This window comes from Diabrotica virgifera, chromosome 6, assembly GCF_917563875.1.
Source record: "Diabrotica virgifera virgifera chromosome 6, PGI_DIABVI_V3a".
Taxonomy (NCBI): Eukaryota; Metazoa; Arthropoda; class Insecta; order Coleoptera; family Chrysomelidae; genus Diabrotica; species Diabrotica virgifera.
This window is the reverse complement of record NC_065448.1, coordinates 194,073,393-194,217,571: the sequence shown is the minus strand read 5'-3', so window position 1 is coordinate 194,217,571 and position 144,179 is coordinate 194,073,393. Positions and strand designations below refer to the sequence as shown.

General features: G+C 33.5%; 1 protein-coding gene across 2 annotated transcripts; it reads right to left on the bottom strand.

The window, feature by feature from the left end:
* Positions 1-26,832: 26,832 nt before the first annotated feature.
* LOC126886612 (mediator of RNA polymerase II transcription subunit 1) lies at positions 26,833-88,695 on the bottom strand. 2 transcript variants are annotated; one of them, XM_050653600.1, is made up of 11 exons: positions 88,575-88,695; positions 88,386-88,522; positions 88,190-88,323; positions 74,432-75,004; positions 62,067-62,298; positions 61,153-61,333; positions 53,585-54,136; positions 46,063-47,547; positions 29,124-29,738; positions 28,995-29,060; positions 26,833-27,497 (listed from the first exon to the last, which is right to left on the bottom strand). In XM_050653600.1, exons 1-11 carry the CDS (start codon positions 88,591-88,593, stop codon positions 27,166-27,168), a joined length of 4,326 nt encoding a protein of 1,441 aa, XP_050509557.1. In that variant the 5' UTR covers positions 88,594-88,695; the 3' UTR covers positions 26,833-27,165. The 2 variants fall into 2 exon arrangements, with proteins under 2 accessions (XP_050509557.1, XP_050509556.1); XM_050653599.1 differs by having other exon boundaries at positions 28,995-29,738.
* Positions 88,696-144,179: the final 55,484 nt, after the last annotated feature.

Below are 144,179 nucleotides of genomic sequence, written 5' to 3'. Positions count from 1 at the left end.
TAAAATCGTAACAACAGTAAAAGAAATCTGTGTGAGAAATTTACAAGGCAGGTCAAAGCTAAAAAAGCAGGCTTGGATGACAGAAGACATATTGGATTTGATGGAACAACGGCGATTAGCGAAAAACAACGAAACAATTTATAACAGCATACAAAAAGAAATTCGACGTAAAATACGAGAAGCAAAGAGTCAACATCTAGCCAAACAGTGCCAAGACATTGAAGAACTTGAAAACAAATATGACACGTTTAACATGTATAAAAAAGTGAAAGAAGCGGCTGGTACCTTCAATAAGAAACAAACTGCATTGCTACAAGATGAACAGGGTAAAGTAATATTTGAAGTAGAGGACAAACTTAAAGAATGGGAAAATTACGTTACGAACCTATTCGAAGACGATAGGAGTAGTTCACCACTCGGACGGACCTCTAATAACACGCTCTGAGGTAATAAAAGCTATACAATCATCAAAAGATGGCAGAGCGACTGGTCCTGATGAAATTCCAACTGAAATATACAAGCTTATAAATTATAGCAATGTTTTAGAGGCTATAACCTCGTTTTTCAATACCATTTATACCAGCGGACAACTTCCTAATGGCTGGTCTAATTTACTGTTTATAGCTCTACCCAAGAAGACAACAGCAAAAACCTGTGCTGATTATAGAACCATCAGTTTGTTAAACCATTTATTGAAAATTTTTCTGAAGGTAATACATGGTCGTATCTACAATAAATGCGAGGAATACCTGGATGACACACAGTTTGGTTTCCGTAACGGGTTTGGAACGAGAGAGGCATTGTTTGGAATGAACGTACTTGCTCAAAGATGTCGAGATATATCTGTAGACATATACTGTTGTTTTATTGACTTCCAAAAGGCATTTGATCGTGTTAAGCACTCTATATTGATCGAAGCTCTAAAAGACATAGGCTTGGACGGCAGAGATGTTCGAATAATTGCAAATTTATATTGGAATCAAACAACATCAGTTTTAGTAGATGGTGTGGAATCACAGGCTCTTAATATTAAAAGAGGAGTACGGCAGGGATGCCTCTTGTCACCACTGCTTTTCAACGTTTACTCCGAAAGAATTTTCAGAAAAGCTCTTTCTGAAAAACAAGAAGGAATACTTGTGAACGGTGAAGTCATCAATAATTTGCGATATGCGGACGATACAGTACTCCTAGCTTCTGAACATACGGAAAACCAAAATACTCGTAATAAGTAAACAGCAGCATATAAAACCGTCTATATATGTAAATAATACCAAACTTGAGCAAGTTGATAAAATTGTTTACCTTGGACAGCAACTAAATTGTAACGCAGAAAGTCACGGCGAAATTAGATCTAGGATAGAGCAGGCTAGAGCCGCTTTTAGAAGGATGTCCAAGGTGTTATGTAACAAAGAACTAAAATTGGCATTGAGGATCCGCCTACTTCGCTGCTACGTGTTCTCGGTCTTACTTTATGGTGTCGAGTCCTGGACTGTGAATAAAATCGATCTAAATCGCCTTGAGGCTTTCGAAATGTGGTGCTATAGAAGAATTTTAAAAGTTTCCTGGGTGGAGAACATTCGAAACTCCACAATACTAGAACGTCTCAGCAAGACTACTGAGATCATAAAAAGCATCAAGCAGAGAAAGCTGGAGTACTTCGGACATGTAATGAGAGGTCCCAAATATAGGTTGCTACAAAATATTATGCAAGGAAAAATAGCAGGCAAACGCAGTCCAGGACGAAGGAGAACCTCATGGTTGAAGAACTTGCGAGATTGGTATGGTGTTGATACATGCTATTTAGGGTGGCAGTGAATAAAATTAAGATAGCTATGATGGTAACCAACGTTCTGAAAGGACATGGTACATGAAGAAGAAGAAAGACTAGTTCACTGATACATAAGGGCAAAAGAATTTCATATGACAATCTAATCTCACAAAACTAAGACAATAGTAATCAGCAAAGAGCCAATCAGATGTAAAATAGTAATGAAAATAAAAACAAGTAGGTAATGGAAATAAAATACCTTGTCATTACACTGTCTAGCTATGGAGACTTGGACAAAGAAGTGCGAGATCAAGTACAAAAAGCAAATAGACTAACATTGTGCTTTAATAAGACTATTAATATTGCGAAATCGACATACTAAAACTGAGATGAAGTCAAAAATTTATACAGCCAGTGTAGACCAATAACGACATATGCATCAAAAACAAGACCCGACACATCTGCAACACAAAGACTACTGGAAACAGTAGAGATGAGAGTGCTCATAGAATTACAGGAAATTCGCTGAGAAATCGAAAGAGGAGTGAAGACATTAGAAAAAATATAACGTACAGTGTCTCAACGAATGGACACTAAGTAGAAAAAGGAATAAAATAACCACATAAGCAGAACGAGGGAGTTACGTGCAATAAATTTCAAGAAAAATAGCAAAAGATAAATCACTAATCGACCGATCGCGCAAAAAATAGTGACGTATCCATAATTCTTCTAAATACCTTCTTCGTTCAATGTACATCCCAGATTTGAAAACTTTGACACTTTTGTATCGTTCTTTGGATCCTCGACTTATGTACTTATGACCATATACATATATTTCGTCTTTTTAATGTTAATTTTCCGTCCGCATTCTTAACTCATTGTTAAAACTTTATCCATAAGGCTTGCTTAAACTTGCAAACCTTAAAGGCTATCTGCTATTGATATATCTCAATCCTAGACAAATCTGCTTTATCACCCTTACACCCGATTCAAAAATTTCCCCTCATTGGGCCAATTTGCAAAGCATTTTTTTATTCTAAGAGCCCAAAATACATATAAAAATCATAGTATGGTTCATGAGAAATTCCGACACAAAATGTTGTTCACTGAATTAAAAAATGGTAATATACGCCAGAGAAAACGGCCACCCCACAATATGGGTCATTTTTGATGTCTCGAATTTCCTAAACCTGTTGTCCGGTTTAAGTGATTTTTATTAATATGTTATAGCCTTATTCTTTAATAATATCGCTGTAATAATATTGTTGCTAAACAGGTAAATTGTCATTGTATACCTACCGGGCGCACCAATCAAACTGTGATTTTTTTTCAAAGTTCACCACACCTTGTGGAATATTCTAGCACTAATAAAATAGTGAAATTAAAACCCAACTATAGCCTCAGGTTTTCTTAACATTCTGTTTTTTGATTCATTCATGTTGGATAATCAAAAAAATAGGTAGGTACTTTAACAACTAGCCATGTTCTTCATCAATACATGTTTCTAAATAACTCTATTTCTAATAAACTTTAAGGGTAATTCTGCATGAAAAAATTATGACCGTTTGCTTTATAAACGTACGTCCGCAAATGCTTGGTTTCCGAGATACGGGATGTTGAAATTTTTCTTACAAACTGATGATTTATTTGTTGCTCTAAAACCGGTTGACATATCGCCGGTTCGGAATAAGAATGACGTAACTGCAAAGAGCCAATTTTTTTTGCAAAAAGAAGAGAGCAAAAAACGATTTTTAAATATTTAAAATAGGGATTAACTGAGGAGTAATCGTCCAGGAGCATCGGTATGACGTTTATTCTTACAATGATGGCTTTTATTTTTATCCCTATTAGTTCGAATTTCATTATTTTAATTTAATCCCCCCATTTTCAACCCTTTTACAGTTGCGTCATTCTTCATCTAAAATTTTTTAAATATTTAAACTAGTAATTAAATAAAGAGTAACCTTCCGGAGCATCGGTATGCGTTTATTGTTACAATAATGGCTTTTAGTTTAATCTCTATTGGTTCGAATTTCATTATCTTAATTTAATCCCCCCATTTTCAAGTCTATCTACAGTTGCGTCATTCTTGATCTTAAAATTTTTTTTGTACAAAAAAACTATTTTTAAATAAAAAAAAAAACAGTAAAATCCTGTATAAAAGGTGTATTTAAAAAACCCTCAAAAGGGCCACATCAAATTCACATAACTAGTTTTCGACTGGTTTACCAGTCATCATCAGTGCTTACGTGCAATGTACATGCTAACCACCAAGATAGTATTATACAAAAATATGTGGGTCAAAGCCTAGTAAAAGTAGTCCGTCAAGGAAACATAGGTTTAAAATGTTACCTTAAGCCTGGATGTTTAAAATATTTTCTAATTTGCCCTAGGTAACATCTGAGATGTTGATATGACTTGTTCACATGTCGGCATTGCACGTAAGCACTGATGATGACTGGTAAACCAGTCGAAAACTAGTTATGTGAATTTGATGTGGCCCTTTTGAGGGTTTTTTTAAATATACATTTTATACAGGATTTTACTGTTTTTTTTTTGTATTACATGGTATACAGCCAACTACAGGAAAACTTTTTCCTTGTGGATTTTTTATTTTTAAATATTTAGTATGCCGTTTATTCTTACAGTGATGGCTTTTATTTTCATCCCTATTGGTCCGAATTTCATTATCTTAATTTAGCCCCCCATTTTCAACCCTATTTACAGTTGCGTCATTATTCATCTGAAATAAGGTCGAAAATGGTGCGTATTTCAATAACGACGCAACTACCCTGTAGTGACTCACCACATAGTTACAGCTCTGTCTCTTTTTTATCATCTGTATACAGTATTTTAGAAGTTAATTATGCAATAAACAGGAATTGATAAACTTTGCAGTTACGTCATTCTTATTCCGGACCGGCGATATGCAAATGAAATTTGGTAGGTTTTAAGAGTAGTTAATACGCATTTTTTGACATAGAAATAAGAACTTTATATTCACCATTGGCGATCATACGGGTATGCATGTATTACCCATATGCACGCCAATGGTGAATACAAAAATCTTAATTGTATGTGAAAAAATGCGCAATAACTACCTCTTAAAACCTAACAAATTTAATTTGCACATCTCAACCGGTTTTAGAGCAATAAATAAATCGTCAGTTTGTAAGAAAAAATTCAACATCCCGTATCTCGGAAACGATGTATTTGCGGACATGTTTATAAAGCAAACGGTCATTACTTTTTCATGCAGAATTACCCCTTAAAGTTTGTCCCACATATTTGGAAACTGGAAACATTATGTATTGATGAAGAACATGGCTAGTTGTTAAAGTACCTAACTTTTTTATTATCCAACATAAGCGATTGAATAAAAAAACAGAATGTTAAGAAAACCTGAGGGTATAGTTTGGTTTTAGTTTCAGTATTTTATAAAAACTGGAATAAACTGGTGTCTGATCGGCCTATGAAGGAGCGGTACGGCAAGGGATAAGGGCTTGCGGCTTGGTGATACTCTTCCATAGATCCCTACCGAAGGGCGTTGACGCCTAAAACCGGTGTATATATATTTTATAAAAACCCAGTTTGATTGATTCACCCGGTATACAATGACAATTTACCTGTTTAGCAACAATATTATTACGATATTGTTAAAGAATAAGGCTATAACTTATTAAAAAAATCACTTAAATCGGACAACAGGTTTAGGAAATTCGAGACATAAAAAATGAACCATTTTGTGGGGTGCCGTTTTCTATGACGTGCAGTGTACTATGTGTACACTATGTGAAGTTTAACATGCATATTTTGAAGTTATACTTTTTTAGGCACGAGGGTGAATTTTTACATTCCCTGGCGCATGCGCACACCGACAGTATGGTATTAGTCGCTACATCTTTTAAGTTATGTAGCGCAATAAGGTGTGCGTGAAGGGAATATATTATTAGTGTTTTTAGTAAATATATTTATTATAATTTTTATGTCTGTGGATTTGTCTTCCTCCTTTTAAGTATTATTGAAAATGTTTATTTGTATCTGTCACCGTGATTATAATTATGTCCGAGAAATGATCGACTGAATACAAAAGCGGTGGTAGCTGATCGGTAGAGCATTCGCCTAGGGATCGAGAGGTCCCCTGTTCGAAGCCTGATAGTCATATTTTATTTTAATTTTTGGTATTCTTTTTGTTCTTTCTAAAATTAGTTTAATATTTAAATACAATACAAAAAACAGTTTAAAATAGATAGGTATATCGATTTCGTTGAAATCATAATATGAAGTTAGATTATATTATAATAGAAGTATAACTTCTTACGTGCGTACAACGTATGTACACATTCTTTTTTTTTGTTTTGTGGGTTTGATTTGGAACCCTTAGCCAGGTAATTGTAGGGGCAGTATGTAGGAGTAATGTGCAGCACATGTGTCGAGTTGTAAAGTCGACTTCATTGTGTTTACAAAGAGATGCTTATTGAATCCGAAAATCTGCAGTACCTCAGATGAGTACCGGTCCCACAAGGATAGAAATCATCTTCATTTATTAAATTTAATACATGAAAAATTTCCCACCCAATATACATAGTTAAATCATCAAATAAAAACTTAACAGTAATCATCAGGATGATCACAAATCAAACACATGTTTATCTTTAAATATTTATTAATAAAATATTACTTTAATCTTATTGGCAGTAATTATTTATCTACATGCTTTAAAAATATTTAAATCATTTTACACCCCTACCAAAAATTTTTGGACGACCCGTAACCAGTGTAAATATTTATTAAGTAATCAATTAGGTCTTACCTACAATTTTTGATGGGAGCAGTTATATATTGTTATATATTACATATTATTTATATTTCATTCATGATTGTAAATATGTTTAGCCCTAAAAATCAAACGCCACATCTTAATATACAGGGAGTTTCATTGGGAAACGAAAATACTTGAATGATGAATAGAGATCACTAAGGCGGTTCTAGAGATACTACATTTATTGCCCCATCAATTTTTATATCAGAGTTACAGGGTGTTTTATCGATTTTGTCCATTTCTGTCTGGATCTATAACTTCGGAACCACCTTGTATGTTTTTTTAATATTTGGTACCCATATGTCTAATTTAGAACCCAAACCACCCAACTACTAATCATAAGAAAAATCCAGGTCCGGATTATCAAAAGATATAAATTCAATATGACCTTGAAACAACACCCCGTATACTGAAATTTTCAAAATCCGTTTGAATATTTGAAATGAGCACAAAAAAAACTATGTTTAATGGTGCGCTTCATTTTTTTACGCAGACAATTTAATGACTTTAATTTTGAAAATTATATTGAAATTTTTAAGAACCCAGATTAAAACGCAGGTATTATTAATTTTTAATAATAAATTATTAAAGGTATTGAATAAATAATCATTTTAAAAATAATCAATACTTATTTACTACTTTAAGACTCGAGAACTTTAAGAACTCTGAGAACTAACGAAAACTTCGATATAATTTCAAAATTAATGTTACTAAATTGTCTGTGCAAAAAATTGAAGAGAACCATTAAACCTAGTTTTTTGTGCTCTTTTCAAATGTGCAAACGGATTTAGAAAATTTCAATATACGGGTATTGTTTCAAGGTTATAATTATTTTAAATATTTTTTAAATTAGGACCTGGATTTTTCTTGTGATTAGTAAGTGGGTCGTTCCGATGTAGTAAATAAGTATTGATTATTTTAAAATGAGTATTTATTCATTAACTTTAATAAATTATTATTAAAAGTTAATAATACCTGCTTTTTATTACTATTATTATTAATTATTGTACCATTAAACTTAGTTTTTTGTGCTCTTCAAATATTCACGAATTTTAAAAATTTCAATATACATTTCAATATTGTTTCAAGGTAACAATATTTTTTTGTTAATCCGGACCTGGATTTGTCTTGTGATTAGTAGTTGGGGGTTCTAAACGAAATGACACATATGTGTACCAAATATCAAAAGAAAATGTATATAAAAGGTGGACCTAAAGATATGGATCCAGAAAGAAATGGGGTAAATCGATAAAACACCCTGTAACTCGGTTATAAAAATCGGCGGGGCAATAAATGTAGTAGTATATCTAGAACCGCCTCAGTGGCCTCTATTCGCCATTCAAGTATTTCCGTTTCTCAGTGAAACACCCCGTATAAGTGAAATAAAACAAAAATGTAAAGTTAGACTAGGGCCGATAATCTACTTAAAAATAAAGAGTGTTTATTTATCATTGTTCAAACATAAACCTGTTCAAAACCATGACTTAAAACCAGAAGTTTGTCGCATTAAATGTATTTTTTTGTTTTACTTAGCTTTACATATTTCGCCAATGCTCCGGTTGGGCCACATTTCGTTTCGACCAAAAATTTGATTTTACACACTCCAATAGCGCAGTTGACTATGAAAGCTAAACCAAACCTAATCTTTCTTCGCTAGCTAAGTTAGTAGAAGGTTTTAAATTAGCCCAACTGGAGGTAGACGAAAAATGGTCAACTCGGCGATACATAAATCACCCAGTAAGAAAGTGCATATTTCGTCCCTGTCATTTCCAACCATCGAATGTGAAAAGTGGTACTTTTCAGGAGAGCAAAATAACCCTTTTTAGAGATTTCTAAATCAACGCATTGACAAATGGGAAAATTTTTATATTTTTTGTATGTAATGTTTAATCCTTGTTAGATTGATAACAAATTTGAACTGCTTATCATTTTTTTCTTTTCAAAAAATCACACTTGTTACTTTGCTTTTTGTATTAATCAAAGATTTGTTTCGGTCCGATGATTCAAAGTAGCGAATGTATAATAGCGAATAACTGTATAATCAGATAATGGAAATCCGTTAAAATGAAATCATAAACTGCCTCACAAGAATTCTTGGAAGCGATACTGAAACAAAATTCGCACTAATTGTAAACACGTGCATTTTATTCTTCTCATAGTTTTGCATTTTCGACAGTTTACAGATTCTAATTGAATAACTGTTGAATAAATTACAACACAAACTAACGAATGTGACACATTCGACATTTAGCGTTGTACAAATATACCTTTAGTTATATTTATACAAAACAAAAGTATCGAATATAACCATTTTCGGCAGTTTGCAGTCAACCAAATGAAAAATGTTCATATTCAATGGTTTAAACAGCATATTTCCCGCGCTCCTAATCAAGCTACAATAACGAGAATTTGCCACAAGATGTATCACGTATAATGCGAGGGTAAGGTACCGAATCTGAAAAACACAATTTTTCACATTCGATAGTTGAAAATGGTAGGGACGATTTATACTGTATTATCAAATACAGTAAAGCCACTTTTATTCGATATAGCGTTTAACCGAAACAGTTCCACACAAGGAAAATAAAAAAAATATTGTTTTTAATTTTTCGCGTCAAAATATTGAGGCAAGGAAGTTGTGACAATAAAAGGGACAAAAATATTAAAATTTATTCATATTATAAACGTTAAAAGGCTTACTACAGTGTGTTTTTAATCTAAAAGTATAATTTTTACTGACCTTTTTGTTATCGAAGGTTTTACTGTATGTCAACGTATGTTACATAAAATTACTATTTTGTCTGCAACTTTTATTATAAGTTAAAACGGTTGATTTATTTTTCTGTTACTTCATCGGATACCTATCTATAGTTATTTCTTCTTCAATTATAGATGTCTCACAAATAGTGCTCGTAATTTGACCTCAGATTATTCTTTTATCTGCAAACTTTTATTTTTTACGCATACTGTTACCCATCCTTTCGATGGGACACATAGGACATTGTATGTCATACGGAAACATTGGCGTATTTTATTATTTAGCCAGAAAATATATTTTCTTAAAATAATAATCATTAACCTGAGGTAACTTCACTTTTAAAAAATATATCAGAAGCCAAACAATACTTTGGACACAATACCTTTCAAAAATTACCCTGTTCTGACACGGTACGCAACAACAGTCTCAACAATGATAATTTACATCCAAATGACAATCTGGATTATTTTTTTTCGATTATGAAGGTGTTGTGCTCTATGTACACGCTTCAAGAATTCAGACAATCAACATCTAATTTTAAGTTTAAGTTTGCGTGACGTAGTGAGAAGAAAACGGTTCGAGTGGTTTCTGGATCACCACAATGCGCCAGCACATTTCTTGTGCAACGATTTTTGGTAGAATAGAAGATACCACCCTACGCCTTTCGTCTTTTCACAATTCAAACAAATGCGATTATGGCACTGAATACCATTACAAAAAGAGAATTTCATAACTGTTTCGGGGACTTAAGGTACTAGTACACTTTAGAAGACCAAAAATAAGCATTTTTTCAAGATTTTTTTCTCAGAACCTTTATTAAAAATGAACATAAAACTTTTTACATATTAATATCTAATGTTGTTCTGAAGCTATTTCCTTGTGGCATTTTTATAATAAACTATGTTTAATGGGAAATAAGCCACAATTTTACCAAAAAATGACTTTATTAACGTTTCGAAGCCCAAATCGGGTTTCGTTCCAAAATACAAAATACTACTAAAATAAACAAAATTGTTGCTAAGTAAAAAAATTCTTCTAATAATTTATTTAATCTGACTTTATATTTAGATAGAAGACTTTAAAATAATATCGCCAATATTTATGAGTTGCGTTCCTGGGACGACTTTACTAAAAGATAGTTCATTCGATTATATGAAATCAATCCCAACTCAAAAATATCCGTCACAAAAAAATCATAGCATGTGATCTGTCTTTAAAAAGACAACCAAATGCAACGATGACAGTAAAATTCTCGCGTTAGAGATTCCATAGTAAATCACGAGGGAAAACCAGGCAAAAACCTCGTGATACTGTCCCGACATCGTAAGTATTTGGCCTTACATTTAATTTACTTTCAAAAAACTAATACCAAATTCTGACTTTAATATGTTTAAATTATAAATAATATTAATAATATATAGATATACAATAAGTAATACTAAAATATAAAATTTGTACTAACTCGATATGTTATTGACGTACTAATCGTGGTATTTTCTTTCTATTGACTTCCTCTTTCAGTATGGGTAACCACATCCTACTGCATTCTACCGAGGAATTTGCGACACAATTGGTTTCATTTAGCATAATTAGAGCTGCTTCTTTGATTTTTCTCTTTTTACTACCTGATTCTTTCAGGACCATACTTGAATCTCTCCACTGAACTCTATGTTCATTATCCCATGCGTGTTGACATATTTGAGATCTATCAAATTCTCTATTTTTAATATAAGACTGATGTTCACTTATTCTAACGTTCAATGGTCTTGATGTTTCACCTAAATAAAATTGTTCGCATTCACAACGTATTTTATAAATGCAATTATAAAATACCTTGTGAATGCGAACAATTTTATTTAGGTGAAACATCAAGACCATTGAACGTTAGAATAAGTGAACATCAGTCTTATATTAAAAATAGAGAATTTGATAGATCTCAAATATGTCAACACGCATGGGATAATGAACATATAGTTCAGTGGAGAGATTCAAGTATAGTCCTGAAAGAATTTAGGGGTTAGGTGGAAGAGCAGACGTACGTTGACTGCTAAAGCTTCTCTGTAAAAATATATTGTTAAAAGTAACGTACGAACTGAATCTCGCCCCAAATTTATTTTCTGTTATTTTTGTATCTTTTTTTGGAAGACATTAATAAAGACATTTATTATTATTATTATTATTATTATTATTAAGAATCAGATAGTAAAAGGAGAAAAATCAAAGAAGCGGCTCTAATTATGCAAAATGAAACCAATTGTGTCGCAAATTCCTCGGTAGAATGCAGTAGGATGTGGTTACCCATACTGAAAGAGGAAGTCAATAGAAAGAAAATACCACGATTAGTAAGTCAATAACATATCGAGTTAGTACAAATTTTATATTATAGTATTACTTATTGTATATCTATATATTATTAATATTATTTATAATTTAAACATATTAAAGTCAGAATTTGGTATTAGTTTTTTGAAAGTAAATTAAATGTAAGACCAAATACTTACGATGTCGGGACAGTATTCCCTCGTGATTTACTATGGAATCTCTAACGCGAGAATTTTACTGTCATCGTTGCATTTGGTTGTCTTTTTAAAGACAGATCACATGCTATGATTTTTTTGTGACGGATATTTTTGAGTTGGGATTGATTTCATTTAATCGAATGAACTATCTTTTAGTAAATTCGTCCCAGGAACGCAACTCATAAATATTGGCGATATCATTTTAAAGTCTTCTACTTTAAAATGTGTAATATACATCTGAATTGCCAATATAAATGAGTCAGATTAAATAAATTATTAGAAAAATTTTTTTTACTTAGCAACATTTTTGTTTATTTTAATAGTATTTTGTATTTTGATAACGAAACCCGATTTGGGCTTCGAAACGTTAATAAAATCATTTTTTGGTAAAATTAAGGCTTATTTCCCATTAAAAATAGTGTATTATATTAATATCTTACTCTTAGAGAATACAAAAAATATATATTTTTTTTCATTTATGCATGTACACTAATATTGTAGAGGGCGCCAAAGTCGAGGCCTCGAAAAAAAGTAGTTAAGATGGCGGACAGTTAATCTCAGGATTGGGATCTCTGAAATAAAAAAATCGTACGGCATTTAAAAAAAGGTTTCCTACCTGACAATTTACCACCGTTGGTGAAAAATTCCGCAAAAAAAGATTTTACGGAAATTTGAAAAATTTTTGTGAAAAAATTGCCCGTTTTTCTTCAGTTATTCATAGTTAAAAAATATTTATTTTTTATTTCTTGGTCAAATTGTGGTAAATTGTCACGTAAGAAACCTTCCTTTTTCAAATGCAGTATGATTTTTTTGTTTCGGATCATTTTGTCCGCCATCATTTTTTAAGACCTCGACTTTTGCGCACTCTACAATATTAGTATACGTGCATAAATGAAAACAGATAAATTTTTTTTGTACTCTCTAAGCCAAGCCGCACACCAAAGAAACATGAAACGAAAAATATGAAACATGAAACGAAAAACATGTTTCATGAAACTTAAACACTGCTAAACAAATCTCAAAGTCCGCCTACCAATGAAACGAGTGTGATTCATGCTCATGACACATTTTTATTTTCGGAGAGTTTCATAAATGGCCGGACGTATATTTGTTTGGCAGTGGTTTATTTCCATGAAACGTAATTTACGTTTCATGTTTCTTTGATGTGCGGCCGGGCTAAGAGTAAGATATTAATATGTAAAAAGTTTTATGTTCAGTTTTAATCAAGGTTCTGAGAAAAAAATTCTTGAAAAAAATGATTATTTTTGGTCTTCTAAAGTGTACTAGTACCTTAAGGAACCGATCGGAGCGTGTTAAGTCTAACGAGCATTGGGCAAAAATGTCACAAACTGGAAGATGAATAAGCGATGTATTGCCATGAACAAACACAAATGTTGGTTTCTTTTGAAACAGAAAATTAATATAACATATTTAGAGCCCCTACCACTTTCGGTTATACAGGAAGTTATGTCCTAAATTTTCAGATATTAATTATATCAGGTTTCTCTTAAAAGTCTAATAAAATGACACCGCACGCATCTTACGGAAAATATAATGTAACTCAAGTGCAATCATATTTATATGAATATATTCACTCGAAATTACAATCATTTAATATCATTGCGCCAACTCTGAATTTTGATTAATAACGACGATTATTGTAGTTAAAGGTTACTGAAATCACAAATCCATAAAACAGTCATTCATAAAAAATACTATTGTATAGTCACTATTAAAAACAGCTTAACCCAGCGTGAGCTAAGCTGATTAGATGAACTATATACTTCGGTACGACTGCTTTATTTTATTAATCTATGAATATTTAAATTTTTGCAATAATTTAAAAAAAATCTGTTTTTGTATTTCTCTATAATTTTTTTAGAACAGTTTCTTTTGAACGGCAATACTATACAATTGTATTTTACAATATCATGTTAAAAAAAAGTTGCCGTACAGAGTTAAATGATTTTACAGCTTTATAAATCAAGTATACCATGAAATTAAGATAATTATTAATATACATTCAAATGAACAATAATTTTTTGACGGCATTATTTTTAATAGTACTTTTGAGTGCTACATAATGTTTTGGAACCGAAGCCGTACTTTTTCAAATCACCACCCGGACCACGTAACCAGAGGGGATTGCAACCCTCGATTTTTTCCTCTTGTCGCATGATTTTTGCACGGCGTTGCGGAATAATGGATTAGACGCTGTATTGAAACAGTATAAAACTGATGCCGTACAGAATGAAATGATCAAATTTACCCTGGAAATTGTCAGAAAATCAAAAAGATTTACCAGCTTTGTGGCGCACCATTTTTTTACGGCACTGCGCGCTTTCTTATTATTTTTCATGGATCTATCGATGGTAAAAATGTCGTACAAAAATATATGACCAAAATGTACTCACTCTACCTGCAATTCTCACCAGCATTCAGTTGGACAGCTTACAAGTGACGGCATAGTGCTGAATCTTATTATTTTATGCTCTTATATCGTCCTATATACGTCACCTGGTGGTTCATATGACCCATCCATTTTTGGACATGGGCCTGTAGTCTATTATTATCTATAAGATAAGAGTAAGCCTCTGCCTTAATACCTGCAGAAAGATTTATAAACTGGCGCTTCAAAGAATCGCTTTTCTCTCTTTAACTCATTTACATTTCCATTTGATTTTAGACTTATTTATATCAATTTACGCCGTTATTAATGATAGGCCATGATCGTAATTTAGAGACTAATCTATTCATGTAAATTTTATTGCATTTGAGTAACACATTTTCCTTAAGATGTGTGTGGTGTCCTTTTTCCCAATTAAATATATCAGAAATATGAGACTGCAACCACAACAGCGTAAATTTAAAATGATCTTTAATTTGGAGGTCTTTTGAATTGTGTCAAATATTAAATTTCCACGTCTTTAATTACCTAGTCCTGCTAAAAAATAAGTCTGATTTCAGTGAATTTTGTTACTATATAATCCATAATAGCTGCAGTGTATGGGCTCCCCTGGGTTGCTGAATTTCATACATACAATTATAAATAATAATTGATTTAATTTATTTAACTAATCATTGGGACCATTTTATAGAACGTTCATGGATCGCAATTAAATTACTTTATCTGTACGTGTCATTTTTCTTACCTCTTGGTGATTGTATTATGTTTCTATCTAACAATTTGACCCTTTTTCTATTCAATTGATATATTCTTGTATCGAATTTGAGCTACCTCAACTATTGGATACTTACCATATCGACGGTTAAACTGCAAAACCTCGTAAGTCAGTTTTATGTAACTTTAGAGGAGGGACGAAAAACATTTTGGCTTCTTTATGTAAGATTCAATTTATTCGTTTTGTGTGTGTAGGGTTCTTTTTAGGTAGCGATTCCATTACCATTAAGTAAAATTCAGTAATGTTTTTTTTTGTCAAAAAGCGACTTACGAGGTTTTTTAACTTAAAAATCTTAAACTATCATTAAACTTACGAGGTTTTGTCTCATAAAAATGCAACTTACGAGGTAACTTAAAAAATATTACTTATGAGGTTTTTGTAAATGTCGCTAGTACCATTAAATTTAAATATTGACTTACAAGCTTTAGTAGTTTAAAAGTATAAACCAACAAAGTATAAAAGTAATAATGGACCAAAAATCGACTTATAAGGTTTTGCAGTTTAACTGTCGATTACCCTGTTTTTAAACTAGGAGTAATTCGAATTTGTAATTGTACGTGTTTGTAATTGGTCCAACCTCAGGCAAGTTTACTCCTATGGTTTACTCCAGTTACGAAATTTGACACTATTGACTTATGAAATTTTGACACAATTGGCATTTCATAGTTTAATTAAGTTATATCGGCGATTTTTTGTGTTTTCTGCGTTATTCTTTAATTTCTAGATTTTTAGTCTGCTTTTATATAAAAAACAGTTGTTTTTAGAACTCTTTAGCGAAGTATTAGTATAATATAATGTTTATGGATTACCGTGGAAGGCCGATATGATCAACCAAAAAAGAAAATGTATTTGGTGATTTTTCTAGTGACATTATTGGGAGTGAATATGTCTTCTGAGTTCACTCCTCCTGGTTTAAAAACAGGTTATAGAGATATACAGAGAGTGCGTTTTCCTTGCAATAAGGCAAGATACTTCTCAATATCGTCTTGAATATTTAGAATCAAGTCTTATAGCTACAATATTATTTAGATTCATTGCTTTATACTACAATCCCAAATATTATTCGTTTATTCAAACCAATGGGGTGATTTTAATAGAATCATGTATACGCCAAAATTGCTTATCCTAGTCCAATGTAGTTGTGATCACGTTAGCCTATTTCTAATCCATTTAAATTACTTTAAAAAACATTATTCTAGACAAATCAGCCAAAAGATATTTATGTGTTTCATAGATTATAAAAGGCGTTTGAGCAAAATACACCAAAACTCATTGACTTACTCATTAGAGAAGAAATAGACAGTAGTGACTACATAAAAAGAAGAGTGTGCCAGGAGCGTAGTCTGTTATCTCTTCTCTTCAACCTTTGTTGTGAAAAACTATTGAAAAACTAAGAAGGCATTAAAGTTAACGGAAGACAATGATACTGTCCTTTTCTTTGGCGGACATTCGGAAGGGTTTCAACGAGTTCTAGACGCAGTAGCCGAAGAAGGCGAATTCTTTGTTATTAAAATCAACACCAGTAAAACAAAAGCAATGGTAGTAAGTAATCGTCCAGATTTACAAGCTAATATTCTTTATAACACTACCATAGAAGACGTCGATAAAGTACCCCGCACAAACCTTATGGGAATTAAGTCCCAGTGGATTTAGTTCATACTTTGGGAAAATACTCTTTGAACCATCCTAATAAAAAGTTCTCATGGGCACAACTCAATCGTATGAAGGATTTTGGGTATGCCAATTCCCTGAGTTACTGGTTATCTGGCAACATGTAGAAGTTTTGATCAAAGAAAAGTACTAGTAGTCTAGGATTTTTTCCTGGCTATCCAATGGCGACTTTTACTTTGACCTTCAACGGTCGTCATATTCTAGAGTTTCGAGGGTTTTCGGCATTAAATTGATATAAACAGATTACTCATGGGATTTTGGGATCGCTAAACACGAATACGCCATCAGAATTGACCTCCGGAGAACGTGGTGGCCAGGTCCACTGCAAGGGACGTCATCTTCTAGAGTTTCGATGGTTTTAGGCATTTAATTGATGCAAATGAATTACTGGAGGGTTTTGTGAGGTCGCTAAACACGAATATGCCACCAGAACCGACTCCCGTCTTACCTGGTTTCCAAGGTCAATGAAAGGGGCTCCTGGAGTTTCGAGGGTCTTTGGTACTACATTAATGCAAACGGATTAGTTATAGGTTTTTGGGGTTGCTGCACACGAATACATGATTAGCGCAGACACAGGAGCACCTGGTGCCTAAGACAGCTTGTCTTCTGGAGTTTCCGAGGAATCAAATGGATTACTCTTAGGTTTTCAAATCCAGAAGATAACCTGTCTTAGCCGCCAGGTGCTCCTGTGTCTGCGCTGATCACGTATTCGTGTTCAGCAACCCCAAAAACCTATAACTAATCCGTTTGCATTAATGTAGTACCAAAGACCCCCGAAACTCCAGGAGCGCCTTTCATTGACCTTGGAAACCAGGTACTCCGGGAGTCGGTTGAGGTGGCATATTCGTGTTTAGCGACCTCAAAAAACCCTCCAGGAATTCATTTACATCAATTAAATGCCGAAAACCATCGAAACTCTAGAAGATGACGTCCCTTGCAGTGGCCCTGGCCACCAGGTCCTCCGGAGGTCAATTCTGATGGCATATTCGTGTTTAACGATCCCAAAAACCCATGAGTAATCTGTTTATATCAATTTAATGCCGAAACCACTCGAAACTCTAGAAGATGGCGTCCGTTGAAGGTCACGGTCAAAGTAAAGTCGCCATTGGATGGCCAGGAAAAAATCCTAGACTACTAGTACTTTTCCTTAATCCAAACTTCTACATGGTGTCAGATAACCAGTAACTCAGGGAATTGGAATACCCAGTAAATCTTATAATTTTCCGAGTTTGTACCTCCATCCTTCATACGATTGAATTGTGCTCATGAGAACTTTTTATCAGGATGCTTCAAAGAGTATTTTCCCAAAGTATGAACGAAATCCACTGGGACCTAATTTCCATAAGGTTTGTGCAGGGTACTTTAGATACTTTGGCTCATGGATAACCAAAGACATAGACCCTGAGATTGAAATCCGAGCACGAATTGAATGCTCAAGATCTGCATTCCTTAAAATGAAACACATTTTGACTAACATAATTATTTCACTGGATACTAGATATCGATTTCTGAAAACATACATACCTTATATTCTCTTAAATGGGGCAGAGGCATGGACAATGAATCTAAGTAAATGAAAGTGCCATATCAAGAAGCGAAAAACCAATTTCATCTCCGACATGTGTACTGGTGTGAAGATATTATGAGCTCGGTGTTGTTGAAGGGGGGGAAATTAAAGGGATCAGAGGTCCAATAGGAGAGACTGTTCACGGTCGAAAAACATCATGTCGAGTGCACAGGTTTCAATATTCAATCCTTATTTAGAGTCGCACACAATAGAGAAAGATCTGTCAGAATTGTTGCCGCCCTTCAGAATTGAATAGGGCACTCAAAGCAGAACAATATATTTTAACGAAAGAGAACTCTTGATCGACCAATATAACGGTACACAACTCGAGAATGACGCTATCGAATGTTCGAGGCGGCGGCGGAGGGGTAAAGTGTTCGAGAACGTACCTAAAGTAGGCGTGACCAGCTGATAGCTAGAGATGAGCGTGGATTGTTCCAGAATAACGGCTGGGCTATAAATAGGAACGGGTTTTGTAAATAAGTTTAGTTTAAGCTAGAGTTTGTAAAAGAAAATATAGAGTATAAATAAATAATTAATAAAGTCGTATATAAATACGAACGCTCGTTATTATTATAATATTAATAAAGTCAACCACGTTCACACATAAACATAGCCGGGTTTTAAATGATCACGTCACTCGAAATTGAATTGATATGATTGTAAATGCTGGTCATGTAAACAAACTCCTCGACGTAAGAAGCCTCAGAAGGATAGATGGAAAGATAGATAATTAATTAGAGCAAAAGTCAAACCCCGAATATCTACACATAAATGTAATAAATCAAAAGGAACGCAACAACGGAACATGTATGCACTGTAGAATGAGATAAAACAACAAAAATATAGATAAGAAGTCGAGAAATTCTCAAAAAGAATATAATAAAATAGGAAAGCTCTGGGATACAATTGCAGAAATGTTAATCAAGATGGCCAAGATATTTGGAAGAAGTAAAAGAAACAAAGTACGAGAAGAAAGTTAAAACCTGTAAGAAGAAAAGGCAAATAATCAGAAAACATGGTTACAACAAAGAACAAGGAAACAAGCGAAAGTAGAGCGAGATACAATGACTACCGAAAAGAAACTCTTAATCTTCTTCGTTACAGACGCTAATTTTTATTGACTATTGCGCATACTTACTTACTCCGTGGCGTTACAATCCTTCATGGGTTTTAGCCGACTCGACAACATGCCTCCACTCTTTTCTGTTTGAGCAATCTCTATCCAATGCTCTACTTTCTCTATTCTCATAGCTCTCAGGTCTCCTGCTATATTATCTCGACACCGGAGTCGAGGGCGCCCGCGTGGACTTCTTTCCATACCAGCCTTACTAGACTGGTTCTACATGTTCTTTGGTCAGAATGTCTTCTGAGGTATCCTGCCCATTGGAGTCTTCTAGACTTTATTTCTTTAACGATGTTGGTTTCTGGGTATAGTTACTCGAGCTATTTGTTAGTTCTTATCCCATTAGTCCAAGAGGCAGCGCTGAAAAATCTCTTTGAATTTACTAAAGCAAGATTTTACACAGTTGATTACATACTGTGATTGTGTAGAGAAACATACTGCGGTCGGTCAAGCGAAACGTAGAACAGGGGTTACTGAGAGGGTATCAAAGTTGCTCTCCTACGAAGATAATTACAGTTGAGTCCGCGAGTCTTTACCCGTGCGTCATCATTTAAAGCATACGAAATAAGTCGGAAATCTATTTCACGCAACAACTGACAGAAAGTGGCTACTGTTCCGATTACGGGTTTTATTATAAAATTTGACGTTATAAAATATATAGAATGTCAAATGTAAGTTTTGCTTCAAAATTTTTGTGCACAATTACAGCTACATTTGAAGTAGCTTAATAAATTCTTTTATTATTATTGATTAATAAATAAACAGACAATTTATAAAAAAATTCAATAACATATTTTATTTTTGTTATTTTATTCACTTTGACGGAAATCTAAACACAATCATTTCTTTACTGTGTGAATGACGTTAGCTTTGTATGTTTTAAATATTAATTGCCAAAATATAATTATTTACCTTAAAATTTCAAAGCCCAATATAAAATTAGTTGTGAAAACAACTGTTTGTGTAATATAAAGAAACTTCAAAAGGCAAAAATTCGACAAAAACCGCAAAAAATTCAACTGACTGACAGCCACAAAAGTAAACAAAGCAGAAACGTCAAACAAATTGTGCTTAAAATATGAAAACATACCGAATCGTCCTTTTTGTACCTATCTCTTTTCAACGCACTGAGTCTAGATGGTTCATAAAAATAACATGTGTTTTTACTTAATAACAAACGGCACCTGGTTTGTCATGAGTTTCATGCGTGAAAGAGAATGATGCTAGATAAAAAGTATGTGTTTTATCTCGCCAGGTATTAATGACGCACGGGTAAAGACTCGCGGACTCAACTGTAAATCTATTTACTAAGGCTGAAAATCAGTACACACATTCTAAATTAAATATAAATAAAAGTTATTATAGTCGGTCAGCTGCATGACGGGACAGACCCGGTCGGTCGCCCCAGTGAATGTACACGGTTATTCACTATATTTTGACCGCCTTGTTACAGAAGTTATTTGATTTTTAAATTATGATTTTTTGACATATATATTGTACTAGTAACGTCATCCATTTGGACGTGATGACGTAATCGACTATTTTTTAAATGGGAATAGGGGTCGAGTTCTAGCTCATTTGAAAGGTTATTCAATTCCCTATTCAGTAATATAAACATTAACATGATTAATTATACAGGGTGTCCAAAATATTTTTTTTAATTAAATTAATTGTTTAATTAATAATTAAAAAAAATTTTTTGGACACCCTGTATAAACAATGATCTTAATAATAAAAATAAAAATATATACCATTTTTATTCAGTTGCAATGGGAAGGCAAACAATCTTATTTTTCACTTAGAATACGGAGCGCAGTCCAGCACTCTGAATCGACGATTTTCGACTCTTATTGGAGTCTCATTGGAGAGACGTAGGCCTGCTGCTCCATACTCTAAGTGACCAACAACGAGAGTTTATCCCCCACACCGCAACTTACGTGAATGGATTAGGTGACTAGAGACATCTGGCAATTGAAAGGTAAAATTTTTCAATCCTAATAGCGACATTAATAATATTGAAAAACATTAAAAATATTACTAAAAGATTTTTAAATTGAAAACTTATTGGTCCATTTACCTGGTGACACCTCCAAGGCTTCTACAATATGCAAGCCAAATGGATGCTGCAGTGAAGACAAAAGGGAAGGAATTCTACACTTTTAATTTATTAATTCTACATTTTTATTTTTATATTAGTATTACTCCTATAGAGTAACTAGGTCCATTTTCCGTTGGAACTTACCAAGTTGCAGACGGGGTTTGTGAATTGCATAGTGTAGAATTCCTTCCCTTTTGTCTTCACTGCAGCATCCATTTGGCTTGCATATTGTAGAAGCCTTGGAGGTGTCACCAGGTAAATGGACCAATAAGTTTTCAATTTAAAAATCTTTTAGTAAGTAATATTTTTAATGTTTTTCAATATTATTAATGTCGCTATTAGGATTAAAAAACTTTACCTTTTAATGATCTTAATGTTTATAGTACTGTATAGAGAATTGAATAACCTTTCAAATGAGCTAGCACACGACCCCTATTCTCATTAAAAAAAAAATAGTGGACTACGTCATCACGCCCAGATGGATGACGTCACTAGTGCGATATATATGTCAAAAAATCATAATTAAAAATCGAATAACTTTTGTATTTCACATTTTTTTCTAATTCTGTAAATAAAGTAGGTTTAGGGGGTCAAAATAATATAGTCAATAACCCTGTACATTCACTGGGGCCGACCGACCGGCTCTGTCCCGTCATACAGCTGACCGACTATAATAACTTTTATTTATATTCAATTTAGAATGTGTGTACTGATTTTCAGCCTTAGTAGATGGATTTAATTACCTTCGTAGGAAAGCAACTTTGATACCCTCTCAGTAACCCCTGTTCTACGTTTCGCTTGACCGACCGCAGTATGTTTCTCTACACAATCACAGTAATCAACTGTGAAAAATTTAGCTTTAGTAAATTCAAAGAGATTTTTCAGCGCTGCCTCTCAGCATATATATTGTCCTGTTGCTTCATCAAGCTCAGGCCCAAAGGTCTTCCTTAGGACTTTCTTTCCCAAACAGGTAGTCTCTCTTCGTTCGCCTTTGTTATTGTCCACGTTTAGCTTCCATACATCACTACGGGTAGTATGATTGTCTTATATACTTGTATCTTTGTACGCCTTGTCAGTTGTTTCAGTTTTATAAGGTTTTGTAGGGCATAAAGACATATGTTGTCGACATGTATCCTATTGTTTATTTCTTGTGATCCGTTATTCAGCCGTGTGATGGATGACCGAAGTTATCTTTAACGTAAAGTTATCCTGTAGTTAAGTTATAATCCTCGAATTGGTGTGATGTATCATATTTAACTTAACTACTTGCGTTATTTCTTGACAGTTCTTGAGTTATCTGATAACTCAAGATGATCAAGTTATGAGATAACTCGGTAGTTATGTAAGGTTAGGTTCATCTTTTGACTTGTTTTTAGACAGAAATCAAGTGAATTTAGAAGCTAATAATTTAATAATTAGGAATAGAAGGCTAATACAATTTTAAAAATTATACAAAAACCAAATCGAGAGATATAAGTTGAAATTTTATTTTAAGTACATACTCAGCTTTCTATCCTGAGTTGCCAGATGATATTTTATAAATCCCCCACATAGAAACTGAAATTCCCTCAAATTGAAGCTCAAATACCCCAAATTTAAATTTTTGCCGCATTTTAATAAATTAGTAGTCAAATGAAGAGAACAGTAAACCAAAATTATACTACTTATCAACGAGGGCCCTGGAAATAATTAATAGTTCCTATCGTCTTCGATTATATGGGAGTATAATATACAGTTCTATGTACAGTTACGATCATTGAATAGTTTACAGGCTTACGGATCTAGGAGCCAATTTTTTAAATTTTTATCTCGCTTAAACCCACCTTTTACGTCAAAGTGACGTTAACAGTGGTGTATCTATAATAGGTTGATTACAATTAAAAAATCAAAATAATATAAATATATTTTACAAAATTTTACAAAATGGATAGTATAGAAAGGTTTTTTGAATAAAATGGATTATGGTCTTAATAGGTAACGAAAATAGGGAAGTATGGTTTTAAAATATTCATTTTATTTTAAATCTATTTCATATTAAATAATGATAAACAATGTTTAATAATAAACAGTAATTTGTCTAATTCTTCTACATGCAGTGCAAATACTGCTCGGAAACGCTGTCTCTTTGTTAGCTTTTTGAGCTCTGGCAAAAGATTCTCTCAAATAATCTACTAATAACTCATCCTGTTGATCTGTGGAGATCTTCTGCCCTCTTGAACCGCCCAACCTTGCTATAGAGTGATAATTATCCCATCTTTCTTTGATTTTCCATATGCACATATGGCTCACGTACAAATCTGCAGCAACTTTCCTTAGTGAACAACATTCTTCGAGTTTAGCAATTGCTCTTGCTTTTTCCATATCACTCGAATGCATTCTAACCATTTTGGAGGAGTTTGATATCGTTTTATTTTATTTTATTTTTTAACAATAGCCAAATTTTTGACAAGTATTGACTTTTTGAAATTTTTTGACTTTGACATTTTTTATCAAATCCGTACGACACTGCAATTTTAGAGTATTACAATATAAAAATTAAAGTGTAAACTATTCAGTGATCGTAACTGTACATTCGCAAATTTAATTTAGCATGACCCCTTAAAATCCTCCATAATTTTCCGCCCCCAAAAAATCCCACTACAATTTCTGCTTACAAAAATTTCCCTAGACGCTTTCAAATTACCCCAAAATTTTGGGAAAATACACCAATCTGGCAACCCTGTTTCTATCTACCGTTTGAAACACCACCGAACCCGAACAGCTCTTTGCTGTTCGGTCATCGGCCGTGGCCGACGATGGGTATTTACTTTTACGATCATCTACCCATCCTGTAGCATGTTCCGAACAATCTCTCGCGCTCACTCCAACCAGGGTTACCAGACCTAGGGAATTTTCCCTAAACCTAGGGAATTTTGAGTCAGCTTAGGGAAAAAGGGAATTTTATTCAATTCTATGAAAAATCTAGGGAATTCTTAATATTTATAAGATGATTTTAAAAAATCTGTTTGATTTTATAAGCTTTATAAAATTGCACATATATATCTACATGAAAATCGTTTTATTCGCGAATTCGGGGAATCCCAGCAATGCGTCAAAGTTTAGAAATGAAGAGAATATGACAGATATCGATTTTTACGATTATCGATTATTCCCCATTTATGTTTCAAGGATAAACAAACATCAATAAGGTTATGTTATAAATATATAATTAATCAGGGTTTCTGATTTCTGGGTTGTAGGATTAAATTATTATCCATAATATATAAAATCCACGAAGAGATTTCTCTGGGATTGGGTTCTACCATTAACCATAAAAATATTACTAGGTTATTAGATAACCATAAATGTTCGATTTTTGATTTGGTGTGTCGCTTGTCAACAATAATCGATTCGAATCGATCAGTGTTCCGATCATTTTTAATTTTGACCATTTCGGACATTTTACAGTTTGGGACTACAATGCTAGAAGTGTACAATATTCTCCGTACAATGCTAGGATTGTCCAATTTCGGGCTTTGCTCGTAACATATACAAAAAATACTGGCTCTATTCGCGGAGGACATCCTGAAATTACCCAGAGGCAGTACGCCTGCGCATTAGCTGTTCAGATGGAAAAAGTCGACCTTATCAAATGCCCAGTTTTGTAATGCGCATGCGTATATTGAAAATATATAGGGAATTCTAGGGTAAAAATGGTTGTCAAGTTGTTAGGGAAATCTAGGGAAATTTTGACAAAAATTCTAGGGAATTAAAAAAAATCATCTGGCAACCCTGACTCCAACTTGTACTATTTCTACATAAGGTTCTCTTTGTTACTTGAAACTTTGTTCCTCAAATGTTATTTCTAATATAACGTTGAAGAAATAACTATCTCAACTGTGAAGAATACATCACACCGAATTTTACCTAAATAGTTATGGGCATCGTTATACCTGAGAGTAATCTTAACTTCAACTCAAACGTTAAAGATAACTTCGGTCATCCATCACACGGCTGAATATCTTCAGATATTTTTGTTCCAAGGTACTTAAATTCTCTAACTCGCTCAAAATTAAAGTCATCGATGGTGATGTTCTGATTGATCAGAACTATTAAGCATATATTTTATTTAATAGCTCTAAAACTTAGTGATATGTAAAGTGTAGTTATTATTCACTTCGTAATTGAACAATAACATGTAATGTTACCATGTAAAACAAATTTTGAAAATTAACTGTTTTCAAGGAGAGTGGGGTAATGTTCAACCGATTATTGTATAATCTACAAGAATTGTTCTATAAAATAAGTTTTTGTCTAGTCGGGCGAGACAGATGTACAATCGAACCCACTTATTAGAGTACCGGTTATAGGAATATCCCGGTTTATGGAATATAAATTCGAGGTCCCGAAACGTTTCCATTTACTCCTTAATAAATTTATCCTTTTATTGGAATACGTATTAATAAAACAAGACCGCTTATTAGAACATTAATAAATTTTTACCTACAATTTCGAATTTCCTAAAAATTTAAATTATGTCTTGTATTATGGTTTCTCGCCAAGGGCTCCGAATGCCTGTAGTGCTGTTTTATTTATATCATTTGGGTTTGTCAGATAGGTAATAAATATTTTATTGCGTTGTTATGAGTACCCATTTAATCGTCTACCGACAAATTCAGTCGTAAAATTATTTCCTTTGACTACAAACTATACCTACTGCCACCCTCTTGCCTGTTATAAAATTTATAAGAAACAGTTCGCCCATCCTAATTGCTTGTAAAGTTATAAAACCTTTTCGGGATGGCCAAACCATTGTAAATTTTTCTAATTTTTATAATAATTCAGAGCAACAAAAGTGACTAGTATTTTATGTAACAAAAAAACAAGCTACAGTTACCGATTATTTTTCAAGACTAAATAAGTAATTTTCTTATTAAGTATATTATGTATTTTAATACGAAAATATTTACATAGTCTATCTATATATTGCACACATTTCATATTAATTACTGTATGCATCCAGATAATATAATGTAATTTGATTTTTTAATAAATACGTTACTCTATTGTATTATTGACATAAAAAGACCTAAAACCATATACATATTAACATAGTATGTACTATTATTACGTATATTCGGTACACTTATTACGGCTAGCCACCAATGATCGGTTATTAGAATATCCCGGTTATAAGAATATTTTCGCTTGGCACACAGTCTATTCCAATAAGCGGGTTCGACTGTATTTTCAAATAGGATGCACTAGTTGGGCATAACGCAACTGGTCACAACTAGGTGGGAGTAGTACAAACTAACTTAGACTGTAACACATTAAGAAAATAGCTGGACAATTTGATTTTTATTATTACCTAATATTATTAGATAAAACAGGTTTCTACGAGTATACCCTATACCAGAAATAATAAAAATATGAGTCTTAAACGAACAAGTATCAAATTGGTAATTTCATGTTTTATGTTATAAAAAGGCCCTTTTCTAGAATCTGTCATCAGTCTTGATGTTTTTCAAACGAACGAACCAAAAAATACCAAATTTTTGACTAGATACCAATACCAGTTCACATCTCTCAAGCATTCCGCAAGTCAAAGAATAGAACTAATATTAGTTAGATATTTATCCCTTAACCCTTTTAGGTTTTAATTTCACGAATAACTATTTGCCCATTCCCACTAACGCCTCGTCCATCAATTCGTCGTCTGTGATTCCCGGCGAGGCCGAATGGGGACTGGGATTGATTAAAGGGCTCGGTGCTGGCGATTTCACTATATGAACACTGACGGATGGAGATTGAGGTAACGGTTGTAAGGGCTTTGAGCTAAAATCCAACACTTCGTCGTTTTTTCTTGAGTCTTTTCTTTCGTCCTTCGGTGCGGGTGCGATAAATTTTGTCGGAGGGAAGTCTACATTCTTCGATGAATAGCTCAGAGGCTCTGAATACAGTTTTGGTGTTAAGAGAGGATCCAACTTACTCGTGTCATCTTTACCTACAAATAAGAGATTTTTAGTAATGAAAATAAAGTTCATGGTAAAGCAGTCTACCGGCATTCTTTCTAAATTAGTTTTATTGATTGGATATAGAAATTGAGTCAATATTCGCAATCTTAAAGTTTGTATTTTTAATAGTTATTACACAATCATGGGGCAACCGGTTTCGAGGCTTACAATTTCTGCCTCATCATCAGGCCCAGTAGATAAAGTCTTCACAATTATATCAGTGACAAAACTGTCCTACAGCTAAAGATATTTATGAAAGTCACCAGCCCCATCAAACAGCAGACTAGTTTAGTAGCTCTTAATATATGGAATATTTGTTATATTGTGAAATATAGATTTGTTTTTTATTTGTGTGTTCTCAAATGATGTTTGTTTATTACAGTTACAGTTGGATTTTGTTCTGGTTTTTATGCAGTTGTTTTTATTGTTTATAATACTGTAAAAACGTTTCAAAAGGGACAACACTCACATAAATCATATACACAAATTAAAAAAAAAAAAAGGTTTTTGGATGCCAGAAAGACCCTATATGTTTTATTTCATATTAGAGATTGTGCTGTCACATTTCTCACAGTGCGAAATCTGACAGCACAAACTCTTTCTGATTGATAACAGTGTGAACACGGGAGCCGTGTTGGCGGACTTGTGTGTGACAAGTGTTTTAAAAGATAGTTTTCCGCTGGTACCAGAGGCGTGCTGTAGCGATATATACTTCCTTTTTTCTTCCTCACAATCTACTCAACTGTCGTAATAATTATTACAGCATGTTTTTTCGATTCTTCGTTACTTTTTCCGTAAATATTATCCTTTTGTGTCAATGCGATAGAGTAAGTAGTTTTCAAGTTATTTGCGTTTAAAGATAATGGATTCAATAAGATTATGTGTTTAAAATACGATAATTTTCCCCGAAAAATGCTTCATTTTTTGGTTATTACACGTTGAAATAAAAACCTACTTTTCATTACCTATAAGTAAATCTGCTTCTACTGGGTGTACAGTACAGACCTCATGTCCACACCGTTTTTTACACTTTTTATATAGACTATATTTTTGCTAAGAATGTTTTTTTCGATAAAATACTTACTTTTTGGGTTATTTGCGAAAAACCGTCTAAAAACTTGGTTTTTTTGTTGAAAAATGAATATATTCACTCGCAAATAACTTGAAAAGTACTGATTTGTGAAAAACTCTGTAGAACAAAAGTTGCTCAGAATTGTCAGATTATCCAATTCCGGACTTATTTTGAACGTATGTTTTTTTCACCCCCGAGAAGGGGTGGTACTCACCCCCCAGTGCAAAGACACACATCGGCACAATATAACTTTTTCTTTGACATGTGAGCTATGTGTATACCAAATTTCATGTCAATCTAAGTGATTGTTTAAAATTTGGAGGTTTTACAATATTTTACCTTGAGTGAATGGACTATATAAAATATACTTATATTTTGATTGAAATTATGAATTAATATTAGAAAAACCACATACCTTGCATACTAGATAGGTTCTGAGAAATGTCTTTCTTCCCGGATTCCTCATCATTGCATCCCATACCTGGCGGTAAATTATTAATATTATTCTTAACTTTCTCTACAGAATTATCAAGTATTTGATTACCCAACGAATATTTTGAATCGTTCTTTGTAACCATATCATACAATTTCGGATCAGCTTTACTCCTATTAACGTTTAAACTATCGTTTCTAACAGTCTTTTTGTCATCATTAGTTCTGGCAGAGAGTTTAGGAATTTGAAAGTTCTTGTCCAACGTTTTGATTCTCCCTTCCATCAAACTGGACTGTGACATCTTGTATACATTATCAACCTCCTCGCGTAACTGTGTCGGACTAGCCTTTCTACTTTCTTTTAGCGAAGACAGAATTGATTTCTCAGGATTGCTCTTGTTAAACTTGTTTTTATCTTTAGATCGATTTAAATCTCCTGAGGTGGAGTTCATTTTAGGAGAACCAGTCAATTTTGAACTGCTTTTGGACAAATTTGTACTATTGCTGCTAGAAGAAGATCCCGAAGAAGTTTTAGAATAGCTTGATGATGAAGATTTAGAACTAGGAGAAAAGCTTTTTGTACTACCGCTACTAGAATTTGTTGTTGCAGTATTAGAGGGAGATGAGCTGGATGATTTTTGAACTTGTTGAGGTTTCTTTGAAGCTGGACCACTGTTTACTCCGGGTTTTAGGCCAGTGTGTGTTTTAGGCGAGTTCGTCGTATTAACTGAAATAAATAATACATTATAAAAAAATATATTTTTGGCAACACAGTGATCAATTAATTTTGAATGTATACTCGGTTCGCTAATCAAGGTATAGTTCGGCAAGAAACCAGATCCGACACAGATCTTCAAAATTATATGGTGGCGATAAAGGAAGCGAAAGTAGCAGTAGCAAAAGCCAAAGCAGAAGCGTATTCAAACCTATACGATCAACTTGATACCAGGGAAGGAGAAACGAAGATATATAAAATAGCCAAACAGAGAGTAAAGAAAGCAAAAGATTTTAATCATATTAGATGTATCCGAGCTGAAAATAAAATACTAGTTCACGAAAAGGATGTCAAAAAGAGATGGAGAAAATACTTTGACAGCTTATTAAATGAAGAATTTGACAGACAAGCCCGTAGAGTCAACGGAGACAGTAGCAGCAATGGTCACCAAAATAACAAACGAGGAAGTGGCTCAAGCGCTTTAAAAAATAAAGAAAGGAAAAGCGGTAGGACCACATGATATTCCTGGGGAAATATGGAGAGCATTGGGAGAGACAGGAACAAGGTGGCTAGCAGGTTTATTTAATAGAATTATGGAAGTTGAACAAATGCCAGACGAATGGAGAAGCAGTATACTAGTACCTGTCTACAAAAACAAGTGATATATACAACAATGTACAAACTACAGGGCTATAAAACTGCTTAGCCACACCATGAAAATATGGGAAAGAGTAATTGATAGTCGGATACGTGAAGAGACCGAAATATCCGAGAATCAATTTGGCTTTATGCAGGGCAGATCAACAACAGATGCCATTTTCATTATAAGGCAGTTGATGGAAAAATACAGGAGTAAAGAAACAAATGCTCATATGGTATTCATTGATCTTGAGAAAGCAGATGATAGAGTTCCTCGAGAGATTCTGTGGTGGGCACTCAATAAGAAAGGAGTCCCTGGTGAATATGTAAAGATTTTGAGGGATATGTATGAGGGAGTAACGACTAGTGTTAGGACAGGTGTGGGAGAGACTAATAAATTTCATGTGAAAGTAGGATTGCACCAAGGCTCGGTGCTTAGTCCGTATTTATTCTCATTAGTTTTGGACCAGATAACAGCGAAACTACAGGGTAACATTCCATGGTGCTTAATGTATGCTGATGATGTCGTGTTAGTAGGAAATAGTGAAAGAGACTTAGAACAAAAACTGGAACAGTGGAGGCAAGCTCTGGAGGAAAAAGGTTTAAAACTTAGTAGGACAAAGACAGAGTATTTGCAATGTTCATTTAAAGATGGAGTTACTACAAATACAATGGTATCTTTGGATGGTGAACTGATTGTAAAAAGCAATAGTTTTAAGTGCCTGGGATCGGTATTACAGAGTAATGGAAAAATAGATGGAGATTCATACAGTAGAATTAGGGCTGGATGGATGAAGTGGAAGGAAGCGAGTGGTGTGCTGCGTGACAGGAAAATTTCAATGAAGTTGAAGGGAAAATTCTATAAAACAGCCATAAGACCGGCTATGATGAACGGAACTGAATGTTGGGCAGTGAAAAAGAAAGAGGAACAACGAATGCATGTGGCGGAAATGAGAATGCTTAGATGGATGAGTGGAGTGACAAAAAAGGATAAAATTAAAAATAAGTATATTAGGGGAAGTCTAGGTGTGGCACCAATTGATGCCAAAATGAGAGAGCATAGGTTGAGATGGTTTGGTTATGTTCAACGTCGAGACGCTAATCACCCAATACGAAGAATTGCTGAAGTGCAGATTCCTGGAAGGAGTAGGAGAGGAAGACCAAAGAAGACGTAGGGGCAGACGATTAGGCAGGACATGTTGGTAAAGGGGATTAACATTGATATGACCCAAGATAGAATTGTATGGAGAAATGCAATTAGGGAAGCCGACCCCGCATAGGGATAAGGCAAAGAGAATGATGATGAGTCGGTTCGCCAATCTAAGGCACAAATGTCTAGTAATTTCAGTAAACTCAATTCGCTCAGCCGAGATTTATTTTGACAAGAGTTACCTATTGGAAATAGTGGGAGTGTATACTAAACTTATAAAATTTTGTGGAATTTATTTCTTCAAAATATTTTTATTTTGTACAATATTTTTATGTTATTTATGTCTGTTTACTATCAATAATATTGGCTATGAGCAGGTATGTCTGGTTGGGTAGTAATTTCCAGTCAAGTCTAGCAACCTAACTTCCCAAAAAAATTACTAAAATCACTAGACAGTTGTGCCTCAGATTAGCGAATCCACTATAATTATTTTTTTGCAAAGTTAGTTACATTTGACAGACTAGACGTGGCTGTAAATTAAAGAAAAGAGTAAATAAATAATGAAACAACAATAATACTAATATCTAATAATATAATCACCGCGAATAATACAATTATTCACTATAACAGTGCTTCCCAAACTGTGCGCCGCGGCGCCCTGGGGCGCCGTGGCTCGACTACAGGGGCGCCGCGAAAGTTTTCTTCCAATATTAGACATAATCACATAATTACCTTCAAGTATTAAACATTAAACTAAAGTTGTTATGACAACTTTTTAACTTTTAAAATATACCTATATAAAAATGTTTCCCATGATAAACGAGCTCAGTTATTAGTAATTTTATTTGATGCCGACAATATATCCTCGATATTTTAGATTCCACGAAACAATTATTCTCTTACTACTGTAAATTGACTTCGGACCGACAAGCCATAAATCACTGCCGGTCGGCAAATAAATACAATCGTCTCTTTGCACGTGCACATTTTAAAACTATGAATTTTTACTTATCTAAATTTTAGTTAGTTGAATTTGTAGTTTCATACTGTTCGCATCGTTTCATTTATCAGTGTGAATATAAACAGGGTTGTTTCACCTACTTGTCTACAAAAGTTGCTGTAAAAATGGAAAAGTTTTTGAATTTAAATAAACAAGGTGGTTCTAAAAATAAAGTGGATGCACCACAAACTAGTGGTAGAGTCGTGAAGAAACGAAAATACCGTAAATATGATGACAGCTATTTGGATTTTGGCGTTACATCAACAAACGTCAATGATGAAGAGAGACCACAATGTGTATTGTGCCTGAAACTTTTGGCTCCAGAATGCATGCTTCCAAGTAAGTTAAAACGCCACTTGGAAGCCAATCATCCAAACTTTGCTGACAAACCTCGTAGCTTTTTTACCAGGAAGTTAAATGATTTGAAGCAACAAAAAGGTAACTTTTCCAAGCATTTGTCGATACCTAAAAATGCTTTGCTGGCATCATACAAGGTTGCGTATAAAGTTGCAAAGTGTAAAAAGCCCCACACAATCGCAGAACAATTAATTCTACCGGCTGCTGTAGATTTGGTAAACATTATGATCGGAGAATCTGCGGGACAACTTCTTTCAGTGGTGCCTTTATCTAACAACACCATCAGTCGCAGAATTCAGCGTATGGCGGAGGATCTTAATGATCAAATAATTGAAAAAATAAAAGAAAGTGAATTTGCGTTACAGTTGGATGAGGCAACAGATTCTAGTAAAGATACACACTTGATTTGTTACATAAGGTTCTTGGATGATAATACCATTGTGGAGGATCTTCTGTTTTGTAAAAAAATCACTGCAAGTACAAAGGCGCAAGACTTGTTCGAGATCCTGAATACATTTGTGGTTGAAAACAATTTGGAGTGGACAAAGTGCGTTGGTGTTTGCACTGATAGTAGTCGTTCAATGTCTGGCCGTTATGGAGGATTACAGGCGCTTGTTCGAAACAAAGCTCCGGATGCAGTATGGACCCATTGCATCATTCATAGAGAAGCGCTTGCATCAAAGAATCTGAGTCCTTCACTAAATTTGGTCTTAGAACGTGTGGTAACTGTGGTAAATTATATAAAAACTAGGCCGGTGAAAGCAAGGTTTTTCAAAAAAATGTGTGAGGATATGGGTGCAGAACACACGTCTCTGTTATACTACTGCCACTCACGATGGCTCTCTCGAGGTAATGTTTTGTCTCGTACGTTCCAATTACGGCAAGAAATGTACATTTTTCTTGAAGAAGAAAAACATCAGTATGCCAAGTACTTTGTAGAAACGGATTTTTTGATTCAACTAGCATACTTATGTGATATCTTTGAAAAGTTAAATGCGTTGAATCTCTCCCTGCAAGGCCGCAACACGCACATTTTAAAATTGACGGGGAAGATTTCAGCTTTCAGAAAAAAATTAGAAGTATGGAAGAGAAAAATTAATGATAATAATATCAATGATTGTTGTCCCTTGTTGCAGGAGTTTATTATCTCCAATGAAGTTAATATCTCTTGCAATATTAAATCTATTTTTGCGGATCACTTATCAGAGCTTATCAAATGGTTCGAAAAATACTTTCAAGCTGATAATATCGACCAGTTTGCATGGATTCAAGATCCATTTAGAGCGGAAGCTCCTTCTGAATTTACTTCTTTAGAAAAGAAAATCTCATTGATTTGGCTTGCGACAATACGTTGAAGACAAAGTTTGGCTGCACGGAACTAACTGATTTTTGGATATCAGTAAAAGATGAATATCCGCTGCTGAGTGGTAAAGCTCTGCGCATCTTAATTCCATTTGCAACATCCTATTTGTCCGAAGCTGGGTTTTCGGCGGTCGCTGTAATAAAAAGTAAATACCGTGCGAAAATTAACGTGGAACAAGAAATGAGGGTAGCTGTGTCCAGTTTGATTCCGAGATTTGAAAAGTTGTGTAATGAACAAGAACAAGCTCATTTATCCCATTAATTACTGTAATTATTTTTTCAATAAATTGTTTGTGAATTTAAAGTATGTTTCATTATTATTAAATTAACCTAACCATATCAACTGCAACAGAAACCGTATTAACTACAGTTAAAGTTAGACGTTAAATCAGTATTTTGACTCAGGGCGCCGCGGAAAAATTCTAGTTTATTAAGTGCGCCGCGAACTAAAAAACTTTGGGAACCACTGCACTATAATATGTTAAATTATAACTGAAATTATATATTTTGAACATATACACAAAATTTTATGCCTTTAGTATACACTCCCACTATTTCCAATAGTTCTTCTTTTTTTAATGGAAGGGTAAGTTTATTTGAGCTGTTAATAGTGTGACGTAAGAGTTTTTGTGTTGTATGTTTCCTATTATGTATATTTTGAATATATGTATACTGTTGTAGAATTGTTTTTTTTTTAATTAAAAAAAAATTATAGTTCATCATTTAAAAAGAAAATTAAATTTATATCAAAGACCATTAGATCATAGATTCTCATCCCAATCTAATTTAGCTATTAGACAGTGTTTCAAGAAAGAGAAACCGATTAGTGATAATGATTCGACGAAATGAATTGGTACACTAACAAACAATTCGTGATTAGAAAGTGGACATATATCGTTTGACGAGAACAATAATGTTTTTAAAATGTTTCCGGGAAGATTTAATGATGGTAAACATATTGTTTTAGTTTTTAGAAGTAAAAGTGGTATGTAGAAAAAATCTAATTATGATATTTCTTAAAATTTGACAAATTGGAAAGTTATATAGAAAAATATTTGGTTCTTCAGAAATGTGGTATGAAAGGTTTTGAGAGAGGCTTGTTTTTGATTGGGTGGAAAAGATCAGTAGAAGGGATAAGAAAATTGGAGTCTGAATTTGCGAGAGAAGAGAGGGTCAGTGGATAATGGATATCTGAGGAGAGCAGTCGAGTTTCCAAAAGTGAAAGATCAGTGTATAGTGCTGTGATCGGCCTTTGCGAGCAGAATCAAGTTGAAACCAAATCGTCGACCGGTTGAAAAGTTAAAATTCCTGGTCCGAGGGAGATTCCTTTGTTTTGTCTAGAACGAGTAGCTGATTGATATCTATTTGCACAAGATATCGAGCAAGGAGAAAATTGAGTAAGAGAATTCGAGCAAGTCCTGTGTGTTGTTGTGGAAGCAGTTTGGACGAGAGATACCTTTTCGCAACATCCAGAGAGTACGTTAGGAGCATCGAGGACCACGCAATCCGGAAAAAGAGGAAGTGAAGAAACAAAAAGGTTAGTCAAATTATTTGTCAGAAGGGAGAGAATTTGTTTATATCAGAACCATATTTGTTTATTTGTTTATTGAACATTACTATAACGCAGTTAGTCATTTCAAATTTAAGAATTCAATTCAAATGAATAAAAGAAAAATTTATTAAATTTAGTATGAGAAAATAAAAAATTTACTTAAATAATTTTTTTTTGTTAAAACAAAGAGATATCAGAATTAAAGTTTGATTTATTAAATAAGAAATTGTTGCAACAAAGTTAAATTTAGTATTTTTAAAATCATATGTACACGGCTTATTTTTTTAATTTCCCTGTTCCATCCTGAAAGAAGTGAGCAACTAGAAATACTAGAAGCCACAAATCATAGGTATTGTATCAAATACAGAATTAGCCCTGAGAATAAAATTTATTGGAATATTTAATTTGAATTTAGTTTTTGTTTTACATAGGCAGTGATTAAAGTAATTGAATAATTAATTGAATTAAGAATTTGCCAATCAATCTAAATAAATAGTTAAAGTAGAGCATAACAATACACAAAATTTTATGACTTTAGTATACACTCCCAACTATTTCCAATAGTTCTTCTTTTTTTAATGAAAGGGTAAGTTTATTTGAGCTGTTAATAGTGTGAGGTAAGAGTTTTTGTGTTGTATGTTTCCTACACTGAATCTGTCAAAATGTGTCTGAGTTGAGGGAACGGAGTTTAACAAAGTATTTATTTGTAAATGTTATATTTTTTGGGAATTAACCACAAATGTAATTGGACATATTTTCCTTAATACCTCGAGTTCAAGTATGGAAATCGCTTTCAAAATTCAAAGTTTTGAAAAATTTGTATTTTGAAAACGATTGTTGAAACGTTATATAAATTATTTCGTATAACATTTCAACACATTATTTCCAAAATGTGTTAAAGCCGTGGCATGATGATAGTCATAAATCATAGATTTTTATAAAAAAAAAATAATTAAGGTATAACTGTAGGAAGAGGTCTAATACTTCATAAATTATATTGTCAATATTTATACACATCTTATTATTTATACACATTTATACCCATGTACACACATCTTGAGTCTTTGGAAGTGCTAAAATTAAAATCACAGGACCTGGATTTAAGTCGTTTTGGGAATATCAAGGCATTTAATATGATTAAATATCGGGAAAATCTTAATTAATAATCCCAAATATTGGATCATTAAGGGGGTAGGCGCACAATCTTGGTCAAATGCTATTTAAATGCATTCATTTTTTTCAAATCCTGAGAAAAGTAATATTTTTGAAAAGTTTAAACGCAGAATGAAAGATTACATTATTATCGAGGGCCGAAATTCCCTTAGACTAAACAAAAATTTTCTTTTGAATGAAATATTTGAAATTAAAAATCACACTAAATTTTCTCTTTTTTTTTCACCCCTGTAACTTATTAAAATAAACATTATAGAAGTTTTCAGGGACTTTCGGCCCTCGGTAATAATGTAATCTTTCATTCTGCGTTTAATTTTTTCAAAAATACTTTTGAGTTTTCTCAGGATTCGAAAAAAATGAATGTATTTAAATAGCACATGGACCAAGATTTTGCGCCCACCACCTTAATGAAAATTGTGTATTTATTCTTAGTAATGTTAGGCAAAACAGCTTTTAAAAGTTATTCAATCTTCACCATCGTCATTAGAAATGCAGTTTTCAACACTTTCTTGTATCAGCCAATAAAACTTTCTGCCAAAATGACATGTCAGGATGTTGTTCGAAAATACCTAGCTTAAAAGTAATTTAACATGGGCCAACAGACACATTAGCCTGTTATCAGTCTTGTATAAGCTGTTTGTGAAGATAATTACATTGCGACTAACGAACAAACTGGATAGTTATCAGCATCGGGGACAAGAGCAAGCTTTAGAAAAGGTTATAGATCATATTATACAAGTAATAAGACCACTAATTGATAAATCAAATGTATACAATATAACATTCTGGATAGCTATGGTAGATTAGGAGAAGTAGTCCAAGTAATGAAGATTAAAATAGAACAAAACCTCGCAATTTTTACAGAATGGATCGGTTTGCTTGAAAATTTGAGGATAAGTAGTGGATAGTCCAAGGATCAAAATGTATATGATGCCGAAAGGCGCTTATACCATGGGGTGGTTGCCACCCCATCTCGGGGGGTGGAAATTTTTTATTATATTTTGACCGCAAAAGTTGGTAAAAACATTCATTCTAAGCAAAGAATGTTTTATACATTTTTTTGATAAAATTAATAGTTTTCGATTTATTCGCTATCGAAAGTGTTAGTTTTATATCGAAAAAATCAATGTTTTTAATCAGTTTTCTGATAATAATTCAAAAAGTTTTCGTTTTATCAAAACAACTTTACTTAACAAAAATGTACTTTATGAAAAAATAAACAAAACTATTTTTTTAAATTTTAGTAATCGAGTTATACTTTATTATGTTAGCTCTTCTTCGACAAATGCTAAATATTGTAGTTTCAAAGTCCAAAGACGTATAAACTATGCATTTTTCGAGGATAACTTGTTCAGACTAATTTAAAGTATTTAAAAATATCTATCACCAGAAACACAAAAAAATTCTCTAGCTCAAAAGTTAAGTGACTTATAAGGAAAAGAATGTCAGTCCCTACTTTTTTCAGAGAAAAAGTGATCGGAAACAATCTCCTAAACACCACCATAATTAAAATTAGTCATTTACCTTATTTGGTCTTCTTTACTTGTGTAATATTAATAGGTTCTAGAAGTTTGATCGGCTTAGAATGATTAGTTTAAAAAAAATGGTGTTAAAAGCGAATAAAGATTTTTTGTAGTTTGGTAAAAATGCCATTTTCTTCAGAATAGAAAAATTAACATCAGAGATACGAAAAAATGTTTAAATATGAAATTGTAGCTTATTTCATTCCCAAGAACTTCTTTGTAAAATTCTTTTCTGCGGCAAAAATTGAGTGAGTTATTGACAATTAAAACTTGTAACAACATGCAAAAACCACCTTTACTACCCTTTCAAAGTCACCTCTTTTTGCAACTGAGGTGTTTAAAAGGATTTAATATTAACAGCCTTATAGATATTGTAAAAATCTACAAAATTCTTTTTTACCAAACTTTCTAAAAAATACAAAAGTTACGGTTAAAAAACATATCTTTTTTGAAAAAAAAAGGAGAAATCCAATTGCAAGCACAATAATGTAAATTAGCGGTGTTTTTAGTGATTGGCCTTATTCAGTCCTCTTTATTTATGTATTATTAAAAGATCCTAGAGGTTTGACTGGCTTAGGATGATTAGTTTTTAAAAAACTGGAGTTAAAAGCGAATAAAGAATTTTTGTAGTTTGGTGAAAAATGCCATTTTCTTCAGAATAGAAAGATTAGCATCAGAGATACGAAAAAATGTTTTGAAATTGTAGGTTATTTAATTCCCAAGAACTTGTTTTGAAAAAAATTTTCTACGACAAAAATTGAGTGAATCGTAAAGCGTATATAAAACCTATATCGAAAATAATCGATTTTTTTGATATAAAACTAACACTTTCGATAGCGAATAAATCGAAAACTGTTAATTTTATCAAAAAAATGTACAGAACATTTCTTGCTTAGAATGAACGTTTTTATAACTTTTGCGGTCAAAATATAATAAAAAATTTCCACCCCCGAGATGGGGTGACAACCACCCTCATGGTAAAAGCGCCTTTCGGCATCATATAGATTTTGATTCTTGGACTATCCAATACTATTTCTTAAATTTTCAAGCAAATCGATTTATTCTGTAAAAAATGCAAGGTGAAAAGCTTCGGTTCCTGGACTAAAGACATTTGACTCCACAGAAATTTAGACAATCCTTAATGCCTTAAGCAATAATAGAGTTGATGACAGTGCAACATCGCAAGTAAAACGGAAGAACAAACAGAAAAGATAAAACTACAGAGAAGAGTTCGACAAGGAGATATGGGTATCTCACTCAAGCTACTTTGGTAGCTTGAGTCTTGAAGGTCGGAAGTTCCTTAGAATAAACAAAGTTTTTTTTAATGAGATTATTTTTAGAAAATTATGCTCATTTTCATAGTTGATTTTTTCGTGAACAGATTAACGGATTCCGCAAAATTTTATTATTTTAGATTTATTTTAGTATTTACACAGTTGTGCAAAGGTTTACTCAAACTTCTTTTTTATACTTATACCGTGTGGAAGAAAAGAAATGTTTTTATGTTGAGTTTGAGACACCCTATAGGGAGGACGAGGTACAAATGTGAGTATACATCGGAATCGTATTGTAGTCTTACGTTTTGTGAACATTTTGTTTTTTGAATGTCCCTGATATCTTTAGAAACAAAGAAAATGGGTGGTTTTACTCTTAACATGCGTTTTGACTGAAACAAAACTAAATTAGCAATAAAAAAATAACAGTTAACAAAACTTTAAAAACAGAAAGGCACATAACATAAACAGTTCTTATCGACACCTGTAAGAGTTATAAAGAAGAATCTGCTTTACAGCGATAAAATTGACAAACTACAAAACGTTTTACAGCGTTTTCAATATAACGTTCTTTTTCACTTTCTCTGCCGACCAAAATAACCCCGGACATGACCCACTTGTTCCTGAGTTGTGAACCAGAATACATCCAGTCTGATCGTCATACCTGCTTATTAGGACTCTACCGATAGTATGAGAAAACAACTGTAAACATGAAAATACCTAAATAGGGACTCCTTTTTTTGCACCATGACCACGTTTTCAGCATTTGGAACCACTGTGCGTCAGCCGCAAAAGTGAGGTTGCACCAGTTACGTTGACACATGAGCATGAAAATTATGTTACCGTTTTCGGCAGGAATTTCGCTTCTGTGTGGTTATTTATTCTGTGATTATATCCTAAAGCATAATACAGTCATTATTTAACCAAACCAAATTTTCAGGTTTACAATGTTTTATATAATTTTTGACAATAAGAGGTAGTTTACACTCCTAAAAATATTCAACGCCCTTGGGCATGATATAGAATATGAAGTACAAGGTGAGATGATTCTAATCCCAAATTTTTATGCAAATCGATGCAAGCCGAAATGATTATTTTAGGATAAATAATTTTTTTATATATAGCTCCAACGAGGGTGGTTTTCAGAGTTGAAATATTATAATATTATATCCTAAAGCATAAAACAATGATGATTTAACTAATAAAAACTAAATGTTGACCATATTAAAGTTTAAAATGTTATTTTATAATTTTTTACAATAATTAGGGGTAGTTATCACCCTTAAAAAACCAAAAGCGTACAACGGCTCAATATAGAAAATGTACTAGAGGGTAAAATGAGCCTAATCTCAAATTTTTTGTACAAATCGATGATGGACGAAAAAATTGTGAGGTTTTTCCAGTTTTTCAGCTTCATTTCCTGGCCTATATGTTCAAATCATGATAAGTAGTTGAAACGGTCAAAACAAAGAGACGCACAATCATCAAAAAGCACATGAGATTATACTCCTATAATCAACATTTACTGAATCGATCCAGGAATAGTCAACTCAAACTAGTAAAAGTTTCACAATAAAACACTGAAAAACGTTTGTTTTTCTATACTTCCACAAAATTTATTACAACTATGTTATTACTACAGCTGTTTCGGCAAAGTGCCTTTCTCAAGTGATATATTTTACAATGTGTTTGACTTTTTAAGTCTTTAACTGAAGAGGTTGAGGAGTGGGGAGCTGTTTGTCTCGAGTTGGTCATTCAGAATTATATCTGTATTTTTCAATTTATTAATTTCCATTGATTCTAAAAGTGATAGCTTAAGGCCTTTATTTTGAATATGTAGAATTTGAAACTCTTCATTGAAAGAATGATTATGATCTAGAAGGTGAAGTGCGTATGTAGAAGTGTCTGTTTTTCTATTGTTGAAAGCCCTTTTGGGTTCTGCTATCCGTTTGTCAAAAGTTCTGCCAGTTTGACCGATGTAAGTTTTCGGACAGTCACCACAAGTTAGTTTGTACACACCACTCTGTAGTTGCTTTCTCTTTCGGCTTTTATTGTTTTTAATATGTTTGCTTAAGTTGTTGTTAGTTCTGAAAGCTGGTGTTATTCCTTTCTTTTTTATGTATCTGGCTATTTTTGTTGTTATTTTGCCAGTATATGTGTGAGAGCAGAAGGTACTGGGTTCTTTCTGTGGTGGTGGATACACTAATTTCAAGGCTTTCTTATGGAGTTTTTGGTTTAAAATGTTGTTAACTGTTTGTTCGTTATAGCCATTGTTTACTGCTATTTGTCTAATGATATTTAGTTCTGTCTCGAAGTTATTTTTTGTCCTAGGAATTTCTGTCAGTCTATGTATCATGCTATGGTAGGCTGCTAATTTGTGTTGTGTAGGATGGGATGATGAATTGTGTATAGTTGTGTCAGTATGGGTAGGTTTATGATATACGGAGAACTCATGTTTGTTGTGTAGTCTGGTAATCGTTACATCCATCAACTAGTAAAAGTTTAATTAAATTTTTCAAATCAACTTTTACTGCTCGTTTTAGTTGGAGCTGACTCGAACTAGGAATAGTCAACTCTAACTGAGAATCTACTTGAACTGTAACATATACATTATAAACGTTTTCAGGTACTTTCGGCCCTCGATAATGATGTAATCTTTCATTCTGCGTTTAAATTAAAAAAAAATACTTATTAGTTTTCTCAGGATTGGAAAAAAGGAATGCATTTAAAAAACATTGGTCCCAAAGGCAAAAATTTTTGATCAGTACGTATTGCCGGTTCTGAGATATGGAACTGAAACATGGACTTTTAACAACAACATAGTCGACAAACTTAAAGTGACTTAGAGAACTATGGAATGGAGATTGCTCAATATTAAGTTCAGCGATTGCAAATTCAATGAAGTAATAAGAAGACGATCACATCAAAAGAAAAAGATGCAATCCAAAAGATTGCCATATTAAAATGGAACTGGGCAGCAAGCATAGGAAGAATGGAGACAACCGTTGGACGAAAAGATTTCTCTAATGGTGACCAAGGGTAAGCAAAAGAAGTAGAGGCAGACCTCAAACCAGCTGGGCCCGATGACATCAACCGAATGACTGGTTACGAATGGATGCAAAAAACAATGAATACAAAGGAATGGGCACACATAAGGGAGGCTGACATCTGAAGATGGATGGAATAGCTGTTGATGATGATGAAACAGTAGTAAATATACCGCTAGATTACATAGGAAAATAAATTACACCAAATTAAGTACTTATATTACACCAAATTAAATATAGAAGTCAAGAAAGAAATAACCAAACTCCACTCACGAAAGGCTACATGTTATGACTTCATCTCGGCATAAGTACTAAAACAACTTCCTCGTAAGGCCATTATTATGCTAACAGTAATATTGTAACGTTACAAACGTCACATCTTTGATATTTTATTTTTAAATAATTATTTTACCTTATTTTCTTTAATATTTCATTAATAATTATCTTCTTCTATTTGGTTTACCCATTTCCCCCTTTAAAAATCGGTTGGCGCTCATTTATTATCCTCTTTTATTATCCTCTGTTATTTCTATTTAATATATTTCTTTTCATCTAAAATCTAATCATCATTCTGAACGCACCTCGTACATACTTACTCTCCAAATATCTGTATTTTCAATACGGAACAGGCCGCTACTTCATAGTACTTGGTTGTCATTTTAAATGTCGTTTTCAATGACAGTGTCACTTCATCGACTTGACCCCCTACTCCCTGACATACACTGGAAGGGAAAAATTAATCCTTAAAAAGGCATGTAATTCGAAAAATAAATCGTTTCTATTTCAACAAATCATCTTCCTCTTGGGGTGAGTTACACATAGTTTTTTTAATAATTTCTTACAGTCATTATATTCCATCCATTCCATTCCTTCTTATAACATTTTTTATAAATATCTAACCTAACTTCCAATGTCAGACTATGTGTTCTAATATTTTAGTTTCAAATCTTTTTAATTTACATGTGTTTGATTTCTATATTTCTTTTCATCTATTAATATGCACGTTTGGTAATCAGAATTTTAACTATTCTCAACTAAATTCTATGCAATTTACCCTTGCCAATTACTATTTCTGAATACTATTTGGCAAAGGTATATTTTGGTTTTTCTTCTTGATGATTGATATGTGTCTCTGTTTTATAGTTTTTTGGAAAGAGATCAACCTTTCCCTCTTCGGGAACCTAAGCCTCACATCACCGGTGATGCACACTTGAAGGCAAAGACAATGACATCCAGACTGCACAACCACCACCTCTAGCTGCAGGGGCCTTGCGCTGAAGATCCGCCCAGGCCTACGAGAAGTCTACAACAGCAGTACCATACGACATCAAGAAGATACCATCAGCTACCAAAAGCCATAAGTATAATCCAGAATTGTTAGTTTTTGGCAAGAATTTGAATACATTTGTTAATGCAATTTACTAAGTCATTTTATTTATTATATCTTTATGAACAATAAACATGATTAGTTAAAAACTATGTTTTGTTTGCTTCCATTCCAATTTTCATAGTTCATATCTGAGGTTAGGACAAGACGAACACACACCTGAGTGACTGAGCTATGCTAAGGGTGTGACGATGGCTATCTTGGTTAATTGAGGTAATATTTTCGAATATTATTTCAATTAGCTGGGTAGTCCATCGCTTTTTCGTTACAATATTAAAATCGCATGCTAAGTTTATCATACTTTCCAAAAATATGGAAATTTGCAGAAATCATAATGATCCTTAAACCAGGCAAAGCGCCCAATGAAGTAACATCTTATCGACCCATCAGTCTACTCCCAATCGTTAGCAAAGTTTTTGAAAGGTTGCTGCTACAAAGAATATACGCAGATCATGAAATCCTAACATTACTACCAGAACATCAATTTGGTTTTCGGGAAAATCACTCTACTACACACTAAGTCCATCGAATAGTAAATGAAATATCAAAAACTCTCGAAGAAAAGAAATACTGCAACGCTGTATTCCTAGATATCTCACAAGCGTTTGGCAAAGTTTGGCACAGAGGTCTGCTTTACAAAGTAAAATTAGCACTATCTAGTAACTATTTCCTCCTAATCAAATCCTACTTATCAAATAGATATTTCTCAGTAAAATTCAAAGACCAACAATCCAGCCTCTGTCCTATTAACTCCGGAGTTCCGCAAGGTAGTGTTCTCGGGCCGCTGCTTTTCTCACTCTACACAGCCGATATATCAGAGTCTCATAATACTACGATCGCTTCCTTTGCTGATGACGTAGCAATACTAGCAGTAAATGAAGATCACATACAACCTCACAAGACCTGCAACACCATCTGGACATACTCAGTGAATGGTACACAAAATGGCGAACAAAAGTAAACAAAACAAAATCATCTCAAATAACGTTTACCAACCGCCACAATACATGCCCACCTGTAAGAATGGAAAATGTACGAATATAGTATTTTTACTACAAAAACGTTATTACGTAGGTCAAAATTTTTGACGTAAGAGAACTGTCAAAACATTAGAATGTGACTTTTCATTATTGCTATGTTTATTATAAACACGGCAATAATGAAAAGTCACATTCTAATGTTTTGACAGTTCTCTTACGTCAAAAATTTTGACCTACGTAATAACGTTTTTGTAGTAAAAATACTATACCAACAGTAACAGACGCTAAATACCTTGGCCTCCATCTTGACAAACGTCTTACTTGGAAGAAACATATACAGACCAAAAGAAGACAACTAGACTTGAAATTCCGGCAAATGTATTGGCTCCTTGGACGCAGATTAAAACAAAACATCCAAAATAAAATTCTTCTGTACAAAGCAACACTCAAACCTATTTGGTACTACGGACAACACCTCTGGGGCTGTGCAAAGTCAACATCACTGAATATCATCCAAAGATTTCAGTCTAAAGTTCTAAGATCAATAGTGGATGCACCATGGTACGTAAGTAATCAAACACTTCACGATTACTTAAATATACCTTTCATCAGAGAAGAAATCCATCGAGCCACGGAGTCACAAAATAAGCGTACCATTCACCATGACAATGAGTTAGTAAGGGAATTATTCCATAATGGCCCTGCCACAAGGAGACTAGATAGAACCTGGCCTCAGGACCTATTTTAAAACTTAAACATAAATAGAATAAGATGAGACATCATTGGAAGTCTCTTCTTCATGCCCAAAAAACATGGAACAAATTTACTTAATACTCTTTTAATGATGTAGATTGTAAATAAACATAATTACATAAAAAAATTAAGTACTTACCCTTATTTGCTAGAGTTGAAACTGATAATTTACTCGAAGAATTATCCTTACTCCTAGTTTTATTTATCGTAATTTTAATCCCGTCCGAACTCGGCTTAACCATATACTCCGAGTTTTTTGCATCCCCGATTTTAAGCACCGATTTACTAGATTCGTTTGATTTAGCACTGCTACTTGTAGTCCTATCCTTGTTACTACTCGATTTGCTACTTAAGTCCGTTGAACTATCACAATGTTGAGCATTTACTTTTAACTTATCGACTATTGCCGACAAAGAACCTTTACTACGATTAGTACGTAACTGATTAGAACTACTTTTTGACGAGTCACTATTACCACTGGGCGAAGGCAGACCGTCTGATGACACATCACTGGTATTCAGCTCCAACGATTTCACTTTGTTTAAGGAACTCTTGTTTTTTTGATTTGAAACACTAAAGGTACTCGACGATTTTTTCTCTTTGTCGCGAGAGCTGTCTTTTAAACTGGGTTTAGATTTAGAATCGCTGCTTTTACTGGAAGGTGAATTAGCGGCGCTCTTTAAAGCTGACATACTGGGTTTCCCCGAACCCGTCGCTGAAGGGTGTTTCGGGGAAGTACCGTGATGTTTTGGACTGGACAGTTCAGAGATGCCTTGCTTTGGGCTACTGGGAACGTGTGCTGGTGAATTTTTAGGGCTGTGATGCGAAGAACTCGACTTAAGACTAGATTTAATCATATTCGGACTTAATTTACCACTCATGGAAGCTGGACGACTATGTGTAGGAGATGGACTGAACTTTTTTGTAGAGCTAGGGGAGGAAGGAGTTGAAGGAGGAAGAGGTGGTGATTCTGTAGATTTCAAAGAAGTACCGCTAGAAGATTTAGCTAGAAATTCTTTATGGGGTACTTTTTCTGGCGGCCCCATTGGGCTTTCATCTCTTTTTCTTTTTCTCTTTTTATCCAATTTGCTTTTTTCATCTCGCATTGATTTGCTTTTCTTTTCCTTCGATTTCTCCTCTGGGTTTTTTGTTGGTTGATTGGGAATTGGAGTTATTGTAAGGGAGTTTGAAATAGGCGCAGTTTCCGCACGCTTTTCTTTTATTGAGCTACTGGGAGCAACAGGAATAATGCTTACTCCAGTAGCTTTCTCTTCTACTTCACTGCTTACACCCGGAGATTTCTCTTTTTCTTTTTTAAAATCCTTTGAAGCTATTTCTTCGATTTCGATATCATCTAAATGATCAAATTCTGGATCCGGTTTATCGGCCGAATTTAGAATATCCATTGGATCTAAAGCTGAAAGCTCAAGATCTGTTTGAAACCCCAATATAGAATTCGGGGTTCTGATTTCTAATTCTTGTGACAATGGGGTACTCCTTGAAGTAGAATCACAACTGGACGATTCTATTAAATCCGAGTCTTCTGCTCCCACCTTCCGTTTGCCACTTTTATTGCTGTCATCGTGTTTACGCTTTTGACGCTTGGACGCTTTATCCACATTTTCTGAAAATAAGAGAAATTTAAAATTTAACAATAATTATTATAATAATTAAGGAAAAAGAAGTTGTCCCAAAACTATATTCGTTCTAGACCTTCCAAAGATATGCTTCTAAACAAAGTTATGTACATATGTTCTGTCGAAACGGACAATATGGAAGTATTAGTGATATATGGAAGAAAGGATAAGACAAAACAAGCAGTAGGTGGATACAATAAATTCTGATGAGTCATGTGATATACGCAATGTACTGAGAATACCATATTAACACAGCTAGCCAGGGGCAGGGGGAGTCTTTATCTCCTCTCTTAAGGAATCTGGTTACAGAATGGTACAGACAGTACTGTAGTTTGTACTGGACTTCTTTATGGACTAATGGATGGTTGGACCACGTAAACAGTAGTCAAAGGTCTCTCTCTTCCATCCTGACCCCGCGGAGGGAGTGTAGTGGTCGACGTGATGTCGTGTATTGTCTGTCTCCAAAGATCTCTGTCTCATGGTCATTTCTTTTAACTCATGCATAGGTCTTTTACATTGAAACGGTTCAAAAGAACTTAGTTATTTAGCCCCACCCAGAAACCAAAAATTTTAAATGTAGTGTAGCACATTTTTGTCTCACCCAGTAGACATAAGAATATCGCTTCATCTGCCAAGTAAATTCAAGGAATTTATTTCTGTTCCGAAAAAAACGTGAGAATTATAATTCAATTCAATGTTGTAGTTTATCTGTTTTGTTAAAAGAAAGAAATATTATTTTGTAGTCATATCTACATTCGATTTCCTGTGTTTAAATTCTCGCCCGTTCAGTTTGTGATGTAAAAAAGTTACATTGTATTATAATGATCGACTGGCTCCATGAATCTTGGGAGTTAGACACACAAACGTGCTAATATCAGTATCAGAGAGCGCAGGTGTTAATCGTGGACTCAGCAATATTTTTTTTGAAACTGTTAGAACTGAGAGAGGTTTGCTGACTTTGCGAACTGATTTTTGATGGTTCCCTACTAAGTAGGTTGTGCTTAGAATATGTTTTGTTTTTCCCTATTGTTCGATAATAAGTGTAGGAAGTTTAGTTATTTTTTATTAGTCAATGATGAAAGAAGGAAGGATTGAACCTTTTTCTTATTGGCTGATTGGATGAGTAGGGTAGAATGAGAGAAATGGAGTGGATTTTTGGAAGGAAGCGTTTTGGTTTGAAGAGATTCATTGTTGTGAGATTAAGGAATTGAAGTTTGGGCTTTCAAAGAGAGAGGTTTGTTATAGCCTCGGCAGATGCCGCTTTGGCGGTTTTCTGAGAAAGTTAAGTTCGAAGATTAAGTTCTGACTTAGTTCCTAATCAAGTTTTTTTTAAGTTCCTGAAAATGTAGAGTATTAGAAGCAGTACCTATGTAGTGTTGGAAACTGTTCTCCTTTCGTGACTTCCTAATCACAAGCCAAATGCCGCTGTTAGGCAAAGAGCCAGTTTATTTTAGTGTATACTACACTACCTAAGTTTCTTTTTGTAATCAGTTATGGATTAAGTGCTAAAGATAATCCTAAATACCTCAAAAGTTATTTAAAAGTCAATAAAAGCAGAATAATTTGGAACTTTATTTAGTTTTGCTGAAACTTTTCATGGAAACAACCTTTTTTTGTACTTTTTATGTAAATTCAGTGAAAAGTAGTGCTTTGGACATTCACAACGTGAAGAATAAAGACAGGACTATATAACAAGGTATTGTTTGTAAACTTTTTTATCGCTTTTGTAAACAGGATCTTTAATATTGTACATCTACAAAAGATCCATCATTTGTCTTTTTTATTTTTTTTTCTTTAATTTTAATAAAATTTGATTCACTTTGCAGTAATGTTTTGATTGATAATATTATCTGATCCTTTTCTCTTGGTCCAAAATGATATTCAACTGAGAACACTATGGTAAGTCATGTTGTATTTATATTTATGTAAATGTGTTTTATCTTATGATAACTATATATTTTTATTAACCTTTTACTTAAGTTATTTTTTTGAAGTTTTAAGTATGCTTCGTCTTTCATTTTCTTTTTATCCAATGGCGCCCCCGAGCATTTGAGTTTGTATTATATTTAAAATCTATTAAGCATCCACCCCCTACGTCTCTGAAAACTTAGAGCTGCCGAGGTACTCCGAAAAGTTACGTAGCACCAAGTATAGATATATTTATGTTTGTTTAATTTGTCGTGTTACATATTATTTTTTTTTGCCATTGTTATCCATACCTTAGTGCTACAACATATTCCTGTAATTTGATAGATCCAGCTTGTTGGGGATCTTCCTCGTGCTATTCGGCCTTCCACCTTTCCTTGTATAATGAGTCTTTCCATGTTTTCCGTGTTTGGTCTCATAATATGTCCAACGTATTTTAATTGTTGGAGATGGACTTTACTGGATAATCGTTGGCTAACTTTTAGCTCTCTTAAAATTGAATTATTTGTTCTATGGTCGGCCCAAGGAATTCGTAGCATTCGTCTCCAACAGAACATTTCAGTGGCGTCCATCTTTCTTCTTTCTGATTGTTTCAGGGTCCAAGATTCACATCCGTAGGTCAGTATTGGGAATATTAAGCAGTTACTTACTTACTTTCCGTGTCCGGAACACCAACAACTTTAAATTCTGTATTTCCAATGGTTGGCCACATAGATGGCCCTGTCATTTGCTATAATTAAGTCTTGTTCTGTGCAGGTCTCTCTCATCTCTGTGCATGATAGTAGATGCCGGCTGGTCTGAACCGCGCCACAGTCGCAGGTATCGTCCTCCTGGTATCCCCATTTTTTCAGGTTACTAGCACAACGTGAAACGCCGGTTCTTAGTCTGTTTAGCGCTTTCCAAGTCGGATACGGTAAATTGTGTCCAGCAGCCATTTCCTCCGAGGGAGGAAAATGTGTCGCAGTAGTTGACGCTTGCCATAGGTGTATTCGGCGCGTCTCTGGCGCTTCGGGGATGGATCTTGATGTTTTCAGGAAGCTTTTCCGAGATCTTAGTCTGCTTGGCTGAGTTTGGTGGTCATATAAGGGGTGTCTTCGGTCCGTCTCCTGCTTTTTCCGTTCTACCTCTGACGTGACTTTTCTCCTGATTGGTGGTGGAGCAATTCCAGCAATGGGGTATACCTCTTCGATAGGTGTCGGTTTCAGGCAACCCGATATTATACGGACCGTTTCATTTAGAGCCACGTCGACGTTCTTTGCGTGAGCAGAGTTTGCCCATACTGGTGCTCCAAACTCCGCGGCCGAAAAACATAATGCCAAGGCAGAAGTGCGGAGAGTGTGTGGTTGTGCTCCCCATTTTGTATTAGTTAGCTTGCGGATGATATTATTTCTGGCACTTACTTTCTTCTTAACATCTTGACAGTGGTATCGGTAAGACAGAGTTCTATCCAGACGGACGCCAAGGTATTTTGGCGTCTTGTTGTGTTCCAGCATCTGACCACGCCATTCCACCTCCAGCGACCTTCGGGCATGCTTGTTTCTCAGGTGGAAAGCACATACCTGGGTTTTTGTGGGATTGGGTTTCAGATGGTTTTTATCATAGTATAGAGCTAAGTCTCCCAGGGCATCTGTCAGCTTCACTTCGACTTCATTGAAGGTTCTTCCCTGAGCTGCCACCGCTGTATCATCAGCGTAAATAAATTGCCTTGTTTGTTGGTGTATGGGTTGGTCGTTGGTGTATATGTTGTATAGAAACGGCGCGAGGACACTTCCCTGTGGTAGCCCATTTTTTTGGTCCCTCCACCGACTGTTCTTGGACTGGAGCGTTACGTAGAAGCGTCTATTCTGGAGGAGACATTTCACTAACCTTGTTAGTCGGAAGTCCTTTGTAGTTTCGTAGAGTTTTGCGAGTAGCCGTTGATGGTTAACTGTATCATAGGCGGCAGTTAGGTCTATGAACGCTACTCCTGTTATTTCCTTCCGTTCAAAACCATCTTCAATATGTTGGGTGAGATTAAGAATTTGACTGCAGCAGCACTTTCCGGGTCTGAATCCTGCTTGTTCTGGAATAATTTTAGTCTCCACATATTCTGCGATCCGGTTCAGTATCATTCTTTCAAAGGCCTTGAAAAGGTGGCACAAGAGAGATACAGGTCTAAAACTCTTTGTATCCGCCGGATCCTTCCCTGGTTTTAAGAGGGCTACCACTCTAGCTTTTCTCCAGATTTTGGGGATTTGTAATGTACGGATGCAGCAATTCATCATTTTTACGAGCCACTCTACGGTTTTTAGTCCAAAGTTCTTTATTTGCTCTGTTCGTATGTCGTCCAGGCCAGCCGCTTTATTATCTTTCATTTGATGGATCGCGCCTCTCATCTCCTCTAGACAAAAAGAGGTACCTAGAACATCTCTTTCTTCGTCGATATTCCGTTGAGCTCTCACCTTGTTCTTTCTTGATGTCGTCTTACCGTTCATTAGAAGATGATGGGCTATCTGATCGGGTGTGACTTCTGTCATGTTGACTGCCGGAGCAGCGGGATCGTTGCCAAGATTCCGAATCAGCTTCCAGGCACGTCTGCTGTTTTGTTTCATGTCCAGACTCGTGACCAGCTTGCACCACCTTTCCGTTCTGTTGGCGGATATCGCATGTAACATTTCCTCCCCAGCCTGTATTGTCGCTTCCGAGAAAGGGTCTTCTTCATATAGCTGTTCGTATCTTTTAAGTAGGGGTTTAGATTCTTCATTGAGCCCCGCTATGTACTCAGTTCGACAACCTCTAGGGATAAATTTCCGTGATACTTGCTTTACGATTTCCACAAATTTATCGTATGAATCAGGGCAAGGTTCTAGCTGGGAAACTTCTTGATCCAATGTTTCAGAGAACTTTTCCCATTTTGCTTTAGTAAAGTTGAACCTTCTCTTGAAAGGAACAATTTCGTATCTGATTGCCGCGTTGGAAAGACAAATTATTGGTCTGTGCTGTGTCTTTGGGAGAGCGCTTCCAACGATTTTTGTCACCTGGTCTCCAATTCTGTCGCTGACAAATATATTGTCTGGGTTGTAACCTCTGCGCCATCTTCCGCTGTTGAACGACGCAGGCTGCTTTGGATCGTGAATAAGTTTTAGGTTCATGCTTTCAGCCCATTTTTCTAGTTCTTCGCCATTGGAATCTGTTTCGTTGTAACCCCACGCGACACTGTGACAGTTGAAGTCACCCAGTACGAATTTGATTTGCTGTGATTGAAAGTTATTCGGTTCCTCAAAAGCAAAGTCAGCGTTTGGTGGTTTGTACATTGACGTTACTGTACAGGAGTTTATCTCCACTGTGAGGATCTCGATGTCATTTTGATCTGTTAGAGATGTGGATGCTACGTCGATATCTGGTCTGACGAAGACTGCGCTACCATATTGGTCGTGTGGTCTCTCCAGTATGAGCTTCATACCCCGAATCCTTGGTCTGCGGCTTGCAGTACCTCTATGGGTTTCTTGAACCAGTAGAACATCGACACCATGTTCTCTGCACATATTAGACAATAGGTCTTCTTTATCTGCTGATAGTCCTTCAATATTAATTGAGGTCGTCATTAAAAATGGCCTTGATAAAGACCGTTTTGATTTTGATTGCATCTGTGTTGTTGGTGCACCGGTGTTGAAAGGATTAGCCGACATTACTCGTTTCCAGGGGACGCCCGATTGTATTCACAAGTGATCACAATCTACGTGGAGGCTCCTTTCATGTCCCCCTTTCATGTCATTAAGCAGTTGATCAATCTCATCTGTAACGCTCTTGTGATCATTTTTGCTGTGGCAACTTTTCAAAGTCAAAAGTCAAAGGTACTCAAGGTAGAATGAAGGGTTTAGCACCAGATATAACATATGAATCACTGAAATGATGACCAAAGGAATAAAAAAAAGTGCCATCACAACCGGCAGATTTATTGAGTTATGGAGTACCGTTAACAACAATAGATATGCAGACTATACAGTAATTCTGGCTGACACTATAGAGATATGTAGTTCAACAACTTTTAAATAGTATCAATACAAAAGACGAAAGATTTGGACCCAACTATGCTAATTAAATGGTTTTTAAACTTACCAGAGAGGATATTAGTGAGTTCCAAAGTCGTCAGTACCCCATCGGAAGGTGGGAAGTTTTGAAAATTTGAAGCCATCATAGATTCGTTTAAAAACATACCCTGGCTGGCTTGCATCATCATGTTATGCCCGGAATTACTGGACGGTTCCTGTTTAATCTTGTCATTGAGTCCGCCAAATTCAACTAAATTTGCCCCAGCCGGATCCTTCGGCCCTCCGGGATCCCCAGAACCGAGGGGCAAATTAAAATTTTCATGTCCACCATATTGATTTCTTCGCATAGATTGTTTCTCCCACAATTTTATCACAGATCTTAGAGTTATGGGAATTGAAAAAGATTTGTTTAATATTTTCGAACATAATTCTGTAGCGATATCTGGTGTGGCCACTGGCGGTGGAGTACCTGGATTATGAATGCGACAAATTATATTGGAAATATCCGATAGATCTATTTCTGCAGTTGCCATGGTTTCTTCTACAGGATGTTCTAGAGATATAGATATGTGGGTTGATGAAAGTGCACTTATTTCAAACATAGTCATGTTTTCAAAATCTAAAAAAAGAAAGTATTAGCAAAAATGCACATTTTTGAAAATAAACCTAATAAAGAAATAATAAAGTACACAGAAAGACCTTGGTCTGGTACAATCTGGTACATGTAAACTCATCTATGCTATTTAGCATCTCTGCGCCAGGATCTTATAAGACCTTTTATAACTGTCTACCTAGTCAGTTGTCCATTTCGGACAGCTAACCATCTTGAATTCTAGATCATATATTGTGATTGGTTTCTATCTTTCTGTCTTTTGCAACTATGAGGCAATGGTTTAGCGGGACTTCTTTAGTAATGTGGTCAGACATTTTTCTTCCGACCTAGCTAGACCGACAAACACATAACCAAAGTAAGCAGCGATGTCTTCAGTAACAATCTTTCAGACGCAAAATTGGCATTATTATTCGCTAGCAAAACATTTCGAACGAGTCTATAGTGTGTTTACCAACTTCCTTAAAGGTCCAAAACTCAGACCCATATAAAAATGCAGAAGACTGTTTTTACAAGCCTCATCTTTATATGTATGGTGATGTGACTTTTCCATTTTTTTTATTAACTCCTTGAGAGATCGGCAATTTGTCTATTATTAGGCAATAAACGTTTTTTCTGACAATAATGAAGCTGATCACGTGTAGAGTATTATTCCAATGAATAATCTCTTTTAAATATATCTAAACCTAAGTTAAACATTGTTGGTATGAATTTACAATCATTTGCCTTAAAAAACTAATAAAGTCTGTGTGATGTAGATAGATCGGATGGCAGTAGACGTTATAGCCTACGGATTTCATTGGCATCGCGCACGTTTAGTTGGGCCGCTAACCGATTCGGGCGCACTGACACTTTTTCACTATCGTTGACACTAAAACGATGTATGGCCTCTTTGATGGCTTCTGAAGGGATATCATGCTGAATGATTTCGTTACTGACGTAGTAGGGAGCATCAACAATAGTTCGTAGTACTTTATTTTGTAACCTCTGCAAGATGGATATGTTGGAGTTGCTAGCAGTTCTCCACAGCTGGATGCCGTAGGTCCACACAGGTTTTAAGATTGATGGATTCGACCGTTACTTGATGGAAGTTCATTTTATCTCACAATAAAACACTGAAAAACGTTTGTTTTTCTATACTTCCACAAAATCATCACTTGAGAAAGGCACTTTGCCGAAACAGCTGTAGTAATAACATAGTTGTAATAAATTTTGTGGAAGTATAGAAAAACAAACGTTTTTCAGTGTTTTATTGTGTTTTAAGATTGTTTTGTATAATAATATTTTATTGTTTATTGAGAGTTTTGATCTGCGACCGATGAGCCAATACATGTTTCTTAATTTGAGACCAAGTTGCTTGCGCTTAGTGAATATGTGTTTTGTCCAAGTCAGTCATGTTTGTGCATTCCGAGGTATTTGGCTCTATCAGATTGTGGAAGTTGACAATTAATAAATTGAACAGGTGGGCACGTTTCTCTGCGGAGGGTAAACGTCACATGTGTTGATTTCAATCCATTTCATCTTTTTAGCCAGTTTTGGACCTTGTTTAGACTAGTTTGCAGGTTCCTAGAGGCTGATGTTGGGTCAGTGTGGGACGCCAAAATGGCTGTATCATCGGCAAATATCGCAACAGTGGTAAGTCGTGTTGATGGCACGTCTGCAGTATACAATAAGTACAGGATCGGCCCAAGTACGCTACCTTGTGGAACTCCTGAATTTATTGGATGCAACTCTGTATATTCACTTCCATGTTTTATTTGGAAGTGCCTATCTGTCAGGTATGATTTTAGAAGTTGAAAGTGGGGATGGGGCAGTAGCTTCTTTAGTTTAATCGAAAGTTGAGTCAGGAAATAAAATTCGAAATTATTTATCCTCTGAGCTTTTTAAGTTGGAAAAAATAAAGCATAACAGAGTGGCGAAATACTCGACAAGGGAAATCTAAAAATACATTTCACGTCCTGTCATTCATCGTGATGATAATTTTAGCGAATTATTTCCCTTTATATCCACAAAAGCGAATAAAGTATAAACTTAAAGAAAAGAAAGGATGGTTTAGATTTGAATACAGTACAGCACGTCTACTATGTGCTTATACGTATTTCGGAATAGCCGTTTCCTCATCGGAGCTCCTGGGTAGAGGCACTGAACTGAAATCAAATCCTTTCATCCTTTCCGGGTAATTATCAAAATAATTACCAACGATGCTACTAGCACTTGTCGAGTATTTCGCCACTCTGTTATGCTTTATTTTTTCCAACTTAAAAAGCTCAGAGGATAAATAATTTCGAATTTTATTTCCTGACTCAACTTTCGATTCATAGATGGTGCTAGTAGCATCTTTGGTAATAGGGAACTTGCATACATTTTTAAATTCGAAAAAAATGTTATAAATCACAACACAACATAATTTAAAACATGTATCAAAGATAAAAAAGTTTTGTTTGTCTTTCGTTTGGCCCCTAAAGACGATTAAAAATTCAAATTAAAACAGGTGGTCGAAAACGCTTCGTGACGTCACTTGGTTTTACATTTACATTTTTCCAATAAAGTAAACAGAATTTTAAATTAGACGTTATAAACGTCAGTAGAAAATACATTTATGTGACGTTACAAGTGTTTTTGATCGCTTGAACTATTCATAGAAAAATTCGTACTTTTACAAAATGGTTTTATTTTCAATAGTACACCTTCGTTCCTTTCCTTCAAAAACAGTATAAAACTACAATTTTAACAAACTGGTATATATTATTACAATGACATACGATAAATGTCATTAGAATATAAATATTTTTGACTTATTCCACGACGATGAGCTTGCCAAATACTTAAGTAGGTGGAGGCCAATAAACTAAAGAAGGAGAAGAAGAATATACCTAAATATAAGGATGTGTCTAGGTATACGTTACCGTGTACGCAAATAAAAAAGTTAGAGTGTCAGTGATTTCTTATTTTTTATTTGTTTAGTGTTTGTTTTTAAATTAACTACGGAGTGTGGACAATTATTTAGTTCTTTGAATGAGTTTAAGAACATTTTAAAACAGTACGAAAAAGATAAGAGACTATAAATTAATATATATTTTTTTTAGTTATAAATGAAATAGTATGTATTACCGTAAAAGATTAAAATAAAAAGAAGACCTAAAGCTTTCACAATAATAATTAACTTGTTCTGAAGCTATTATCCTTGTGGCATTTTTGTAATCAACTATTCTAAATGGGAACTTTTCCAAAAAATGATTTTATTAACGTTTCGACGTCTAAATCGGACGTCGTTGTCAAAATACAAAATATTATTAAATTAAACAAAAATGGTGTTGCTTAGTAAAAAATTTTTCTAATAATTTAATTAATCTGACTAATTTTTGTATTTTGACAATGACATCCGATTTGGACGTCGAAACGTTAATAAAATAATTTTTTTAGTTAAATTGTGGCTTATTTCCCATTTAGAATAGTTGATTATAATAATTAACTTATGTATAAAAATTATTTTAGCAATATTTTGTACGTGTCATATCAACTAAATACATATATTTATTTTGCTAACCTAAATATATACTTTTATATATACATTGATTTATTACAATTAAGTTTGAAACATCTAAATAGTTCTGCTTCCCTTCCCTTAACAAGTATTTTTCTATCAAACAAACACTAAACATATCAAAATAGCATGTACCAAAATATACAGTCACTGCGCACGTTAAATAATGAAGTCACTGGCTTGATCAAGTTTAATTCGCGTGTATCTAACTCTTTTATTTGCGTACACGTTAGAGTGTACCTAGACACAGCGAAATATAACCATAATAATAACTAATGTAAAACTATGTGACGTCACGGGTCGTATGAACTATTTTATACCGCAGAAGACTTTAAATATGTATTTCTAAGTTATTACGAGTTTTTGAAGCGTGAAATTTTGGAAATCTCATTTTTAAACAAAACTGAACATTATTATGTAACAAAAAAAAAATGTGCAAGTTCCCTATTATTTTGATAATTACCCGGAAAGGATGAAAGGATTTGATTTCAGTTCAGTGCCTCTACCCAGGTGCTCCGATGAGGAAACGGCTATTCCGAAATACGTATAAGCACATAGTAGAGGTGCTGTACTGTAATCAAATCTAAACCATCCTTTCTTTTCTTTTAATTTTCTTTAGTTTAACTTGCAATCCTTCATGCCACACCTTGTCGAAAGCCTGAGATATATCGAGGAAAGCTGCTGAACAATATCTTTTACTATTTAGGTCCTTATTGATTTGATTTACCACTCTATGAACTTGTTCTATTGTCCCGTGTTTATTGCGGAATCCGAATTGGTGATCTGGAATTATCTTGTTTTCGTCTATTATAGTTTTTAGCCTTTTAACATATAGCTTCTCAAAAACCTTGGAAAGAATTGGCAGTAGACTTATCGGTCTGTAGGAAGACAACTCTTCTGTTTTCTTTCCGGGCTTGGGTATCATAACGATCTCGGCAACTTTTCAGGCGATTGATGATGTTGAAGAAGACCTAAAAATTCTAGGGGTCAGAAGATCGAGGGAAGTTGCCAGGAATCGACAGGAGTGGCGACTTCTTTGTGAGCAGGCCAAGATCCACAACGGATTGTCGAGCCACTTATGATGATGATGAACTTTTCAGATGCTAGGGAAATAATTCTGCACCAATTTTGGTGACATTGCTCTCTTGGTCATTGATGATCTTCATTTGATTTTTTGGGTGCATCCTCCAGAGTTGGTACCGTAAGTTGTTGATTCTTCTGCCGGCAATTGATATGCCCCCTTCCCATTCCTAGAATGCTTCGCACATAATGACTTCTCCATAAATGTTAAACCCTAAACGATTTTGACAGTTCTCCATGTACCCTCACTTTTGTTGAGTTTTCTACGTACAGGTTCTTTAGTAACGTGACTAGGTGTTTTGAAGCATCTAGATCCTTCGGATCTTTCTATATTTTGTTCCAAATGACACAGACAAAAAATGCTTTACTGGAATCAATAAAGTACACATGCGGGGTTACACTGAATTCCCTTGATTTTTTGATAATCTGTCTTAAGTTTAAAATTTGTACTCTGGGGACCTTTTCTGGCATGGGGGTCCCATTCGCGAAGCAAGTATGGCTTAAGTTTTTTTATGATTTTACTAGTGCATGGTATAAGGGCAATGGTGCAGTAATTGTCCTGTGAATCCTTTTTTGTTGATTGGAACATAAACTATTATAGTGATTCAGTCATCCGGTCATTTAAATGTGTGCCATATGCTTTTGGCAGATCCTGCAAATCTACCCCCACTTCAACTGTTGTCACGATAATTTCTGCTGTTACCTGATTTACACCCAGGACTTTTTTCACTTTTTGAAGCCTATACGGCCTGAGGTCTTTTGAGGCCTACATGACTAAGCGCTTTCACATTATAAGAATTTAAACGTGCGAGGGTTAGAACGCATGACGACATTCCAATGGTGGCTCATGTAATCATATGGAGCCTTTCTCACTAGACGGTGGTTGGAGCGTTCGGCGAAGTCGCCACGTTTATGCCGTCCCTCGCTTACAACAACAGACGACAGCCGTACAACAGACGTCAGCTTACGTACCCAGTAGCATAGGGGACTTAATGCATCCTTTCATATGATCAGTCGCACGAAGGTAGTTTCTTTGGTTGTTTGGTACATTATTTTCATTTACACTTTGTGGCTATTTGAAGTAGGTGCATATATTTTATATTATGATGTCTCAGATTGATAGTGAAATATTACATTATAACATTAATATAACATTAATTAAAGCGAGACCTGTTCTTTGGGACAAAACAATAGACATATATAAAGATAGAAACTTGACGACAAATGCTTGGAATGGTGTATGCCGTGCACTTAACAGTGAATTTGACGAATTAGGTGATAAAGAAAAAAACACATTTGGTAAGTACAGCAAAATTATTTATATGTTACTGATAACAACAATAATTAAAACTGCTAAGTATATTATAATAAACTTTATTTTACATTAATGCAATTAACGTTGAGTATAGAGGGTGTTCCATCATTATGTGTGAATATAAAAATATATAAATCGTATCTTTTTGCGTTAATAGGATGGACTCAATGAATTCGGTTGCTCTTATTTCTCTTTCTTCGACGATAAAGTAACCACAACGCTATAATTTGATTACGCTCCATACAATATAACAATACCTTTTATTCTACGAAATTATATTTAGTTTTATAGAGTAAACGACTCGGTGAAGACTGGAGTAGGGCGGCGGTCACGTCTTGTGTGACATTATCTAAAAACAACATTTAAAACGAGGGGAACAACATTTAAAAATGAGTGGATGACAGAGGGTCTTTTGAATTCTGTACATGAAAAACATAGATTGTAATGTTGTTCTGAAGCTGTTTCCTTGTGGAATTTTTGTAATAAACTATTCTAAATGGGAAATATTCCACAATTTAACTAAAAAATAATTTTATTAACGTTTCGACGCCCAAATTGGATGTCGAAACGTTAATAAAATAATTTTTTTAGTTCAATTGTGGCTTATTTCCCATTTAGAATAGTTTATTACATATATTGTCTGAGCTAATTAGATGAGCTAATCGAAGAGCTCACAAATAACTTAGTAGAACAACGCTTATAAAAACAAATTAAGACTTTTAATTAAAATCATAAGAAATAATAACTGACAAAATAGAAATTGCAAATGAATTAAATACGCATTACAATACATTAGGACAAAAGTATGGACAAAAAATACCCATTTGTAATGATACATATCAGACATCGTATCATGTACCTACCTCAGCCACAAAGTGTAAATAAAAATAATATACCAAACAACAAAGCAAAATATCTTCGTGCGACTCAATTCTTATTGTGTGAAAAGGATAGGTGCGTCAAAACTACCGCACGAGAAAACCCTCGCACGTTCAAAATTCTTATGTGAAACAGCCCTAAAGGACTACAAATAAAAACTGAACAAGAAAAATAATTAACATATTAAAGAGCTTTTTAAACACTTACCTTGTTTACTATTGGGCCTAACGCAGCTACTAATAATGGTGTTAAACAAAGCTTGTTCTCTAAGTATCGTTAGAATACTACCAACGTTAGCAGGGTGAGTAAAAGGTATGCTAGTTACTAAAACACCCTCCATATTCTTATTTTCAGTCATAAAGTAACAATGATTTTGATCTGGAAGTGTCTGCAAAATAGTTTATAAAATTACTAGTTATTAAAGGACACAGCACACTGTGGAAAATTTAATGTCACTCAAATACAATAAAATTTACATTCCCTCTCTATCTTATGTACAGTTGTGGCCATTGAATAGTTTAAACCCTCTAATATCCAGTGGCCAATTTTTTAAATTTTTACCTCGTTTAAACGCAACTTTTACGACAAAGTGATGTTACCAGTGATGGACCCAGAATATGTTGAAAAAAATCAAAATAAAATAAATCTATTTTACAAAATCGAAATTATAGAAAGAAGTTTTTGAATAAAATTGAGTTAAAATTATTAAGTTTGACAATTGCTCTTGGTTTTATGTGTCATTCAAATACCTATAGGCATTCTGGGACCGTTTAATAGCTTTTTATTTTATTTTAAATACGCGCGAAATTTTTGTCAATCAATTTGACATTTAGTAAATCCGTACGACACTGCAATTTTACAGTATTACAATATAAAAATGAAGGTGTAAGCTATTCAATAGCTTGCACTGAATACCCATTCGATTTTAGATTTAGTTATATCAATTTACGCCGTTATTAATCAAAATTCAGAGTTGGCGCAATGATATGAAATGATGGAATTTCGAGACGAATCTATTAAATATTATTGTATTTGAGTGGCATTACATTTTCTATAAGATGTGTGCGGTGTCCTTTAACTAAAAAGACAAAAAATAAGTAAAACAAAACTAATTTACTTACAACAAAGAGTCCTTTATTATTACTGGAATTCATTTTATTATCGCTGCAATGAGTAACGATAAGATTAAGTAGAGGGTATACTGGAGCAGTGTCTATTTCGGTCCATGGATATATTTGCTGGATTTGTCTAACTAAAGCCAGACACATAGGAAGTGGTTTGTTCAATTTCAATAAAAAACAAGCTGGTATAACTGCACAATTCTGACTGTTAAGGGCAGTATAAGAGGGAGTACTAAAATTTTAAAAAATACCAATGTTAGAAAATTGTTTCAAAGTACCGTAAATAAGGGTTACTTTGGCCCTGAGGTCCTTCTTTGGCCCAAATTAAAAATAAAATAAAACGTTTTCAAAGTATCTCGAGAGAGTAGATTGTAAGCCGATGTGGGTAGTTTCCGATGGAGTGCAGACTTGCGCAACTCGTAACGACCTTCAAATGTTTCACGTATCACCTCCTAGAACCAGCATGAGTACTTTTGATGTTGTATGTGCAACAAGTGATTTTTTAATGTCTAAAACTTTTAGCTGCAAAAACCGTTTTACGTCTGTTACAATATTGGTGAGTACTTTTTTAACATCAGAATTTAATTCTTAATGCAGTGGAATGGTTATAATTTGCATTATTCTCAGCTTTTTTATTTTACAATTCAATAATAAAACCAGTTCAGATAACCTCAAAAATATGACCTTCTTTGACCCAACTTATATTTGGGCCAAAGTAGGTCTGATGTTTGTTTTATTTGTTTTATTTTTTCATTATTACCTATCTACTGCTCTAAATCAACATTCTGGGTGTTTTTTTATTGAATAAATTTATTTTTAGATTACGGAAGATGCCCTATAACTACAAGCGCCAACCAGGAAGCCGGAGTTATGCCGACTACAGTCAAGATCATCTCCAAAACTGTTTAGAAGCAATCATATCTGGTGAAATGACACAAAGGCAAGCCTCAGATATTTTAAAATACCACGAAGCACTATTAAAAACAAACTAAAAAATTTGTTTTCGAGCTCACCGGGTCATCCCAAAGTTTTTACTCAGGAAGAAGAGTTAGCATTTGCTACTCACATCGACAAAATGTGTGAATTCGGATTTCCAATTGATGAACTGTATTTGAGATATATTGTAAAAAGTTATGTCACAAGACAAGGAAAGACAATACAGTGTTTTTGCAATAATTTGCCTGGCCGTGACTGGACCAAGTCTTTCTTAAAAAGGCATCCTCAGCTCACAGTCAGGTTTGCATCAAATATAAAAAGAAATCGTGCTCAGATTGATAGAAAAATAATCTCAGACTACTTCGATCACTTAAAAGAAGTAGTTGAGAATGTACCGCCTCAAAACATCTATAACTACGACGAAACATGCATGTCTGACGATCCAGGCAGGAAGAAAGTAATCTGTCGTAGGGGTTCAAAGTACCCAGAGCGTATCATGAATTCGATCAAGTCCAACATTAGCGATATGTTTTGTGGTAATGCCAATGGTACCTCTGTGCCACCTTATATCATTTATAAGGCTGAACATTTGTGGACCACATGGTTGGAAGGTGGCCCCGAAGGAGCGCATTACAACAGGACAAAACAAGGTTGGATCGACGGAGCAACATTTGAAGATTGGTTTGCTACACATCTTCCAATCTTAAAGAAACAAGAAGGTAATAAAGTAGTTATCGGTGATAATCTTAGCTCAGATGTAAGCTTAAACGTGGTCAGGCTTTGCGAAGAGAACAATATCCAATTCGTATGCTTGCCTCCAAACTCCTCGCACCTAACACAACCACTTGATGTGGCCTATTTTAGACCTCTCAAAAGTAAGTGGCGACAGATTCTTACCGAATGGAAACAGTCCTGATAGTGGTAAAACTGTTGCCATATTACCAAAAGATATGTTTTCAAGATTGTTGAAAAAATCTTTGGATGAGTTGGAGCTTCATCAAAAGGAAAACTTAAAGTCTGGTTTTAAAAAGACCGGCATACATCCCTTAGACAAAGAAGAAGTATTGAAGCGCTTACCTTCCAACAATGTGACAGTTAATTTGGAATTGGTAGGACAAACATTTATCCGCCATTTGGAACAGAAAAGGCAAGAAGTTGTTAACCCCGATTAATAAAACGAAAATAAATAGACGTTCCTGCTGATAAAAGCATAACAGCTAACGATATTATTCAGTATCAAGAACACCAAATGAATCAAAAAGGTCAAAAGAAGAAAGAAAAAAAGATGGAAAACGAGAAGAAAAAAAGAGAAAAAGAAAGGGAAAAACTTGAAAAAAAGCGACAGACGGTTTTAGAAAAGAAACAAGAAGTTAAGAGACAAAAGAGAAAAATGAATAAAAAAGACATGGAACTTTCGACTTCGGAAGAAGATAGTGACAATTACAGCGTCGTTTCATCCGGTCATAGTGACATGGTCCTTTCAACGGACGAAGAAGAGGAAGAGGAAATTAAAACAATCAGTGGTCTCCAGGTAAATCACATAAAAGTCCATCCAGTTGCATCTTCTTCTTTCAGTGCCAAAAACCCCAGGAACAAAACGAAGAAGAAGAATTAAAGTCAAATCTGCAAAAAGGAAACTTCGTTGTTGTTGAACGGAATAAGCTACTGTTCCCTGGGATAGCTGTGAATGTGTCAGAAGAAGGTGCTGTTGTTGAATGCATGGAACGTACCAACAAGTGTTGGAAGTGGCCAAAAGAAAAGGACTCTTTGTTTTACAAATGGAGCGCTATTAAGAAAAAGATCCAACCTCCAAAACTGTTAAAAAAAGGACTATTTTCCGCCAGTAATTTGTAAAAAACATGAATTGTTTGCTAAAGCTTCATTTTTGTACCTTTTGTAAAAAAACTTCGAAATATATTTTTCTGTCATATAAATATACTGAATAAATAAACCCATGTCTTTCTTTGACCCTAACTATTTATATAATGCTTTAAAGTACGTAATATCATATTGGGCCAAAGTAACCCTAACGTAAGGCTAACATTGGCCCAGGTAAAAAATTTTAAAAAGTTTGTATATTTTTTTAAAAAACACTAAAATGCTTTATGCATGTTATTTAAGATAGTTTAATTAAGTAAAACAGATGAACACAGCTTAGTAGTAGAAAAATGCTAAGATTTATTGAGAGTTGATTTAAAAGGTTTTAATAAATGGGCCAAAGTAGCCCGAGTTTACGGTAATATAAAATACACAATGTGCATTTTCTATTTACCCACAAAGATATTACGAAAGAATCGCAAATATCAAAAATTGCACATACAATGGGACAATAGTAGGCGTGGATCCCGTGTACCAAAAAAAGTTTATTAAGAGGCTATCCTAGTGTAAAAGTACGAAATTCATATACTTTTTTGTGAATTTCTAAAATAAAAAGTACTGTACCAATTATTTTGAAAATTTGCATGAGCATTTATTATCGGACGCAGTAAAAATAAAAACTGCTCCACTGCTGCAGTTATTGGGACTAATGGAGATCCTGAAACATAAAATTTCAAACTTATTATTGAAATATAAGTTATTTTCTATACCATCAACTAGGGGTTTTTTGATCGGATAAAAAAAGTTAATTTGGTGGTTTTTGAAATTGAAAATGTTTTAGCTAATTTTAAATTTTTTTTAACACTTCGTCATTTTTCCAAATTTTAATATTTTTCAAAAATCCTAGTTGATGGTATAGGAAATAACTTATATTTCAATAATCACTTTGAAATTTTATTTTTCAACATCTCTATTAGTCCCAATCACTGCAGCAGTGAGCCATGTTTTTATTTTCACGGTGCCAGTAGATGGCGCATAAATTGTTTAATTTTCAATATTTTTTTATGAAAATTGTTTTACATGTAAGTACTTCTTTTATAATAAATGCTCATGAAAATTTTCAAATTAATTAATCCAGTACTTTTTATTTTAGAAATTCCCAAAAAAAAGTAATTTCGTACTTTTACACTAGGATAGCCCCTTAATAGCACCTTTTCACTGCGGGACCCGGACATATACGTAAAATAATTTCGTGTCCGTACAACGGGAACCGGCTAAATACGCGTAACGTTTTTCAGCATTTGCTGCGGCAACCGTATGCATCAGATATTGTTTACGTATTGTATGTTGACTATAGAAGAGAGTTAGGCATAAATATATCAAAATTTACAATACATTTAAAAATTTTATACTTTACTGCGGGAGCCGTACAAATCCGCATTTTTGTACACAGGCACGCACTCTGGAGGATTTACTTGTAAAATCTTAGGATTCCCATTCGCCGTATTTATGTAGGATAGTGTTTATCAGCTTATTTTATTTTTGTTTAAAAAGTCAATTGTGTGAATTACAGTTGCTGATAAATCTATTATTTATTGACTTTGAAAAAAGTACAAGAGCGTTATGACTGGTAATTTGATAAATAATCTAATAAAAATAATATGTAACAGTAATCTGTGATTTTGGGCTGCATTTTCAAGATTTTGTGTGTGTAGCATTTACCATAAAAATTATTGCAAATGAGGGCCAAAAATTGCAGGACATATTTGCCAATCCTAATAAAAGTCGGAAAAATCATCAAAAACAAAATGTTGAAACTGTTGAAAAAGGTCTGTTACGTTGACCAATTATTAATTTTCAATAATCTAACAGCAACAAATTAACAGTTATTTCTACAAAATTGCAAATACAGTCCTGAATACACTGTATTGATACACTGCGCGAACCGTATTTATACGCCATAGTACTACATCGACTGACTGCGGCAACCGGATTGATCAGCACAGGCATGAAACAGCCGTACCAGAGACCATACTACTTTTATAACTAGCCGCAGTGAAAAGGTTAATAGCAAGCCGAAAATTTGTTGATAGCTTAACGCTGTCTAGTCGGACAAACTTTGATGTAGGGGAACATTGGAACAGGGGAAGTTTTAATTGTGGAACAGGTTACAGGTTTCGAATGTCAGACTACGAAAACGGCCCATGTATTTTGTCGGACAGAACTTCCAATTGATTTGTTACCCTTTCATTAAATTCTCAAGCAAAAATCAGACTGCTATTTACCACCAATATAATTCTTGTCATTTGACATGTTCCATGTGTTCGACTTATTAAAATGCCCAACATATTTGTCGGACAAACATTTTTTCATATATTTAATAAAGTTTGCTATTGAATTAACTTAAAAACAACCTGCTAGTTTTCACAATCATAAACTTGTCAGGATGACACGTTCCACAATTAAAATCACGTTCCACAACTGAAACTTCCCCTGTTCCAGTGTTCCCATACATCAAAGTTTGTCCGAATAGACACCGTTAAGCTATTAACAAATTTTCAGCTTGCTATTAATCAACTTTTTTTTCATACGCGGAATCCAGACCTATAAAAGCAACAGCAAAAAAGTAAGATATAAGAAAAAAAGACTCTGCGATTACAGAACGATTTCATTTCTACATGCTGGAATTTTTATTACTAATTGAACAAGCAAGATCCAATCATGGACGTATAAAAAAAGATCTTTATTTGAGGCGCTCAGAGCAACAGTGGCCTAACCCACATCCTAAAATTTTACCAAAACGCTTTAATTAAATTAAAGTTATCCCTTATTTAAATATTTTCAGATGCAGAGTAGCTCAACCAATGGTTGCTTGAGCCACTCTGCATCTGAAAATACTTAAGTAATGCATAACTTTAATGTAATAAAAAAGCGTTTTGGTAAAATTGTGTAATGTGGGTTAGGCCACTGTTGCTCTGAGCGCCTCATTTATACGTCCATGGTTCCAATTATAGTATGGTATAACTAGATCCAAACCCAGACATCCAAAGTGAAAGTTATCATCCAACACCAAATTGTTCTATATGGTCCACATAATGTTCAGAAAAAAGTCACAGCATTTTGAGCGTCGGGTTTGGGGGGGGGGGGGGGGGGGGGAGAAATCGGTAAATTTGTAGTTTTTTAAGTTTTTCGTCCATATTTCTAAAACTATGCGGTTTAGCATGAACAATCTTCTATACAAAAATGTTCTACATTAAATTTGAAACAAAAAAGGCCCTATGCATAATAGTGGAGTCACTGAAGGTGGATATGAGCTATTACCTCCGATTTCGTTGAACCTCCATCGATTTGTATGAAAATTAGTGAGTGGTTAGAGGATATCTCAAAGAACAAAGGTGACATTGTGCCAACTTGCGCTTTTACCCTGGGGATGGATGCCACCCCTACTCGGGGGTGAAAATTATTTTATTAAAAATAACCCCATAATTCGATAGAGGGACAAATTTCAAGCAAAATTTGTTATATAAAGTTATTCAAATAAATCAAAACTTTTTGAGTTATTAAAGATCAAAGATTTTAATTTTTCTTGAGAAAAATGCATGTTTTTAACCAATTTTTCAACAATAACTCAAAAAGTGTAAGTTTTTACAAAAAAGTTATTATCAAAATTGAAGCTAATAAAAAATGAAATAGCCCCTTACTACAAAAACCTTTTAATGTTGACTAAAAGTGAGTTATAGGTAATTGAATGTATATTTTTTTCGGCGAGTAAAAAACTCTAAGTATTCAAGCTGAAATAACGGGAAATTGATGCATTTTATAACATAAACTTATTTAACATTTGTCAAAGTACTTAAAAATATCTATTAAATGAGCCCCCTAACATGTTGATAGGGTTAATATTTATGCTCCAAAATTTTTTCAAAATTTATCTTTTAAAATTTTTTTCAAAAAATGTTACTGTTTTTTTACTAACTCCGTTCGTGTTTACGACATCAGATTCATCTAAAAACTATTTGAAAGTTAATTCCAAGTGCTATTTAAGCACGTTGAATCTAATCTTTTAAACCCCTTACTTTTTTAAAAATAAAAGGTTAAATGACCCCGGTTGCATGGTTCCCACAGCAAAATTTAAGATTTAAACGTTTCTATCTCGGTTATTTTTTACCCTATAGAAATAGTAAAACAGGTAAAATATTTGGCACAAAAAAACTAAAATTTGGTTATATATAATTTTTTACGTATATTAAGTATTTTTGGAGTTATTATCAAAAGAATATGAGAATTAAAATAATTTTAAACATTATGATTTTTTTAAATTATATCTTTTTTTTTCAAAAATATGCATTCTAAATCGGTCAAAATTATCGAACACATTATTTATGCTAATATAAAGAAGTTCTTGTAAGCATTACTATAAATTTTAATTTTTGTGGAAATGGCATATGTTTTATTTTTCACTTTTTCCTAAAAAATTCGAAACGGTTCTTTTATTTTCATTATAACTTGCTTAATTTTGACGCTATTACCTTGTTCTGAAGCCCATTTGACAGGTATTCCGAAGTAATTTGGCAAATGTTTAGCAGGAATATTTTATACATTGCATCGTTTTCCCGTTATTTAAGCTTGAATACTTAGATTTGAGTACTCGTCGAAAAAAATACACATTCAATTGCCAATAACTCACTTTGAACTAACATTAGTTTAGTTCTTTACATAAGGATGTATTCAATTTTTTATTATCTTCAATTTCAGTAACAATAACTTTTTTGTACAAGCTTATAGTTTTTGATTTATATGTGAAAAACTGATTTAAAACATGCATTTTTTTACGAAAAAATAAAATCTTTGGTCTCTAATAACTCAAAAAGTGTTGATTTATTTTAATAACTTTATATAACAAATTTTGCTTATAATTTGTCCCTCTATCGACTTATGGTATTATTGTTAATAAAATAATCTTCACCCCCGAGAAGGGATGGCATCCACCCCCAGGGTAAAAGCGCAAGTTGGCATCATGTCACCTTTGTTCCTTGAGGTATCCTCTAATTACTTACCAATTTTTATGAAAATCGATGGAGGTTCAACGAAATCGGAGGTGAAAACCTTCAGTGACTGCACTATAATCCTTCTAAAATGAACGGTTCCAAAGTTACGGAGGTAGTATAGTATAATTGGTCCAAAAAAGGCCTAACCCAGACATTAAAAGTAAAAGTTTTCCTCCAACACCAAATTGTTCTATATGGTCCAGATATTGTTTAGTAAAAATTACACCATTTTGAGCGTCCGGTTTGGGGGGAGATGGGGGAGAAATCGGTAAATTAGTAGTTTTTTTTATGTTTTTCGTCAATATTTCTAAAAATATGCTTTAGCGTAAACAATATTCCATACAAAAATGTTCTACATCAAATTTAAAACAAAAAAGTTCCTATACATAATTGTTATAAAATCAACGATTCCAGAGTTACGGAGGGTGAAAAATGGAGGTTTTCGATACTTTTTTGGCAATTTTCATGATTTGCTATTTCAGTGGCCGATAGTATGTTAGTGATAAGCCCTTGAAGAAACGTCAATCTCACCACCCAAAATCATCATCAATTGCCCAAAAAATATAAAAAGTATACAAAACCTCCACATTTCACCCTTCGTAACTCTGGAACCGTTGATTTTATAACAATTATGGATAGGACCATTTTTGTTTCAAATTTTATGTAGAACGTTTTTGTATAGAACATTGTTTACGCTTAAACATAGTTCTAGAAATATTGACGAAAAACGTAAAGAAACTACTAATTTACCGACTTCTCCTCCATCTCCCCCCCAAACCGGACGCTCAAAATGGTGTAACTTTTTACTGAACAATATGTGGACCATATAGAACAATTTGGTGTTGGAGGAAATCTTTTACTTTGGATGTCTGGGTTAGGCCTTTTTTTGGACCAATTATACTATACTACCTCCGTAACTTTGGAACCGTTCATTTTAGAAGGATTATGAATAGGGCCTTTTTATTTCAAATTGAATGTAGAACATTTTTGTATAGAAGGTTGTTCATTAGGGTGGTTCGAAAAAAACTTTTTTTTTTTATTTCAGATCACTATAGTGCGCAAAAGTTGCCATTGGTATAGACTTGAAAAAAGCACTAATTATTATTTTTTTATTAATTTGTCTTCCGGTCGCGCAATGCCATCGAAGTTAGCAAAAATTGTGAAAAACCTTAATTTTTCATATATTTTTTTAACAGGCCAGATGGTTTTAATTGCGTTCGTATACCATGAATTAACTACTAAAAGTATGTAAAATCAATATAAATGCACTTATTATACATTTGTTTCATATCTTCCGGTCGCGCAACATAATACAAAATGAGTAAAATTAGTAGTTTTTGCAAAATTTCAAAGTTTGACTGTTTGGTACAATTTAATCATACGACTTTTAGAGATGGTATAGTTTAATTTAATTACAATAATATATTTAAAATCCAAGCATATAAGATAAATTTTGATATTCAAGTGGAATTTGGTCGCGCAGCTTCGTCAAAAACAGCAGACTACCGAGAGACGAGGCGAAAGTGACGAATGCCAGCGAAGCGCGCGCTGCCACAAATAAAGATACATGTGGGAATACCTCTACAATGGAGTATTTGTCTTCTCCATTACAACGAACTGCCATTCCACCACCTTTTCCAACACTTAGATGAAAATACAACAGACCCGATAGGATATTCCGGACCAATTGGAAAGGCCCTACCTGATTGTGAAAGACTACCACTTATTGAGTTTAATCCTATTGATTGTGAGATTCCAAAAGTTGACAAGGGTATTCTTAGCAAGCACCAATAATTGTACTTGCTTGAGATATCAGAAGTCATCAAGTCAGAACATTGTTCAGAAGACTTTGTAGTGGGTACGTGATCCTATCCCAACGTCACATTCAAGATGGCTTACTACTGCAAACCGAGTTTTGCGTTTCTACATCAGTGTGTCCAACCCTTCTGAAAATCTGAGAGAGATTGTCACATTCATTCTCAAATGTTATAATATGCCTATGTGGTTTGCCACAAAAATAAACCACAAATTCACAGATGGCCTAGACATGATTACAAAATCATTGGATATTCAAGGTACTTACCAGAAGAGCTTCTTCAAGTTGTTGATCCCGTTTTACAACGGAATGCTTACTTTGCCCATCCCGAAAATTTACTTTTGGCTATGGTAACTGATGACAGAATCCATATCCGAGAGCTGGGCTTTAGGCGTATCATGAAGGAAACGCTAGCAATATCTGAAAGTGACTCTATCAGAATCTTTAAACCACCAAACTTAAACTTTGAAGCTAAATAGTATTACGCAATTATCAAATGGAACACCAGTACACTGACTTCCCTCTACTGCTAAGAACATTGACTAATAAAGAGATAAAACAGTATGTGAGCAATGACTTCAAGCCTGTTATGAGTGTAGATACTTTGCCATGCCATACACAGGCAGTTGAAAGATGCGTTAAGCTAGTGACCGTAGCTTCAAGTAAAGTGTGTGGCCGCAGTTCCAGAGACGGCTATATTAGAACCACATTATTGCACCGCTCAGCGATGCCAACGATTTAAATCAACAACAACTAGTAGTCTTTCACAATCAGGTAGGGCCTTTCCAATCGGTCTGGATATCCTATAGTGCCTGTTGTATTTCCATCTAAGTGTTGGAAAAGGTGGCGGAATGGCAGTTCGTTGTAATGGAGAAGACAAATACTCCATTGTAGAGGTCTTTCCACATGTATCTCTATTTGTGGCTGTGCGAGCTTCGCTGGCATTCGTCACTTTCGCCTCGTCTCTCGGTAGTCTGCTGTTTTTGACGAAGCTGCGCGACCTAATTCCACTTGAATATTAAAATGTATCTTAGATGCTTGGATTTTAAATATATTATTGTAATTGAATTAAACTATAGCATCTCTAAAAGGCGTATGATTAAATCGTACTAAACAGTCAAACTTTGAAATTTTGCAAAAACTACTAATTTTACTCATTTTATATTACGTTGCGCGACCTGAAGATATGAAACAAATGTATAATAAGTGTATTTATATTGATTTTACATACTTTTAGTAATTAATTCATGGTATAAGAAACGCAATTAAAACCATCTATTCTGTTTAAAAAAAAAATTTGAAAAATTAAGGTTTTTCACAATTTTTGCTAACTTCGATGGCATTGCGCGACCGGAAGACAAATTAATAAAAAAATAATAATTAGTGCTTTTTCAAGTCTATACCAATAGCAACTTTTGCGCACTATAGCGATCTGAAATAAGAAAAAAATTTTTTTTCGAACCACCCTATTGTTCATGCTAAACTTCTTGGAGTAGTGTATATCACCAAACACAAAGAGTAACAAAAGAATAGTCGATTGATAAAACAAATGACCAATTTAATTTAACTACAGAAAAAACTGCTATAAATGTGCTTTTGTTTTGCATACATTTCACTGTAAATATTATTTCTTTGTTCAATGCCTCGGTAGACAGTACTTATATCGTTATTAAATATTTCGTTATATTTTGTTTACACGTTATGTATAGCCAGCATTATCTGCATTAATGTATCTTGTTATTAATACTTTTAAGTATTAGCCGCATTCTTTCAGCAAATTTTGTCTAACTAAATGAGGTCATTGCACAATCAACAGAAAAAATATACATAATAGTATTACTATTCTATATACCGAAAAGCAAAAAAAATTAATTACTTATTAGGTATATTTTTTATCAGCTACAGATTTTTAACGACATTATTGTCGGCGTCGCAAGGTCGCAACGCAAGAATATTAATTTATGAATAAAGGCCGGCTATTCTCAAAACCTGGACTCCTGGACAATTAATTTCAGAGCGAAGAAGTCGTCTGCTGGGAAAGCATGTAAAAATATTTTATTTTTGCATTGTAATAATGATCTCTGAGTACGTGTCAAATGTGTCAAGTGTTATTTTAATAGATATTTTGATTCGCTATGTATGTTTGTGGTATTATTCGTAATGCGCATAAGTCCAATTTTCCAAATTTTTGTTAAAATTTTTTTTGTCTCTCATAGAGTATCTAAGAATATACCCGAACTAATATACTCTCTAAAACGACCCTCAGTTATAACTGCAAGACGCAAGAGTCTTGCAGGCTTAGTCTTGTTCTTGCTCAAATCTTGCACGGTAAGTCTTGGTCTTGCTCAAATTAGGCGGTCTTGGTCTTGAAAAAACGCAAGAACAAGACCAAGACCGATTTTGGGCAACACTAGTTCCAATGAACAGTCAAAAATGTGAACTTCACCTGGCGAACATGCTCCAAAGAAGACTATCTATGGAGAGGAAAGCTTGCCCTATCGACAGGAAAGATAATGGTCACTGTTTTCTGGGATTCACGAGATGTGATCTACATCGACTACCTAAAGAAGGACAAAACAGTCACAGGGATCTACTATACCAAATTATTGGGGAGATTTGACGCCGAAATGCAGAAAGAATGGCTTTAAACCAAAGTATAGGTTATTAGCTATATACAGTTCTGATGATATAACCTTTACGTTTCAAAATAATCACTCAAGTAAAATTTATTGCAGTTAGTTTCTTACCTTTTTCCATTAATATTATTAACGGTTATTAAAGATGTAGTTTGTAACTTATGAGCTGCAGATCCCTCCATGCAAACAGTAACACTATACCCCAAACCTTTGTTGGTTATGGTGTCAATCTTAATTGGTTCAATCTCATTTTTTTCTATGTTGAGAAGATCATAAGGAGACACAAAATATGTAAGTTTCATAGGATGTCCACCTTTTCTCTTCTCAAGAATTCCTACAGGAGATTTATGGATTAAGTTATAAGGTTCCTTAGTAAACATTTGCAACTGAGCTAATGTTAATAGGTCCGCTTCCAAACATTCCAAAGCTGTAAAAGCTTTACATTTAATCTTCTTTTCAGCATTTAACTGATAGATAGAGGTAAATCCTTCTAGCTGGGCAGTAAAATCAGCAAAATCTCCTTTAGACAAACAATTAACTAATTCAGTACAACTTTGTTGCTCTTTCTTGCCTTCGTGATGGATCTTTACATCTTCTACACATCCATTTGGATTTAGTACTATCTCCAAATAAAACATATCAGACGATATAAAAACTCCAGAAGGCTCGACCACAAATTTTAACCTGAAATATAAAAAAAAATTGTTTATACATAAGTATTATGAATATTCTCTTATTAAAAAAGATACTGTGAATTTATTATTTGTGAATTATTTTTGAAGTGAAAACTTCTTTAGGGACGTTGTGCGATTTTTGGATAGGAGAAAAACCATTGAATTCGCGACCGTTATCGCTTATGCTATATATTATGTGTGTGTATATATAAATTGTGTGGAAGTATTTAAATTTAAAACAAATGTAAAACCTATTTTAGGATGGGGAAAAATAATTGATTTCGCGACCATCATCACTTCGGCCAAATAAATTTTGTACATATAAATATAGGTATATTATGTGTCTGTATAGTCCGTCTAGAAAGTATCCGGAATTTTACATTTTTCCTAATTTTAATAGATTTCTTTTTTGTAACATTTTAAGACAAAAGTAATGCATCAAGTAGGTTGTGCCGATAGTAGGTTATGGACAAAATCACACGACAACACCATCTATCAAATATTGTTGTTTGTAAACAGACTTCAGATTTGTGAAATAATGTCGCAAGTGGAAAAAAGAAAAGTGGTGGAATATTTGTATAGAAAGGGTGTCCGAAACGTTAAAAAATTAATGCAATTGACTGAACTCGGAAAAAATGCAGTGCATGAGACAATAAAGAGGATAAAAAATGGCATAGATATGAGACATAGACCAGTTTCGGGTAGACCGCGTAAGATTCGCGGAGACAATTTAAATGCTTTAGTGGCTTTAGGACGATAAAATCCGCGCCTAGGGCTTCGAAAATTAGCGAACAGATTTGGAAATCAACGAAGAATAAAAGTGTGCCCAGAAACTGTCCGCATGTCACTAAAAAAGCAAGGCTACATATCAAGGAATCCAAAAAAAATCCCTACAATGACACCTCTGCAAAGGCAACGAAGAATAGATTTTTGTCAACGTTTTCGAGAAAATAATTTTAATAATGTCTTTATATCTGATGAAAGTTGTTTCCAGCTTGGTGCAAATCATCTAAAAGTCCTATCAAGATAAAATGTTACCGTTCAAATTTCCAAATTCCCCACTAAAATAATGGTTTGGGGAGCAGTATCTCAGCGTGGTGCTAACCTCTCTGTATAGTTAATGGTACTGTTGATAGTGCGAAATATTGTGACATCCTAAATGGTTTTCTTCTTGAAACGGCTCATGTTTTATATCCAGAGGGGTGGCGTTTTCAGCAAGATAATGCAAGATGCCATACTTCTGCTTATACTTAAGCTTGGATGCAAGAACATGAATGGGCAACAATTCCGTGGCCAGCAGCATCTCCAGATCTTAGCCCCATTGAAAACATATGGGGACTAATGAAGATTGAAGTGAAACGAGCAGCGCCACGAGATAAAGAACGTTTTATTCGGTCAGTTTTACAGGCCTGGAACACCATTATCGAAAAGTATGGCCTTGAACTAGTTTCGGGTGTACCTGCACGTTTAGTTAGGTGTTTAGATTTAAATGGAAGTTGTATAAGTAAGTGAGATGAATTATTTGTTGAAATTTTATATTTCAAGTGATAGAAATAAATACCGTAAAATTATAATTCTGCTTTATTTTTTCCGAATACTTTCTAGACGGACTATATACAAGGTGTCCCAAAAGTAGTGGAACGGTCGAATATTTCGCGAACTAAACATCGGATAAAAAAACTGAAAAATACGTGTTCAATCATTTTCAAAAATCTATCCAATGACACCAAATACCAACCCCCACTACACCCCCTGGAGGTGGGGTGGGGGATAACTTTAAAATCTCAAATGGAAACCCCAGTTTTTCTTGCAGATTTTAATTCTTTACGTAAAAGTAATTAACTTTTATTCAAGACATTTTTTCGAAGTGTGGATAGATGGCGCTATAATTGGGAAAAACGATTTATCCTGATACCATAGGTAAATTATAGAAACGGTCTAATATCTCACGAAATACAATTCAAAATGAGAAACAAAAAAACTGATTTTTAATATTTTTCGAAAACCTTTCGAATAACACCAAACGTGACCCTCCAACCCACCCCCTGGAAGTGGGGTGGTGGGTAACTTTAAAATCTTAAATAGCAACCCCCACTTTTTATTACAGATTCGGATCCGTCATGGAAAATTAAGCAACATTTATTCGAAACATTTTTTGGAATTGTTAATAGATGGCGCTTTAATTGGAAAAATACGATTTATTAGCGCCATCTATCAGAAATTTTAAAAAATGATTCGAATAAATGTTGCTTAATTTTTTATGACGAATCCGAATCTGCAATAAAAATTGGAGGTTGCTATTTAAGATTTTTAAGTTACCCCCACCCCACCTCCAGGGGGTGGGGTTGGAGGGTCATATTTGGTGTTATTCGATAGGTTTTCGAAAAATATTAAAAATATGTTTTTTGGTTTCTCATTTGGAAGTGTATTTCGTGAGAAATTAGACCGTTTCTATAATTTACCTATGGTATCAGGATAAATGGTTTTTCCCAATTATAGCGCCATCTATCCACAGTTCGAAAAAATGTCTTGAATAAAAGTTGCCTACTTTTACGTAACGAATCCAAATTTTCAAGAAAAACTGGGGTTTCTATTTGAGATTTTAAAGTTACCCCCACCCCACCTCCAGGGGGTGTAGTGGGGATTGGTGTTTGGTGTCATTGGATAGATTTTTGAAAATGATTGAACACGTATTTTTTAGTTTTTCGATCCGATGTCTAGTTCGCGAAATATTCGACTGTTCCGCTACTTTTGGGACACCCTATATAAATTGTATAGAAGTATTTAAATTTAAAATAAACGTAAAACCTATTTTTGGATGGGGAAAAAGGATTTATTTCGCGACCGTCATCTCTTCGGCGAAATAAATTTTGTACGTATATTATTATAATGTACGTATAATAACAGTAATATTATTGAAGTGAAAACTTCTTTAGGGACGTTGTGCACTTTTTAGTTTAGATAGGGAAAAATATTGAATTAGCGACCGTCATTGCTTCAAAGAAATAAATTTTTGAAGTGAAAAAAGTATTGAATTAGCGACTGTCATCCCCACCGTCATTGCTTCGACGAAATAGATTTTTGAAGTGAAATCTTCTTTAAGAACGTTGTGCACTTTTAGGTGGGGAAAAAGTATTGAATTAGCGACCGTCATCGCGACCATCATTGCTTCGATGAAATAATGTTTTGAAGTGAAAACTTCTTTAGGGACGTTTTGCCCTTTTTAGATCGGGAAAAAGTATTGAATTAACGACCGTCATTGCTGCGACGAAAATAAATTTTTGATGTGAAAACTTCTTTAGGAACGTTTTGCCCTTTTTAGATCGGGAAAAAAGTATTAAATTAGCGACCGTCAATGCTTCGACGAAATAAATTGTTGAAGTGAAAACTTCTTACAGAGGTTGTACCCTTTTTAGATGGGGAAAAGGTGTTGAATTAGCGACTGTCATCGCTTCGGCGAAATAAATTTTTGAAATGAAAACTTCTTTAGGGACGTTGTGCACTTTTTGGATGGAGAATAATTATTGAATTACCGACCTTCATCGTGACCGTCATTGCTTCGACGAAATACATTTTTGAAGTGAAAACTTCTTGAGGGACGTTGTGCACTTTTAGATGGGGAAAAATATTAAACTAGCTACCGTCATTGCTTCGACGAAATAAATTTTTGAAGTGAAAACTTCTTTACGGACGTTGTGAACTTTTTAGATGGAGAAAAAGTGTTGAGTTTGCGACCGTCATCACTTTGCCGAACTAAATTTCGTACGTATATATATAATGTGTATGTATACATAAATAGCATAGAACGTACGCAACGCGTATATAATATAGGTATAGCACTTCTTTTTGGATAGGGAAAAAGCATTGAGCTCGTAATTTATATACTATAAGAAGTTTTCACTTCTGTCGGCACTCCCATAAGTGCTTTAAATTTTTTTTATTTTTATTATCAACATCATCACGCAAAATCAGTTTGTGAATATTTAAGCATTATCCCAATCATAGATAAACTTTTTTCTTTAGTTCAATGATTATGAAAATGTGTTGCACTATATCAAAAGAATTAAGTAGCTGAAAAAGCTAGTTAGTTAAAGAAGTATATAATAAAATATTCACATCAAGATGAAACCATGCAGTGTGAATGGTCTCAAGGTGTAGTATGTCCGTTAGTATAAAAAAGGCGACCACTAACTACAAATGCATAACCTTGTTAACAGCTGGGAATAATTGGAAAATAACAGGACAGATTCACTCCAGAAAAATCAACAATTGACCAGATTGCTTCAATAAGACAGACCCTCAAGAAAAGAATATAATTTAACATTGAAACCCATCACCTATTTGTCAACTTCTAGGCTACATATTTATGACAATGTCAAAAGAACAGTACCATACCAATCAATGTGTGAGTTTAAGATACCAGAAAAACTTAAATAGATTAACTGATTAATCTCATTCGCTATTTTATGTTTAGCTATTGCAAATTAGATCTTAGATCGCCAACTTTTGAAGGAAGACAGTGCAAGTAAAAGAAGTTTTGGCAAGCTGTGGGGTTCTGACTTCATAAATATTACAACTTTAAGGTTAAAAATGACGTAACCTTAAAGTTGTATGGAAAACACCATATATGGTGTTCCAAATGAAAGTATTAAAATTATAACAATGAATAGCAGATCTTTATTTCAGTAGTATTTAATTTATTCATTGGGCAGGGTCTATTTCCACAACAATTTCCGCAAAGTAGACTGTTATAGGGAAGCAGAGAAAAATCAACGGCATCTTGGTAGGAGTTTTATGTAAATATTTTATATTTGTAATACTAGTATGGTATAACTAGACCCAAACCCAGACATCCAAAGTGAAAGTTATCCTCCAACACCAAATTGTTCTATATGGTCCACATAATGTTCAGAAAAAAGTCACACCATTTTGAGCGTCGGGTTTGGTGGGAGAGGGGGGAGAAATCGGTAAATTCGCAGTTTTTTTACGTTTTTTGTCAATATTTCTACAACTATGCAGTTTAGCATGAACAACCTTCTATACAAAAATGTTCTACATTAAATTTGAAATAAAAAAGGCCCTATACATAATTCTTCTAAAATGAACCGTTCCAAAGTTTCAGAGGTAGTATAGTATAATTGGTCCAAAAAAAGGCCTAACCCAGACATCCAAAGTAAAAGTTTTCCTTCAACACCAACTTGTTCTATATGGTCCACATATTGTTCAGTAAAAAGTTACACCATTTTGAACGTCCGGTTTGGGGAGGAGATGGGGGAGAAGTCGGTAAATTAGTAGTTTTTTTACTTTTTTCGTCAATATGTCTAAAACTATGCTTTAGCGTAAACAATGTTCTATACAAAAATGTTCTACTTACATAAAATTTAAAACAAAAAAGGTCAGATACATAATTGTTATAAAATCAACGGTTCCAGAGTTACGGAGGGTGAAAAGTGGAGGTTTTCGATACTTTTTATATTTATTGGGCAATTTATAATATTATTACCGATGAAAAAAATTTTCTTAACCAGAATTGTGTTTTGTATATACAATTTGCTATTTTAGTGACCGATGGTATGTTAGTGATAAGCCCTTGAAGAAACGTCAACCTCACCACCCAAAATCATCATCAATTGCCAGAAAATATAAAAAGTATCGAAAAACTCCACTTTTCACCCTCCGTAACTCTGGAACCGTTGATTTTATAACAATTATGTATAGCGCCTTTTTTGTTTTAAATTTTATGTAGAACATTTTTGCATAGAACATTGTTTTTTTCTAAAGCATAGTTTTAAAAATATTGACGAAAAACGTAAAAAAATTACTAATTTACCGACTTCTCCCTCATCTCCTACCCCCTAAAAAAACTTGGCGCTCAAAATGGTGTAACTTTTTACTGAACAATATGTGGACCATGTAGAACAATTTGGTGTTGGAGGAAAACTTTTACTTTGGATGTCTGGGTTAGACCTTTTTTTGGACCAATTATACTATACTACCTCCGTAACTTTGCAACCGTTCATTTTAGAAGGATTATGCATAGGACCTTTTTTATTTCAAATTTAATGTAGAACATTTTTGTATAAAAGGTTGTTCATGCTAAACCGCATAGTTTTAGAAATATTGAAAAAAAAAAACGTAAAAAACTACGAATTTACCGATTTCTCTCCCCTAACCCGACGCTCAAAATGGTGTGACTTTTTTCTGAACATTATGTGAACCGTATAGAACAATTTGGTGTTGGAGGATAATTTTACCTTTGGATGACTGGGTTATGCCATCTTTTGGATCAATTGTATCATACTAGGTATACTTGATAAATACTAATTCCTTGATACAATTTATAGAGAATGACCTTGGTAGAATTTAACAAACTAGGTGATAAGCTACTTTGTAAATTACACCAAAACCTTTCTAATTAAAGTTACAAAGTAACTTGCTAAACTGTGACAAATCAGAGATACCAAAAAACTAATGAGCAATCAGTTAAGACGAAACTAACACATCCATGAAATTGTAAATACGGTAAGGACATTTATCTACAAATTTAATTAATTATCTTACAAAAATAGTTAATATAAGTACCTTCAGATATTATACCACACAATGACTGGGCTAGAATTTCATATGGAATAATAAGTTGGGGCGGAACACCTAATATGACATATACAGGGTGGTGAATCGTAAAACGGGCCATAGGAAACTCAATGTAAAATTCTAAACTGTTGAATTCCTGCTTCCCTAATTATTTTACATCAAAAGTCATGCGAAGCTATTTGTAGAGGATTGAAATCTGTATTAAAAACAAAAATTACAATTGCTCTACGATTTAAGTACATTCCAAAATTTTGAAAAATATAATGTATTTGCCACATTAGGTATGTGTGTGCAAGTTTGGCCACACGTTACTATTTAACTGACAGTATGCACACTATTGACTGAAGAAAACATCTTTATTATTAATACTTTCTCCTTAACTGAGGGTATCTCATCAAGTTTATTGTGTTTTAAACAATAAATGATAAAATAAATAAAAAAGTGACAGTGCAAATTGTTAATATAATAACTTCTAAACTATAATAAGAAATTGTACATATTTTTTTGACGAGTAACACATAAATCGCGCCTAAAGAAGTATAACTTCAAAAATTACCAAAATTACTCTAACAGTTGCGTCTGAGATTCGCAAACCGACTATGATTATTATTTTCACATGGATTGTGCAAACTATGTTAATAATAAGTCAAATCTATGACTAAGCCAAAAAGTTAAACAAATTTGAAATGGTACTGCTATGATAAATTAAATGGGAAAATAGATCAAAGTAATTATAGTTTGAAATACTCAGGAAAAGAAGAACAAGGTCAACAAGAAGTAGTATTCATGTTGTTCAGCAAGGCCAGAGATAATATACTTAAAGGAGATAAGGTGTGCTTATATGAACAATGATTGCTCAACAACATGAATGGATCAATCTTGAGTAATTAGTGGAGCAATATACAGCAATTGTTTAATCAATATTGCTTCTAATTGTTCCATATATTCTATATTCAGTGGCAGAATACTGTGCACCAGTGTGGTTAAATAGCCTGCATACCCACATTGTCGACACTCAGCTAAACCATGCTATGCATATGATAACAGGCACAATTATGCCCACCCCTACAATGTGGCTACCCACACTTGTCACAATGCATCAAAGTTGTTCTGAAGAATAAAACAGCTGTTTATGTCTTGAACTCTTATAAACAATTTCAAATCGTCAGCAAATAATAAAAAAGAGCAGTAATTAAAAATGGAATTAACATCATTAATGAACAAATTAAAAATAATCGGGGCTAGATGGGCACCCTGAGCAACACCAGAAGAAACCTGTATATTATTTGAAAAATAATTCTTTATTTTGACTTTTTGTGTTCTACCAACAAGAAGGCTGCCCAACCAAGATATGAGGTAAGATGGAAATCCATAGACATACAACTTGAATAATAATAGCTCATGATTAACCAGGTCAAAAACTTTTGGAAAATCTGAATATATAACATCAACTTGTTGACCATTTTCGACTGAAGTAATTAGATGATTGTGGTCAATAATGAGATTTGAAATTGTCGATTTTCCACTTATGAAGCCATGTTGCTGATCAATGAATAAATTTTTGCAATACCAAGATAATTTTTGAGCAATTAATTTATCAAGCAATTTTGGAACTGCTGACTGGATCGAAACTGGTCTGTAATTTCTTACATGTTGTTTCGAACCACTTTTGTGAATTGGTATAACATCACTGTCTTTACAGAAGTTAGGACATTGTTGAGTTTCAAGAGAACAATTAAATAATATTTGCAAAGGTTTCCACAAGGAATAAATACAGCTTTTTAACAGAAACGAAGGAATGCCATCAGGACCAGAGCTCAATTTATCTTTTAGAGAACAAATTCCAGTAAAAATCTCTTCAAGGTTAAACGATATCAATGGAATGTCAACAAAAGAGTTGGGTGTAAAAGAGAAGTTATTCAAATTAACATTATCGTTAGAGTAGTTTGCAAAGTAATTTGCAAACAATGTGGTAATAGATTTACCACCAAAACCTTCTTGGTTGCCAAAAATCATAAAATCTGGTATATCAATATTTTTGTTAACTGAATTAAAGTAAGACCAAAATTGTTGTGGATTATTTGATACAGATGAGTTGATGTTATTAATATAATTCGTGTAGCAGCTTTGAGAAATAGGTTTGCAAATTTGTCTTAAATTAGAGAATTCTAGATAGTCGCTGTAACCAGAAGTTTGTTTATATTTTAAGTGTGCTCTCTTTTTTGCCATGTGAGTTGTTTTAATTCACCTGTAAATATAACACAATAATGGACAGTTGTCAACTTATAGTCCACAATAAATCTCAAATATTCTTGGAAATCATCTCCGATCCAAGTTACCTCCTTTGAAGTCTGCTCAAGCGCTGCAGCAATCCAATTTTGACTCAAAAACCTGATGGAGAGAAGATTGGGAAAGTAAGACAGATACGCAATTACCATGGGCTACAGGACAACACAGACACACCTGGCAAATTTTAAAATCCCCGTAAGATTTGAGCAGCCCTTATCGAATTAGAATAAACTGTGAAAAATGCACCAACCCCCTCTACAGATAGAGTAAACTTCCCTCACCTTATTGAATATATAAAAAAATGGACATCTGTTAGTGACATATTGTATACAGCATACATTTAAATAACTACCTATTCTGTGATGTAAGCCATACGCTAAATAAAAATTCCATATTGCTCAACCTCACTGATATGAATTGCTGAATATTCAGTGGGTATTAAAATTCAATTTAATTTGTTGCATATCTCTTACGCACTTATTTATTCTGCATGTTGTACAAAAATGTTATGCACCTTATTTATTCTGTGAAGGGTTAAGGCAAGTTTTGTTGAGGCAAGAATTGATCCTGTCATATTGGTGCTCTGTTTTGTAATTAATAGGCTAATTTTATTCAAAATGACTGAGACATTCTAGTAAAATTTTTCTTCTTCTTTTTCTTTGTAAGCAATTCTGCTTGTTCATTGGCGGATTGATACCTCTATGAAAGGTTGTCTGGTTGTCACTCCATCTTTTGCACGGTCTGCTGATACTTCTACCGATTGGTGATTTATCTCTTACTTAATACTGTAACATTACTTTACAAAATCAAAGAAAATGATCAGAAGCTAACAATGTCTGATTGTTTTAGTAGTTTTATGTAGACCAAGAATCATTATTGGTCAACATACAATAGGGAACTTCCACATTTTTTTTTATTACATAATAATGTTCAGTTTTGTATGAAAATGAGATTTCCAAAATTTCACGCTTCAAAAACTCATAATAACTTAGAGGTACAAATTTAAAGTCTTCTTTATCTTAAAATAGTTCAAACGACCCGTGACGTCACAGAGTTAAACTATGTGGTTCAGTTTATGGTTATATTTACGTATATTCTTCTTCTTTAGTTTATTGGCCTCCACCTACTTGGGTATTTAGCCAGATCGTTGTCGGGGAATAAAGGAAAAATATTTTTATATTCTAATGACATTTATCATATGTCATTGTAATAAAATATACCAGTTTGTTGAGATTGCAGTTTGATACAGTTTTTGAAGGAAAGGAAAGAAGGTTTACTATTGAAAATAAAACCATTTTGTAAAAGTACAAATTTTCTATGAATAGTTCAAACGATCAAAAATATTTGTAACGTCACATAACTGTATTTTCTACTGACGTTTATAATGTCTAATTTAAAATTATATACAGTGAAACCCCGATAAGTCGGCCTCCGACAACCCGGAAGTCTGGCTAACCCGGACCGATTTTCAACAGACAAACAAACATTTTTTCAGTTTGACTGAGTTTTTTACCAAGAAATGAACAATACTGCATACGAGTACAACTGTACGTAATTTACATGTACTGTACTGTATTTCTTGTTTTTTTGCAATTATAATGGAGTTTATCTGTAAGTAAACCATATTTTAATAATTTTTACCATATTCTCCGGCTAACCCGGATTTTCGATAACCCGGATTGGCCGCGGTCCTGCTAAATCTGATTATCGAGGTTCCACTGTACACAATTGGTGTAGAATGTAAACATACAACCCTGTGACATCACGACGTGTTTTGGGGTGGCTGGTATAAGTTAAATTTTTAGTCGTCTTAAGGGGCCAAACGAAAGACAAACGAAACTTTTTTATTTTTGATACAGGTTCTAAATTATGGTCTGTTGTGATTTATAGCATTTTTTTCGAATTTAAAACTTTATGCAAGTTCCCTATTACTAAAATAATCAGACATTGATTGCTTCTGATCATTTTCTTTGATTATGTAAAGTAATATTAAAATCAGTTAGGCCACTCTGGCTCTCATGGCCTCAAATAATAAAAGCTTACGCTACAACAAGAACTGAAGTGGTAGAAGGAAATGAACGTCAAAATACAAGGAAATGAATGTCAAAAGAAAGTATGGAATAAGTAACAGGTGAGTTTAATACCCAAATAAGATTATATATTTCTAATGTAGCTAGACAAATACATTAGGTATACAAAAGAACATAATGAACACAAACTAAGCCTGTTAGCAGAGGCAACCAACATGACTATATAGGAGCAAATAATGTTTTCTCTGTACATAGAAAAGATCAAAGAAATATTACAAAATATGGCTAATGACCAAACCAAAATAGAGGAAATCTGGAATAAAGTAAAGGGTACATATACAGTCCGTCTAATTTACTTACTGTTGCACGTCATTATCTACGTTAGAGATCTAAGTTGACATTGTTGCCCAATTACAAAAAATTCTTGAATTCATTTTAAATCAAATACATCATACAATTTTTCGGAAGTGGATTATACAGCAAAACAAATTAATATTCAATGTAAATAAATAAAAACTTTAGAAATAGAAAAGAAGAATTAAGTTATAATGGTAGGGGAGCAAAGTATGCTAAATGTGCAGTCACTCGAGCGTTATGGGGACCTATTGGGTTGTGAAGAGTAGGTCCTAAAACCAAAAAAAGTTAAGTAAAATTTTCCATTTTAGTGGGCGCTTGCCATTTTTTAATTTAATTTTCCATTTCCAATAATCGTTTTTTCTGATTATAACGCCATCTATCCATAATTCAAAAAAAATGTTTCGAATAAAAGTTACTTATTTTTACGTAAGGAATCCAAATCTGCAATAAAAAATGGGGGCTTCTATTTAAGATTTTAAAGTAACCCCCCATCCCACCTCCTTGGGGGGTCGTGTTTGGTGCCATTCGATAGATTTTTCAAAAGTATCGAATAAGTGTATTTTACAGTTTTTCGATCTGATGTTCATTTCGCGGGATTCGTATTTAAAATATTAAATTTACACCCCACCCCTCTCCGTGGAAAGTTGTGTTTGGTATCATTCGATAGATTTTTAAAATATATTGAGCACATATTTTTTAGTTTTTCGATCTGTCATTTATTTCGCGAGATATTCTTTTTTTTTCTTGTGAAACTTTGGGACTCACCCATTTTCTTACGCCCGCTCAAATCGTCAGATTTTTGAAATATACACTCTTTTGCATGTACTTAACTTACCTTATCTTAATCTGACAATTTTGAGTATTTTTAAGGATAGATTTTTTTTTCGGGCCCCCCTTAACGAACTCCCCTGTGTTAAGAGCCAATATATGGTAGAGGTACATCTGCAGGGTACCAGGTTTCTCCCATATGCTAATCTGATGCGCTCGAGTAACTGCAAAAATCCCCGCTTGGGCTCCCCTACCATAATCTTACATTAAAGTACATAACAAAAACAGTAAATATAGTGAAACAAATACCTATAGTAAAGAATATAAACAAATATGAAGTGTCATCACCGCAACTGTCAAATAAATGTTACCAATTTATGCCAAAATATCACCTTAGTTCGATTATAGTTACAGTGTATTCCGAACAAATGTGCTTCATAAAAACGCTTTATAATCCATTTATACAAATTAAACGAAACATATTATTGTGTATTTCTTTATGTTAACATTAATAGAAATCTTTAAATATTATTTCTATGCACATATAATAAAATATGTCTAGTGGCTGTAATGCCAGTGTACTCAGCAAAGTGATTCTAAAAAAGAACACACCTACCGCCTAAATATTTCGTGTTGGTATCATGTGAAGTCACAGGCTATGACATGCAATGGTAAGTAAATTAGATGGAGTATAACTATCAGCACAAGAAATATTGGGGAAGAAAACAAGGCAAAAAAGTAAATAATGGTATAATGGACTAGGTACAGTAAGTACCTGGACTAGATTAATAAATCTGAAATAAAATAAACAACACAATACAACTAGCAGTGTAGCATCTGATGAAATATTGGGGAAGAAACCAAGGAAAATAATTGAAACATCATAAACGAGGAAATAAACAGTAAGTTTGGTATGGAATATAATAATAGAGGAGATATGCAGGAACATGAAGCACTCCGGACTCCGGAAAAGAAAAGAAACTAGATAAAAATAATTGAAACATATATATAGATACAGAAGTTTAACAATTGCATCCTAATTCTTAATTTCAATACAATTTATATCTATCGTAGACACAACTGTTCTTAATCATAAACAATATATATTATTTTATTAAACTCTGTGTGTACACTAAGATGTTGAAATTATCACTTACCCTAGTTGCCTGGTTAAACTTTCCAGCCTTTCTACCATACTTTGCAGTGATGTAACCTTGATAGAATACTGTAAAGTATCTAAACATTTTTGATGTTGGCTTTTCTCTACACTATCAGAAGCATATCTTTTTTCCTAAAACAAAATTGAAAGAACTCCTAAAATTAAGTCCAATATTATGTAAATTTGTAACTTACAAGTAATGTCATTCGAACATTCTTAGAAATTTCTGGTAAAGTTTTAAATTGTGAAGCTTTCGATCTTAACTTTTCCATTAAGATCTCCAACTGCCAGTCTTTACTTTTGTCATTTTGTGGAATGGAAATTCCATTGGCTAAAAGTGAATGAGTTATTTTTCGTTTGTAAAATTATGTTTATAAACTTACCGTTCTGTATTTTATTCATTATAAATAGTATTTAAAAGCTAAATATTATAATATAATCATCTTTAGGACAACAAAGCAACAACTTCTGCCAGTGTTACTGTTACACTATGACGGATGACAGATGGGGATTTTGGTAAATGTCAAACTTGTCAATGTCATTTCTTTTCTTCTTATTTAAGTTTTTGGGGCCTTTAATCTCTCTTTCCTTGTCTAAGCCTTTAATCATTTAACTGAGAAGATCCAAAAATCATGACTTTACACCATGGACAGACAAAATTAACACAATAAATCCGCTACCTAGTTAGAAAACTTAAGGGAGCTTAATGCATTATAATTTATGTAGGTATGTCCGGTATGTCTTTATGTAGTTTAGGTTTATCTTTTAATGTCTTTTGGTTTTGGTTGATGTTTCATATTATGTAGTTTGGATTTATCTTTTTTATGTCTTTTGGTTGGTGTTTCATTGGAAGCTCTCCCCATTGGAATAATCAGAATATGATGTTCCATAGGGCAAAAGATCCACCCTAATTTTTTTTCAGCAATAGCATGGCTGTTGCCTACAACACGTCGCCCAAGAAAGTCAACCTTAATATCCAAAAACCTTAATATTAAAACCAAACCAAGACTTAATATCTTAAACACCTTACACTCTTTTAACACAATCCTTAAAAATTCTTTTTTTTTTTAAACATTTACCGGAGTGGAAATCGAAAGGTCAAATTTTTGAAGTTATACTAATTTAGGCGCGATTGGGAAAAATACTGAGGGTGAAATTTTATAAAAATGACAGGATGAAGTACGCGCACATCGATAGCATGAAGTTAGTTGCGAAATTTTTTATTTTAAGATGAATAAGAATTTTAATTTTTGGTATTGTTTTAATAAATTTTTTTGGAAAGTAGTACCTAAGTATTAAAATTAGTTTAATATTTAAATTATGTAATTTAAATAAAATACAAATAAACTGTTTAAAATATCTTTATTTTGTTGAAATTATACAGGGTGTCCAGAAACTCTACCGACAAACGAAGACAGGAGATACTTCAGGTAATTTTAAGATAATTTAACCCAATTCACTTAGTCCGAAAATGCTTCCTAAGGGAGCTAGAGCTCTTTGAAGATGGCGTCTTGTAATTAGTTTTTTTTAAATACCTCCAGAACGCTTCTATTTAGAAAAACAAAAATTGGTACGCGTATTTATCTTCAAGATATAAATCTAATCCATCCATTGCAAATTTCTAGTACCGATCATAGGCGTCCGTTTTGGGTAGGGCAACGGTTATTTTATCGCATAACTTTTTTATCTTTAACTTTTATGCATTTCTGACACTGGATTATTAAATTGTGAAGTATTCTAGTACTAAAAGGTACTCTTGTTTTAAATCGGTAGGAGACACCGTTTTCTAGAAAAATCGATTTGAAAATTTTTCGCTTTTTGAATAAAAAAAAAAAATTTCAAAAAAAAACTGTTTAGAAAGACGAAAACTGGTACATTTATTTATATTCCAGAGATAAATCGATTTCATTAATTGCGAATTTCTTGTACTGGTCATAGGCGTCCCTTTTGGGTAGGTCAACAGTTATTTTATAGCATATAACTTTTTTGTCTTGAATTTTTGAGCATTTTTGACACTAGATTATTAAATTATGAGGTATTCGAGTACTAAAAGTTACTCTTACTTTATGTTTGTAAAATACTTCGTTTTTTGTTGAAAAGTTCTTTCAATTTTTTTTCAAATTCCAAAAACGAAAAACTTTCAAATCGATTTTTCTAGACAACGGCGTTTCCTACCGACTTAAAGCAAGAGTAGCTTTTAGTACTAGAATACCTCGCAATTTAATAATCCGGTGTCAAAAATGCAAAAAAGTTAAGGGCAAAAAAGTTATGCGATAAAATACCCGTTGCTCTACCCAAAACGGACGCCTATGACCGGTACTAGAAATTTGCAATGGATGAAATCGATTCATCTCTGAAAAGTAAATACGCACACCAATTTTCGTTTTTCTAAATAGAAGCGTTCTGGAGGTATTTAAGAAAAACTAATTTCATGACGCCATCTTCAAAGAGCTCTAGCTCCCTTAAGAAGCATTTTCGGACTAGATGAATTGGGTTAAATTGTCTTAAAATTATCTGAGGAATCTCCTGTCTTCGTTTGTCGGTAGAGTTTCTGGACACCCTGTATAATAGAAGTATAACTTCTAACGTGCGTACAAAGTAGGTACACATTCATTTTTTTAAAACGTTTTTATGTACTTGGCTTGGTCTTTGTATGCCACTATGTCCGGCAAATTTTGTAATCCATTATAAATATACTTCTAGGCTACAGGCATCTGAAATTTTCAGAATAGCACAGAACTAGTTAACAATGCAATATTTAACTGCTATTATATGGATATATTGAGTTTTAAGGGAGCTAGAGCTCTTTAAAGATGGCGTCTTGGAATTAGTTTTACTTAAATATCTCCAGAGCGCTTTTATTTAGAAAAACGAAAACTGGTACGTTAATTTATCTTCCAATGATAAATCGATTTCCCCAAATGCGACATTCTAGTACCAGTCGTATGCGTTCGTTTTGGGTAGGTCAACGGTTATTTTATTGCATAACTTTTTTGTCTTTTTAAGCATTTTTGACATTTGATGATTAAATATGTTGTTTGTGGATATATCGCATATATTTGATCACGGCGATATAGAGGCCACACAATCTCAACAATGTTATCCATAGTCCCATTTACTAGTTCTTTTTCGATATTAATGTTAGCTCGTAACATTAATCCTGCGCTGACGAATATCTCCAACTCCTCTATTAATCCACATGCCTTGTTGTCATCTTTGGATATATGTTCCATGCCCGTGATAATCAGCTTGAATTGGCTTTTAACCAAGCGTATGCTTTTGAGTTTCTCCAAAATCCAGAAGATTTTGTTCATGTTGAGTTTAACCCGGGAGCGCCCTTGGGGTCCATATGGGTACGCCATATTTTTAAGCCTCTCACATCTTATCGTTTTTAAATGGAGGGGGTATCAGTGCCTTCACACGTTTGTAGAAAGTGTAAATGCCTGTTAGTATTGAAATTCTTTCAGTAGAGTGAACGTGAACGTTTTATTTGCTTTGTTAAAATGGATGACAATTCGATGTTCAAGGGCTAAAAGATATTTTGAGGTAGGTTCTCAATAATTATTAGTTTAATTTTGTGTTATTACGTTATAGACTAAGAGCCGCTATAACTTAAATAGTAAAACCTAAAAGAAAACGTTTGAACACTGTGCCGTCACTTTTCAGTGGCACATGCGTCGACAGTGGCGCATCAAACTTTCCACTTATGGACGGGATACATAAATTAAAAAATACCCTCCCTCATTACCAGAATTCAATTATTTTAATTTTTTTAAGTTCTATGTGATTAAGACATAAGATTCATCGTAATTTTAACCCACCACCCCCTTCTCCCTGCCCCCACCATCAAAAACTTTATTTTTGGATTTTATTTTTTTTTGGTGGGATGGAATCAATTTTAAAATTTCAAAAAATTCACGCGCTTAGTTAAGGCTTTTATAAAACACGTATATTTTTATAGACCTGTAAGTTAAGTGTAGATAACCTCAAAAAAATAAAAAAAATTTTTTTGGAAAAAAGTATATAACTTAATTTTTTTTTTGGAAAAAAGTATATAACTTTTTTTTTGGGGATAGCTGCAGATCAAATTTTTTCATAGTCTTGTGTATTTTATCAAACACTATATTTCTAATTTTTTTCAGATTTTTCTGTAACGCTGGTCACCTTACTTCAAGTTACATATAACCGATAAAAACGAAATTTTTTTGATATATTTTAAAGTCTATAAAATAGGGAAAATCCCCAAAAACCCCCCAATAAACAGTTTTTCGGATTTTTGAAGGGGGCGAGCCTTACGGAAAAATCTGAAAAAAATCAGAAATATAGTGTTTGATAAAACACACAAGATTAATAAAAAATTAGACCTGCAGCTACTCCTCAAAAAATGTTATACGCTTTTTTGAAAAAAAATTTTTCTTTTATTTTTTTGAGGTTATGTACACTCTACCTACGGGTCTATAAAAAATAGACATGCTTTATAAAAGCCTCAGCTATGCGTGTGAATCTTTTGAAATTTTAAAATTGATTGCATCCCACAAAAAAATAAAAACGAAAAATGAAATTTTTGATCGTGGGGGCAGGGGGAAGGAGGTGGTGGGTTAAAATTACGCTGAATCTTATGTGTTAACCACATAGCACTTAAAAAAATAGAAAAAATTTAATTCTGTTAGTAAGGGAGGGTAACTTTTAATTTATTTATCCCGTCCATAAGTGGAAAGTTTGATGCGCCACTGTCGACGCATGTGCCACTGAAAAGTGACGGCACAGTGTTTAAACGTTTTCTTCTAGGTTCTACTATTTAAGTTATAGGGTCCCATCGTGCCTAAAATGATTAAGAAATTTCACCTATAGCGGATCTTAGTCTATTATTAACGGTTGAAAGTTTATAAGAATATACAGTTTCATGAATTTATGTTTGTGCAAGTTGCATTTATTTGTAACGTTTTCATGCTGTATCCATATATGGACCTCGTGGGCACTTACACTTTTTTTTTTGTTTCAGTCCCGGATTCTCGGTACAGGAAGCAATAGAAGTTTTATAAAAGACGATGAAAATATAGCCCCAGAAAAAATCTTTGTTGAACCTCCACCATGTAATGTAGGTACTTACTGATGAAGAATCTGGAGACGAGGATGAAGGTGGAACTGTTCAACATTTAGCTGGCAAGCAACTTTTAGCAGCCGCAGAGCTCGTTTTTACTAACGGTCGTATTGGTGGTAATTCAGATGATGCTATTCAAGAACTGTCGACTATTTCTTCATGTGTTTCTCATCAGTTTACACCAGGTCCCAGTACCTCCTCAATTACGAACGATAATAGTAATAATTATTCAGAAAACATTGACCAACGAAATGTAAATACAATTCCAGGATTTATTGGTTCATGGTTGGACTATCAAAGAGAAAATTTACAAAACATAGAAGATATATAAAAGGTGATATATTGAAATATATAAAAGGTGATTTTCCTACATCGAGTTATGAACTTTTCAAAAATAAAACCCCCATTGAAGTGTTTGAAATGTTTTAACCGATGAAATTATCGAACACTTGTCTCAGGAAACTACTAGATATACAGCTTTTAAAAATGAAGAGAATCTAAATATCACACACGATGAAATAAAATGCTTCATAGGAATTAGATTCCTGTCCATCATGAAGTTCATTTACTGTTCCGATAACACTAAACTAGATATAACCGACAAGTTTGCGAAAATCAGACCTCTAATGAATATGATCAAAAAAAGATTCCTCGAACTTTTTGAGCCAGAAGAAAATTTAAACTTCGACGAAAGTATGAAAAAGTATTTTGGAAAACATAGTGCTAAACAGTTCATTAAAGGAAAACCGATTCGGTTTGGCTATAAGGCTTGGTGTATTAACACAAAAGAAATTTATTGTGTGACATTCGATATGTGTCAAGGGAAAAATGCTACAATTCCTGATGCTTATAGCACACGTTTTGGAAAGGCTGCTTCTCCCTTTGTTAAACTTTTAAGCTAATTTCCTGAACCAAAAATGAAGTTACCGTATCATTTTTACTTCGATAATCTCTTCACTTCAGTAAATATATTCAACTTCCTTAGATTTAGAGGCTACCAAGCTACTGGTACAATGAAAAGTAACAGAATTCCTAAATTAGAAGTAAGAAAACCGAAGACTCCAATTAAAAAATCGAAGCAGCTGGTTAAAGAAAGAGGCAAGAAACAAAAACTAAATCAAACTTTAAAAAAATCTTTCCGCAAGTACTTGATCCACAATTATTAAAAACCAGAGGAAAATACTGTAGCGCCATAGAAAGAAAATCAGGTATGCTTTTTTTTTGGAAAGACAACGATGTTGTATAAGTAGTTTCAACATGTCATGGTCTTCAACCTGTACGGCCTGTAAAGAGATATTCCAAGGAACAACATAAAAATATCGAAGTACCGCGGTCGTTTGTAATAGGAAAATATAATGAGTATATGGGGGAACAGACCAAATGGACCGAAATTTAACTGAGTATAGGATAAACATACGAGGAAAAAAGTAGTGGTGGAATCCATTTACATATATTATCTTATTGATTTGTGTGGCATTCATTCTTGGTTAATGTACCGCCCTCAAGACCCAAAAATGCCCCAGTTAACATTTAGGCGCAATTTAGTACAATGATATTTGACAAAATACCAAGCTATTACTTCACGACCAGGACCAAATCTTACCCCTCAAGCTAACTCGAGAAAAGTAACACCTGACATACGATATGATAACATTGGACATTTGGTAGATTCTACTAAAGATGGTAAAAGACGAAGATGCGGGTTAGAAAGCTGTAATCGTAAAGTGAGAACAGTGTGCATCAAATGTAATGTTGGATTATGTGTACCATGTTTTGTAACTTATCATACTAAAAAATAAATTTAGTTTCTATACTTATTTTGTAATTTTTTATACTTGTATTTATAGGGCGTATTCGTCTATTCCTTACTGGTAAGGCTGGAGCCGGAATGACGTTTTCCTTTAATGATGTAAAGGAGCAAGTCAAACGATGCTTCGGTAAAAAAGCTGTAAAAGTTTGTGGACAAAGTGGCGTTGCAGCGAGATTAGTGGATGGAAGAAGCATCAACTATATATCTTTAAGCTTCCAGTGGAGAAGGATGGAAAAGTTGGCTAAACTGTACCACCGCTTACTGGCAATTAGGTACTCGTGAATATTGTGTAAGAGAGGAAGTGTCAAATGCCATCCTAAAACTCAGAGACAATAAAGCCCCAGGAATAGACGAAATCTGTTCGGAAATGTTTAAAAAAGGTGGTGATCAACTTTTTGCAGCAATCCATAAACTGATAGTTCTTATACGGCAGAATGAATTGGTACCAGAAGAGTGGCTAAAGGGAGTAATTTGTCCGTTGCATAAAATAGGTGATCAACTGGACTGTAAGAACTATAGAGGCATTACTTTGTTAGTATCTGCATATAAAATCTTCGGCAATGTATTGTTTGAAAGACTTAAACTTTTTACAAAAGACATTGCAGGTCAATACCAATGCGGATTTACTGCTGGAAAGTCAACTATACATCAAATTCAAGCACATAGGCAGATTCTAGAAAAGTCACTAGAATATAACATAGGTACCCACCATCTCTTCGTCGACTTCAAAGCAGCCTATGACAGTGTTAAAAGAAGTGCATTATATAATGCAATGATAGACGTTGGGATCCCACCTAAGTTAGTTAAGTTGACCCAATTAACAATGCAAAACGTAAGCTCGTTCGTTAGAATTCAAGGAGAAAACTCTACGTTCTTTGACGTTAATAATGGTCTAAGACAGGGAGACGCGCTGGCGTGTCTCCTCTTTAATATTGCCTTGGAAAAGGCAGTCAGACAATTAGATATTGGAATGAATGGAACTATTTTTAATAAATCGACGCAAATTCTCGCATTCGCTGACGATATAGTTATAGTGGGCAGAAGTATGAGAGACATGATGCAGTGTTTTACAAGGCTTCCGGATTCCGGACGCGGCAAGTGAATTAGGACTTATGGTAAACGAGGAAAAACCAAATATATGTTGGTTTCTAAAACCTCCCAAAATATCCAACAGAGAATTCAAATTAACAATCACACCTTTGAGCAAGTCAAGGAATTCACATATCTTGGATCGCTAGTAAACTCAATAAACACGACAAGCGATGAAATAAAAAGACGCATAGCAATAGCAAACAGAACTGTTCACGGTCTCCATAAACATTTAAAAAATAAAAATTTAAAACGTGCAGTTACTCAATATATACAAGACCTTAATAAGACCGGTTTTGATATATGCAGCTGAAACGTGGACCCTATCTCAAAGTGATGATAGTATTTTTGAGAGAAAAATTCTTAGAAAGATTTTTGGGGCAGTAAATGAAAATGGGCTATTGCGTCGAAGATACAACTTTGAACTGTATCAGTTATACACCGATCCAGATATTGTGAAATTCGTTAAAGTGCAGAGACTTAGATGGGCTGGACACATTGCTAGGATGTCAGATCACGAATAAACTAAGATATTAACATTTTCAAAACCAGAGGGCACAAGAAGTAGAGGACGACCACGAAGAAGATGGATTGATGATGTGAAAGAAGACCTAAAGATTCTAGAGGTCAGAAGATGGTGGGAAGTTGCCAGGAATCGACAGGAGTGGCGACTTCTTTGTGAGCAGGCCAAGATCCACAACTGATTGTCGAGCCACTTATGATGATGATGATGATGAACATTGCGTAATGAATGGGAAAATATCGAGTTTCTCTTCATTGATGGGATATCAATGACGCCTTACCAAATGTTGAGTATGATTGAGTTGCGTTGCAGACAGTTGAAGAATAGTGATGAGTGATGTGCTATTTGGTAATTTAAACGTTATTGTCTGTGGAGATTTGTTGCAATTGCCCCCCGCACATTAAAAATTTTGATCTCGCTTCACTGGGCAGGAATTTTCGATCTTCGCGGCAGAATTACGAGCTATTTATGAGGTTTGTCTCATTACATGGGTAAAAAAAATATAAATTTACATTTCTATATTGTTAAATAGATGACTTTCTAAGTTATACAAACATTATAAAAATTATCTCATTATCATTTCCAGCATTGTAGGGGCTTGAATATTTTGTTTACACAGAGGTGTTTAAAATTTGACTTAGTATCAATTTATAAAACTTTGTCCGATACAAGGACCAATTTACATCGATTTAGATTTATGTTTAGAGCTAGTCCGTATCTGTTGCTGACTTCTGTTTTACAATTTGTTAATATCTGTAAATCATTCAGAGTATCGGCAAAAACTATGGTGTCATCTGCATATCTAATGTTATTCAACCATTCACCATTTATTAATACTCCCTTCGCACAACCGTCTAAAGCTTCTTTAAATACCCATTCAGAGTAAATATTGAATAGTAGTGGAGATAAAATAGAGCCCTGTCGTACTCCTCGTTCTCTTGAAATTTTATCAGTTAACAGGTCTTCTATTTTGATTTTAGCCGTTTGATTGTAATAAATGTTTCTGCTAATTCTCAGATTTTTGTTGTCAATTCCTATTTCTTGCATTAGAGTTATTAATTTGTCATGTTTTACTCGGTCACATCTCTGACGAGGTAGAAGAAGAACCTGATATACTTGAAAATGAAGTAAGACTCGCGATCAGTAAGCTCAAATATAATAAAGCACCAGGTCCAGATATGATAACAGCAGAAATGCTCAAAGCTACAGAAGAAACTGGCGTAAAACTACTTCATCTACTCTGTAACCAAATATGGCATTCAAAACAATGGCCTGAAGACTGGACAAAATCTACAATAACCACAATTCATAAAAAAGGCAGCTTCCATAAATGCGACAATTATAGAACTATTTCTCTTATATCACATGCCAGTAAAATAATGCTACATATAATCAACGAGAGACTAAAAACATTCCTTCAAAGAGAAATTCCACGAGAGCAAACTGGATTTACCAAAGGTAGGGGTACTAGAGAAACGACATCACGTCGACCACTACACTCCCTCCGGGGGGTCAGGATTGAAGAGAGAGACTCGGTCAAATGCTTTCTGGTAATCTATAAAGCATACGTATATATCATAATTTAAATCCCTGCATCTCTGAAATAGCACTTGTAGGTACAGCAAAAAGGGCTTCCCGTGTTCCCAGAGCATCACGAAATCCGAATTGTGTTCTTGTTAGTTGTTCCTCGGACTTTGTATATATTTTTTTTGAATGACCTTTACAAATGTTTTAAGTAAATGGCTCATAAGGCTTATAATTCTATAGTCTTCGCACTTTTTCGCATTGGGTTTTTTTGGAAGATTTATAAAAGTTGATTCTAGCCATTTTTGAGGAATTATGCCTGTGTCATATTATAATATTGTTAAATATATTTGTCAACCATTTTATGCCGTCGTAGTCCATAAGTTTTAAGAATTAGGAATGAAAATTATCAGGGCCTACTACTTTACCATCTTTGGTACTTTTGATGGCATACTTTACTTCTTCGACTGTAAGTGTAGGTCCAGATTCGCAATTGGTGTTTGTTGTGATGACAGTGTTACTTCGTATATTTTGAAAAGTTTTTTCCACGTATTTAATTCAAATATGCATTTTTTGCTCTATTTCCAATACTATGTTTCCCTGATTATCTGTCAGAAATCCAGTGTTTTTGTGTTTATATAAGCCTGCAGCTTCTTTGATCTTTTTATGGAGGTTAAACGATAAACGAATCATGTTTTGTTGTAATGACTGTATCTCTGTACATTTCGAGCTTAACCAATTTTCTATTGCTATTTTAATAGCCCTTTTATTTCGTTATTTATTTTGTTGTAGTTATTCTTATTATCTTTAGCCTTTCTTCTGTCTTCCATCATACATAGAATCTCCTCTGTTATCCATTCTTTTTTCTTTGTTCTTTCAGGTCTTAAGTATTTCTCTGACATTTCTTGACTTACTTTGTGTATGGTACATTCCATGTCAAATCACTCAGGCAAAAAATTTTGGATCTCCGATTTGTCTGAAAATTTGTCTTAGCTTCTGCGGGACGTAAAAATAAGATATTTAATGTCAAAAAATCTTCTTCTTCTTTTTTCTCAAAATGTTATTTTATGCGATTTTACAGTGATTTGGTGTTTATTTAAACAAATTTGCATTTTCTGTCGTAAAGTATCAATGAACAACATAATATTTTAATAGAAAGGAATAAAAAATGTCATTATATGGCATTATATGCCAGTTATTTTGAATCAAAACAAGTTTTTGATCAAATTTTATAGTGTAAAAAACGTTAAAATGCCATTTTTTACATTTTCCTCCATTCCCAAAATACATCATCATCGATTTGGCTGAAAATTTGCCCACAGATAGCCAAAAGATAGGACTTTAAGTGGATAGAAGGATTTGAATTATATTACAATACCAAAAACGTTACATGCAGTAATATTCAGACTCAAAAGTATATAATATTAGTCCAGTCGGGATAGCATTTGACCTTGAATGCTGAGCTGCCCAAAATTTTATTTTTCTGATCTTTAGGGTAGTCAACAGTAGCCTAAATTTAAAATCACGAATGAATTCCTCCGTTACGTTAGCCGCCATCTTGATTTAAAAGGAGACCTGTTTTGCTCAATATCTCCGCCATTTTTAACTTTTCGACAATAATGGTCGGAACTGAAATTGTTCCAAATAAATCGTATTTACAATTATTACAATTTTTTTTTAACAGGTTTTGTCGTGAGGTCGATATTTTCGAGTTAATTGTACTTACAGTAGACGCCTATATTTTTGACTATAATATTGCATGTAACTTTTTTGGTATTGTAATATAATTCAAATCCTTCTCACCACTTAAAGTCCTATGTTTTGTCTATCTCTGGGCAAATTTTCAGCCAAATCGATTATGATGTATTTTGAGAATGGAGAAAAATGTAAAAAACGGTATTTTAACGTTTTCTACACTATAAAATTTGATCAAAAGCTTGTTTTGAATCAAAGTAACTTGTTATAATGCCATATAATGACATTTTTGAGCCCCTTCTATTAAAATATTATGTTTTTCATTGATACTTTACGATAGAAAATGCAAATTTGTATAAATACACACCAAATCACTGTAAAATCGCATAAAATAACATTTTGAGAAAAAAGAAGAAGAAGATTTTTTGACCTTAAATATCTTATTTTTACGTCCCGCAGAAGCTATATACCAATTTTCAGACAAATCGGAGGTCCAAAATTTTTTTGCTCCCAAATTGAGTGATTTGAAATGGAATGACCCGTATCTTTTCTAGTTCTACCTCTGTGCTATCTATTTCTGTATGGACCCTCGTTTCTTCTTTTAGGTGTTTTTGTACCTTTTCTTTTACTGTTTTATTTTTCAGTTGATTAATATCGTATTTCCGAATTTTTGGTCTTTGAATTTTCTTTAAACTGTTTCATTTTGGCGATAAGTGGATTGTGATCCGATTTTATATCGGATCTCGGGTACGTTTTTACAGATGTTATAGAGTTTCTAAATCGTTTGTTGACAAGTATAGTCTATTTGATTTCTTAATGTGTGACCTGGAGTATCCTGGGGAGATTTCCACGTATACAATGGTCTTGGAGGAAGATCATAAAAGATGTTTGTGACTACGAGCTGTTCTTCATTTGCAAATTCAATTATACGGTCTCCACGTTCGTTAAAGTAAAGTCGCATTCGCGTAAAGTCGCAATTAAAGTCGCTCATTATTAGTATTATTTCGTTTTTACGAATCCTTTTGACAATATTAGTAAGGTCACTGTAAAATTCTTCTATAATTTCTGAATTAAGAGAATTCTTTCTGACACAGGTACAAAGTGACTGACACGGGTCTACCCCAAAATCCCGACAGCCAAAATCTCGACAGCCACAATCCCGACGGCCAAAATCCCGACACGCCAGAATCCCGACAGGCCAGAATCCCGACAGTTTGATAAGTTTGTTTTTAATAAATAATTACAATTATTTCTTGTTTTTTGTTTATGGCCATCTGTTTTTTATATTTTGAAAAGGAAGCAATAAATATTCAAAATGTAGTGATCGGAATTTCTACTTATGCGAGGATTGTTGCATGCCGGAATTTTGGCCTGTCGGGATTCTGGCCTGGCGTGTCGGGATTCTGGCGTGTCGGTGTTTTGGCCGTCGGGATTTTGGCCTGTCGGGATTCTGGCGTGTCGAGATTCTGGCGTGTCGGTGTTTTGGCCGTCGGGATTTTGGCTGTCGGGATTTTGGTTGTCGGGATTTTGGGCTGCACCGGACTGACACAATTGGCGATTGCAGCATTAATAAAATTAGGCCCACTCCATTTACATGTTCGTTTTTAAGATTTCCTGAGTAGAATATTTTGTGGTCTTTGATAACTCGGTGTCCCGTATCTGTCCAACGCATTTCGCTTATTCCCATAATACTAATCGAGAGTCTTTCCATTTTTTGAATGGCATTATAGATTTTTCCCTCTTCGTACATTGTTCTAACGTTCCATGTACCTATCTTTATGGATGCTCGCAAAACTCTTAGAGATTTATCATCTAGAATGTATTCTGGTTCGTGAGGATTTTTCTTGTTGACGACCTGGAAGGCCTCACGGTCTGAACTGGATTTACCTTCCCTGCCGGATCTTGAATTCCGATTTTCATGATCAGTAGTCAAAATCTTTAAGTTTTTTATCACCATGATAATTGTACTATAGATACTTGCAAGAAGTCTTTAAAGCAGTGGTTTCTCCTTGCCGTCTGCATCCTTATGCCGTTCACTAATGTCATAGTTCCTCGGCCTTTAAAGCCAATTTCTCAGCTTCTAAACAAAAGAGTGCCCTTTGATCCCATACAAATCCTAAGATCAAGGGGTTGCCACGTCCACCATCCATACCGTACCGAAGGTGTTCTCCACCATGACTGCCGTTATGGTCTTTATCTGTAACCCTGGACAAGGGACCCTAAACAGGGACTAGTTTCCCGGGCCACGAAACCCCTGGTTATACATAGGTTACTACGAGTAAATAATAATCAATGTTTTGTAGATAGTTATTTTGGTTCTTTTGTCTAATAATTTAGATGTCATCAATCTTTTATTACATAGTATGTACGATTCCTACTGGAAATAGGTGCATTAATTCGCTATTTACGGAATTATTCAAATTGATATCTTTGTCCAGATATGTGAACACATTATCAGGTGTTCTTTTGGCGGCCATGTACTTCGTATTGGTTTCGTTTATTTAAGACCTCTTTTTCGTGTTTCAGAATTAATTTCCTTGAACGCTTCCATTAGTTATTTCCTGCTCCTATTAACAATAGCTACATCGTCTGCACATGCAGTAATTTGTACTGTTTTGGTGTTTATGTGGCCGGTTACATTGATTTTTCTGATGACTGCTCCAAGAACTAGGTTGAATAGCATGGTTGATAGAGCGTCTTTCCGTCTCATTCCCACATTGACGTCAAATAGGGGAGTCAGTTCTTCATTTACTCTAACTGCGGCTTTTGAATCCTGCAACCAGAGCCTATTTTACTTCAAATCAGGCCCGAGGCCCTACACAATTTTCGGGCCCCTAAATATGATCCAATAACAATAACTTTTTTAAATAAATAAATTATTTAATCGAAATATATAGTTGCACCAGAAATTTAAATTTAAATATTAACAATAAATAAAATTTATATTTAAACAATTAAACATTGTTTAAATACAGTGTGTCGCATGATTATCTTAAAAAATGTGAACATTCAACCTGTATGACTGTGCAAAACTTCAAATCTGTATTTATTTTGATAGCTAAAATGTCTTCATCTTAAATACGACACAATGTATACTGTATATACCTAATATGTAATTTTCTTTCGTAAATAATTTGGTTGTTGAACCATAAAAGGATAGACCGTTCTTGGACAAAAATTTAATGGTTGCTATTATGTTTCTTTTCTTCTAAATAACTTTTTGCCATTAATGTTACAATTTGTCCTGCTGTACTACTTCTCTTGACTACATACCAATTGATGAAATATGTTCGGGATATCGCTCATGTTGAATAACTGTCCTATTGATATTTTTCCAGTCATTATATTGATATTTTTCCAGGAAAACAATTATTTTCGTGGAAATCAGTTTACAAACGTAACAATAAACACGGCTAAATTTAGGAATGTACACTAACCACTCGCGAAGAATTTTTCCCCATTAGCTTTCATTTTATAAAAAATTGCACTTTGCAAAAATGTCTGGTTTTATTATTATCCAGTTGTGTAACACATTCAGTAATTTTATCAATAGGGGAAAGGCGGGCAAAATAGGGTACTTAAGGTTTAAATTGGGATTTAAAAAAAATCTGTAACTTTTAAGGTCTTAAAATAGGACAAATATCTTTGTTGTAGTAGTAACTATTTATTAATATAATTTAAATTTAAAAAAAGTCAAAGTTTTTTTTTATTATATTAAAAAACAGAAACTAATGTAAATTGCCCCATTATGCCCGTCGTATAGGGTAAAATGGGGTACCAAATTGAAACCAAGAAAAGCCTATTGGCAAAATTCGCATACAAGTCTACTTCATTCGCTACTTCATCATCCTCATCTTCTACACCTGCACATGAATTTTTAGCCTATTTAAGGCAAATGGATCAGCTTATCCATCCCTCTGTGGAACTTGAATAAAAGTTTCCACAGAACCAGTTAGTGTCACTATCTTCGCCTTCTGAATCTGACTCTACTTTTTTAGTTTTTTTCAATTGCGATTTCTTACTCGTCTGTGATTTGGTTTGATCTTACTTGGTATGGTAAAAAGGGTAAAGACTACCAATAGGTATGGTAAAAAGGGTACCCCATTTTACCCTACCTATTGGTACCCCATTTTGCCCAAAGAGCAGATTTTGAGATTATGACCTGTTTAAACTTTTAAAAGTTTTTATTTTTTAACATAATGACAAACGAATACTCTAGAACACATTCACTGTTAGTTGGAAGTAATGATACTAAATAATAAATTGTTTTAGTAATACTAACGATGGATTATTTTTCGGCCGATATTATAACTTGGTTAACTAAAAACGCACATGTACTCTTCACAACAATCGACTAACAGTTAATTATATCTGCTTTATTTCAGAAGGTGTAAACAGGCGTCTATAATATAATTTCATTAACGTCGTGTAGATGAAGCGAGTGATATTGAAAAAAAAGGGGGTACCCCGTTTTAGGCAGCTACCCCGTTTTGCCCGCCTTTCCCCTACATTGATTCGGTTGATAAGATATTCTTGAAATTCCAGATTTAAATGTGTTAGCCAATCCCCTATATCGCTAGGAAAAGAGTTATTGACATTGTCGTTTTTTATAGGAGATGACGGAGATGTAATTGTGACAGAAAGTCACGAAGGCGTGAAGCACTGTTGTCACCAACGAACTGTCAATACTGATGGAATGGACAAGAAGTGAATTTAATGCGGCCAGGATGAGAAAGTATAGTCAGGGAAGGATAGAAGATAATCGCCATCTTTCGTAAACAAAGAAATTTATAGTGGTAGTCAGGGTTGCCATATTGGAGTATTTTCCCACAATTTTGGAGTAATTTGAAAGCATCTAGGGGAATTTTTCTAAGCAAAAATGGTTGAGGGATTTTTTGGAGAGGAAAATTATGGAAGATTTTAAGGGCTCATGGTAAATTAAATTTGCGAATATACATAGAACCGTATATTATACTCTCATATAATCGAAGACGATAGGCCCTATGAATTATTTCCAGGGCCCTCTGTTGATAATCATTTAGTTGATAATCTATCATTTAGTTGATAAGTAGTATAATTTTTGATCACTGTTCTCTACATTTTACTACTACTTACTTACTTAGTCCAAAGCCTTTCTACCTTTAGGTGTAAGGCTGCTAATTTATTTTACTACTAATTTATTAAATTGCGGCCAAAATTTAAATTTGGGGGATTTGAGCTTCAATTTGAGAGAATTTCAGTTTCTAAGTGGGGGATTTATAAAATCACATCTGGCAACTCTGGTGGTAGTTGTAGCAAATTTTCTCTGGCATTCTCTGTCTCTCTCTAGGACCTCTCTCTTGTATGTTGGCCGCAATCTCGCTCCACTGTTTGAATGGGACGGGGCCATTCCATCAGTATGGTTGTCACAGGTGAAGAATTATAAAAATTTATTTTGTTATTGAAAAAAAAAATTTTTTTGGTTATCTTTCCGGGCCCCATTAAAATACGGGCCCGATGCATGTGCCTCACGGGCCTAGTGGTAAAATAGGCCCTGCCTGCAACGTCATTTTTATGACGCTGATATATTTTTTAGTTGCAGGTCTTTAGTTATCAGCGAGCTCTCTCTGGTACACATGATGTGGATACGCCACTTTAAGTAGGAGTGCTAGCAAAAAATAAGTGTACTAAATAAAGAAAATACAGCTTATAAACAGACCTTAACACAACGAATTACAGCAAATATTTTTTTAATACAAACAGCCATCCAATCGTAACTACCTACTCCTAATTTAAGCTTCCGAAAGAATAAACACATTCTCGAATTTAAAATAAACTCTTTTCGCTTTACCGATAGTCTTCACAATCACTAGCTTGATTTAATCCAGAGATGTCTTTATCTTGGCTAATTTAAATTGGATATTCAATACTTTGCTCTGATTTACTTTACGGATTTAAAAAATAGCTTTCTATTTCTTGAAACCAAGTGGTCAATTTTAATTTTATGAGAGTTTGAAAGAGAGAATTTTAGATTTCTAAAGAAGTAAGACAAAATATGTTTTACGATATTCAAGGCGTGAATTACTAACCCTTTTTCTGATACTTAGTCTATTTAATTAAATATAATTAAAATAGTCATCACACTATTTTAATACATCCAGAAAATTTAAATCTGGATATTTATACTGTGTCGGCTCGTTGACTCACTACCAGAACAAACTAAACACAAACTGTTGTAATGAAAAAATTACTTTTAGCCGATATCAAATAACAGTTGTAACTCGACTGACGAGACAATTCTTCGATACTCTAGAAGCGGCGCGTGGCGAGAGAAATGATGTTCCAGAAACTAGGGATAGCCGAGATTGAGAATAGAGATGGGCGGATCCTTCTTCTAGATTTATCTGGAATCACGTATTATGGTATATAAAAAGCGCACGATGTTGATAGTTTAGTTATTAAGATAAACTAGAACTGTAAAATTATAAAATAAATAGTCATATATAACTCGAACCAGCAAATCTTCATGGAACAATAATTATATGAAACAGTTCGAATCAACTGCAAGAGCGAATAGCAATCAGCTGCAGCCGAGCGTATAAGAAAAGAGTGTAAATCTATACTAAATTTACATTCAAGATGCAGTAGAACTAAACAAACCAAGACATGTTAAATGCTACTAAGAGCACTCTCGAATCATAATTTACAATGTATAAACTTGGGAAATCATGATTTGGGATTTACGATGTATGTACATTGTAAATTATGATTCGGGAGTGCTCCTAGTAGCATTTAACGTGTCTTGGTTTGTTTATTTATACTGCATCTTGACTGTAAAATTAGTATATCTATTGCTCTACGAGGAAATGCCTTATATGTGCTTCAGACCATGGCAGTATAGATGATTTCGAACATCTTAAGAAGAGACTTAACATACAATATGGTCACGAACACGTATGTCTATCAGTCGCAGTTTAAAAATCGAAAACAAAAGGGAGATGAAGCTCTTTAAGAATATGAGGTAGATATTGCCAGGTTAGTACGATAAGCTTATCCAACAGCTCCCGAATACATGATCGAAAAGTTGGATGTTCAAACATTTATTGATGGTCTTCGTGATCATGAAATGTAAAGAACACTTCGATTAGCCCGTCACATGACGCTGGTCGATGTCTTAATATGAATCAGCTATGCATGCCTCTGGCGGGTACAGTAAAGTTAGGAACGTAGAAGCGAATTAATATGAAGACAAACTTGATTAGCTTGTTAATATGATGAAAGGCATTACATCCAAGAAAACGAAACTATAAGGTGCTGGAATTGTGATAAAATGGGACACGTACGAAGTTCATGTAATTACTCTAGGTACAACACAAATCAAGAAACTCACCAGCAGGCAAAGTAGAATGGGTCGGCCTTAGGGGGGCAGCTTCGACCCGGAAATTTTCTAAAGACCCTCACATACTAATAGCTTCTCTGAAATGTCGTGAAGGTAGTGTATATGTTACCGGCCAAACCCGATTTCAGAACAAACTAATTTGGCCTAGGCCAAACCTTTATAATAAACTTACAAAACCAAAATAAATATATTGATAAACTGAATAATTGGAAAATAATCATTTTTATTAAAATTTAATAACTCGTTGTTAAAATTTATGGAGAGTTGGTAATACAAACAATCATGTTAAAAAAAATAATCAGTGTTGTTTGTAAAAGCAATAATTATACCTTAATTGTAAAAATTAAATATTTTTCCATAAAGGGTTTGCTGACACTTTATAATTGTGGATTATCATTGCCTTCTTGCCCTTGCATCTGTTGGTGGAACAGTTTTTGTTGCAGCTACATTTGACAAAACCTTGTCCTGATCCAACTGAACCTGTCGTAGCTGCAACTCTTAACGATAGTTCTTAGCCTTAGTTTACATCTTCTACCTCTAAAAAAAGTTTAAAGGCAAATATCGAGTTCTGATCTAAAAGAGACAGAGACATTATTACCCGAAAAAGTTAGATACATAATCTCTAAAATATCGCTGTGGGTTGCAGCTACGAGAGATTCAGCTGGATCGGACAAGGTTTTGTCAAATGCAGCTGGAAGAAAAACTGTTGCATAAATAGATGCAAGTGCAAAAAGGAAATGATACTCTGCAATTCTAAGGTTACGTTCACTACGGAGACCATCGCATGGTATCCTAGCCTAGAGCATAGTATCCTACTCTTCATATTCGTAAATTCTGGCATTCACCCCCTCCGTGGCTCAGTGGTAAGAGCGCCTATCTTTGGATCAAAAGGTCCGAATGGTCGTGAGTTCGAATCTTACCAGGGTCAGAAATTTTTCGTTTATTATAAATTAATAAATAAAAATAGTTTCTGTTCTTGTCGGATCGGTACTCACCGCCCAGATAGCACAAGTACGTTTTATGGACATCCAATGGACGTACATCTGTGTACATTGGAACGTCCAATGGACGTCCCGCTAAGGTACAATGGACATCCGATGGACGTCCAACGAATGTCCAGAGTTCACAAAATTGGACGTCCATAGAACGTCCGCTACAAACGTACATTGTACGTTGTATTGAAGCTTTCAGTGTACACCTTATGTACTGTTATATTTCTATTTGATATGAAAATTAAATTTTAATAATTATAAACAAAATTCAATTTAATATAAAATATTTTCAATTTTCTCAACCACGGGCATATAAATTTAGAACAACCTGTATACAACAAATTGTTATATTTAATTTTAAGAAGTGATGAAATAAGACTCAAGTGAAATCGATAATAGGCCATTATCGTTGTTCGCGGAAGGATCGATCATTAGCCGATGCTAAATAAGACTAAGTGGAAATAGAGAATAGGTCATTAAAATTTGTATATAGTAGAAAGTAATTTTAGAATGGGAATTAACTATTTTCTTTGAAATCCATTAAGCATATTTAGAAAGTTTAAAAATTGGTTTTGAGGAATACTGCGAATGAGAGTTGGTGGTGGAAGTTTGATTTGTGAATCTGAAAGGGATATTTAGAAAGTAGGTGAATGAATGACAAAGTGAGATCAGAATGTTTTGAGCTGTCGAGAAGTGAAGTCGAGTAGTAGACGGTAGTGTACGGAGAGTGAGAAAGCCGGTAGTTCCGTGAGTGTGGAGTATCTATCGTGGAACGAGAAGTAGGCCAGGTCGAGAGTAAAAGAACCTCCTTGAGCCAAGAGTGTCCCGGTAGCTGATAGCAGTTTCGAAAAAGGTAGAACACAGCATCACGACCGAAGCAGGAACGAGAGCTATTCGAGCTAGTTTTTCAAAGGAGTACATTACTGGAAGCCAGGACGAGGTTTGATCGCAGCCAAGGATAGCAGGAACGGGTTTTGTGTGAGGACATTTTCAGTTCACCAGGAAAAGGTCAGTCTCATTTGTTTGGACATGAATGTATGGGTTTTTCGTATTAAATTCCACATAAAAATTGAATAACATAATCAATAATATCAGAAAAGCTTCATTAAACTTAAATAGAGTTGTTGCTAATAACTCCTAATAGTTAAATGTTAATAAAAACTTTCAATTGAAAACCAAAAGGAAATAAGATTCCCATTCGTAAATGTTATGTTTAAGAATAATAAGAAATAGCAAATATTAAGCATTGATTGCCCTTTAAATAAAATAAAAAATATTTTAATTATAATTGTAACCCATATGTGTATTTTTTTTACTCTTTTCTTTTCTATCCCGATTAGGAACCATTAAGAAATATTTGAAGCCACGAAAGTAAGTAATTAATTTATAATTCGCCCTGAGATTGAAAACATATTGATATGTGATCTGGTTAATTAATTAGATTAGTATTAATACATTGATTAAATTAAGTGACATATAAGAATATTATCTCATATCAATAATCAAGATCACATCAACTGTCGTCCAACGTGGAAAGCATTGATAAGTATTTCTAGTGGCAAATTTGAAGGATAGAAAGAGTAAAGCCGGTATTTGAAGATTTATATGCCTGTGGTAAAAAGTGAGATACTTACATTTGATAACATAAAATTTTAGATCTCTTTAGGCACAAATTTTTACATAACTGATTTAATAATTTACTTTTACGATATTTACATTTGATATATTTATTGACAATTTATAATATTTGGGTGAGAAAAAGTCGTCTTGGTAACATACTAGTAAAATTTCATATTTGGCGGGGATAGTACTTTTTGAAAACAAATGTCTGTGACAAGAAGCCAAAGCAAAGACAACAAAAAACAAAAAGAACATTCAGACCAAGAAGAGATTTTAGACACGACAATTATGGCATCAGAACAGCAAGAATTATCAGGAATAGATAAACTATTACAACTGATACAACTCCAGTCACAAAAACTGGATGACAATCAACAAAAAGTGGATCGAAAAATGGATGAAACACAACAAAAATTGGATCAAAAAATGGATGAAACACAACAGAAAATGGATGAAACACAACAAAAAATGGATGAAACACAACAAAAATTGGATCAAAAAATGGATGAAACACAACAAAAAATGAAACAAGCAATAGAAGAGAACAACAAGAAAATGGAGGAACGCATAGGAAAGTATGAAAAGGAAGTAAAAGGATGTTTGACAACAATGAAAAACGAGATGAAAGAACAAGAAATGAAAATTCAAAATAAAATAAAGGAGATAACGAATTGCCAGAAAAAAGAAATAGAAAATTTGGAAAATAAGTTTGAAAACGCTATTCAAGCAATCAGAGAAGAAATGGAAAGAAAGATTGCGGAAATCAATACTCAACAAAATGTAGGAGAAAGAAGAGAAATGGTTATACATAGCACAGATGACGTGAAGATAAGGTTTGGCGGGGATGTAAGAAGATTACACCCAGTGCCGTTCATAAATAGCCTGAAAAAGAAAATACAGCACATCGGAAATTTCGAAACAGCAAAAGAAACTATCAGAAATCATCTAAAATATGAAGCAAGCCTATGGTTCGATTGCAAAGAAGAAGAATTTGACAGTTGGCAACAATTTGAACAAAAATTTTTGAATTATTTCTGGGGAAAAGTCCAACAATTGGAAATTAACAAGGAATTGCAAAATGGGAAATACAATGATAGGATGGGGGTATCAGAAATGACATATGCTTTACAAATTTACAATAATGCAAAGCATTTACAATATAATTACTCATCGGAACAATTAGTCGAACTGATTGCAAGACATTTCGAAGAAACGCTGGAAGACCATATCACATTGCAAAACTACAAAGACATAGATAGTTTATGCCAATTCCTACAAATAAGAGAATTACGTGTAAGAGAAACAAAATCAAGAAGGTCGCGAGAAGATTACAGGCCCCGAGAAACACAGGATTACAGAGATAGAAATCAAAATAGGAGGGACTATACAAGACGAGAATTTAATCCCAGAAGGGAAAACGAAAATAGAGACAACGGAAGAGGAAATTATGAACAAAGAAATAGGCAATGGAATGAGGACAGAAATCGAGAATACCAGAATAGAAACACCACACTCGCAAATCAAGAAAACAGAAATAATGGTAGACAAAATGAACAGGGATATCGAGAAAACCGAAACAGATCCGACAGACCAAGAGAAAATAGAAGAGAAGTAAATAATACCCAGACAGATGAATATGACGGAGAGAGACATTATGACGAAAATATCAACTACGATGAGCAACCGGCGTTTTTTCACGACGGCGCTCACTAAAAACCAAAAATCAAACAGGAATCTTTTGTAACCCCAAGGAGTTTATTAAATTGGCAAGAAACAACGAAAAGAAAAATGGAGTTAATTTAAAATTTGTGGATGGATTTATCAACGAGAAACCAATTAAAATTATGATAGACACTGGATCTGAAATAACATTGGTCAACCGAAAACTAATAGAAGAAGTTAACTTAACAAATTTAATTTACAAAATACCTAGGGTAAATTTAGTGGGCGCAAACAAACGGACATTGGCAACTATAAATGAAGGCATACGAGTAATGGTACGACTGGGTAAGAAGATGTATGCACTACAATGTGTAATAATGCCAAACATGTCACATGACATGATAGTAGGAGTTGACGAATTGGCAGAAAAACATGTAGTGATAGATTTTAAAAATAATACGATGAATCTAACAGAAGAAAAAGAAGAAGAACAGAACAAGGAACAGGAGAAACAAAATACGGACGAATCAGGTAAAGAACAAACAGTGGAAATGAATTTGGCAATGAAGCAAGGACAAAGAAGAAAAGGGAGAAAAAGTCAGAAAAAGACAAAAGAAAATGAAACCTGTGGCTCCTCAAAAGAAGAGTTGAGCCCAGAAGAAGAAAAATTGAGAGTATCAAAAGCAAAAGAAAACTGGGATTCCTCAAAAGAAGAGATGAGCTCAGGAGAAGAAGAAATAAAGCTAACAAATGAAAGCGAAAAAGATATGATCGAAACAGTGGCATTTGAAGAGGAGGCATATGAAAACGAGGATGCAGAATGCACGGTAAAAGTATGTGAAAAATCTGAGGAAAAAGACAGAAGATTGATATGGGAAAAAGGGAAAGACAACATAATAGCCGACACTCTAACACAGGATGAGGACACTGAAAATAAGGAAACAATTACTCTACAGGTGGGACTAATTAGAGTAATACAAGAAGAAGGGGTATAAGACGTAGATTAAAGTAAGGAAATATACAGGGAGTTGGTTTTGCCTCGAGAAAATTTATTTAAAATTGCAGATAAATTTTATCGAATACAAGGCGGGGATTTGTTATATTTCTATTTGATATGAAAATTAAATTTTAATAATTATAAACAAAATTCAATTTAATATAAAATATTTTCAATTTTCTCAACCACGGGCATATAAATTTAGAACAACCTGTATACAACAAATTGTTATATTTAATTTTAAGAAGTGATGAAATAAGACTCAAGTGAAATCGATAATAGGCCATTATCGTTGTTCGCGGAAGGATCGATCATTAGCCGATGCTAAATAAGACTAAGTGGAAATAGAGAATAGGTCATTAAAATTTGTATATAGTAGAAAGTAATTTTAGAATGGGAATTAACTATTTTCTTTGAAATCCATTAAGCATATTTAGAAAGTTTAAAAATTGGTTTTGAGGAATACTGCGAATGAGAGTTGGTGGTGGAAGTTTGATTTGTGAATCTGAAAGGGATATTTAGAAAGTAGGTGAATGAATGACAAAGTGAGATCAGAATGTTTTGAGCTGTCGAGAAGTGAAGTCGAGTAGTAGACGGTAGTGTACGGAGAGTGAGAAAGCCGGTAGTTCCGTGAGTGTGGAGTATCTATCGTGGAACGAGAAGTAGGCCAGGTCGAGAGTAAAAGAACCTCCTTGAGCCAAGAGTGTCCCGGTAGCTGATAGCAGTTTCGAAAAAGGTAGAACACAGCATCACGACCGAAGCAGGAACGAGAGCTATTCGAGCTAGTTTTTCAAAGGAGTACATTACTGGAAGCCAGGACGAGGTTTGATCGCAGCCAAGGATAGCAGGAACGGGTTTTGTGTGAGGACATTTTCAGTTCACCAGGAAAAGGTCAGTCTCATTTGTTTGGACATGAATGTATGGGTTTTTCGTATTAAATTCCACATAAAAATTGAATAACATAATCAATAATATCAGAAAAGCTTCATTAAACTTAAATAGAGTTGTTGCTAATAACTCCTAATAGTTAAATGTTAATAAAAACTTTCAATTGAAAACCAAAAGGAAATAAGATTCCCATTCGTAAATGTTATGTTTAAGAATAATAAGAAATAGCAAATATTAAGCATTGATTGCCTTTTAAATAAAATAAAAAATATTTTGATTATAATTGTAACCCATATGTGTATTTTTTTTACTCTTTTCTTTTCTATCCCGATTAGGAACCATTAAGAAATATTTGAAGCCACGAAAGTAAGTAATTAATTTATAATTCGCCCTGAGATTGAAAACATATTGATATGTGATCTGGTTAATTAATTAGATTAGTATTAATACATTGATTAAATTAAGTGACATATAAGAATATTATCTCATATCAATAATCAAGATCACATCAGTACATTCAATGTACGTCTTATGGACATTTGTAGGCCACTTTTCAGAAAGAAATCTAGTATCCATAATTTTGTGAATACATAGCAAAAAGCCTTTATAGGAAATATTTCCTTATAATACTAAACTTATACTTAAAAATATTACACAAAAGACCTTTTTATTTCTCTTTACTATAACTTCATTATAATATATACTTTATTATAGGAACTAGGAACTTCATTAATGCACGACTGCACTTGCACGATAAACAGAAAACACAAATATATCACAGGATGTATTTTCATAAAGACGAGATTCAGATAATGACGCCCTAGGAAGCATGCACATTAAAAGAGGTTTAATCTCTGTTCTGTTTCTGTTCCAAACTATTTTTAGAGTCAGTACCGTTGTTGCATATTACAAGCGCGTTTGCCATTCTGTGAATTATCATAAATAAACTATCCTTCAGTATTCCACAATAATTAACAGCGATAATCCCCTAAAAGTACCTGCCTAATACTACCTTTCACGACCGATAGCGCGAAGAGCGACAACGTTGTCAAGAAGATTCTCATTTAGTTTGTATTGGGACTTAATATAATAGTCGCGTTTTGTGTAAAATATCCATGGACCACAAATGGATGTCCAATGTACGTTGAAATCAAACGTCCAATGGACGTCCCGTAATGTACGTACATAGTACGTCCAGTTTTGGTCCATGGACGTTTGGACTTTAAATGTACGTTATATGGACGTACATTGGACGTTGTGTGCTATATGGGCGGAGGGACCGCAGACGTTCGGATACAATAAGCGTCTTTTTGCAAAGACAATGACGTCGACTTTGCAAAGTAACAATACACTTACACAACACACACATTACACATTACTCCCCTGAGTTAGTGATAAGTTTTAATCTAAAAAATCATTATGAAATTGACTGGCCAGTTGGTTGTGAAAACCTGTGCCAATAAAACACAAACACACACAATTCTGGTATTCAAAATAATGCATTTATTTTACATAGCGATCGATAATTTAGTTTCGATTGCCAGGTAAAATAAATGCATTATTTTTTATATGCGAGAATTCACGAATATGAACAGTAGGATAATATGCTCGATGTATGCTAGGATACCATGCGATGGTCTCCCTAGTGAACGTAACCTAAGTGTCACCAATACACTCTATGCATTGTAGTGGGTTCTGCAGTGTCCTTATTAATATCAGGATAAACTAGTTTGGCCAAACTAGTTTATCCTATCGCGTTTAGGACAAAATAGTTTGGCCCAGGCCATACTAGTTTAACCTATCGCGTTCAGGACAAACCAGTTTGGCCTACTAGTTTAATTTGTCCTGAAATCGGGTTTCGCCGGTAACATATATTATATCGAATATAGAGAAATAAATGGTAAAAAGTATACATTGGTGGTGGATACCGGTACGACCAGGACGATTATACGACCAACTGTTATAAACAGGCGCAAGAAACTTCTACCGACGAGGTTGGGACTGTGGACTGTCACAGGTGAAAGTGCCAACACCCACGGAGAAATCCAGTAGATACCTATAATTAGGAATTGTAGCAGAAAATAGCTTTTCTAAATACCAGATTTAACTGACTCAAAGTCTAAAATGTCTATCTAAGAGCTCTTTAATGGAAAAGTAGGGGGTATATTTTTTTGTAATATGGAGAGTTTTGTCAATAAATACATTTTGTATGCATTTTTTGTAAAGGTATTTTATCAAGTACCTTTACTTATTCAACTGCAGCTTCTTGTTTATATATTGGAAAATCTAATGTAAAAATTTTACAAGATTGGTCAGTAAATATAGAGTTGTTCCTTGCTGCAAGCGATTGAATAGGGGCCAAAGCGTTGACACTGGAAATATTCTACTGTAAATTCAAATATAGTTTAAAGATAGTTATTGTATTGTACGCAAATACATTTTTTTAAGATTTGGTGCGTTAAAAATTAGATTATGGTTTAGTGTAACTCTTGTCCTTTCAACTTATTTGCAATTTGTCTTTCTGTATAGATAAGAAAATCTCTGCAATTTATGATATCTGTTTAAGATAAGCCGTGCATGAGGGTTAACGTCATTTTTGAAGTCTAAAAATTTTTCAAAAGAACATATTTATAAATTTGTAACTGAGCAGTAAATTGATCGTTTTTGCCATTATTAAAGTAGATACCTATACTGTATTGTTGGTTTCAATAAAACTAAAAATGCCTAAAAGTAAAAAAAAACTCGTATTACTGATACGAACACCTTGACATTGTCAACTCTAGTTGACATAGAGCAGTGTTTCCCAAATTTTCTTAGATGGAAAACGCAGTGCCGGTTCAACCTAACTTCGGGCCCTGGGCGCTGAATATTTGGGGGCCCCCTTAATTGCTGTTCGTTGTCAGATTTTTTACAAGAAAACACATTCATGTATTTATACCCGTAAAATCCATACACAATTTTTAGCAAACAAGAATAATGGCAAACGTAAAAATATTCCAAAAAATACATTTAATAATATATAAAAAAAAAACAGAAATTTACACAAAACCACACATGACAAACAAAAAAATATATTCTAAAAAATACATATGACAAAAATTAGATCACTTTTTTACTTGATTAGGCATTAGCAATCTGTCAGATGATACTATCACAATTCAGTTGCTCCAGGTCTTCATTTTCTATAATACAATAATAGTGATATGCGTCTAGATTTTCTTGACCCAAATTTGGCGTTACATATATTTTTATTCTTTTTAAAGCCGAAAAAGACCGCTCGCCTGATGCATTATATTATAAGTTGGTATCGTGAAATAAACTTGCAGTAAAGGTAAAATATTGGAAAATGTTACCTTTAGGTACAATATTTACATCCTGGATGATACCAAATTTTATAAATGTTTATTTAACTTTTGGCATAATGTTATAGAATGGGCAATTTCATTATGCAAGTTCTCTTTGGTTTCATCAACATATTTTTTATATATTTCACATATAAAGTATAATTGACGTCTTGACTGCTTCTTTATCTAGCGTAGAAAATCATCTAACAGCTGATGTAACATCTTTGTAGCATATATCCTCGTCTTCGAAAAAAAATATTTTTGGCTTCTAGTTCAATTTCGCTTGACATATTTCTTACGTCTCCAACAAATCTCAAAATAGATTGTCATTAGTCATTATGTCTACTCCAATTGACACGTTTAAGTCCACAGTTTCTTCACGTTCACGTATTGCTGTTGCATTAACTCTTTCCAAAGTTTTTGTCAAAATCAGTGTCAATAGAGCTGTCTCAAAGATTTTATTCTGCAGTGTCTTGGCTTCATTTTTAATTGCTAATTTTTCGTCTCTGTTATTGCTTAACTGGAAAAAATAGGTTTGATGGATCCCTAGTTTTTAACTAAAGCATTTACAGCGTCAAAAGTTTCTACAAGCTTTGATTTTATAACTTCCAAAAATTCATTGCAAATTTGGTGAGACAGATAGCTAACTGAACCTTTTCATTTATTTGCATTCCGTTGTAAATGCTCAGCTAAGAAGTAGTCAAATTTAGCCAAGTATACAAGATGACTGTAATTTCCTTTATCACGACTCGTTAAATCCTCATTGCATCAACGGAAAGCTAGTCCTTGAGAAGCAAGTCATTTAGTAGTGACAACAACTCTTCTTAGGACGTTTATCCAATAGTTAACTTCGAATTTTACTTGCTCTTTCAAGACAGCTTCTATAACTCCAATCAATGATGATCTTGTTATTAATGAAACCATAGAGTTCAGATGAAATTTACTTTCTTCGTGAGATTTGAGCAAAATATTCAAAGGTTTCCAGTGGGTCCATCCAAACTCAGTTAAACTATTTTTTCAATTGAAAATAATTTGCAGGGCAGAGGTAAGGATAAACAGCTTTAACACTTGCGCCGTATATTAGCCAATCTCTCTTTTCTTTCCTCCATTGGGTTTTCCTCTATAAAAGTTGCTTTTATTTAATCTTCTATAATAAGCTTTTTCTCCATTTTCAAACATGTTTTTATAACGTTCTAAGAAATCACTTTTTGGTTTAAAAGTTCGCAGTTTTTATAAAGTCATCAGTCTTAAAATCAGACCATTTCGAAATCGCAGGTATTTCGTCGTTTTTTTTTCTATTTTGGAAAATACGTAGATTATTTAGTGGACTTCACTTTTTTTATTAGTAAAAGGAACGGGTCCGTACGGGCCCCTCCGGGGTCCGACCCCCTGGGCGCCCGCCCCAATCGCCCAGTGCATAAACCGTCACTGGGAAAACGAAAACCTCTTTTGAGAATAAATTATTTGGCGAGCACCTAGTCTTATCATACCCAGCTCCTTCGCCATTTAACATAATTGCCAAATGAAGGGATGTTCCAGTTCTAGATTCTAACGTGAAATTCACACAGATTGCAGTACGGTTAAGATAGGAATGCGCATTCAGTGTTGCCACAGTTTCTGTGCGAGATATGGAGATAAATTTCGAAATAATACGATTTTTATTTTTAAATTGTATTTTTTTGGCATATATATCATACTAGTGACGTCATCCATTTGGGCGTGATGACGTAATCGATGATTTATTTTCAATGAGAATAGGGGTCGTGTGATAGCTCATTCGAAAGGGTATTCAGTGCTCTATTCACGAATATAAACATTAACACAATTATTTATACAGGCTGACAAAAAAAAGTGTTTTTAATTAAATTAATTGTAACAAAAAGAAGAATGTATATACTTAATTTAATTCGAAATATACACTTGAGAGCAAAATAATCGACTCACATGCTGAATAGTTGCACATGTGGAATTTCCTAAACCTGTTGTCCGATTTGAGTGATTTTTTTAGTATATTATAGCCTTATAATTTAAGAAAATCGATGTAATATTATTGTTGCTATACAGGTAAATGTCATTTTATACCGGGTGTAACAATCGTACTGTGTTTTTTCTTAAAGTTCGGAACACCCTGTGGAGTATTCTAGATTTAAATTAAAATTAAATTGTAGGATTAGGCTTTATTAACATTTTATTTTTTGAATCATTTGCTTATGTTGGATAATAAAAAAGTTAGATACGTTTAAGAAAAAAAACACCCTATGATTGTTACACCCGGTATAAAATGACCTTTACCTGTCTAGCAATAATAATATTACATCCATTTTCTTAAATAATAAGGCTGTTAACATACTAAAAAAATCACTCGAATCGGACAACAGGTTTAGAAAATTCGAGACTTCTAACGTGTACAATTCAGCAAGTGAGTCGATTATTTTGCTCTCAAGTGTATTTTACTGTTTATTTCAATGTTTATTTGATAAATTAATATTGATTTTCGCTTAAATTTAATATTAAAGCTGCCACCCACCTGCCTCTTAGCAGTTTGAACGTTTAATTTAAGCAAAAAGCAATGTTTATTTTTCAAATTAACATAATTTTCTGGTTTCTAACAGCAGTAAAATGTATTTTGCATCAAATAAATTACATACATTCTTCTTTTTGTCTCAATTAATTGAATTAAACTTTTTTTTTGGGCACCCTGTATAAATAATTATGTAAATTATATTAATGAATAGAGAATTGAATTACCTTTCAAATGAGCTATCACACGACCCCTACTCTCATTTAAAAAATCATCGATTACGTCATCACGCCCAGAAGGATGACGTCAATAGTATGATATGTCAAAAAATTATAATTTAAAAATAAAAATTGACCTGTTTCTGGATTTATCTCCAGCGTCGCCAATTTTCGAGAAAATGAATTTATTCCAACTCAAACGTCCTCACTGTATAATAGGTATTCGCGGTGTGCAAGTACTTGGAAGGGAATTGAGAAACGATCGTGCGCGAATAGCGGAGAAATATTGCAACTTTCTTAAATAGATCATAAGTAGTGTTCGCGCAGTACAAATCGAGCATACCCAGAGTAAGTTCGGGATTAGTTTCCAATGCGCAGGCGTCAACGTAAACTTATCCTGGACATGCTCGGATTTTTCGCTCCGCGAACAATTTTCGGATTCGCAATGTAATGACGGGTTGCATACATTAAGGTTAGAGAAGGAAGCCTTTTGTTGTCTCTTTCTTATTTCGAAATAAATGTCAAAAAAATGCAAATGCAACAAATTTGTATGTCAACAAAGAGAAAGAGAAAAGAGAATAAAGGCAACAGGCAAACGATTAACTTTCTATCATTGATTAATAAGTACAGAATATTTATAATCAATGCTTTCTATTCAATAATTCAATGCCTTTCTTAGAAGGTAGAAATTTGATTAGAGTCTTTCTTTATTATTTCCACAATATAATGTGGTTATTTCCACTCTGAAATCCAGCTACATTCTTGTAGAGAGTAAAAGATTGTTGATATTTAGATATAAAAATTACCTTTAACTTCATGGGGGTTGAACATTATCTGAAGGAAGGAATAATTTAATAAAACAATCATTTCCAATTTTGATATCTATGTATTGAATTTAATGGGTTGTGGCATTGTGTTGTGGTTTATTACACCACAAAAATAATGAAATATAACAAGACACAAGAAATAGTTTCAGAATAAGTTTGATGTATTGTTTATGTTTCATTATATTCCATAAGAGAATAATTTAACTCATAAATTAAACTGAAAAATAAACCACAAGAATATGTAGATACTTATAAGCTCATTTAGATAGAAGAAATTAAGTAAAAACAGAGTACAATTTATTGTAATACATAGATACTACCGTAATATATAATTATCGAATATCGAATGAAAATAATACTAGAAAAGGTACCTACTTATTTATAAACATACGAAATGGAAAACATTGACAAAAACAACTAAAAAAGCTTTAATATAAAAAATATTAAAATTTGTTTGAAGAATATTTAAATGATACAACACTTCCAAAACTTTAAAAACCAGAATCTACATCTACAAGCTGTTTAACAAAACAATATTTTAGGTTAAGAATTGGAAGGAGTAAGAACAGAATGTCAAGAAATTCTTCCCAAATATTTTGTGCGCCTGTGCGAACTTAAAATCCGAAACAAAATCCTCGAACGTCGAGAGGGTATTCCGGACACGTTCAGGATCTTTTTTCTGTACTGCGCGAACACCGAATTAAAAATCCGGAGGGTGTTCAGAGGGAAAGATTTGGACTCCGCGAACGCCCAATTTTGTAATGCGCAGGCGTTCTCCCTCTGGGTATACCCAGGAAGTACTGCGCGATCAAAGCTATATTGTCAATTGAAATTGTCAAATTGACGTACAATTCATATCTACTGTCATTGAAGAAGAAAAATTATATGTTGCTCCACAATATTGATATGATTTGCAATTATTATATAAAGGTAAATTTAATTAATTGTATTTTGCTTGCAGTACTGCATTTTAATAACTAATTTTATTTACTACATGCAATTGTTTACATTTTAATAGTATAACCTGAATCTTATTTTTTCTTCTTATTATTTTTTTGGACTATGGCCTTGACAATTATCCAGTAACCAGGACTAGTATAATTGGCCAATATAATTAAAAGTGCGAATAAAGTTGCAGAGAGTAGAAATAGGTGTCGCTTTGCCGAACTTGCACAGTCCCAATACAGTACATTACACAATACATAAACAAACAATAAACAAACCACCGACTAGATGGACTGATAACATAAAGCTCATCACCAAAAATTGGACGTAGGAAGCTAAGACAGAGATAGTAGGAAAATTTTATGGGAGGTTTTAGTTCAGCAGTGGATCAGTATAGGTTAATTGATCGATACACAAACAAATAATAAAAACAAAATAATTTCATCTTATGAGGGGCCGAACTCCACTCTTAATTTTTTTTTACTAGCATGGCTATTGCCTTTAAGATCAAGGTCAAGTAAATTAACCGTTAGTTTTGAAAAACATAACTGTTAGTTATACTTTTTGGAGCACAAAACAGAAATGCATGGAAAAGACTGAGGGAGACCTATATCCAGCAGTGGATAGATCCGGGTTGAATGATGGTGATGATGATGATACTTTTTGCACCAATTTTAAATAATATTTTTTGAAAAGATTTCCAGAGTGGTAATGAAACGCCGAATAGTTAAAAATGTAATTTTGCAACCAATTGTGGCTTAATCTCATATGAATATTGCTCTCCTGCTCTTCAAATAGTTAAGTTAAAAACGTCTATACACGCTGTTATATCTGCAGATTGAATAAGTAGAACATTTTGATAAATATATTTTGACAACTAATAAAATATGAACTGACATAACTACATATAACATTACATAACAACTGCTATAAATAGAGGAGGATACTATAATCTCCCACGCTATTTTGAACTTAAAAAAATAGAAAAGAATTAAAAACCTAAATCTAAAATCTTGACTTGAAAAGTCGAATCCGTTCAGATCTTCTTAACTGTGGAAGATCATTACGTTCTTCAACAGCAGGTTCATTAATGGGTACCGCAGCAGGTTCATTAATGGGTACCAGTTCATTATCAGGATGATCAGGTTCTATCATTGGACCTAGATTTTCGTTGATTGGATTTGGATGTAAATGGACTGGAGGTTGGATAGATGGCAGAAGATGCAGGGGGAGTTCTTGATACTGTGGCTGATAATGAATTACTTCTGGTTCGTTTACAAAGGTTACACTCTTTTTAGGTACCATGGTTTTACGAATTTGGTCAATGTGACGTTTTAAACAATAGCCATCATCAAGTTGGACTTCGTAATGTATAACAATCCATACTTTTTAACAATTGTGCCAAATTTCCAAAGTTCCTGGTTACTTTGTTCCTTGAGCTTCTAAGTTGTCAAGTTCTTTCTCAACTTTCTCTCTAAGTGCATACGGTACATCTCGTTCTTTAAAATATACTGGCTTGGCATTTTTACGCAGTTGCAAATTTACTTTAAAATTTGATACAAGTCCAATTGATTCTTCAAATATGTCTGAATATTGTTGAACAAATTCTTCTTCATTAGCCGGTATATTTTTGATTTGTCTGATTCCTGTTGAGCTATCGATATCTTGAAGGTTAATGTTTAAATGTTTTATCCATACACGCCCTAATAAGGAGTCTAATTCATCAGGAACTACGTAAAATTCTTCTGTTGAAATTTTATTTTGATATTGTATTGATGTTTTTGCTTTCCCTAGGGGATAAAATACGTTTTTTGTATATGATCTAAAGGCAATATCGGATTTTTGAAGTGGTAAATCAAGATCTAGTTCTTTAAATTTTGATTCTGAGATGAGTGTAAATCCTGCTCCAGAATCAACTTCAAATGTTGCCGGTTTGTTTTTAATAAGGACTGTCACATAAAACTTTTGAGCATCCGTGTAAGATTGATTTTCATAAATATCTACAATTTTATTAATGCCAAAAGTATCCTCTGGTTCTGTTTCGCTGGTTGATGATTGATATTCATTAATTAGATGATGGGTCGAGTTAGTTTTATCTTTGTTTGCTAAAAGCGTTGAAATACAAACTAAAATGACGTGACCATATTTTTTACAACCTTTGCAAAAAAGTCGTTTAGGATTGATTTTACAGTTTTTAACAAGATGTTGCTGACCACATCGTAAACATATGTACATAAAGTTAGCGAATCACTTCTCGCAAATATTATGGCAAGCACAATGGGAATTTGCCGCTTTTTTGCCGTTAATTAGTTGTGAAAAAATTAATTTTGTCGCTCTTTTATTTTTCTTAATATTCGATGTTTCGCTAACTTCATATGAAGTTAGCGAATCATTACAGCAAAAAATGTTTCAAATTCAAATCGAGTTGGTGTGGAATTTGCCGCTTTTTTGCCGTTAATTAGTTGTGAAAAAATTAATTTTGCCGCTCTTTTATTTTTCTTAATATCCGACGTTTCGCTAACTTCATATGAAGTTAGCGAATCACATCAGCAAAAAATGTTTCAAATTCAAATCGAGTTGGTGCTGAATTTGCCGCTTTTTTGCCGTTAATTAGTTGTGAAAAAATTAATTTTGCCGCTCTTTTATTTTTCTTAATATTCGATGTTTCGCTAACTTCATATGAAGTTAGCGAATCACATCAGCAAAAAATGTTTCAAATTCAAATCGAGTTGGTGCTGAATTTGCCGCTTTTTTGCCGTTAATTAGTTGTGAAAAAATTAATTTTGCCGCTCTTTTATTTTTCTTAATATCCGACGTTTCGCTAACTTCATATGAAGTTAGCGAATCACATCAGCAAAAAATGTTTCAAATTCAAATCGAGTTGGTGCTGAATTTGCCGCTTTTTTGCCGTTAATTAGTTGTGAAAAAATTAATTTTGCCGCTCTTTTATTTTTCTTAATATTCGATGTTTCGCTAACTTCATATGAAGTTAGCGAATCACTACAGCAAAAAATGTTTCAAATTTAAATCGAGTTCGTGTGGAATTTGCCGCTTTTTTGCCGTTAATTAGTTGTGAAAAAATTAATTTTGCCGCTCTTTTATTTTTCTTAATATTCGATGTTTCGCTAACTTCATATGAAGGTAGCGAATCACATCAGCAAAAAATGTTTCAAATTCAAATCGAGTTGGTGCTGAATTTGCCGCTTTTTTGCCGTTAATTAGTTGTGAAAAAATTAATTTTGCCGCTCTTTTATTTTTCTTAATATTCGATGTTTCGCTAACTTCATATGAAGTTAGCGAATCACTACAGCAAAAAATGTTCCAAATTCAAATCGAGTTGGTGTGGAATTTGCCGCTTTTTTGCCGTTAATTAGTTGTGAAAAAATTAATTTTGCCGCTCTTTTATTTTTCTTAATATTCGATGTTTTGCTAACTTCATATGAAGTTAGCGAATCACTACAGCAAAAAATGTTCCAAATTCAAATCGAGTTGGTGTGGAATTTGCCGCTTTTTGCCTTTAATTAGTTGTGAAAAAATTAATTTTGCCGCTCTTTTATTTTTCTTAATATTCGATGTTTCGCTAACTTCATACGAAGTTAGCGAATCACTACAGCAAAAATGTTTCAAATTCAAATCGAGTTGGTGTGGAATTTGTCGCTTTTTTGCCGTTAATTAGTTGTGAAAAAATTAATTTTGCCGCTCTTTTATTTTTCTTAATATTCGATGTTTCGCTAACTTCATAAATATGAAGTTAGCGAATCACTACGGCAAAAAATGTTTCAAATTCAAATCGAGTTGGTGTGAATTTGCCGCTTTTTTGCCGTTAATTAGTTGTGAAAAAATTAATTTTGCCGCTCTTTTATTTTTTTTAATATTCGATGTTTCGCTAACTTCATATGAAGTTAGCGAATCACAACAGCAAAAAATGTTTCAAATTCAAATCGAGTTGGTGCTGAATTTGCCGCTTTTTTGCCGTTAATTAGTTGTGAAAAAATTAATTTTGCCGCTCTTTTATTTTTCTTAATATCCGATGTTTCGCTAACTTCATATGAAGTTAGCGAATCACTACAGCAAAAAATGTTTCAAATTTAAATCGAGTTCGTGTGGAATTTGCCGCTTTTTTGCCGTTAATTAGTTGTGAAAAAATTAATTTTGCCGCTCTTTTATTTTTCTTAATATCCGATGTTTCGCTAACTTCATATGAAGTTAGCGAATCACATCAGCAAAAAATGTTTCAAATTCAAATCGAGTTGGTGTGGAATTTGCCGCTTTTTTGCCGTTAATTAGTTGTGAAAAAATTAATTTTGCCGCTCTTTTATTTTTCTTAATATTCGATGTTTCGCTAACTTCATATGAAGTTAGCGAATCACTACAGCAAAAAATGTTCCAAATTCAAATCGAGTTGGTGTGGAATTTGCCGCTTTTTTGCCGTTAATTAGTTGTGAAAAAATTAATTTTGCCGCTTTTTTATTTTTTAAATATTTTATGTGTCTCTAACTTTATATGAACATAGCGAATCACAACAACGAATAATGTCTCAAAAATTCTAATCGACTTGGTGCTGAATTTGTCGCTAATTAGCGGCTAATATAAGCTTCGAGAACATTCATAGATTCAACAGTTAGTGTTCACGCTTCCATTCCGTAGATCAGAACTGTGAATATGTAGCATTTTAACAGACGGTATTTTGTTTTTAATGATATACATATGTCTCGACTGTTAAAAATGAGTCTCATTCTAACGTATACTGCTTCTGCTTTTATTATTTGCTGTTTAATTTCTGTTGAGTGGTCCCGTTGGGGATTTAAATTCGTGGCAAGATATGTATATTGCTCAACTCTTTCGATATTCTGTTGGTTGATTGTAAGTTGAGCGTTTAGTATTGGTTTTTTACTAATAGTCATAAATTTTATCTTCTTTATATGTATTAAGAGCTAGTCCGTATGTGTTGCTGACTTCTGTTATACGATTTTAAGGGCACAGGGGAAAAACCCCGTTAGTCAATTTTTCAAGAAATGGGCTGATGACGCTATCCAGTGGCTTCAAACGAATAGTTTTTAAACATTTTATTAGCTTTTGTACAAAACATCGTCTATCTACTAAAATCCACGTTAGAAAATATGCAACACTGGGGAAAAACCCTGTCAGTCAATGCATTTGTATGGAAGAACCCCGTGAGTCAAATGACTCACGGGTTTAGTGTCCAGAATTGAAAAAACTTAAATGGTTGTTTTCTCGAAATTTGCTTTTTTTGACTGATGTGGTTTTTCCCCTGTGCCCTTTATTTGGTAATATCTGTAAATCATTCAGATTATCGGCAAAAACTTTGGTGTCATCTGAATATTTAATGTTATTCAATCATTCACCGTTTATTTGGTGTCTGTTTCTGTTTTTGTTTTGTTTGTAGTTTTTTATTATTTTTTGTTTTTTATTGTATTTTTTTATTTTGTATAGGTAAGCTTTGTCCAAAAATTGGAAAAAAAAATTTGACAATAAAGCATACCTTACTAACTTACTTACTTACTTGCGTTTATTAATACTCCTTTCGCACAACCGTTCAAAGCTTCCTTAAATACCCATTCAGAGTAAATATTGAATAGTAATGGAGATAAATTACAGCCCTGTCGTACTTCTCGTTCTATTGTAATTTCATCAGTTGACTGGTCTTTTATTTTGATTTTGGCCGTTTGATTATAATAAAAATGTTTCTGATAATTCTCGGATCTTTGTTGTTGTCAATTCTAATTCCTTGGATTAGCTTTATTAATTTCCCAGATAGCACAAGTACGTTTTATGGACATCCAATGGACGTACATCTGTGTACATTGGAACGTCCAATGGACGTCCCACTAAGGTACAATGGACATCCGATGGACGTCCAACGAATGTCCAGAGTTCACAAAATTGGACGTCCATAGAACGTCCGCTACAAACGTACATTGTACGTTGTATTGGAGCTTTCAGTGTATACCTTATGTACATTCAATGTACGTCTTATGGACATTTGTAGGGCACTTTTCAGAAAGCAATCTAGTATCCATAATTTTGTGGATACATAGCAAAAAGCCTTTATAGGAAATAGTTCCTTATAATACTAAACTTATACTTAAAAATAGTACACAAAAGACCTTTTTTATTTCTCTTTACTATAACTTCATTATAATATATACTTTATTATAGGAACTAGGAACTTCATTAATGCACGACTGCACTTGCACGATAAACAGAAAACACAAATATATCACAGGATGTATTTTCATAAAGACGAGATTCAGATAATGACGCCCTAGGAAGCATGCACATTAAAAGAGGTTTAATCTCTGTTCTGTTTCTGTTCCAAACTATTTTTAGAGTCAGTACCGTTGTTGTATATTACAAGCGCGTTTGCCATTCTGTGAATTATCATAAATAAACTATCCTTCAGTATTCCACAATAATTAACAGCGATAATCCCCTAAAAGTACCTGCCTAATACTACCTTTCACGACCGATAGCGCGAAGAGCGACAACGTTGTCAAGAAGATTCTCATTTAGTTTGTATTGGGACTTAATATAATAGTCGCGTTTTGTGTAAAATATCCATGGACCACAAATGGATGTCCAATGTACGTTGAAATCAAACGTCCAATGGACGTCCCGTAATGTACGTACATAGTACGTCCAGTTTTGGTCCATGGACGTTTGGACTTTAAATGTACGTTATATGGACGTACATCGGACGTTGTGTGCTATATGGGTTGTTATGTTTTTCTCTGTCAAATACTTTCTAGTAATCTATAAAGCATACATATACCTATATCACTTCGCTGCATCTCTGAAAGGCACTTGTACAGCAGAAAGGGCCTCCTAACATGCTTATTCCTCGCACTTTGCATATATTCTTTAGCAATGTTTTAAGTAATATAAGGCTTATAATTCTATAGTCTTCGCACTTTCTTGCATTGGGTTTTTTTGGAAGATTTATAAAAGTTGTTTCTAGCCATTTTTGGGGAATTATGCCTGTGTCATATACAGTGATGAGCGCACTAATAACCGGAAAAATAACGCAAAAGTTGGAAAACTTATTAAGTTGGAAGATAAAAAGGGATGAACCTAGTAGAAATGTTAAATTTAGCGATAGTAACTTAAAAATTGACATATTGATTGTTTCCCACCTTTAGACGTATCGGACGAGTTTGAGAAATGCCACTGTCACAGTGACAGTTTTAGTTGACATACTCCTCTGATACGTCTAAAGGTGGGAAAAAATCAATATATTGTCAATGTATATGTTACTGTCGATAATTTTAACACATCCACTAGTTTTATTTCTTTTTATCTCACAATTTAATATATTTTCCATCTTTTGCGCTATTTTGCCGGTTATTACTGCGTTCATACATATTTTTTAAATATATTTTATGTCGTCGCGTCGTAGTCCATTTAAGTTTTAAGGCTATGGGTACATAATTCGCAAATATTTTACGTGTATCCCTACTTTTTCTGTCTTTACACGGCAAATTACGCGTAGTAAAATTCACACTGGTATGGATATGTAAACATTACTAGAATGTCATTCTACTTGAAAATGTCATCATTAATTTCAAGAGATGGGTTTTGAATGTTCTTGGATAACTGTTATTTTTATAATTGGAAATTATTAATTCAGTTAATAAATGTGAAAATTCCACACCTGTAATTTTGAACCAATCAAAATACGTTATTTTGACAGATCACCATGGCAACGGAGGTATTTTATCGGAAATTTTTTGCTCGTGGGGTACCCAACAGCGAATTATAGTGGAAATTTTTTGACGTTTACAATAACAGAACATTTTTGACAGACTGGTTTTTATTTGTTTACATAATTTAGTTTTGATTCATTTTCTATCACTTGTAGTTACTCAAAACTTATGTAAAATTGAAGAATATATTATTTTCTATCTTGAAATGGTATTCCCATGCAACTACAATGAGTAGAAATTACGAATTTGAAAGCCTAAATAATTGCTGACAAAGCTATGGCGCGCTATTAATCTGTTCATGCAGCTTTGGATTTTCAAATGCAAATTTGGTGTGGAACTCGTCTATTATGAACTACACTCGCGATCATAAAAAGCGGGTCACTCGATGAGTTATTCAAGTTAGATGTCTCGAATTTTCTAAATCTGTTGTCCGATTTGAGTGATTTTTTAGTATGTTATAGCCTTATTCTTTAGCAATATCGCTATAATAATATTGTTGCTAGACCGGTAAATTGTCATTGTATACCGGGTGTAACAATCATACTGTGTTTATTCCTAAAAGTTGGGAACACCCTGTGGAATGTTTTAGCATAGATAAAATATTGAAATTAAAACTAAATTGTAGCCTTAGGCTCTCTTAACATTTTCTTTTTTGATTTATTTGTTTATGTTGGATAATAAAAAAAGTTAAGCACGTTAATAACTAGCCATGTTCTTCATCAATACAGGGTGTTTCTAAATAAGTGCGACAAACTTTAAGGGGTAATTCTGTATGAAAAAATAATGACAGTTTGCTTTATAAACATATGTCCGCAAATGCTTCGTTTCCGAGATACGGGATGTTAAAATTTTCCTTACAAACTGACGATTTATTTATTGCTCTAAAACCAATAGAGATATGCAAATGAAATTTGGTCGGTTTTAAGAGGCAGTTATTGTGGATTTTTTTACATACAACTAATAATTCTATATTCACCATTGGCGTACATACGGGTATAAACATTTTAGATACATCCCGAATGCACGCCAATGGTGAATTTAAAATTCTTAATTGTATGTCAAAAAATGCGCCATAACTACCTCTTAACATCTACCAAATTTCATTTGCATATCTCAACCGGTTTTAGAGCAATAAATAAATCGTCAGTTTGTAAGAAAAAATTCAACATCCTGTATCTCTAAACCGAAGAATTTACAGTCATACGTTTATAAAGCAAACGGTCATTATTTTTTCATGCAGAATTGCCCCTTAAAGTTTGTCGCACTTGTTTAGAAACACCCTGTATTGATGAAAAACATGGTTAGTTGTTAAGGTGCCTAACTTTTTTATTATCCAACATAAACAAATACATCAAAAAAGAAAATGTTAAGAAAGCCTAAGGCTACAATCGAGTTTTAATTTCAATATTTTATCTATGCTAAAACATTCCACGGGGTGTTTCGAACTTTGAGGAATAAACACAGTATGATTGTTACACCGGGTATACAATGATAATTTACCTGTCTAGCAACAATATTATTATGGCGATATTTTTAAAGAATAAGGCTATAACATACTAAAAAAACCACTCAAATCGGACAGCAGGTTTAGAAAATTCGAGAAATCTAACTTGAATAACTCATCGAGTGACCCGCTTTTTATGATCGCGAGTGTATATTTAACACTATCACTACAGGACTACTATTAAAATAATATTATGAACTATATTTAACACTATCACTACAGGACTACGAACTAGGAGATTACAGGAACTAGGAACTACACTATATAAAATAGATACTTATAAGACACTACCTAAGTGTAAAATGCGAGAATGTATTGTGTAATTTTTGTGTGTTATCTACTTGTCGATTGATTAGCGCAGCGGTTCTCAACCTTTTTTACTCAACGACGCACTAACATACTCCTTACAGATTTGCGACACCCTTATATGTACAAATTTTTGCTAGTGGTAGGTAAGAACAGATGAATATATTAAAAAGATATACAGTGCGTAAATCGTTCAGCTGGACATAGGGAACATACATTGTATATATTTAGATACATAAATACATACATTGTATTATATTAAGATAATTGTGGCAACTTCGCTCTCTCAATGACAATATAGTATATAGTTGTTAGCATTAGGGCATTAACCTCAAAATTGACAATTAATTTTGGGTGACACAAATAAACGTCAAAACATGACATTGTAGTAGAACTATTTTTGACCTAATGGAAAAACTGAGTCTGTTTAATTTGGAAATTAATTTTTAAAAAAGATATTTTAAAAAATTAAAGTAAAATTATTAATTCATCAGTCAAAATCTTTGTTTTTGATTTATTTATAGACTACCTTGCATTCAAAATCACTCATTCTATTCGTTCTAACAGCTCTATTGCACCAGAAACTCGTACTCGAAAAGAAGTTTCACCTAACACAGGTTGGCGCAGTTGCCACAATGATCTCAATGTATAATCCCTATGTTCAGCAGAACGATTAACGTACTGTATATTAAAAACAGTTACAGTCGGAAAAATGAAAGAATAGGGCTTTTCATCGATTGTCATTTGTTTCGAGCTTCTGTCATGTGTCACATAATATTAATATATCTACGTCATACTTCTTTGATTTGTAACATTGTATATACCAATAACGTATGACGTAGATATATTAATATTATGTGACACATGACAGAAGCTCGAAACAAATGACTGTGAATGAAAAGCCCTATACCCATGAACGATCACATCAATCACTTATTTTGTATTTGCTATCTTTTTCTATAACAAACGTTTGTTATTTATAGAAAAAGACAGCAAATACAAAATAAGTGATTGATGTGATCGTTCATGGGTATTCTTTCATTTTTCCGACTGTAGACAGGAAACAATTACGGATTGGCACTTTATTGATTAGTATAACGTGGTATATACCTAATAGTTAAAAAAATGGTTGAATGCATGATTGGTATATTATAACAAGTAAAAAAATATAAATAAAAATATCGTATTCGTAAATCTCGCGACACACCTGATAGGTTCTTCCGGCACACCAGTGTGTCGCGACACGGTGGTTGAGAACTGCTGGATTAGCGAATGGTGTTCAAATTTCTTTATATCAGGTCATCAGGTGTCTTGCAGTAAAATAATATATTTTGCGATAACAACGCCAGACATTCATTATGTGTTGTATTATAAATACCAGCTGAATTGCATTTTCAAATAAAGAACCTTTTTATTCATTATGTTTCCTACTGTTCTACTGAAACAGTTGAACTATTGTTTGGTAGTTAGTCACAATAATTATATTGTATCTATGTTTTTGTATAATTTAAATATACACGGGGAAACAAAGAAGTACAGAAGTTGACATTTTAATGGTTAATGGGAGACAGCGACAATAATTGTTGGTGTATGTTTGTCGTTTCGATTTACACTCCGGAAATCGTTCTCAAAAAAGATTATTTATTATACAAATTCTGGAAACATTTTATAACCCTTAAACAAATCAGGTCATAAAATCTTCACAGTACCTATTTTTAGAATAAGGTTTTTTGAGAACAATTTCCGCAGTGGAAATCAAAACGTCAACCATTAGTTAATTAAATATATATTTTTATTACACCAATAATTACGGATCAAGGTCATTTAAATATAATATACATAAACATATACAGTGAGAACGTTTGAGTTGGAATAAATTCATTATTTCGTGAATGGGCGAATTTGTAGAGAAATCCTGAGAGAGGTCGATTTTATTTTTAAATTATGACTTTTTAGCATATATAGCTAGTGACGTCATCCATCTGGGTATGATTACGTAATCGATGATTTTTTAAATAAGAGTAGGGGTTGTGTGATAGCTCATTTGAAAGGTTATTTAATTTTCTATTCAGTAGTATAAACATTATTTATACAGGGTGTACAAATTTTTTTATTATTAAAATTATTTACACATAAAGAAGAAAGTAAGCAATTTAGTTAATTCAAAATACATTTTACTGCTGTCAGAAAAACAGTTTATTCAGTTTATAAAAAAAAATTCAATGTTCAAACTGCTAAGAGACAGGTGTGTGTCAGTTTTTAAGTTGAATTTAAGCGAAAAGCAATGCTTATTTGTCAAATAAACATTTAATTCTGTTTCTGATAGAATTCAAATGTATTTTGAAATAAATGAATTACGTACATTCTCCTCTTAGTCTCAATTAATTTAATTAAAAAAATGGACACCCTGTATAAATAATTATGTTAACGTTTATATTACTAAATAGAGAATTAAATAACCTTTCGAATGAGCTATCACACGACTCCTACTCTCATTTAAAAAATCATCCATTACGTAATCACGCCCAGATGTATTACGTCACTAGTGTGATATATAAATGTTAAAATGTCATAATTTCAAAATAAAAATCCACCTGTCTCAGGATTTCTCTCCAAATTGGCTCCTTCTCGAGATAATGAATTTATTCCAACTCATACGTCCTTACTAAATAAAATACTTGAAATAAAATATAAAAGGAGAGGGTAAATATATGAATTTATATTTTATAATAATATTATAAAACATAAATTCATATATTTAACCCCTCCTTTTATATTTTATTTTAAGTTTTTCATAATAATATTATAAAATATAAATTCATATATTCACACCCGCCTTTTATATTTTATTTTGAGTATTTTATACAGTAAGGACGTTTGAGTTGGAATAAATTCATTATACTATTAATATTATAAAATATAAATTCATATATTTACCCACTCCTTTTATATTTTATTTCAAGTATCTTATACAGTGAGGATACTATGTTAGATGAAATTATATTATCTTTTAAGCAGGATATCCATAAATTAATAATAATTTATTCGTACCGCGTACCACTAGAAGCGTCAATCAGGACCCAAAAGAGTTGTGCGACGATGCAAGTCTACCAGACGTATCCTACGAAATTATCGTGTAGGGTTATCAGAATTATAAAAGAAGAAAAATATGTTACAATATCGTAAAAAGGTGGTACCATTCAGCATTCAGCACAAGCTCGATTTCAATTTGAGACATTATTCGCTGTTGTAATTCACCAAGTTCATATTTATGAAGTTAATAAAACGTCGAATATTAAAAAATTAAAAGAGCGACAAAATTTATTTTTTTCGCAACAAATGAGCGGCAAAAAAGCGGCAAATTCAGCATCAACTCGATTTGAATTTGAAACATTTTTTGCTGTTGTGATTCGCTAACTTCATATGAAGTTAGCGAAACATCGAATATTAAGAAAAATAAAAGAGCGGCAAAATTAATTTTTTCACAACTAATTAACGGCAAAAAGCGGCAAATTCAGCATCAACTCGATTTGAATTTGAAACATTTTTTGCTGTTGTGATTCGCTAACTTCATATGAAGTTAGCGAAACATCGAATATTGAGAAAAATAAAAGAGCGGCAAAATTAATTTTTTCACAACTAATTAACGGCAAAAAAGCGGCAAATTCAGCACCAACTCGATCTAAATTTGAAACATTTTTTGCTGTAGTGATTCGCTAACTTCATATGAAGTTAGCGAAACATCGAATATTATGAAAAATAAAAGAGCGGCAAAATTAATTTTTTCACAACTAATTAACGGCAAAAAAGCGGCAAATTCCACACCAACTCGATTTGAATTTGGAACATTTTTTGCTGTAGTGATTCGCTAACTTCATATGAAGTTAGCGAAACATCGAATATTAAGAAAAATATAAGAGCGGCAAAATTAATTTTTTCACAACTAATTAACGGCAAAAAAGCGGCAAATTCCACACCAACTCGATTTGAATTTGGAACATTTTTTGCTGTAGTGATTCGCTAACTTCATATGAAGTTAGCGAAACATCGAATATTAAGAAAAATAAAAGAGCGGCAAAATTAATTTTTTCACAACTAATTAACGGCAAAAAAGCGGCAAATTCAGCGCCTACTCGATTTGAATTTGGAACATTTTTTGCTGTAGTGATTCGCTAACTTCATATGAAGTTAGCGAAACATCGAATATTAAGAAAAATAAAAGAGCGGCAAAATTAATTTTTTCACAACTAATTAACGGCAAAAAAGCGGCAAATTCCACACCAACTCGATTTGAATTTGAAACATTTTTTGCCGTTGTGATTCGCTAACTTCATATGAAGTTAGCGAAACATCGAATATTAAGAAAAATAAAAGAGCGGCAAAATTAATTTTTTCACAACTAATTAACGGCAAAAAAGCGGCAAATTCCCATTGTGCTTGCCATAATATTTTCGAGAAGTGATTCGCTAACTTTATGTATATCGTAAACATCGATTGTCTATCCCCAACTCTTGAAAATTGATTCTTGATCTAGACTGGGAACGCTTCCTATTATAAGACGCTGAATTTGGTTTCTGTCTAGATTGATTGATTTGGTTGATATTTAAAGAATTGTTACTTGATGAAAATTCTTTACTGTCGATAATTGAAGATTCTAAGATTAAAGCCTTTTCTTCTAATTTTTCAAATGATTTTTCATTGGATTCCAGCAGACGTTCTCTAATTAAGTTATCATTGATGCCTCGAATAAACTGAGCTCGTAAAAAATGTTCAGAAATGTTTGCCTGACATTCGCACGTAGAGATAAATTCACATTCAAGAGTAGCTTGTTTTAGAGCAGTAGTATATTCGGAAATTGACTGATTTTCTTGTTGATATAAGGAAAGAAATTTATGCTGCAACACTAAAATATTTTTCTTTGGATTCAGGCGATTATCAAGTTTCTTTACAATGGTGTTGTAATCCAAATCTCTAATTTTGTGAGGTGCAACTAAAGATGAAAGCATTGAAAAAGTTGCAGAGCCAATAGAATTCAATAGTAAGTCTAAAGCAAATTTCTTGTCATCGTAAACGTGTTTGATTTTAAGGTAGTTTCCGAAACGTTCTATGTAAATTTTGAAGTTTTCTTTTTGTTCATCAAAATTTTCGAATAGAGGTATAAAATTATTAGTATTATTTGAATTTGAAGTACTTGCCAAACTTTTATGCAGTTGATTTAAAATTTCCTGGTTTACCATCATAAATTGTTTAAATTGATCTGGATCCATGTTTGATATGTAGTTTAAAAATCTGGTTATTCAGTGATTTACCTCGTCGCCAATTTGTTATATCTGCAGATTGAATAAGTAGAACATTTCGATAAATATATTTTGACAACTAATAAAATATGAACTGACATAACTACATATAACATTACATAACAACTGCTATAAATAGAGGAGGATACTATACACGCCCTGACCAAACTTCTTAACACGACAGAGTTCCCCAATCAGACCATTACGTCCAGGCCCCCGCAAGGCTGAGCGGCGCCCGCGTGCGACACATATTTTAGCGCCTTTTAAATCTACTATTATCCAATCATGGCTTAAAAATCTGAGAGAATGGTTTAGGTTTAGATCCTCTGCATCCATTTTCCGAGCTGCTGTCAACAAAATTACTATAGCCAATTTGATAGCCAACGTTTGATAATCGAACACGGCACATGAAGAAGAAGATATTCAATTATGACATAAATCTATAATTTCTTATATTTTACTTGTAATAAAACAACAAATTGCAAAAACTCAAATTTTATTTTTCTTGTAACTGATGATTATGATTGCAAAAAACAAATAAAACAATATATTAGTTAAATCCAGAATTCAATACCTTATATCTTAATTAAATTAAATGGGTGATTTAACTGCAGCAAAATCTTAAAAGTCAATTTTATTGACGAGTTCTTGGCTATACAGAGAGGTCCTAAATTATGGAATAAATTCATTTTCTCTAAAATGGACGACTATAGAGAAACATCCTGAAACAGGTCGATTTTTGTTTTTAAATTACAACTTTTTGGCATATATTTCATACTAGTGACGTCATACATCTGAGCGTGATGACGTAATCGATGATTTTTTTAAATGAGAATAGGGGTCGTGTGGCACCTCATTTGAAAGGGCGTTCAGTTCTCTATTCAGTAATACAATGCAATTTGAAATAAACTAATTGACGAAAAAAGAAGAATGTATGCAATTTATTTAACTCAAAATACATTCTATCGCTGTCACAAAATAGAAAAAATTGTTTATTTGGCAAATAAACCTTGCTTTTCGCTTTAATTTCAATGTTCAAACTGCCAAGTGGTAGGTGGGAAGCTGTTTGTGATTTAATTTAATCGAAAAGAAATGTTTAATTGTTAAATAAATATTTTTTTTTATTTGCTGACAGCACTATAATGTATTTTGAGTTAAATAAATTACATACATTCTTCTTTTTGCGTCAATTAATTTAATTCAAAAAATATTTTTTGGTCACCCTGTATAGATAATAATATTATTGTTTATATTACTGAATAGAGAATTGAAAACCCTTTCAAATGAGGTGCCACACAACCCCTATTCCCGTTTAAAAAAATCATCGATTACGTCATCACGCTCAGATGGATGACATCACTAGTATGAAATATATGTCAAAAAGTTGTAATTTAAAAACAAAAATCGACCTGTTTCCGGATTTTTCTCTATAGTCGTCCATTTTAGAGAAAATGAATTTATTCCATAATTTAGGACCTCTCTGTATAGCTAATATTGCCAAAGCAGATAATCTTTCCTTTACTATTATAGTAGACCTCAAACAAATTTTAATTATCTAATTTTAATTTTGAAAATGATCTCTCACTAGAAGACACAGGTACAGACAACTGAGGAGGAGTCTTAATGAAATAGTGATTTTTGGTAAAGTAGAAGTTAGATATATTCAAATAATTGAAAATTATTAAGAGGATTTGATGGATCAGGTAAGGAAAATAATTTTAAAGCTTTTATTTCACTAAATAAATCAGTTGCATCTATAACCGCCTCTGTTTTTACTGGCTCAGTTAGCTTTTGTTGAAACGCAAGACAGTTTTTTAAAATATAGTCGTCACTTAATGTAAAAATATAACTAAAAAACCAAAAACATAACCAGACATCAAATCAAATCTACATTTACCGAACATAGTACTTGATGAATTATTACTCTAATACTGTCTACTTTTTATGTTATTGGTATCATTAGCTGCCATGTTACTGCTATATCTATAAGATTCTCATTTCTTGTACAATATTAAATAATTATACTCTTATAAAGAAATGATAATAAAACGTTTTCATTATTTATAGGACCCAATATAAAATTATGAACTATTTTGTTGTTTCAATTTCTATGGCATAAAATAATTTTTCCCCCTATAGTGTAGGAAACAGAGGTTGAACCTTGCAAAATGGACACAAGTCCGGTTTTATTTTTTTTCTGGCATATCAAGGGGTGCTTATTATAAGACTAACTTTTTCTGAAAAAATTTCGTCCCGAAACCCCCCTTTTCACCCCTTTAAAGGGGGTAATTTATGGTTTTTGCAGAACGTAGCCCTTCCTGTACCTTTTAAAAAAATTTCTTTTATAGAAATATGAATAGGACTATATTTTCTACGATTTATTTCCAACAGCATCTCTCTATCATCCACCGTTTAGCAAGGGTGGTGCCCCAAAGTTGACAAGTTTTTAAAAAAGATGTTTTTAAAAAAAATATATTTTTCCCTAACTGTAACGGAAATTAAAAAGAAATGCTGCGAAGATTATTCACAAATAGATGATTGATTTTTTAGTATAGGTTTCACTTAAGGGTAATTGCCCTTTTTTTAATTACAGGGTGTTACATTTTAAAAAAACCCTTTTTATACCATCTGAACCGTTTATGCTAGAGTAAAAAGACTTTCAGCGATTACCCATGTACTGGTGTTATTTACAAATTTGTATAATGCACCCCCATTTTTTCCCCGGAACCACCCAAAAAAAAAGAAGAATTAATAAATAAAGTGATTTTCTTGGAATCCTTCACACACAATGCCCTTCATTAATATGCTTCATATATCATTTTGTGCAAGTTATTATTACCCATGCATGGACACTAAAAGCGATTTCCTAGTGCAACCCCTGTAGCCAAAAACAATAAATAAAATAAGGGGTTGAAAATTTTTTTTTGTTTTTTGCTTTTTGATCCATATGGGCATATGCTTCATCAATAGTGCTTTTCAAAAATATATATGGTTATTGCAACATCCCTGCGCAAACCACCCCTATCCTTGAAAATATACTGCAGAAACTACCCCTATACCTTATCCAGCATGTTTTTACGATTTTTTCATTACCTATTCATTTTTTTTAAACAAAACTTATACAAGGTTAATGACCACTATTTACTCTAAAAATTAGGTCCTATTCATTTTTTTCGTTTAAGCAACCGTTACGGCACAGTGGCGCCGTAAACCTCATATATGCTTTGACGGGCTCCAGTTTTTGTTTATTTTTTCGTCATCTGTTTGTTTTATTGATAAAGTACTTATGTAAAATAAAACAACACAGTGTAACCTACAAATCATGACCTATGCACATTTTACATTCTTTGCTCCCCAAAGCTACAGTGGTGGCCCAAAATAATTTTTATTCCTATTTTCACCACCTACACGCATTTTATTGCGTTAATGCTAACTTAATAGCACAATATTCACCCCTAAGTGGTCGCTAAGGAGTGGTGGATCCAGGGAGGGGTGATGGGGGCGATCACCCCCACCCCTCTCGAACCAAGTGATATTATATTTGAAGATTATAAAAATATTCATTTATTTTTATAGAAATACTTATATTATATTAATATTATTTTTATAAGAATGACTTTTTATGCTTTAGCGACAGTGGCGGATCCAGCATCGTTAAGAAAGGGGTGCCAATTGGTTAAATTTCTATAAAAATAAATGAATATTTTTATAATCTTTGAATATAATATCACTTGGTTTGAGAGGGGGGGGGAGGTGATCACCCCCATCACCCCTTCCTGGATCCGCCACTGCGTAGCGACCACCTAAGGGTAAATATTGTGCTGTTAAGGTAGCATTAATGCAATAAAATGCATGTAGGTGGCGAAAATATGCAAACATTTATTTTGGGCCACCACTGTGGCTTTGGGGAGCAAAGAATGTAGAATGTGCATAAGTCATAATTTGTAGGTTACACTGTGTTGTTTTATTTTGCATAAGTACTTTATCAATAAAACGAACAGATGACGAAAAAAAAAACAAAAACTGGAGGCCGCCAAAACATATATGAGGTTTACGGCGCCACTGTGCCGTAACGGTTGCTTATACGAAAAAATGAATAGGACATAATTTTTAGAGTAAATAGTGGTCTTTAACCTTGTATAAGTTTTGCTTAAAAAGAATACATAGGTAATGAGAAAATCGTAAAAACATGCTCGCCAAGGGATAGGGGTAGTTTCTGCAGTATATTTTCAAGGATAGGGGTGGTTTTCGCAGAGATGTTGCAATAACCATATATATTTTTGAAAAGCACTATTGATGAAGCATATGCCCATATGGATCAAAAAGCAAAAAACAAAAAAAAATTTTCAACCCCCCATTTTATTTATTTTTTTTTTGCTTCAGGGGTTGCACTAGGAAATTGCTTTTGGTGTCCATGCATGGGTGATAATAACGTCCACAAAATGATGTATGAAGGATATTAATAAAGGGCATTTTGTGTGAAGGGTTCCAAGAAAATCAATTTATTTATTAATTCTTCTTTTTTCTGGGGTAGTTCCGGGGAAAAAATGGGGGTGCATTATACAAATTTGTAAATAGCACCAGTATATGGGTAATCGCTGAAAGTCTTTTTACTGTAGCATAAACGGTTCAGATGGTATAAAAAGAGGTTTTTTAAAATGTAACACCCTGTAATTAAAAAAAGGGCAATTACCCTTAAGTAAAACCTATACCAAAAAATCAGTCAATTATTTGTGAATAATTACCGCAGGATTTCTTCTTAATTTCCGTTACAGTTAGGGAAAAATATATATTTTTTTAAAACATCTTTTTTAAAAACTTGTCAAATTTAGGGCGCAACCCCCGCTAAACGGTGGATGATAGAGAGATGGTGTTGGAAATAAATCGTAGAAAATATAGTCCTCTTCATATTTCTATAAAAGAAATTTTTTGTAAAAGTTACAGGAAGGGCTACGTTCCGCAAAAACCACAAATTACCCCCTTTAAAGGGGTGAAAAGGGAGGTTCCGGGGCGAAATTTTTTCAGAAAAAGTTAGTCTTATAATAAGCACCCCTTGATATACCAGAAAAAAAATAAAACCGGACTTGTGTCCATTTTGCAAGGTTCGACCTTTGTTTCCTACACTACTACCTCTACCGAAAGTATACTTTTCCGGACCTGATTGTAGGGAGCAAAGTTGTACTTTGCCTCCCTAGGGAGGAAAATATTTTTCCTCCCTAGGGAGGAAAAGTAAAAGTGACGTCATGGTATTTCATTCATGAAATATAACTTATTGACGCCCTGTACAATATCTATTTTCTATTACGTAAATATCTATACATTTAACGTTTATTTATAAAACACCCTGTATATTGCAGAATGGTAAAAAACAGTAAATTGTTATTTTGATTTAACAATGTTTACATTAATAATTTGACTTATATTTGACAGTTGACAGATATATTGTACCTACTTGTTAGTTTTAGTTTTAATAAATTTTGTTGGTTAGTTACATACATAAATTAAGTAAAAATGAAAAATGACTTCATATTAATTTGAGGAAGGTGGAAAAACCATATCTCTAACATGGGAGTAAAGTGCCTTTTCCTCCCTTGAATGATTACTGCTATCCGCTACGCGTCGGGCAGGAAACTTCATTCTCGGGAGGAAAAGTAGCACTTTCCTCCCTTGTTATACAAATAGCTATTGTAATCGACTTTTTTAGAGGCATATTTTCTCTAGCGGATTTAAACTCATATAAATCAAAGAAAATATTTAAACTGGTATATACAGTGATGAGCGCGCTAATAACCGGCAAAATAGCACAAAAGATGTAAAACGTATTGAATTGTGAGATAAAAAGAAATGAAACTAGTCAAGCTGGGAAATTTAGCGATATTAACCTATTACATTACATGGATTGTTTCCACCTTTAGACGTATCGCACGAGTTTGTAAACTACCACTGTCACAGTGACAGTTTTAGTTGACATACTCCTCTGATACGTGTAAAGGTGGGAAACAGTCAATATAATGTAAATTTATAGGTTAATATCGCTGAATATCCCAGATTATTTTGCCGGTTATTAGCGCGCTCATCACTGTTTAATATTTATATATAATAATTAACTTATAAAATATGAATTTTAAGTATATTAACTTTTAATTATTTATTAAAGAAATTAAAAAAACCATACGCAACAGCCGGGTTTCGAACTCAGGACCTGTCGATCTGCAGTCTAATGCTCTACCACTGAGTCACAATCAATTTGTAATTATCGATTTATTGACATACTTTAAAATTGAATTTAAATGTATTATTAATGTAATTGCATTAGTCACATTTTTCAAATAGTTTGAAATTGAAAAAAAAACGATTTATCCATATAATAGCAGTTAAATATTGCATTGTTAGCTAGTTTTGAGTTACTCTGAAAATATCAGGTGCCTAGGTAGCCTAGAACTATGTTTAAATTTGCTGACATAGTGGCAAAAAGAAGCTAAGTCTATAAAAACGTTTTAATAAAAAGTTTACTATTTCATTTGACACATTACAAGCATAATAGGGAACTTGCATAAATTTTTAAATTCGAAAAAAATGTTATAAATCACAACACAACATAATTTAAAACATGTATCAAAGATAAAAAAGTTTTGTTTGTCTTTCGTTTGGCCCCTAAAGACGATTAAAAATTCAAATTAAAACAGGTGGTCCAAAACGCTTCGTGACGTCACTTGGTTTTACATTTACATTTTTCCAATAAAGTAAACAGAATTTTAAATTAGACGTTATAAACGTCAGTAGAAAATACATTTATGTGACCTTACAAGTGTTTTTGATCGTTTGAACTATTCATAGAAAAATTCGTACTTTTACAAAATGGTTTTATTTTCAATAGTAAACCTTCGTTCCTTTCCTTCAAAAACAGTATAAAACTACAACTTTAACAAACTGGTATATATTATTACAATGACATACGATAAATGTCATTAGAATATAAATATTTTTGACTTATTCCACGACGATGAGCTTGCCAAATATCCAAGTAGGTGGAGGCCAATAAACTAAAGAAGGAGAAGAAGAATATACCTAAATATAAGGTTGTGTCTAGGTATACGTTACCGTGTACGCAAATAAAAAAGTTAGAGTGTCAGTGATTTCTTATTTTTTATTTGTTTAGTGTTTGTTTTTAAATTAACTACGGAGTGTGGACAATTATTTAGTTCTTTTAATGAGTTTAAGAACATTTTAAAACAGTACGAAAAAGATAAGAGACTATAAATTATTATATATATTTTTTAGTTATAAATGAAATAGTAAATTACCGTAAAGTACCGTATAGTAAGTTACCGTAAGTAATATTACCGTAAAAGATTAAAATAAAAAGAAGACCTAAAGCTTTCACAATAATAATTAACTTGCTCTGAAGCTATTATCCTTGTGGCATTTTTGTAATCAACTATTCTAAATGGGAACTAAGCCACAATTTAACCAAAAAATGATTTTATTAACGTTTCGACGTCTAAATCGGACGTCGTTGTCAAAATACAAAATATTATTAAATTCAACAAAAATGGTGTTGCTTAGTAAAAATTTTTTCTAATAATTTATTTAATGTGACTAATTTTTGTATTTTGACAATGACATCCGATTTGGACGTCGAAACGTTAATAAAATCTTTTTTTAGTTAAATTGTGGCTTATTTCCCATTTAGAATAGTTGATTATAATAACTAACTTACGTATAAAAATTATTTTAACAATATTTTTTACGTGTTATGTCAACTAAATACATATATTTATTTTGCTAACCTAAATATATACTTTAATATATACATTGATTTATTACAATTAAGTTTGAAACATCTGAATAATTCTGCTTCCCTTCCTTTAACAAATATTTTTCTATCAAACACACGCTAAACATATCAAAATAGCATGTACCAAAATATACAGTCACTGCGAACGCTAAATAATAATGTCACTGGCTTGATGAAGTTTAACTCGCGTGTACATATCTAACTTTTTTATTTGCGTACACGTTA

What these genes read in the sequence shown, in the direction of transcription:
- LOC126886612 (XM_050653599.1), bottom strand. An exon ending in AGTTTAACCAGGCAACTAGG is followed by an intron (nt 75,005 to 88,189) that starts GTAAGTGATAAT and finishes TTTATATTTCAG; the next exon opens with GTTAAAATTTGTGGTCGAGC. An exon ending in ACTCACTAATATCCTCTCTG is followed by an intron (nt 47,548 to 53,584) that starts GTAAGTTTAAAA and finishes TCTTATTTTCAG; the next exon opens with AAAATGTGGATAAAGCGTCC.